This window comes from Eublepharis macularius, chromosome 10 (genome assembly GCF_028583425.1).
Source record: "Eublepharis macularius isolate TG4126 chromosome 10, MPM_Emac_v1.0, whole genome shotgun sequence".
Classification (NCBI taxonomy): domain Eukaryota; kingdom Metazoa; phylum Chordata; class Lepidosauria; order Squamata; family Eublepharidae; genus Eublepharis; species Eublepharis macularius.
In genome coordinates, this window is record NC_072799.1 from 90,843,500 (window position 1) to 90,987,678 (window position 144,179).

A 144,179-nucleotide genomic window follows, 5' to 3' on the forward strand; every position below is an offset into this window, starting at 1 on the left:
TGGGTGCGCGGCCGGCCGCGCGGAGGATGTAGCGCCGCGCCGGGGAGGCTTTGGCGGAGGGGCTCGGGGCTCGGGGCCCGGCGCGGAGGCCCGCCCCTGCCTCGCCTCCTCCTCCTCCTCCTCCTCGCCGCCGCTCCCCCGCTCGGCGTGCGCCCGGCTCCCTGGGCGGCTTCGCAGGCGGGCGCGGCAGCGGGACGGAGCGCGTGTGCGGCGGCGGCGGAGGGCTCGGCGCCCCACTCGCCCTGCTTCCTCCGCGGGCGAGGCGTTCAGCGCCGGGGGACGGAGCGCGGCGCCAGGCTTGAAGTATGGCCAGCAAAGATGGTCTCTGCCAAGGAGCCAGCGAGCGCGATGGCCGCGGGGCTGCCCGCCACCCTCCTGCACTGCCTGTGCCTGGCGACCTGGTGAGTGGACGGCCGAGCCCCGACGGGGCGCCCCGCGCTGGGTGGCTGGGCGCGGGCGCCGCTGGGGCGAGACCGAAGCCGGCCGCTCTCTGCCCGCCCAGCGGCGCCGGTCTCGCCCCGGCCCTCCCCTGCCCTGCCCTCCCCTCCTCTAACGCTGCTTTTCTTGGCCGCGCGCGCCCCGCCTTGCAGCCTCGCGGTGCTCCCGGGACAGCTCAAAAAGGAGGAGAAATTGTGGCCGGAGAATTTCACGCGCATCTTGGACAGTCTGCTGGACGGCTATGACAACCGGCTGCGCCCGGGATTCGGGGGTAGGGACCCTGTGCGCGCGCCCCGCCGCCGCCGCTGCCGCTGCCTGTCGTCGCTCTGCCTGTGTGTCTTGTCTGTGGGCGAAACGCGCGCCTTCGCTGTGCTTTTGTGCCTTCGGAAAGAAACCCACCGACCAAAATCCCCAGCCCCAGTCAGGAGGGTTTCTTGTTGACAAATTGCAGCCTTGTTCTTTTCCTCCCCCTCTCCAAAATCTGATCACTTTGAGGGGGAGGAAGGGAGGGACTCAAGAGGAGACACACTTGGATCCTGCTGCCCCCCCCCCCGCCCCCAGTCCAAATTGTGGCCCCCAAATCTGCCCCTTCTGGGCCTGGAAATAGCCGGGGTCGTCCATTGGCTGGAGCTCACGTGCTGAGGCCCCTTTCCCTTGGCCCTTGCCCGCTTTTCAGCAGCTATCCGTCAAAATTCCACTGCATGTAACAATGAGTAGGAAGGAAGTTTTGTCACCTCCTCCTAGTCAAACTTACACAATCCTTGATGATCCCGACGGTAGTGAGAAGACAGCAGCTGCTGGACAGATTCTGTGCCAGTTATTTGGACCCTGCTGAGATTTGAGCACCTTAATGGAGAAAACAAAGAAATGTCCACCCCCCTTCCCACAACGTCCCCCATACCTCCAATCCGTGGATCATGTGCATCATGATAAGGGGGAACTTGGGAGTCGGTTGCCTGGATCCTGCCACGTTGGGGGCAGCAACCGCTTGGCATGCTGTCAAAGAAGAACAAGGGCAGCTGCTGCTTCTCTGTGGAAAACACACCCGCACACTTCAGCGCTCCAGTAGTGACAAGGGGGAGGGAGGGAGGGAGGGATGAATTCAGCCTCAGTTCTTGCACCTGCACCTGGCTTGATCTTGGCAACGCTGCTCAGTTTCCAAAGCTCGTCTTTTACAGATGATAGCAGCAGAAAGTCCAACTGCTCCTTCTTTCGTAACAGCGCTCATCCCACCAGCCCCAGCCAATTCGATCTGGAATATCTGTCCGTCTCTCTTGCTCCTCCTGATCGCCTAACATCAGTTCCCCCCCAGCCTCGAGATCAGCTGCCCTTGTTCATTCCTTAGATTTAGAAGGGGGCTGAAATTTGGGGGCTGGCGCCAAGTGTGTGAAACCAAGGCCAGGATCAGTGAAAAAAGATACGGGTAGGAGAGCTGTGATCCTGCCCTTTCAGGAGAGAGCTTAACATCTGTGATGATGCAACAGAGTTAATAAATCTCCCTCTCCCTCCCCTACTTCCGTAATAAAGTTTTCAGATTGGGTTTCAGCTCTTCCTTGTTGCTTTAGATGGACAGGCCCGTGTCAAAGTGCAGGATGAAGCAAGGGAGATGTTTCTGGGGCTACTATGCAACCAGGAGTGAGTGAAGACTCTAGGCTTGTTCTGTGAAAACATTGTGCTCCTTAAGTGCTTTCTCTAGACATGTGATACACCCACGCTGGCTTCTGTGCTGGTAATTTCCATGTATACTGGTACCCAGAACAGGTACAAACCTCCTGGAAAGCAGCTTGTCTTAGTTAGACCTCTTTTCAGTGGAATGGGGCTTTCTCTTAAGTCTATTAAAGAGCATGAAGTGTGGATGAAGCTACCTTTACCCAAGTTTCATAGAGGATCACTACCACTTTTTATTTTGCTGCTCACCTTTCCCAAACCTTTCCAAAAGTTTTTCTCCAAGGTATATAGAATCATAGAATCATAGAGTTGGAAGGGGCCATACAGACCATCTAGTCCAACCCCCTGCCCAGTGCATGTATTTCACACGTATTTGTGAAGACGTTGTTTTGTGACCAGAAACATGTTAGCTGGTCATAGGTGTTTGAGGATGCGTAACAAGATTCTGTTCATACAGGGGCATGAAAGCTTTTGCGTTTAACAGAGCTCTTGGCCGGGAAGAACAGAAAATAAGCTGATTTTCTGGGTCAGGATCTCCAGACTTTTGCCAATAGTTCCAAACATTCAAGGAATCTTTCGGCTTGTGGTTCTCAAAGTACAGTTCTCCTTATCCAGTAGCAAGCTATCATTGGAAATGAGGGATGTTTCTAAAGCAGTTTGTGACATGTTTTGTGGGGAAAAGTCAAAAATTCAACTGGGTATACTCAATTGCTTCAGCAGCTGTTTTGGGCTCTGTCCTATGACCTGGATAGCCTAGGTGAGCCTGATCTCGTCAGATCTCAGAAGCTAAGCAGGGTTGGCCTTGGTTAGTAATTGGACGGGAGACCTCCCAACAAAGACAGGCAGTGGCAAACTACCTCTGTTAGTCTCTTGCCAGGAAAACCCCTCCAGGGGTTGCCATAAGTCAGCTATGACTTGAGGGTACTCCCTGCCACCATGTGTAGGACAAAACTGATTTACCTCACAAAGTATTTTCATCACTTCAAACATGGAGTGGGGACATGGCTCAGTGGTAGAAGTTCCCAAGTTCAATCCCTGGCATATCCAGTTAAAAAGAATCTGGCAGTAACTGATGTGAAATTCCTCTACATGAGAATTTCTGCCAGTTAGAGCAGACAATACTACTCTTGATGGAATATGGGTTTGGCTCAGTTTGAGACTACTTCAGGTGTTCAACATGTACTTGCTCACTGACTAATAGGCGTTACAAATAGATTGTGGACCACAAGAACTTGACATCTTTCAGTAATAGACTAGTCAACTGACCTCATAACATGTCGTTTCTTGCTAATCTCTCCCCCCCCCCCACACACATATCTTCAACATAGAAAAGAGCGAGAGTCCAGTAGCACCTATAAGACTAACAAAAATTGTGGTAGGTTATGAGCTTTCATGAGTCTCAGCTCACATTTTCACATACCTGAAGAGTAGCTGAAGAAGTGAGCTGCGACTCACGAAAGCTCCTTCCCTACCACAATTTTTGTTGGTCTTATAGATGCTACTGGACTCTTGCTCTTTTCTACCGCTACTGCCAGACTAATATGGCTACCCATCTTGATTTTGATCTAATTCCATAGAAATGAAATGAGGGATGCAGAATGGGTACCAGCTTTAAATATAAATACGATGTTATTTATTTTAACAGGCTAGAAAATATTGATGTTCTTTAGCTTCATTAGCTACGTAACTGTGGTCTCCTAACAAGTAAGAATACGCTCTCCAGTGGATGAGTCTGAGGGCGCTTCTAAGTTTTGCCACTCCTCCATCGATGGGTGTGGTCCGGCTGATGGAAGTTGGCCTCTAAACGAGAGGAGCATAGCCATTTTTCAGCTTCCAGATTCCTCAGTCAAATGAAAACGAGACTTTAGAGTATGCAGAATGAATGACTTCGAATCCCTCACAGGATCTGTTATTTTTTGTTGTTGTTGTTCAGCGTTAGCCTTCTGGTTAAAAAAATTAAAACATATTTCTTAAACCCCCTGTTATCCAGATGTAAGCTTCCTTTCACAGGCATGCCCTGCAGTGTGAGAGCTAATGGCAGTTGTGCGATCCTGAGGGTACCACATGCTGGTCCAAATAGAAGGAGATGTTCACTGAATATTTCAGATTCTACTTGGTCCAACACTGGGTGTTGATTTGTTTATTTTGATATGACTTCAAGAATGGCCAGGATCAGGGCTTTTTTTCAGCTGGAACGCGGTGGAACGGAGTTCCGGAACCTCTTGAAAATGGTCACATGGCCGGTGGCCCCGCCCCCTGATCTCCAGACAGAGGGGAGTTTAGATTGCCCTCCGCACTGCTGAGTGGCGCGGAGGGCAATCTAAACTCCCCTCTGTCTGGAGATCAGGGGGCGGGGCCACCAGCCATGTGACCATTTTCTCCGAGGGCAACCCACTGAGTTCCACCACCTCTTTCCCCAGAAAAAAAGCCCTGGCCAGGATACATAAGATCGCAATGCGGAAAGATTTCTGCAGGGATCACCTGCTGGTTAGAGGCCTAGAGGAATATTATTGCACTGTAAATATTTGGGCATAAGTCTTGATGGAGCAGACAGGGAATTTGAGTTTGGACGTATTCACCAGTACCCTCACCAGGGTTAACTGCAGCTCCCCTTAGAGTGCTGAAACTGCTCCGCACATGTGGATCATCTTCTGAGACCTTCGTTTTGGCCCCCACCACTAAAAGAACAGTGGGTGGTGACACATGATAGGGCCTTCTCAGAGGTGGCACCAAGACTTAGAATGCCCTTTCAAGGGAGGTTTGCATGACTCTCCCCCCCCCCCACTGTTTTGGAGGCAGGTTAAGATCATCTTGTTTGGGAAAGCTTTGGAGCTTGTTTAAAAGCGTGCAGAATATGACATTGATCTATTGTGGCCTACCACAATTCTGTGAGATCAATTTTGCAACTTGCAATTTGGGAAGCTAATTTTATTGCATGTTTTATCCACTTGTATGGATCCTTAAGGAATAGATCAGTTGAAAGCTGGGTTATAAATGTTTTAATATAATGGCTAATGCAGGGTAGCTGTTGGGTAATGCCTGGTTGTTTCCTGTTGAGTATAGACTTAGCAGCAAACTTGGGTTTACTGCCACGTACTGTGTGAAGTGACCTCTACTAGGGCTGCTTTCACACGCACTGAATAATGTACTTTCAATCCACTTTAAATGTACTTTGTTCTACGCAGCTGGATTTTACTTTGTGAAATGAGAGAATCCCCTTGCAAATGGTGGCTACAGAACATTGAAAGTGGATTGAAAGTGCGTTATTCAGCGTGTGCGAAAGCAGACATAAATCAGGTGGCTTAGGAAATAGTGCATAAAATGGGATTTAATTTACTTTTCATGTGTGGAAGTAAAGAAAAGTTTAAAGAGAAAGCACAGGAAACAAAGCCTTTTTATGCAAATTGGATGTTAATGTATTTATAATCTTAACTTTTGAAAAGAAAGTTGCCCAGGATGGTTTCCAGTAAAACATAAGGTTGGATCTATGATCAGTTTTCCTTAGTGGAGAAGAGGGGGTTCCACCACTTTCACCCTCTCTTGTGGACTCCCAATTCACCCCCCCCACTGTTCTTGAGGGGCTGCAGGAGCAGTATTTCAGGAACCATAGAGCCAAGCTACAAGTGACGAATGACACTTGCCTGGCAAGTGAACACACTCACGTGTATTCCTCCCTGTTCACTTGCCATTCACTTGCTCTCCACTTGATCAAGGGGAGAGCAAGTGAACAGGGAGGAATACATGGGAGTCTGTTCACTTGCCAGGCAAGTGTAATTCATCACTTGTAGCTTGGCTCTCAGAGGGCTCATTGAGCTTTCTGGGATGGGGGAGGGGGCACGCAGGGAAGTTCTACTCTAATGACTGAAGTGCTTTCTTTCCATCAGTGAGAACTGAATTTTGGCTTCAACCCACTGAATGCAATAAACCCAGTAAAAATAATAAAAAAGCAATATGAAGAAAAGCAGAACATAGCAGATAAAACAAAAAAGTCACTGAGAAATTAAAGCGTATAAAAGCATAAATCATATAAAAGCAACCCATATAAAATGGCAGACAAACATGAAAACTGTGGTAAACCAGAGTTAAAATAAATTTAAAAGCCCAGATCAAAAAAATCAAAATTATCATCCACCCTGGACTATTTTCTTTTTGTTTCTTCCTGTAGCTCAAACTGAAAAGTGATTTGTTTTCAAGATTTAAAGCTTTTAAGAGAGAGATTTGAGTAATACATGCTGATTTTTGGAGACAGTAACTCGCTCTGTGCTGTCTTTTGTAGCAAAGATAGTTTTTCAGCTGAACTGGAAAAAATGCTTTTTACCGTATAATTGCACTGTCATGGATGGAAGTTTCTTTGACATACCTCTGAGTAATAGCACTTGATTAATCATTAAAATATTTACTATCCAGATCAAGTATTTTTTTCCTTCTAGCTTTGGGCTTGCTTGCTAATAAATATTTACGGTAAAAGTGAGTCACTTTTTAAGAAAGTGGGTCATTCACCGGCAGATACATAGTAAACAAGTGTCAGAAAGAGTGGTCAGATTCACCAAAAGAAGAAAAGTTATCATTACGGTTGTACTGCATGTTGACAAGCAAGAGAATATTTAATGTGGGAGCTGATGATTCACCACCTACAGTGAAACTTGCTCCAGAAAAGTTCTATACAAATTCCTAGATAAAGGCTGGTCTGATGTCTCTGGCTTTGGAGCAGTAACCTGTATCCTGTACAGATCTTGTTAAACGTGGAACTTGTTTTCCTATCGCCGTTTCCTTGACAATCACAGCTTTTATTTTAAAATAATTCATTTCTAAAATATACAAGTCCCGCATTCCACGCACACAGGGCTGTCAATTTTTTTTAAAAAATAGCAGTGCAGTAAATATAGAAATAAAAAGCAATATCATAAAGGAAGAATTAAAATGAGCATTGTATTCTTAAAAGCAGTAGAGCCCCAGAAGTTTCTTACTAATCCTTTAAAACACAACATTGAAATGCTCAAACAAACTTCCCTGGGCACAGTTCCAGAGGCAGAACGTCACAGTGGCTTTGTATTTTACAACCTCTGGCCAGGGTTTTTTTGCTACTGGAATGCTCCAGAACAGCATTCTGGCACCTCTTGTGTGTGGTTGCCCCGCCCCCTCATCTCCAGACAGAGATCGGTTCCCATGGAGCAAATGGCTTAAGGTAAGCCTGCTCCTGAAAGGGGGGGGGGAGCACACGTGGCGGGAGGATGGGGGAACGGCCTGAAATGCGCTGCTGCTGAGTGAGGGAGCACTCCCCTGCGTGGCAGTAGCCCGATCCAGGCCGAATTGGGACTGATCCTAGCCATTTTGGGTCTGTTTTGGCCCACTTTGGGCCTGAAGGCCACCATTGAGCCTGAAATGGCCAGGATCAGGCCTCTGTTGGGTGGTGGAGTGATCTCCTGTGTAGCAGCAGGCTGTTCTGGGCCGATTTGGGCCTAATCCTGGCCATTTTGACCCAATTTGGGCCCTAAATGGCCAGGATCGGGCCCGAAATGGCCAGGATTGGGCTGCTGCTGGGTGTAGGAGTGCTCTCCTGTGCAGAAGCAGCTCGTTCTAGGCTGATTTGGGCCCTATCCTGGCCGTTATGGGCCCGTTTGGGCCCAATTTTGGCCCTAAATGGCCAGGATTGGGCCCAAAACAGCTACGATCCAGCTGCTGCCAGGCTGGGCAGTGCTTTCTCTCTTGCAGCAGCCTGTTCCCAGCCAATTCGGGTCCGATCCTGGCTGTTTCAGGCCCATTTCAGCCCAATTTGGGCCCTAAACAGCCAGGATCAGGCCCAAAATGGCCAGGACCGGCTGCTCCCAGGCGGGGGAGTGCTCTCCTGTGTGGCAGCAGCCCGTTCCAGGCCGATTCAGGCCTGATCCTGGCCATTTCAGGCCCATTTTGCCCCAATTTGGGCCCTAAACAGCCAGGATTGGACCCAAAATGGCCAGGATCGGGCTGCTGCCAGGCGGGGGAGTGCTCTCCTGTGTGGCAGCAGCCCGTTCTGGGCTAATTCAGGCATGATCCAGGCCGAATTCAGCCTGATGTGGGCCAAATTGGGCCCCCCGTAGAGCACGGGAGCACTCCTGGGGCAGCCACGGCCTGCATGATGACATCACTTCCCGGAAGTGATGTCATCATACAGTCCTGGGAACATCCACACGCTGCGCGCATGTGCATGCAGTAACAGGTGCACCACCTCCTTCCAGGAGTTGCCCGGTGTGAGAGTTCCCCCCCTTTCCCCAGAAAAAAAACCCTGCTTCTGCCCAAACTTCTGATGATGTTTGAACGCACAAGCAGTGTGCCTACCTGCTGATCTTAAAATGCTTTAAGGGGAAACACTTAAGAGAAGAAGAGGAGCCCATGTACACGTTCCTTCTTAGATCTAATAATTCATAATAATACTTAACACAATAATATTCCATTATAATACCTAGCACAATAATACTCCAGAATAACAATACTAAGCATTTGTATCATGCTTTTAAGGGTTCAGAGAGCTTCACATACGTGATCTTGTTGTGATAGGGATGCCAACTCTGTCCTTGTAAATTCCTGGAGATTGAGGAGTAGCCTGAGGAGGGCAGAATTTAGGGGGAGGAGCCTGCCCTATAAAGCAGCCATTTCCTCCAGGGGAACTGATTTTTAGAATTGTGGAAGAACTCCATGCCCCAACAGGAGGATGGCAACCTTATGTTTGTCAGACTATGGCATTCCAGTTGGCTAGAGTCTGCCTTCCTCCCTTCTGCAAGAAGACAAGGTCTTTTGATTTCAAAAGGTTTTATTAGAAAGACGGCATTTAGGCCCCGGTGTCCACATTCCAGGACCAAGCAGATCCTGGCTGAGCAAAGCTTTGTTAGGAATGAGTTACAAAACAAAAGTTGCTACACTTCAAAGCCTCAGATCCCAGCCTCCCCCCAGAGTTTTCATAGCAGGCAGCTTCTCTGTGGGAACGCTGGTTCATCAAGGTCGACTCAGAAGAAAACAGATAAGACGCAGCATCCTCTCCCATGGAAATGTACTTGCAGGGGCCTAGAAGGGAGAGAGACTAAACAACTACAGAAATTAATATGGCGTTACACAGGCTACATTTCCCCAGCATGACAGATCCTGACAATGTTATGAACCCCACCACTATACTGCGTGCTTTATATTATTGCCAGTTTACGGGCGGTGTGTGTGCACATTGAGGGAGAGCAACTTAGAGTCTCTCTACACAAGACATCTTACATGGGGATGCTGAAGCGACTTACTTTCTGTGCGTTCTTATATCCAAGTCTCCCTAGCAGTGCACGTGCATCCACAATGGGAGAACGAGCACAAGATCTTTCATTTGATCCTACTCATAGAAGTTGTCTTGTGTAGAGAGACTCCGAGTTAAGATGGGTTTGTGGCAGATGCAAGATTTGCACGGGAGACTGCCAGAGTCATAGCTCAGCCTCTTTGCCACTTCTTTGCATCACCCTTCAGGTTTCTAGGTTTAAATGATAGCGTCTCAGTGGGGCTTTAATTGTGAGAAACTTTCCCTACTTTCTGTAGCTCTCTGAGCCACGGAGCTCTCAGTCCGAAAATTGTTTCTCGTAACTAGGACCTGCTAATTCTTACCCAGCACAGTCCAGCCAATCTTAAACCTGGTAACATTCTGTTGATTTCAGTGGGAGAGAATTAAGTGTGTACTTATATTTTCTTTTGAAACCAGCGGGACCTAAATCCTTGTCTTGGGAGATGGTAAACGTAAGGTAGGTAAAGGTGCAAGCACCGAGTCATTACTGACCCATGGGGGGACATCGCATCACAACGTTTTCTTGGCAGACTTTTTGTTATGGGGTGGTTTGCCATTGCCTTCCCCAGTCATCTACACTTTACCCCCAGGAAACTGGGTATTCATTTTACCGACCTCGGAAGGATGGAAGGCTGAGTCAACCTTGAGCTGGCTACCTGAACCCGTCTTCCGCCAGGATCGAACTCAGGTCCTGAGCAGAGCTTGGGCTGCAGTACTGCAGCTTACTGCGCCATGGGGCTCTTTGTCTTGGTAGATTGTGCCCTCTTCAAATGATGGATCCAATTAGCTTGGTTTATTACCACAGATAATTATGCAACCCTTTGCTTTCTGGCTTAAGATCATTTGGTTTTGAGAAACAATCATGGATATGAAGAATCTAAGCAAACTTGTAAATTCCTGCTGAAATTTTCATGCAATGCAATTTTTCCTTGACGATAATTAGCAATGAAGTTTTCCTGGAAAGGAAAAGCAGAAAATACTGTTGGCTTTCTGATGCTTTCCTAAAGATGAGCTCCATCCAGATACAAAGAAAGTGAATTCTCTTTGGCTTTAGTAGATCAGACATACTATAGAACCGAACTCTTTAAGCTTAGCTTTGATCAGCATTCTTCTTGATACTTAAAGTATCAAGTCTGGACAGCGAATGGGGCGTGTCATGAGTTGGCTGGCGTGTGCTATTTCGGAATAGAAATCACAGACCGGGATATGATGGAAGCAAGGAAGTGCTGCGGTAAATCCTAGAACTTTTATTTTATTGGTAGAGACAAATGCAGTCAATTTAGATAAGAAACCAAATGATGACAGTAATTCTATTTGCTCTATCCTGACCTTACATTTATAGCAGTTTGTGGACCCTCGGCCTTAAAATTAAACAGGCTGAGGATCAGTATCCATATACTCATGACTGGATTGGAATCTCTGCCTTTACCACAGATTGAGCTATTGTTGAAAACACGTCTGCCACGGGGAAATCCTCTCTGTTTATAAAAGGCTGTGTAATGATTTCAAGAAATGGGTGCCTGTGTCTTTAGATGTTTGGTGAGATCAGTGAAGAGTGGGGGTGAGAGAGAGAGAGATGAGTGAGTGATATGGTTGGTGGATGACAGAGAGTGGGCGGAGTGAAGGCAGTTTTCAGTTATTGAGGGAGAGAAAAAGGTTCAGTCAGGGCCAGAGAGGCCAGCTGTGTGCAGCCTGAGAGTGTTCATGTATTTGTGAGGGAAAGGCAACCTGAGTGGAAGCCTGAAATGAGTGTGTCTGTGAGACTATATATTCACTCTCTTTGAAGCAGGCAAACTGTGTGCGCGCCTGAGAGAGAAAGAATTGAGAGTGAAAAGAAAACAGGCTAGCTGTGTGCTGTCTGAGGAGTTCTCTGTGAGGGAAATAGAGAGCCTAGAGAAAGAGGCTAACTGTGTGTGAAGCCTTACAAGAGATCTGTGTGAATGAGTTTGGATGAAGCAGCTAGAAGAACTAAGAACGACTTTTATGTAACCAATACGCTTCTTAAAAAAATAAACTTTTGTTTTGTTTTGTTATATCCCAGAGTAGCAGTCATTGTTATCTCCCATTCCTATCCTCAGGGCCACATAGAACCACGAAGGAGCCTGACGCATAAACACGTTACCAAAGGGAAAACTTAAATAAAATATATTGGAATTTAATATTCCCGGTGGCAGCTAACCACCCAGAGGGTGTGAAGGGAAAGATTAAAGCCAAATCCACCCTAAAGAAAGTGAAGATCATAACAGGCTGCTTTTGAAGGTGGGATTTGGTCTTGAGCTTGGAAGTTGTAGGTTAGTGTGTCATCTGCAGATTTGGCTCGGCCAATAGAGAAAGTTTAACCTGACCCTTCCTGATTACTTTGGTTATTTACTGAAGGCAAGTCGGTCAGTAAAGGATTAACCACTGTCCTATATCTGGACATAAATGTTCCTTAAGACCACCAAGTGATTGGGCACATATTCTTCTGGCAGGAAGGGTATTTCCCATTGGACAGACAGACAGACAGTGGTCCCAGGCCGTCATTGCTCCCTGGAATGCAGTTTATGAGTCAGATTTATTATGAGTCAAGTTTAAGCATGACTGGTTTTGTAATTTTTCACCAACTACATCTGCAAAAGACAAAAAATTCTAAGGGGAAAAGATTACAGATTAAATAAATGTATCCCCCCCCCCTTGAGGCATCTTAAAATCTTCCTCTGAGGAAGTGGTAAATGCTCAGCATTTGATATTAGAGTTTGTCATCTGATATCCATTTGATATCTGATATTTGACAGTATTTGCGGTTTAGAAACCAGTGGTATTTGATATTTAAATTTTAATAATTGATAGCCTTATTTTATAATCTCAAACGTTTTGCATTCAGTATGCATCATATTATATATTATTTTAGTTGGCAATTATTCAATAACTTGTGTTGCTTGATACGAGTTTGTTGGCTACATGGGTGTTAATCTTTAAACTCTACATGGATTTGATGTAATATAAAGATTACCACTAATCCTTTGCAATATATAGAACAAACTTGCTTTTAGTAGTGCTTGACTGTAATTCTCCACCAAAAATCATAAATCTCATTTTTGCTTTAAGTGAACTATGAACCTTATGGTTCTTGGAATACAATTATTTTTATTTTATTTGACTCTGTTTTATGAAGTATGTTTGTAAGGGAAAAGATCACACTGAAAAAGGAAAGAAAACAAAAATACTGCTGTTACTGCCCTTGGCTTTCATCTGCCTCACATATATAATACAACAGGAAAAAATGCAGTGTGTTTGATTGACGCAGTAGAAAAGGAGTCCCTGACCTTTTTGAGCCTGTAGTTGTATCCTCTATTGTATAGGATCTTTGGGGCTAATTTAGGAAGGAAACTTTCATACAATTTTAAGTTAAGAAAAAAAATTTCCCCAAAAAACCTTTTAAAAATTAGAACAATACAACCTTACAGAAACTTTCAGCCAACAATATCTTTGAAAACCAGTCAAGGTAAACAGTTCAACTTGTCCCATCCCACCAAGCGATAGAGTCCTTTGCCTCAATCCTTCCAATTTGAAGCAAATGGAACCCAGGCTTCTTCTTAGGAAATTACTGCTGCGCAAGAACAATACAGTCCCGGTAATAACACCAACCAAACACAATACACATACACAACTTCTAGTCATATTGTTCACATACAACATTTCTGATTACCTTATTCATGGTGATAAGAGCACATTAATTATTATCAAGCTCCCCAGCAATCAGCTTCTTCCTCAGCTTCCTGGCTCTAGCTACTGACTATGCCCAACTGGGCTAATCCAGTTAGTTTATAGGGGTTACATAGGCACCTCTGGAATTCTGACAGGGTGATGGGTGCCTCCACAAAATGGCAGCTGTAGCTTACCTGCGGTCATGCAGTGCCGAACCTTGAGCGGTGGTGGCCTCTACTGGCCAAGCAACGTTTTTAAAAATCTGCACAGCCAATCAAATCTCCAGTAGCCAACCAGGAGCCCTGCTGGGAGAAAGTCCCACCCCACTAAAAACAGCAAGTGCCAGGAAAAGTGCCATCAGGCACCATGGCACACATGAGTACTACATTGGGGACCCATGCTGTAAAATGATGTACAGAATGAATTCATTAACAATAACAACAACAGCTGCACTTTTATACCACTCTTCTAGACAGATGAGTGCCCCATCCAGAGTGATGAACAAGTTAGTGTTATTATTATCCCCTCAATACAGCTGGGGAGCTGGGGCTGAGAGGAGGGGCTCACCGAAGGCCACCTACTGAGCTCATGGCTGTAGTGGGACTCGAACCAGTAGAGTGCTGATTCGCAGCCAAATCACTTAACCACTATGCAACAGCAGCTCTCTCATTAGTAGTCAAATGTGTAAAAGAAAGTCAGATCCTTATCAATTACAATATGTGAACATATGAAACTGACTGTACCAAGCCAGACCTTTGATCAATCTATCCCACTAATCAGCACTCTAGTTGTCTCTCTCCTAAGTCTCAGGCAGAAGGTCTTTCCCATCCCTGCCATGTCAGGTCCTTTAGTTGCAGAGTTGAACCAGGGTCCTTATAAATACAATGCATGTTCTCTCCTACTGTACTAATTACCACCTCTGCAATTACAAAGTCAAGGCTGAAATAAGTTGAAGGTGCAGATTTCACTCCCAAAATTAAAAGGAGCCGTCTGCTGAAAATAATACTAATACAGTCAAGGGAGATTTGTGATTGTGGATTGCCCTCCCCCGAATACAAGGAGCTTGTTCATAAATGCCCACATATTCAGCCTTGTGTTTGATCTCACACCTGATTATGTTGTATTTCTCATCTGCAGCTGCTAATTTTAGGCAGGCCATCTCCCCCATTTCCAACTAAATCGTTTCTGCAAAGTCTAATTAGAATATCAAATCATTACAAGAATCATGGAAGCCTTAACTTCATATTCTAGGTCTGCTCCACATCTCGAAAGCAACATGTCATTACTTTTATAGTCCTTAGTCCTGCATCTTACCCCCACCTCTATTGAAGTCAAGTGGGGATGCTTCTCTTGGAGAGTTATTTAGCCACGTCTGTTTACTCATCACAGAACTTCTGTTGAGCAGAGCGGTATCTGGGGTTTCCAGGTGCCTGCGGCTGGTGGGCAAACTCCTAGGCTGTGGCTGATGTTGTTCTTCAAAAAGAACTCTTGAATACAAAGGCATCTTAAGTGATGGTGCTGGATCTGAGAAGGGGCTGAGTGACAGTAACACCTTTAACAGCGTTCTCACTTTATAAGGACAATGTTATTATTTTGGGCCAAGTATGCAGGCATCCGTGCCCCCGTGGGTCCGCCACAGCTAGCGAAGGCCCAGATCTGCATTTTTAAAGCAGATTTGAGTCAGTCAACAACACGAGATGATACAGAGAAAAAAAAGAACAAAATATAATATAAAACAGTTGAGTGATATCAACAGTTATTTCTGAGACTTCTCCTGGCACAGCTTTATAGCAAGTTGTAAAAATTTTGCTACCTTCTCAGTTATATCAGAGGAGAAATCATTTAAAAGACAGTAAACCTTGTGGGAATCAGAAAAACCCATCATATTAGCCAGGGCTTTTTTCTGGGAAAAGTGGTGGTGGAACTCAGTGGGTTGCCCTCGGAGAAAATGGTCACATGGCTGGTGGCCCCGCCCCCTGATCTCCAGGCAGAGGGGAGTTGAGATTGCCGCGTGGAGGGCAATCTCAACTCCCCTCTGCCTGGAGATCAGGGGGCGGGGCCACCAGCCATGTGACCATTTTCAAGAGGTTCCGGAACTCCGTTCCCCCGCGTTCCCCCTGAAAAAACGCCCTGCTTTATTGCTCCTGGCCTAGCAGAGTGGATGCTGGTAGCCCCCTTCTCCCCGTCTAGGTTTTCCCCCTCCCCTGCCGTTACGCTTACTTGGGAGGGAGTTTTGTCAGCAGCAATAGCTTGGCCTAAGGACTTCAGGCAGCAGGGGCCATTTTGTGGGAGGGCTTGGTAGTTTATTCAGTTGGGTGCAGCCATTTTGAGAGTGGCACCCAGTGGCCTGCTTAGCCTCCTGGCAGTGGTGGCCATGTTGTGAAGGCATCTGCAATATGCAGAGCTCTGGGAGGTGGCCATTTTGAGTGTGGCATTTGTGTGGCCTGATTTATCTCCTGCTTACTGGCAGTAGCAGCCATTTTAATGAGGCTTTTGTAGCTTATCCTGTGTTAGGGTGGCCGTTTTGAGTGTGGCATTTGTGTGGTCTGATTTAACTCCTGCTTACTGGCAGTAGCAGCCATTTTAATGAGGCTTTTGTAGCTTATCCTGTGCTAGGGTGGCCATTTTGAGAGTGGCACCCAGCAGTCTGCTTAACTTCCTGGCAATGGCAGCCATGTTGTGAAGGCTTCTGTAATATGCACAGCACCAGGGGTGGCCATTTTGAGTGTGGGCTTTATGTGGCCTGATTTGCCTCCTGCTTACTGGCATAGTGGCCATGTTATGGGCTTTTTACATCTTATCCTGTGCTAGGAGTGACCATTTTGAGTGTGTCTCATGGTGGCCTGCTTAGCCTCTTTGCACTGGTGGCCATTTTAAGAGGCCTTTGCAGCCTAGGCAGTGTTTGGGCTGCCATTTTGGGGGTGCTGTGTTCCTTTTGGGCTTTGAAGCTCTAAAAACAGTTATTTTACATTACATTATTGTACATTTCCATCATGCCACCCAAAAAGAGTAGTAGCCCTGCTAAGGGCAAGCAGCCAGAAAATAGGCCTCCTGCAAAGCGGCCCTGCAGACTCTTCCTTTGAGGATGATGAAGTGGCCAAGGGGAGGAGGAAAATACTGCTATCAGTGTCTCTCAGTCAGGAGGACTGGAGCAGGGTTAGGCCCAGCCCCTGCAGGCCTCCAGTCTATCTAGGCCTCGCTCACTGTTTACACTTTATTTGGAGAGAGTACTTACAACAGCAGTAGCAGCAGTGAAGGCCTGGCTGAAGCTCGGGTGGGGGGGCTTGCAGTCATCTGAAGGGTGGCTTGCTGCACACATTATTTCTACTGGATTAGCAAGGATGTACGGTCCCAGGGTGGTGGCTGGTTAATCCTCCCCCCCCTCCTTTTCCTTGCTCAATTTGTAGCCTCTGTGGGCCTAGAGAGCTGTTTTTTAGTTTTTGTCGCTCAGGCTACCTAATGACATGCTGTGTTATTGCATCTGCTGAAATTGGCAAAGCTGTCACACAGGGCACCAAAGTCTAAGATGTGATCTGCTCTTTCTACCAGATTAGCACAATTGATGGCTGGTAGTGGATCTGGCCTCGGCTGCTGTAATCCAGTTATGTTGAGGTGATAGTGGCACCTGATTGACAAGGTAGGTAAGTCCACTGGCCTCTAGTGCCTCGCTGTCGGGGCTCCAAGGGAGGTCAGGCAACAGTCTCTCGACTCCCATGTTTAGGCTCTTGGGTTGTATCGTTTAGGGTCTTGCCTTTGGGTTTCGCAGTTTGGCCACTGGGTTGTTACTTGACGTAGTCCTAAAGGGAGCAGCATGTTGGGGGTTAACTTTCCTCTTCAGAGAGTGGAGGAGTAGGATGAGGTGGACCTGAGGAGGGAGACAAGTAAATGAAACTTAAGAAGGTTTACTGCGCCAGGGCCAGTTGGCTGCTGGCCAGCCTTTACAGGAGCTCCAGCAGCTGGCGGGGCACCGAGCCATGTCTCCAAGGTGTTGGCACCTAGAAGAGGAGTTTCCTTGTAGTTTCTGCTGCTTTGGGGTCCAGTGGTTTCTGGGTTTAGTTCAGGGGCACTGGTGGGCTGAGCAGTGGAGTTTCCTTGGGGTTTCCACTGCCTTGGGGCCCAGTGGCTTCTGGGTTTAGTGCATGGGTAGTGGTGGGCTGAGCAGTGGCCCATTGACCAGTCTGCACTGGCTTGGGATCTCTGATTGAAATAAACACTCAGCCAGGGCAACCCCTTCTAAGTCCATTTAATTCAGTGGGCATAGACGAGTGTAGCTCTGTTAGGATCGCTCAGTTAGCCACAGCCCTCCTCCTTCACTGAGGGGATAATAATACTGGGCTAGGCTTTCAGAGTTGTTGTAAAGATCATTGAGATTGTGTATGAAGCACTTTCAGCAGTTGAAATAGGATATGTAAGCAATAATTATTTGACTTATGACTGTTATTAAATGTGGGTAAATGTTCAGTGGCTGTTATTTGTAAGATGTTTGCATACGCTGCAGGATAATTGCAGGTGTTAGGTTATAAAAACTACAGGTATAATCTCTTTCCTGTACCCTTTATTTCTTTGGATGGCAAGATATTATAAAAGGTAACGTATGGCTTATTTAATTTACATTAATAAGTTCTGTCAGTTTAGATTTGTAGCTACTCTATCCTCATACATCTATAGTCCTGATGTCGTGTCTGAGCCCCATCCATGACAATTTTGATTCTGTTGTGCTGAACAAAATGTATCCTGCTGTAACTCAATATCACTTTGCCAGTGTCATAACTATTTCTCATGCTTTCATAGGTGTTTATCTGTTGGACTGTAACAGCTTCCAGTGTTTATGACCTTGTGCTCATTCCCAGATGGTGCTATGTCTTGCTTCCTAGTAACTCAACTTGATATCACAAATATAACAAATATGCGGAATGTTCTCACACCAGGAGAGCGCCAAAGCCTTGTTTATGGTTGGGAGGGGGGGGAAAGGAGTAAACCCAAATGTTAAAAGAGAAGTTTCTCTCTCATGATGTCACTCCTATCAACTTCTACTTTTGCTGCTTAGATGTCTACCGTGCTTCTAAGTAGTTCTATGGACCTATATATGGAAAAAGGTCTGATTTCTGAATAAAAGCCATTTGACCAAGAACCTGTGTCTTGCTGCAGTGATCCAGGGATCTGTCTGCTGTATCCTGTCATCCATAGCCTGACACTTGACAAGAAGTTTGCTTTTTCTTTAGTGAGATTTGCAAGCTTAAGTGTTACTCAGGTGCTTGTCTTAAAACTTTTACATACCATTTTAGTTGTAACTAGCGTAATACAGCAGCATAGTTTAACTACCACATTGATCACTGGAGTTCTTTTAGTTTATGGACAACACGGTAAGAGGGATTGCAATGATGCTTATGTCTATATGCACAGAGAGACCTATAATTTCTAATTCCAGTGAGAAGCCATGATCGTTTGTTTTAGGAAAGACCGCAACAAAAAAGTCTTACGGCTCTTTAATAGCTAACAGAATTATTGTAGCACAAGCCTTCAGGAACTACAGCCTATGAAGTGAGCTTTCACTCATTTCCAACTGAAAGATTTGATAATTGCCTTATTAAAAACTGCCTTAATACTTACAGGCAGGGCTTTTTTTCTGGGAAAAGGGGTGGTGGAACTCAGTGGGTTGCCCTTAGAGAAAATGGTCACATGGTTGGTGGCCCCGCCCCCTGATCTCCAGACAGAGGGGAGTTGAGATTGCCCGTGATCGAAACTCCCCTCTGCCTGGAGATCCGGGGGCGGGGCCACCAACCATGTGACCATTTTCAAGAGGTTCCGGAACTCCGTTCCCCCGCGTTCCCGCTGAAAAAAAGCCCTGCTTACAGGTGAATTTGTGTTCTTAGCAACTAGGCTATATTTGCCAGCCAGTACAATCTGATGGCTGTGGGGCTGAAAAGAAGACAGGAAAGATATAAGGATTCAAACTCCTCTGAGCCAGCAGTCCCTATGTAGGCTTCGTGACGGCCGAATTTAAACCTGATTATTGTGAGGCAAAAGAAATTGCTTGTGCGACTTTGTATGTGCTTAGAGTCTCCTTTAAACTAGGCTGCAAAGAACTGCAAGTGTTTAGTTTCCCTGCCAAGGCAGCCATCCGCCTTGTCTGAGGATCTTTGGCTTGCTACTTTGTTAGGGTTGCAATGCATTTCCCACAAGGCAAATTAAACAGGTAGATTAAAGGAGAAGGGCCGCACCAGTGTCACATCAGGCCTCAGTCAATGGAGAACATGTCACAGTTGCTATGGAGACAAGTTCAAGAACGATCCTTTGCCTGGCTCTGTTTTACCACCCTGCCCTGGCACTGAGATGGGGCGGGGAGAATCTAGATAAGTCAGCCTGGTCGCTTTGAAAATTCGCTTTTACTGTTTTGAGCAGAAGGAAGCCCTGTGCCACGAATTTGGTAGTGGTAGAGAGAGGGAAGGGTCGGAGCAAGGCTTATGGAGGAAGGCCTGCACCATGCCAGCATCGTGAGGGCAAAGCATCGCTTTCCGTAATGGCTCATAATGAAGTGCTGCTGATGCGTAGACGTCAGGCCCTGGGGTCCCCCTGAAGGTCAACATTTTTGCTGCAGGTTAAGGATAGGGTTTGTTTGAACTTAACAGCCGTCTGCCCGGGCCTGTGGTTCGGGAGAACTTTGTTTCAAGCTGGGCCAAAAGGGGAGTTCTGGGTAAGAGCATTTATTATGATCGTCCAAGAGCACAACTCTCCATGAAACAGACTTTAGGGACAATAACAGGTGTCCCAGAGCCTTTTCAAGATGAGGAGGTTCAAGATGTGCTGGAGGCTGTGCAGGAGGCCGCTTGAAAACCTTTGTTAAAGTTGGTTTCCTTGAACAAGTATCTTACAGATATATGGTGGCCAGGCAACTTCCCATCCTTGATCTTTACCGCTCCCCCGCCCCCCCCCCCCCGCCATCACTGCTCAATGGGGCAGCAGAGGGAGGAGGAATGGGGGCATGGGAAATGGCATCCCACAAGAGCGTGATGTCACTTCCGACTGCATAACTGGACGTGACACCACTATGTAACAGGAAGCTCTAGGAGTCAGCTGAAACTCAGTTGCACAGTTGGAAGCGATGTTGTGGCATTGTCGGGTATGTCTCCGCCAGACTATACAGACACGTGGCGGGGGTGTCATGAATGTGTTAAAAACACTCTACTAAGAAGTTGATTCCAAGCAGGTCTATTCAGAATCCTACTTGAATCTGTTCATTGGGGCTTATTCCCAGGAAAGTGTTTGTAGGATTCCAGTGTAAATCCCGCCCCCCCACCCCCCCTCCACAACTGAAGTTTGGAGATTCTCCTCAGGTTGGCCTTTTTTGTTTATGCTGCTCTGTATGAAGCAGTGTATAAGGATGGCAATACAGCAATTGGTGAATTGTAGTCTAGCATGTTTAAAGTAAGGTTATCTAATTTATTAAGCACGGAAAAAATGTAATTTTTAAAATTCCAGGTTCTTGCTATGTTTTGGTAGTACTCAGTCAGAATGTGAAAACTGGGAACCTGTTCATTCTGACTGAATAACTGAGCAAAATACATCTTGCATGTTTTCCACTGCAAAGACACTTTCTTAAAAATGTAGTGTCAAGAAAGGGGCCTAAAATATCTAAAAAGAGGCAGAAGTTTCAAATGTAAGAAAGGTTTTGTTAACTAGACCAAGAATATGCTGACTTTCCAATACACATAAGCTGAAAATAGCCCTTAACATTGCCAAGCTAGAAGAGTTTGGGAGTGAAGCAAAACTGTATCCCATGGTAGCCAAGACCATGAGCTGTGAGCCGGAAAGTCTCTGATTCATATTGCAGCGCGCTCATAAACTCAACCAATGGCCCTCAGGACAAACTGTTATAGGAAGAATTTAAAGAACTTACAGTAAGTTTGGGAGAGGCAGTTTTGATTGGTGGGGTTGGGGTGGTGCAGGAATGGTTTCTCCTTTCAGTTTGTTCATCCCCTCCTCCCCAAGATCCCCTCTGTCTGGAGACCGGCCATGTGACCACCGGCCATGTGACCATTTTTGCCGAGGGCAATTTAAACTTTAAAAAACTCCCCCCTTGTTCCAGCTGACCCGAAGTGACATCATTGTCCAGTCCTGAGTCGCACCATTGAGTTCCACCACCTCTTTTCCCAGAAAAAAAGCCCTGGATGTAAGAATCTGAACCCAGAACTTTGGAGGATTGTTCTAAGGATAAAATTGGAGAACCAAGTGTGCAACTTTGAATGCACTGAGCAGCAGAAGATCAGAAGCTATTGCTGCTACTCCCCTCCCCAAGGCGAAGCTGCCTTTGTGGCCAGAAGAACTGTACTTTCTTCCTCCCCCATTATTTGATGGCCAACCAGCATCTTTATCTGTAGTCGGTGCATTTCCTTTTGCAGTTGGTCCAGAAAGGTTGTCTGCCCTTGATACAGCAGGTAGATAATAATGCTGACTAACTCACAGGGGTGTTGTATGGGTTGATGTACAATATGGGTGAAGTTATTTGAACACTCAAGCGCTCTTGAAATGTAAATGATTTGATTCATAGTAGATCCAACCGGATCCTCTAAACGGAACGCTCTCCTTGCCTCATTTTCCTGGAACACCCACTTAGTGCTCCTTTTCTGTGTTACGTCTGCGGATCTTGCAGTCTGTCAAATAATGGTGCAGGGTCTGTTTCTGAGATCACTTTTGTGGGTAACTTTGTGTTCTTTTAGCACCAGTAAACAAAGATTTTATTGTAAGCCTGGATTTCAGTGTATCAGGAAACCAGTGAGAAAAAAAACCCCAGGAACTGATAAGATTTTTTGTGGTTCTAGGGATCAGCAAGCATATCCATGTAATGACCAATTGTAATTAAAATCATACGGATCGTTATAGTTTTACCCTTTTAAAAAGAAAAAAAAATGTGAGCAGGCTTGGATGAGCCCTGAAGGGAGGGGCATCATTCTTCAAGGATGTCACCCAGTCCTCTTCAGCTGGCAAAACTAAATGACTCGGTGGACTGCAGATGGGATAGGGAACTACTTACCTGCATGTTGTCTTTCTTGATTCCATTCCCAGGTTAAGCGGTGACTGAAGTTACTACCATCTGTTACTACCAGCTTAGTGATCTTGGTAAAATTAGATGGCATTTTTAGCACTGTCCCCAACAGACAGGTGTTCTGATCACGAAATTGGCCCCCGTGATCAACCTTGTTGGCTTCCTTAGTTGATAGCCGAGTAGGAACGAAGCAACTTACTTCATTGTTTCTGGAAATGACCCATTTGGATCAGGAATAAAGAAAATGTCAATGATGTGGTATTTTATATATTTGCTAGAACATTGGATTTGAAATGTTTTGCAAAGGATTCTCTTTGTGCTATGATTTTGTGTGCCCCTGTAACAACAATAATATTGCTAAATAATTATTTCAAAAGAAATGTGCATTGTGTCATTCAAGAAACGGGCCCATTCCATTACCAGAATGTTTACATGTAAGCTTCCCCACTGCTGCAAATAGCAGCTCCATTGAGCAGCTTCAGATTGGGAAAATGACATGGGCAGAGAAAGCATGTGGCATTCCCAGTCTGAACTGGGCCTTGTGCATGCTCGGGAATCAAGTTACATCCAGGAATTCCCAGCATGGACCTAGGGGCAGTCCCAGTCCCATTGTGTATTAGGCCTTTCGTTACTACACTGCACTACCTTTGCTCTGTACTGTGTCTTAGTTAACAGGTAGACACCTTTGGCTTACTGAAGTACAAGGGCAAAAGCAGGTTAGGGCAGTCAAGGTATTAACGAGTACCTTGAATAGTCCGAGAATGTGGTAGGGACTGGAACTAGGGAAGCCAAAGAAGAGTTGGAGTAATACGGATTTGCAGAGAGTCTGGCCTTCAGTCCCAGGCTAGATACATGACCTGCAAGAGACCTGTGCAGCTGCCTTCTGGCTAATCCATCTGTGGTGGTACCAAAGACTGTCTCTGACTGATGCAACACTGGTTGATAACTGGATTTTGCATGGGGATGTGTTTTGTTCTTTGAAATGTTTTCCCTTGCAGCTTGTGATTCATACTTGATTCTGCCCTCTGCAGTGTGTAATACTCCCCTACTATTTAGCTAACATTAAAAACGTTCATCATTGAATCCATAAATAGATCCTAGAGAACCAAATGCAAACAGAATTTGAGAAGGTCCACTGAAGAGGCGTTGTTAACTTAATCAAACCCAAGGTTAACTGTCTGCTGTACAAGGATCACTTAATATTGGTATGTTCAGCTGTAGCTGGGCTCTTCATGAAAAAAACAAGAGACCTTGTAATCAGTTTCCCACATTAAACACATGATTGTGTCACTTATCCTGGGTATATTATGATAGGAATGAAAGTAAATTGGGGGGAATTATATTGTAGGACCTGACTGGGTATATCATGCTTCTTCCTGAACAAGCAAACTGACAGCTGGAGCAATATGAACACTTTCTCCGAAATGCTGTTATAACGTGCCACCTGCTCACTCCCCCACTGTGAGGTGGATTTTCCCTCCAAAACCGATGAGGCTGTTTGTTGGGGCTGGGTATAACTTAGAATTCCTTTTGTCTCATTCTTAAAAAGGTATATATATCTGGCTTATATCTCAGCCCAAAATTAAGTAGGGGAAAAGCAGAAGCCCATGTCTCCTTTAAAATGAAATGGAACTAGAGGCTAAGTAAAGGTAAAAAAAAATAACAGCAGGTTTATTCAACCGGCAGGATCGGTATGTAAGTAGTCAGAGAAAGGAAAACGGAGGTAAATGTAGATTGCAGAACAGAATACTTCACGAACATTAGGCACAATAATCTTTTTAAAGCTTAATCCCAGTAGTTACAGATCTTAGAAGTGAGAGGTTGGTCGTTTCAGATTTAAGTTACTAAGAGCCAAAACAGATGTGATGCCTGACGTGGAGAATGTGCGTTGTTTTCCTGCAAGGTTCCATGGGAAGTGTAGTGAGAAAAAACCTCTGCCAGGGAAAAGAGGGAGAGAATCCCTCTTCTCCCTGGCAGAGGTTCTTTCTCTAGGCGTCTTGTCTAGTCCACTCGGCTCCCTCTTGCTGCTGCCAGCGCGCTGTCCTTGCCTCCCTAAAAGCACTCTGCAGCCAGAGGAAGCCGAGCACGCTTGCGGCCTCTGAGAGGTTCAAGGAGTTGATCGCTCCCTCTGACTGCCACTGGTGCAAGTAGCTCCCTCTCATCGCTGCCAGCATGCTCAACTCCCTCTGGCTGCAGAGTGCTTTTAGGGGAGCGAGGGGAGCTGGCAGCAGTAAGAGGAAGCTGAGTGGATTAGACGAGACGCCTAGAAAAAGAACCTCTGCTAGGGAGAAGAGAGATTATCTCCCTCTTCTCCCTGGCAGAGGTTCTTTCTCACTACACTTCTTGTGGAACCTTGCAGGAAACTGATGCATGCTCTCCACATGTCAGGCGTCTCATCTGTTTTGGCTCTTAGACAAGGTTACTTCATAAATTTCACTTCACAGCTTAAGGGTTCTGACTCCCACACATTGATCTTTTCTTTTTACTCCACACCCAGGGTACTCGACAGAGCCAAAAAACCCCTTTCCAGACACTGGGCAGGTATTATTCTTCTCCTGAAGACATAACTCTGATCATTTGGCTGAAGGGGAGCCTCCTTTTACTACCCACTTCCTTGCCAACCACACACTCCCAGGACTAGCTTGTCTGAGTAATATTAGTGCTGGCTTTCTTACTTTGGTTCATCAACTTAAAGCTTTTCATCAAGCTTAAGCTGTCCCAGTTAGGGCAAACTTTTCCTTCCTTTTCCTCACACAGAGGAATCTCAGTCTGGCCCTTCCTGGTCAGATTCCAAGCTTAGACTCCCTGTCAACTCCAATTCGTTACCTTCTCGCTGGTCAATCGCAGAGAGGGGGCAGCGTCGTGCCAATCATCTTCCCTTCAGGCAGTTGTTTTAACCCTCTCCCTGCCTCTCCCTCTGGAAGCAGCTTTTGGTAATCCTAGCATTTAAAGCCCATTCCATCACAGCTGTCAAGCAGACCTTTTCGTTCCTAGCAATGTTTTCACTACTCACATTTGCAGACCACAGAGAAGGTTAGTCAGATTCAGGTCCAGTAATGCCTTAAAGACCAACAAGATTTCCAGGATATGAGCTTTCGAGACTCAAGCTCCCTTCGTTGGATAGGAAGAGAAGGTTGACTTCCCTAACAGTAGGTTGTTGCTTAGCTGATACGTCTCCTTGGACAGACACTTAACAGTGCTGTCCTAAGCAGAGATGCCCCCTTCTAATCCCACTGACTTCTGTGAGGAAGACGTACCTAAATCTGTTTAGGATAGCTCTGCGGCTGTGGCAGTGACAGGACCATGTGAGGGGTGAGGCAGGACTTCTGCTAGCAAAGTCTTTCTACAGCAATACTGCAAAGAGGTGTTGGGGGGATGTTTGGTGCAATCCCAGGACAATTTTCTTAACATTTTAAAAAAATGTTGGGGTAGTAATTTTTGCATGTAATTTTTTTTGGTAAGTGTTCTTGGATGCCAATATTGGTAGAAAGGGACAGGTAACAAATATATATAATACAATACATGTACAAATAAATAAATATTATGGACTTTTCCTTCTGCTGAATATTTAATATATATGTATATGTGTTGTGAATGGCAATTATTCTTTTACTAGCAGCAGAGCCCATTGTGTGGAAAAATACAATGGGTTCTAGAAAACTGATTTGGCAGGCCCCTGCTACAGGGCTTTAGGAGGGCCATGCCGCCTCTTGACCCCTGCAGGAACGTGGGAGGACTGTGCCACTGCACCGGGCCTCCCTGCCACCTCTGCACCCTCTCAGAGGCCTGGTGCAGGAGGCAGGGAGGCCCAGCACAACAAGGAGGCCCTTCCAAGGCCCTGTAGTAGTTGTGCTACCATGCCAGGCCTTCCCATCGCCGTGGCGGCCTCCTTGGGGCTTCCAGAGAGCTGTGCTAAGCCTTTGCACCACTGCAGCGGCCTCCAAGGCAAGCCATGTTGCCAATGACTCACTTTTTCTCTCCACGGAGGTAGTGGTGTAGCGTGGACCAGTGTTGCCTGGTGCAGGAGGTACTTTTCCTCCCCCTCTATGTGCACATGCAAAGCGTGCACGTGCTCCGGCCCTGCACAATGACGTCACTTCTGGGAAGTGATGTCATCGCACAGGGGTGCCCCCCTCACTGGGAGCGCTCCCCTGGTTTGGGACACCGTTCCTTACCACTTTGCCACAGCTGCATGAGCAGCTGCAGCAAAGAGGTAAGGGGTGAGTGGGGAAGCGGGGAGGCGGGCCACCTCCCCGCTTGCCTCCCCACCTGCCGCACCACTGGGGAGCCCAGTAGCACTGGTGAAGAGGCAGAGAGGCGAGCGGGGAGGCAGCCCGCCTCCCTGCTCGCCTCCCTGCGTGCCTCTCTGTCACCTGCCGTGCTGCCGGGGCATCTGGCAGCGCCAGCAAAGGGGCAGGAAGGTGGCTCGCCTCCCCGTTCACCTCTCCACCTGCCGTGCTGCCAGAGCACCTGGCTCGCTGTGTGTTGAGGCGGGCAGCAGTGCCGGCAAAGGTGCTGGGAGGCGGGCCGCATCCTGCGCCAGAGCACCCAGCTCTCTGGGCACTGAGGCAGGCAGCAGCAGCGAAGGGGCGCTCCCAGGGGGGCCGTGGACGAGGCACCCCCTCAAAATTTTGCACCCGGGACAGCCGTCCCCTCTGACTCCTACACGCTATTCCTCTGCGCAGAGGGGCCTGTGAGTGCACCTGCACGGCGATAAAAAGTGAGTCATCTCCAGTATGGCTTGCCTTTTATACAGTAGGATTATTAAAGTAGTGCCGACATTGTACAGGAAGTTTTACAAAGCAACATAAACAAATAGTAACTATCAATAGTGTGGGAGACATAAAAAAGGAAGGTGAAAAAAGGGAGGAAGGGGTTATTGTGCTTTGTGAGCATTTGTAATAATTTTATTTCCATTTTTACCTGACTTCTGGAAGAAAGGTGAGATATAAGCCAAAATAAACAAATACCACTCTAACTATATGCCAGACGCTTCTGCTCAGTTTGCTCCATTGGAGGGAGGGCACAGATACAGGGACCCATTAATTTGCAGCACTTTCAGCATATAAACCGTGGATACTGCACAAAGTATAGGAAACAGACAAGAGGAACTTGAAGTCTTAATACAGGAAGGGAACTATAACCTAATAGGCATTACTTGGTGGGATGAGAGACACAATTGGAATATTAGGACTGAGGGGTACAAGTTGTTTAAAAGAAATAGTCCAATAAGGAGGGGGGGAGGAGTAGCATTATATGTGAAGGATGTATACAGTTGTGAAGAAATACCTGAATCTCAGCACGGAAGGTCAGTTGATGGCCTCTGGGAAAAATAAAAGGAGAAAGAAATAATAGGGATATTATGGTGGGGGTCTGCTATAGATCACCAAGCCAGGCCGAGGACTCGGATGATACATTCCTAGACCAGATGACAAAATTTTCCAAGAGATGGGTCATGGGAGATTTCAATTACCCTGATAATCTGTTGGAAGTCAAACTCTGCCAAAACTATAAGGTCTCATAAATTCCTGACTTGTCATGCTGACAACATCTTCCAGAAGGTGGAGAAGAAAACAAGGGGTAAATTAAGCAATTTGCTAGTTCTAGGAAACTTCCCTGCCCCAAGAACCTTACAGTCTAAAACTTGATAGTAGGGTCTCTCTCTCTTTCAGGGTCTCTCTCACGCACGCACGCACACAAACACACACACACACACATTGTTTTTGAACAAACTTTCAAGTTTATTTGGATAACTTACTTAACACCTCCCTCAGCCTGTTCATTCTCTCCCTCTTCTCTGGCCCAACTGAGGACAAAAGTGGCCATTATCGTCGCCTCATTCTTGGTTCCTCCCAGGAACTACGACATAAAGGAGGAGAGGTTCCCCTTTGACCACTGGAACGGTTGTACTGGGGATCTTGTGGGGTAGAATTCTGGAGTAAGGAAAATAGTAAAGATTCCAGTAGCACCTTTAAGACTAACGGAATGTATTGTAGCATAAGCTTTCGAGAACTATGATGTAAACTAATACTATATTTGGCAGTTACAGTGCAAAGAGATGTATTCATCAAAGTAATGATTTTTTCCTAATCTATATTGTTTATTTTCTATCAAGTACTGTTCAATAAATAACGTTGCTTATACTGCTACTTTTTATTTTAAGGAAAGGTCATTTTAAATTTCACGGCCATTGGCTTTTATGTATAAACTTGGCTGGGGGGTGGGTGGGTTTGCCTTACATTCAGGGATATCTTTCTTTCAAGTAAATATCATACTTATTTATTTAGAAAATATATATGCCACCTCTCCCGAGACAAGCTTGAAGTAGCTTACCATTAAAACAATAAAACTTATTTCAATGATGATGTGATCTGAATATGTTTGCAGATTTTTGGTTTTAGTGCTATAAAGTGATAGTGATTACTGCATTCATTTTCTTCCCAACTGATCTTTTGTCATCGTTTACATACCAGAGTAGGATAATTTTACAGGCTTTTTATTCTTGAGTTCAGTCAGCAGCTTGAAACCTGTGTACCAAGCTGATGAGACATGGCAATTCTCTTTGTCTGGTCATTGCTTATTGCTTTCTTTCTCCATGTTTGTGCATACAACAACGTTATGCACAGGGCAAAAAAATAAAAGAGCTTTGCTTTTGTAATGGAATCGTAAGAATGTTGTCATAGTGTCTAATAGGTTGCAAAAGCTGTTTAAGAAGAGCCTAATAAACTTAACAACCTGAAAGTTTGAAGTTTAAGGAAAGCAGGATGCATTGTCTTCATGTAGATGTTGATAGGAAATGTGATATTGGTGAGCAGCACAACAATTCATTGTGGTACAATATGCTTCTCCCATAAGAAGTTGCCTGGTCCTCTGGTCTCTATGTAGGCATGCTTAGGGGCGGGGGGTCTGCAACAGTGCAGAACATCACCGAACATCTGCTAGAGTATACAGAGGGCATGTTTTTGCTGATATCTTTTCCAGGGGTCCTGGAAAATGCTCAGAGATGCTCACTCTTTCTGTTGTCCTGCCAGATTAAGAGTTGTATCAGTCAAGTATTTGGATAAGAACAAATATAAAGGATTGGATCCCTCCAGCTTTTTAATTCAATCTCACCCAGTTCCTCTTATTACATCCCCCATCTAAGGCTGCCAAGCCTGGTCATCTTGGCAGGAGAAAATTGTGGCCAAACCCAGAAGTCATGTCACTTTCTGATGACACTCTAGGAGTTTCCAAAATCTCTCTATAAAGACAGTAAATATTTGAGGGGATTCCTAGACAGTCATCTGTCACTTCCAGATTCAGATGCAGTTCCCTCCCCTTTCTCCACCTACAACAATTAACATTGATGGACAAGTGAGTGAATTAATGATCAAACACCTGCTGGGGGGCAGACAGATGGCAACTCTACCACCATCCTACGTAGGGTTGCCAGTTCCTGGCTGGGAAATTCCTGGACGTTTGGGGGTGGAGCTTGGGGAAGGTGGGGTTTTGGGAAAGGAGGGACATCAGCAGGGTATAATGCTATGGCGTCCACCCTCCAAAGCAGCCATTTTCTCCAGGGGAACTGATCTCTGTCACCTGGAGGTCAGTCGTAATTCCAGGAGATCTCCAGCTATCACCTGGAGGTTGGCAGTGCTAATCCTACATGATTTTTAATCATGATTTCTTCCAAATAGAAAACTTAGCATGGAGAGAGGTTCTAAACACACTTTCTCCCACACTCCATCACCTCCGATTTGAAGTCAATCCAATGATGATGGCTGGAAGGATCAAGCCTCTCCTCTCAGTTCCCTAAGATCTTCATGTGCATGTTTTTTCTTACCAGTATCAATGAGAGATAAATGATGCATTACAAAACTGGATGCAAATTATACCGATGTAGCTTAAGCAGAGAGAATGGTGTGAAAACCAACATTCTGCATGAATTTTTAAGTGCAGCGGGCTTAATGTGTTGCTTGTGTGTTTTCCTCCCATGAGTCCAATGAATCTTCAAAGTGACATTTGTGTAAGTGTGGCACTATTTCTCAGTGCATCTCCCCCTTCTATTTAATCCAATTTCCCTTGCTCAATAGGTTCTGTTACTGAAGTCAAAACAGATATCTATGTTACCAGTTTTGGACCTGTTTCTGATGTAGAGATGGTATGTATTTTTGAAGTCTTTTATTTTTGTGGGTTTGAGAGGAGCTGAAAATGAACTCCAGTAAAGAGGCATGCCTGATTCAGATGTCTTTGTGCCCTGCTGTCAATCATGCAAACTAGGGAAGATTAGCAGCAGCTTAATTTCCAGGCTATTTTTAGATGCAGCAGCCCTGGATTCTGGCCCTCCGTGCATGCTGGATTTAGACCAATGTCACATGCTTGCTTGCAGCAGATCAACACCTGCTTTGAAAGTTTATACTACCCAATACGGAATCATCCCTAAGACAAAAGTCAAAAAATGGTGAGCCTAGATGCCGTGGAGACTTGGGTACCTGACCTCCGTTGACTCTTCTTTGTCCTAAATAAATTCTGCATGAAAAAGTTGGATTACGCCAATTAAGCACCCAGGCTTGATTTCCGTAATTTCACATAGTTTGTTCTGCTTCTGTTAGCCATGGAAAGAGGGACAAGAAGCTATGCAGGGCATGTAACAAGGTTATTTATTTATTTGTCTGAGGGGAGTTCGGCTATTACTTCAAGTGATTAACTTGCCAAGGTAGCATTCATGGGCTCATCTTGAAGTGAAGTCCTATTAAACTCAGTGGGGCTTAGTTCTAAGTAAACTTTCTGAGGACACCCACTCACCAAATTTTAAGATATTATGAGCTAATTTTAGTCGAAGGAACAGTTCCAAGTCCCCATTCTTTTGCATGTGTAGCTCCTGTCTCTGTTGATGTTTATTAGGCTCCATGTGCACCTTGGATTATTTCACATGAAGGTCCATGTGAGGGTAGATATCTCCAGGGCTTTTTTTCAGCAGGAACGTGGTGGAACGGAGTTCCGGAACCTCTTGAAAATGGTCACATGGCTGGTGGCCCCGCCCCCTGATCTCCAGACAGAGGGGAGTTGAGATTGCGGCGCGGAGGGCAGTCTCAACTCCCCTCTGTCTGGAGATCAGGGGGCGGGGCCACCAGCCATGTGACCATTTTCTCTGAGGGCAACCCACTGAGTTCCACCACCTCTTTTCCCAGAAAAAAAAGCCCTGGATATCTCTATTTGCCAGTCCTGTGAATTCATCCACTTAAAGGCCACTAGGAAGTCACTGATACAGCTCCTCTGTATTTGGTGGCTGAAACAGAGGCTTTGGGGAATACTCACTGTGCCCTCTTTGGGTCATCCCATCCATGTTTTATTAGCTGAATGTAGACAATAATTCATTGTTTTTTGCCTTGATACAAGTAGTTATATGTTCCTAGCACATATTTGAGTCTGACCATCTGTTAAAAAATACCATGGATGTAAAAATAATTAATGTATGTTAGTGAATTAATCATTTTGTTTGCAATTCTTTGCCAGAGTACAAGTTTAATTGTGTGCTTCTTGCAATTCTGTTAGATGACAGTAATTATTTTTGATTGATTTAATATGTATAGCAATTTATTTATATGACTAATGTGGAAAATTAAAGTATTAAGGAGTACATAGTTCAGTTTAATTGATCAAAATGTGTTTAGGGAGTTTACAGTTACCGGTGACTAGTCTGCACATGACGGACTTCCATAGAAAGGCTGTGCATATAAAACTACATTTGTGTTGCCTCCAAATTACTGTAGGAGTACACAATGGATGTTTTCTTCCGCCAAACATGGGTGGACAAAAGATTAAGATACGATGGTCCAATTGAAATCCTAAGACTTAACAACCTGATGGTCACCAAAGTGTGGACTCCAGACACTTTCTTCCGGAACGGGAAAAAATCTGTCTCACATAATATGACGGCTCCAAATAAACTTTTTAGAATTATGAGAAACGGCACTATCCTGTATACAATGAGGTATTTGATGTGTCTGTTTGTATTTCTGTACTTACAAAATGGTGGACCCAACGTTTACTGCTGAGACAAAACACCAAAGATGAAATTCCATTTGTTTCCATGTAGGCTTACCATAAGTGCTGAGTGTCCCATGAGGCTGGTGGATTTCCCGATGGATGGCCATGCCTGTCCTCTGAAATTTGGGAGTTGTAAGTCACTGTTACAAAATTTCACACACTGTGATAGGGTTTCCAGCTTATATTTTAAGAGTGTGTATAAACAACAGGTCCGAGTATAGCTAGAGACATGTTTTTGTAATGTTAGAAAGCTTAGATCAATTGAAACGAGTAGGAGTTTTCCCACTGACTATAACTAGCGTTAGATCAGTCACCTAAGCATCACCCAGACAAACTTCCTATTCATGCATTTAACTATATGTTGTTCAGATGCGTATCCAAAGAGCGAAATGATTTACACATGGACAAAAGGACCTAAGAATTCAGTGGAAGTCCCTGAAGAGTCTTCCAGTTTAGTTCAGTATGACCTGCTCGGGCATACGGTATCCAATGAAACTGTTAAATCCATTACAGGTAAGAATCTTGTCCGTATGAATCAACTTGAGGTCTGGAATTAGTATTGTGATTCTGTTTTTAGCCAAAGCTGTTCTTGGAGGTCTTGGTGCAGCCCAGGTAGCATAAGCAGATGATAAAATTTTAAGTCAGATTTTATTCTTTTTCTCTTCAGGCTTATATTAAATCAGATACTGATTGATGCTGTTTTTAAATTCTCCATTAATAATAATCTTACTTTCATGTTGCCTAATTCCTGCAAGGGTCTGGGGCAGGTTTCCTAACCTTTGTTCAGTACATAGCTGTTCTACCACCGAAAGATGGCTAAAGGTATTTAGCAGGCTTTGTTCATGAAGATCTAATTTTTCTACACCCTTCTCTCTCTCTTTCATTTTCATTGTCTCTCAAAAGAGTTGTTTTTTTCATATGCTGCAGGAGGGAGGGGTTTAGATGATGAGTATAATGTTTCTTCTGAACTAAAAGAGTTTCTAAACCAATTAATAGGGGCTCTACCATCTTTTCTGCCCTCTTCTGTAAGTGTGGTCCATCTAGTTTTGATTTAATCTGGGGCTTTCTTATTAAATTCTTACAGGCTTGTCAGGTGAATTCCAGATTTTCTAAGATGCCCTTAGAAACATCATAAAGGGGATTTCAGGCAAAAAATGGGTCAAAATGTATCATTCTCCATTGATAGCACCCGGAATTCTTTCTACATAAATCCGTACTTTGCTGTTTACGAATGCTGTTGATCCTCTTTGTGAAGCCTAGTGAAGATTGTTGAAAATGCAATCTGTAAAAATGAAAGGATAACCTATATCTGTTGATATATGTTCATATCTGCACTATTATGAATTTTGGTGTCTTCGTAAAAATTGTCATGTCATGAAAGACATGGTTGTTGTGGGTTTTCCGGGCTGTATTGCCGTGGTCTTGGACCACGGCAATACAGCCCGGAAAACCCACAACAACCATCGTTCTCTGGCCGTGAAAGCCTTCGACAATACATGAAAGAAATCATGAACAAAAAACAACAAATGACAAAAGTATAACATTAAAAACAAATAAAAGTACATTAAAACATGTTAGCACCTTTGTTATGTACAGGTGAAGGAGTACTCTCAACCAGGGCTTTTTTTCTGGGAAAAGAGGTGGTGGAACTCAGGACTGCACAATGATGTCACTTTGGGTCAGCTGGAACAAAGGGGGAGTTTTTTAACGTTTAAATTGCCTTTGGCAAAAATGATCACATGGCCGGTGGCCCCGCCCCCTGATCTCCAGACAGAGGGGAGTTTAGATTGCCCTCCACGCCGCATGGCACGGAGGGCAATCTAAACTCTCCTCTGTCTGGAGATCAGGAGGCCGGGCCACTGGCCATGTGACCATTTTCAAGAGGTGCTAGAACTCCGTTCCACCGTGTTCCTGCTGAAAAAAAGCCCTGCTTTCAACCATTAAGCTAAGCTCAAGCCCAAATTTTCTTAGCTGCTAGAGTGAACCGTGTTATTCTACAGCAATTACAGCAGATGCAATTGTCAGTTGTATCTCTCAGTTCTATCCTGAAGAGTCTACAAAATGCAGACTTTTTTGAGGGAAGACACTTGACGTGGGTCAGGGGAGTTGTCGACTGCATTCTCAGCTAGAGTCCCTGTTCTCCCCAACTCAGAGTCTTCAAGGAAATGGTTAACTGGCATTTCTTTATTCTTACTCTGTCGGGGGTATGGGTATAGATGCATTCTTTGGGCAGGGGAAACACGCGGTCTGCAAGGGGTACCTCTGTTGGATAAATCTGAGAAAGGTTGGGTTAGAGCTGGCTTTACCAGAACCATCTCAGCATCTACCAGTCTGAGGAAGGAGGTCTGAGGCAGTAATAATGGGCATCCCTCCTTGATTTCCAGAAGTCTAGACCTCGGTTGTTCCAATATATTGGGAGATTGTTGTCTGCTCTGAAACTGAGAGAGCAATAAAAGGAATTATTAAATCCTCCTCCAGGGTATCATTAAGAGGAGAGCTCTCTGTGTTAGTTTCTGTGTTGGTCGCTGGGCAAGTAGGAGGGTGGTCCAAACTGATTAAGTCATGGTCTGAAATGCTGACTTGTCCTCCCTTCAGGTTCTTGTATTCGGCTGCAGAGCTAAAGAGAAATGGAATATTCCATCCTGGAGATAGTATTGTGTTCAGGAAAGTCCATGTTGGGAAAATCCCTTTTGATTTTAGGAAGTCTGTCCGTCAGATTAGTAGAGAGGGGACAGCTGGGAGATTGCATGCCAGCAATACTGTTCAAGCCTGATGAGAGAGATCAAGGAGCTCAACGGATTTCAATGTAGAAAACCTTATACTGTCGCCGAACAAAGTTCTCAGGTGCTGCTGGGCGTGGGATTTAGTATTCCAAAGAGAGATGTAGACATTGAATTGTCATGCCATAAATAACACACAGATTGTCCCAATAAATCCATATAAGAAATGTTGCTGGAGAGGACCCTTAAAGCTTAATAAATATTACTGCTGACTTTGTGTACTGTTGGGAAATAACAACAGGTAGGAACAGCAAGAGAAGCAGCAGGGTTTAAAGATCTGTGAGAATCTGCTGCTGTTCCTTTAAACGGATGGCTTTCTTACGTGAATACGCTGCTAAAAATTCTATTCGTGGTACAGTTAAAAAGCTGTAGCAGAGATCATGACAGAATTAGGCGACAGAGGGAGCAGATGTAGCAAACAGATTTCTGAGTGACATTATTGATAGCAAGACGAAGCAATATTTTCGTAACGTATTGGATATTATCAGAAAGTGGGATAGCATCGATCCATCATGGAACAACTAGCCAAGATTCTCGTTCTATCCTCCAGGAAACTGCCTCCCTTAACTTGGTCACATCTCAGCATGTGCTTATAATCTGTTTGGCATACTAGTTCATGGGAGGCAATGAAAAGAATATTCTTCTCAACCAGATGGCTTTATATTTTCTTCTTCTGCATTCAAATCCCTGGTTTAAAATTAAGTTTGAATAGCAGCCAAAATTTTGGAGTGATTATTTCATACTAGAATTTCCAGCAGAAGGATCAAGTTGTTTATAGCCTCCCTTTGTGTAGGTGGGTGGGTGGAGGAAGATGGGTGGGAGAGTGGCAATTAACTGAGCAGTTCTATCCTGCTTTGGCTTTCAGAGGCAAATTTGCACTGTATGGAATAAAGACCAATGGGAAGAGAGATGTTCCCTCCTGCATTGCTGCCCCCTAGAGCAGGTTCACTCAACTTGCTTCCCATCAGCATGAACCGCTGAAGTTGGCCCACCATGGGTTCAATAAACATCCAGTCTTTATTGCCTGCCAAGAACAGGGGTAGCAGGCCAACAGGATTGGAGTCCAGGGGCACCTTAGAGACCAGTAAGATTTTCAGAGTGTGAGCTTTCAAGAGTCATGGTGCCCTTCTTCAGTCACTTTTTTATAGCATATCTTTCGGCATGGGTGAGGTTGTTTCGTGGGAGATGGTGTTTCTTGATCAGGTTAGTTTGGGCTGAGTGGCAAAAACATTCTATGGAGAGATCTAATGTGGTATTGCGACTGGTGTGTGTGTGTGTGGGGGGGGGGAATCTAAGTAGAGTCTTTTTTCCTGTAGTGTGAGGTGGGTGGCAATTGGTGGTTGTCCATTGGAAGGTTGGAGAGATGACGGTGTAGGGAGAGGAGGAGATTTTTAAGCATCCAGTAGTCTGCCAACACATACCTTGTGACATTGATTTGACAGTTCAAATGTTCACATAGGCAATATCATTTAAGAAGGAATTGGTGCTTGATTTATGCTGCATAAAAGCCACACTCAAATCAGAAGAGGCATCTTTTTAATGCTTAATTACAGCCATGCAGGACAGTTCAGATCAATTAAAAAAAAACACCCCTCCCCATTCATGGATATGAGACAAGGGAAAGACAGATGCCCTCTTTTTTCCATGAAAAATCTTAATATTTATATTGATTGTATGAAATGTGTTCCACAGGCTGCAACTGCAGGCGTTCTTATCATTCATACATACAAGTGATCCTTCTTTGCATGCTAAGAACTGCCATATATTTTTTTCCTCCACTGATTTTGTGGAGCAAATCCCATTTCTTAATTTTTTGTCATTTATTTTTGGTCTTAATTGCTTTTCGTTATTGTACTTCTCCACCATGTTGGTTTTGATCAAGGACTTCTCTAAATCGTCCTACTCATTTCAATCTTTCCTGACACATCTTGACATGTTTGGTGTTACTGCAGCTTCTGTTTAAAGCCTGGAAGCCTCTAGGAGTGGGATACAAATTGGAAATTAAAGAGATCCAGTTTGGTGCAGTGGTTAAGAGCGGCAGGACTCTAATCTGGAGAGCCAGGTTTGATTCCCCACTCCTCTGCTTGAAGCCAGCTGGGTGACCTTGGGTCAGTCACAGCTCTCTCAGAGCTCTCTCAGCCCCACCCACCTCACAGGGTGATTATTGTGAGGATAATAATAACACACTTCGTAAACTGCTCTGAGTGTGGCATGAAGTTGTCCTGAAGGGCGGTATATAAATCAAATGTTATTATTACTAATGTTATATAACTCAAGGCGAACATTATTTATGAATGATGTAGTGTGACTTAAATGACAGGGTGATTATAAAGATAAATGAAAAAATATTACTTGATTTTTTAAAAATGTCTATTTAATATGCCTGCTGTTAGACTACATGAAACCATTCTTTCATTAAGAGTTTTAAAGGTAAATGCTCAGGATCACACACCGTTTTCTCATATATGATTTATTCAGTGTTCAGCTACAGTAGCACCTTTAAGACTAACCAACTTTATTGTAGCATAAGCTTTTAAGAGCCACAGCTATTTTCGTCAGATGCAACCTTATTGTAGTATAAGCTTTCAAGAACCACAGCTCTCTTCGTCAGATGCATCTGATGATGCATCTGATGAAGAAAGCTGTGACTCTCGAAAGCTTATGCTACAATAAAGTTGGTCAGTCTTAAAGGTGCTACTGGACTCTTTACTATTTTGCTACTGCAGACTAACACTGCTAACTCCTCTGGATCTATGTTCAGCTACAGCTACTGTATTTGGGACCTCAAACAATTTGTGTCAGTGTGATGGCATGTCTTTTATAGGCTATTGTATTGGGGCCTTCTGCTATGAGTGTTTATTGCAGCAGAGTTGAGGAAAGTCTTGGGAACATCTACTGCAAGCTGAGAAAGATCTATGCTGAGCTTCTGTGTTTTCCTCTGTTAGCAGGTATTTGAGAGGGCTAAAGGCAAGAGCCTTTCAGTATGAGCCAAAGGGCAAGAGCCAAAGCACTGGTCCAGGACTAGCCCAGGATATTGGAGTTATAAAATTAAATATAATTAAATATATGCACAGCTAGCACATGAGTGTCATGCCAAGCAGAGGAGCCTTGTGGGCGGAAGTTTCTTTCTTTCTTTCTTTCTTTCTTTCTTTCTTTCTTTCTTTCTTTCTTTCTTTCTTTCTTTCTTTCTTTCTTTCTTTCTTTCTTTCTTTCTTCCTTCCTTCCTTCCTTCCTTCCTTCCTTCCTTCCTTCCTTCCTTCCTTCCTACCTACTTACCTACCTACCTACCTACCTACCTACCTACCTACCTACCTACCTACCTACCTACCTACCTACCTACCTAATCCAATGGAGCAGCAGATAAGGTAGGTGGAAGTCCAGCTTATAGGAGAGAACCAATGGGGGCAATGCTAATCAAAGATTCTTATCAGAAACTATGCTATAGCAAGTCATATCACTGGTCTGTCTAATGTAGTATTGTCAGCTTTGATTGGTACTAGATCACCAGGGTCTTGGACAGAAAAAGATCTTTCCAAGCAGATTCTACAGGAGGTCTTTTCAGTGGAGATACCAGGGGTTGGGACCTGTTTTATGCCAAACATATGCTTTTCCGCTAAGCCACAGCCCCTCCCCATAGGATATATTTCATTTCATTTCATTAGATTTATATCACGCCCTCCCCACGTATGGGCTCAGGGCAGCTAACATCAATAAACATCAATAAATACAGTCTTAAAAACACACAAAACTATAAAAGTTATCACCAATCACAGTAATTCAATTCCAGGTGTCGTTAAAATACATAGGCCACTGTAAAAGGTATACGCTCAGATTCCACAGGATCTGCTGTGGAATGGCACCCAGAGCAAGATGGAAAACAGGGCATGGCGGTCAGAAAAAAAGAGGGAAGAGGGAATGGACGCTGGTCCTCAACCAAAGGCCCGGTGGAACATCACCATCTTACAGGCTCTGCGGAACTGCAACAGATCCCGCAGGGCCTGAATTTCCAACTGGAGTGCATTCCAGCAGACCGGAGCCAGAGCTGAAAAGGCCCTGACCCTGGTTAAGGATAGGCGAACAAAGCATAAGGAATGATTGAACAGTGCCTAATCATTCACATTGACATTCTTCCTCCTGGATAGCATTTATAGATGTATTGACTCAATGTGGCTTTCATTTATCATTATATATTTTATATTATATATCCTGATGTACGTTCACAAAACCCTGAAGGGCTTAAAATAGTCTCTCAGATGAGGCACTGACTGAGCTGCAACTGATAGAGCTTTAACAACATAAGAGCATCGTGTGGTTTCAGGCCAAGTGAATACAACGTGATAGTCAAAAAGAGTAAGAGTCCAGTAACACCTATAAGATTAACAAAATTTGCGACGGTATGAGTTTTCAAAGTGTAGTAGGGTATGAGCTTTGGAGTGATCTGTGACTCGTGAAAGCTTATACCCTACCACAAATGTTGTTCGTCTTACAGGTGCTACTGGACTCTTGCTCTTTTCTGCTGCTACAGGCAGGCAAACACAGCTACCCATCTTGATCTGTCCCCATAAATACCATGTGGATTGTGAGTTTTTGCCCCTTATATTTAATACTGGGTGTTTTGAAATAGACAAAATATTGCTTATAGAGCACAAAACATTGTTTTCATTTTTTTTGTAGGAGAATATATTGTTATGACAGTATACTTCCATCTCCGACGGAAAATGGGTTATTTCATGATACAGACGTATATCCCGTGCATCATGACTGTGATCCTTTCCCAGGTTTCATTTTGGATCAATAAGGAGTCTGTTCCTGCCAGAACTGTTTTTGGTAAGTGCAGAAAATACCTTCTGTGTCTTTCATCTTCTCTGTAATTAGTGTATCACCTGCTACTGTGACAGGCAGGGATGGCAGAAGAAGGATGGAGAGAGGATCCCTATGTAGCATGGAAGCCCAGGGTGACATTTTGTATTTCCTGTGACACTCCATAATTGTTAAGCTAGGGGCCATGTTGGGGGGTACATTTTGCTTTCAGTGCAGTAGCACGCCCAAATGCAATACAAAACCGAATGGCAGCTATTCAGGTATGTGGGGGTGGAGAGTCATCGCTGATTTATGGCGACCCCTGGTGGGGTTTTCATGGCAAGAGGTGGTTTGTGATTGCCTGCCTCTACAACCCTGGTCTTCGTTGGAGGTCTCCCACCCAATTACTAACCAAGATCTAATGAGATCAGACTCACCTGAGCTATCCAGGTCAGGGCCGTTCAGGTATAACATAATCAAAAATTAAAGGATACTAAAGGGAGCCACTGCTGTTCTTTGTAATCGCATGGCAGGGGTAGAGGGAACAGGTTTTTCTTAGGACTAATTTTTCTCACTGCTTCACATTCAGTTCAGCTTTCTGTGCTTGGACTGGGATTCAGCTGTCTCTCTTTGCAGTTCATGCAATAGCTATCCTGGGAAATCTTTTTGCATAAATCTGAGCAAGTTTGGCAGTGAGTAGGTAATCCATTGTTACATTTTAATGTCTTTCTTGTATATAGTAATTCACCAAATCAATTTTGTACCTTTCCATCAGATACATGCAATGCACATTTATGTCTTTGCTGCTTTCTCATCATTGCAGCCCATTTATTTTGGTCCATTAAGGTTAATGAAATCCACTGAGAACAGAATCCACTGTGTCTGGAAAACTCTGCTCTGAGTCCTGCTACTTGGTTGTGGTAGAATGTAACATTAAATTGTCATAGGGAGACAGATCTCAAGAGCTGGCCGTTGTGTCTGTGGTAGTCAACACTAGGCAGAACCAAACTGGGTTTCTGTCTTCAGTATGCTTCCCCAGGGTTTGGTACCTGCTTTCTTAGGAGCCGAGACCTCTCTGTTCTTGTTACTGGATTTGCACAGCAGCACACTTCTTGTTTCTAGAACCTGCCAGCGCTGCAGCCTTTGCATATGTAGTCTTGTACTAGCCCAGCTAACAAGCTAACTAGATGCAGATGAGGCACTTCATGCTTTATACTTCCTAGGGAGCTGCAGAACACGCCCAGAAACTCATTGTTCCTGCTGCCTGTACTGCAGAGGCGGTGGTGATTGTGGCTGAGGTGGTCCTTGAAACAGAAGGACGAGAAGGACCATTTATTTGAGCGGAAGGTTGGGATGAGTGGAATGTGCAGTGATTTAAGCAGTTGAAAGATTCTGGCTTAGAAGCTTGGGTGTCCTCATATTCTGTTTCCAGAGTCAGCTCAGATCTCTCTGGAAAGCAGGATTTGAGTCCAGTGGCACCTTAGAGACCAACAAGATTTCCAGGGTGTAAGCTTTTGAGTGTCAGAGCTCCCTTCTTCAGACAATCTCTATGGCACCACTGGACTCCAGTCCTGCTGTTCTACTACAGACCAACACAGCAACCCATCTAACCCTTTCCTCTGGAAAGTAGCAAGCGTAAAGTCTCCCAACTAGTAATAGGAAGTGGCTGTAGCGTAGCTAAGGGGCTTCTCCTGGCTTTGTGAACCTTGGAGCTAAGATGGTAATGACTAGTTTTGCTTCTAAATAAATACTAGTACCACTTGGTAATTCCCTGAGTTTCACTTCAGTGTGCCTCAAGGCCTCAGGAGTGGTGGGGCCCCTAATGCACTCGAGGCCTTGGGGCTTTGCTGGAAAGTGTCATTGCATAATTGGGACAGATCCACAAAGGCAGATGAGTAATTTGTATAGGATCTTCTGAATTGCTGTTTCAAATGTAAATTCTTTGAGTTGGATGCTAACATTTATTTAGTGTTGATTGCCATTTAAACACAATTGGGTTAAAGGCATTCAAGATTCTCTGTAAAAATGTGTTCAGAGGCGGCGGCTGCTGCTTATTCAGTTTTGACTTGCTGCACCTGCACTCCAGCTTCTCTGTGGTGGTGGGTGAGGATGATAAAACAGCCCTGGGCAAGCTGAGTCGAGCGGCTCCCATCATACAGAGGACCCTTGGCTTGGAACCTGGATACGATGGTGTGAATGGGGACAATTGAGTGCAGGCTGCAGCCATTGTGACCGGACCGCTCTGAGCTGAATGGTTCCTGCAGCGCTACGAGTGCCCCGTGGACTCAGCTCTGTTCGGTCCTAACCACCAGCAGGCCTTCAGGGCATCGTCTAGGGTTGCTAACTCTGGCTTGGGAAATTCTTGGTGATTTGGGGGCAGAGACCAGGGAGGGTAGAATTTGGGTAGGGGGAGGGACCTCAGCAGGATATAATGCCATAGAATTCACCTTCCAGAGTTGCCATTTTCTCCAGGGAAAGTAATCTCTATAGCCAGAAGATCTACAGGTCTCACCTGGAGGTTGGCAACTATAGCAATGTCCCACTGGGACCATTCAGGGTAAATGAAAGGGCCACTCCATCCCAGTCCAGTATCTCGCTATACTGCCTTCCTGTCATTTCTTCTTCCTGTGAATACTATAATTGAACCTAGTCTGGTCTGTCTTCTACCAATGAGGCAATTGGTCTTTTGTCTGGTAGGAGGAAGCAGAGAGGAAGAGAAGTAGAACTGGAATTGGAGCTTAGACGCTCCGCTGCAAGTGGGCAGACACTGAAGACACATCTTGTTCCTTTGAAATGAATGCAATATCATTTCAGATCTTGGGTAAGATGCTGGGTATGACATATGGTTGCCAGGCTGAGCCCAGTGCCGATATCACTATGTCACTTCCAGGTACAACCCGGAAGTGGCAATGGGTAGCTCTAGGAATTGCCAGAAACTCTGTGGTGAATTCTATGGATTTATCATTGAATCCTGTCAATTTCTAGAGCTACCCATTGCCACTTCCGGGTTGTACCTGGAGTGAGGTGCCTGCATGGGAAGACACTGGCAATCTTTTTTTCCTCCCACTGCACTCAGAGCTATGTTGGACAACAGAAGTAATCAGCAGGAGGGATCCCTCCACTGAGACCCTACATGAAGGAAGAGCCAGTATGGCTCAGTGTAGTGGTTCAAGGGCTAGATTAGAATTTGAGAGGTCTGTGTTCAAGTCCATACTCTACCATGGAAGCTTGATAGGTGATATGTGACCAGCCACTCACTCTCTCAGCTTAGCTGACCTCTCAGGGTTGTTGGAAAGATGGAGAATGGAGAACCACAAATGTTTTCTGGAGTCTTTGGGACAGAAGACTCAGTTGACAAATGTATGTATATATAATGCCTTTTCAGAATTTCTTTCTCTGAAGCCCTGTTTGCCTCATTATGAATTCACCTTTTGTTGCCTGTCTCAAGAGGAGGCCTATTGAGATGAATGGAAGATTTGCCTATGTAAGGAGGGTGCCCTCAGGCCTGAATTTATAATGTCAGGCTTACTGATACTCTCTCCATTCTTCTCCTGCCTTGATGAGAGTGAATTGAAAAAGCAATTAGGAACATCGATTACTGGATATTAGAATGAAACACATTAAAATGCAATTTGGAAGAGGACACCGAAAGCAAAGCAGATAAAACACGCAGAGGCAGCACATGGGGCGCTAGGTGTGCGCGTGCTGGCTTCCTGGTGCAGGAGTGGAGAATGCAAGGGTGGAGAAAGCAGGCTTCTGAAGAAGATATCTCCCGAGACCTCACTTTATCATGCATCGGAGAAGGATTAATCAAGTGGAGGCCACTGAGCTGAAAGACCTATTACATTTTTACTGTACATTTTGGAGGAAAAAATGTAACAGGTTAAGATGAAAACTGGTGAGGGTCTAAAGGGGACGCCTTTCTATTAGAATGAGAAGTCTAAATATGTACGTGTCACATATCCCCCCTCCCCATCATATTTCTTTTCTTTAAAATGTGGTGTCATTGTTTGCGCTGTATCCAAAAACTAAAAGCCACCTTTTATTAGGAGCAACCAAAACAACACAAAACTGTGCAAGCTTTTGAGGTCTCCAGAACTCTTCATCATGATTAAAACCACCATATATCATCATGGATGATTAAAAACAAGGGAGGAATGGCGAAAGAAAAGAACAATCTTAAGGCCTTGCCTCCCAAGCATCCTCTGTAAAACGCTGCGCAGGTACAGTGCTAGTGTCAGGTTATACCCTTGGACTTCTGGGAGGAGGCAAAAAGAAAAAAAAGGATGCCGTTGCTAGGTTCGGTGCAAACCCTCGTTCCCCCTTCCCTTCACCACTTCTGGTCAAACAGGTTTTGCAGGTTTCTATAGTGCTTCAGAACAGTGAACAGAAATGTATGTCATTTCACTTAAGAATGCCTACGTTTCTTTTTCATATCAAAACACCCCCATAGTGGGGTACAGTAATATCAAGCAAAAATTTAAAAACACAAGAAATTAAACAAGTGAAGCAGGTGAAAATAAAATAAAATCTAATCAAAGACAGTCGAATCCTCTCAACAAGCAGAAACCGCAACCCATTGTGAAGGCCCTGAAGAATAAAAAGGAATAAAACGGTGAGGTCAAGTCTCATATGTTTTTTAGTTGTCCATTTTATAGGGAGATTCGTCTCAGATTTATTACCCCGTTACTCGATATGATCCCCAGTCATATAACCACTAATAATGCAAGGCTCCACTGGTTTTTAACTGATAAAAATTTTAGGATTACACCTTGCTAAATTTTGTGCATCTCTTTCTAAACTACAGGAATTGCATTTTAAAAGTCAGTTTTTTTCCCTTTATTGTATCCTTGCTTCATTAATTTGTATGCTTGTCTTAAGACCATAAAAATGAAACTTGAACTTGAACCCTGAGCAGGATAGCCCAGGCTGTTTAGATGTCTGAAGCTAAGCAGAGTCAGCCTTTCTTAGTACTTCAGTGGGAGACCCCCAAGGAAGACCAGGGTTGCTATGCACATAGCAATGCAGTGGCGCAAACCAACTCTAAACATGTCTTGCCTTGAAAACCCCTGCAGGGGTCACTATAAGTTGGCTGCAGCTTGACGGCACTCACCAGTACCACCTCAACCTGCCATCAAAATAAAAATACTGTTAGCATCCCCCCTGAAGAAATGATATTAGCCCTGTTTACAAGTTACATTGAACACATGTACAATCTGTGTACAGGTTACACTTGATTCTTTTTTATTCATGTGATGAGTATTTCTCCTGTTTTGTTCAACTAGCAACAAAGCCCATTGTGGGGAAAAATACAACGGGCTCTAGAAAGGGGAGGGTGGCCAGGTGGGCATTCCCTCCTCCTCCTCCATCACTGATCCCCGCCGGATGAAGACAGGGGGCAGGCATGGCCACCTTCTCTGCACCTGATCCTGGCCGGGTGAATGGGGGGCGGACATTGCCTCCTGTTCCACACCTGATCCTGGCTGGGTGAAGGGGAAGCAGGCATTGCCACCTGCTCTGTGCCTGACTTCGGCAGATGGGCATTGCCACCTGCTCCACTCCTGATCCTGGCCGACTGAAGGAGCGGGCCTTGCTGCCTGTTTCATGCCTGATTCCAGTGGAGTAAAGAAGGGACGAGCATTGCCTCCTACTCTGTGCCTGATTCCGGCTGGGTGAAGTGGGGGGGCATTGCCTCCTCCTCCACATCTGATCCAGGCTGGGTGAAGGGGGGCAGGCATTGCTTCATGCTCCGCTCCTGATCCCAGCTGGGTGAAGTCTGGGGGTGGGCATTGCCACCTGCTGCACTCCTGATCCTTGCCAGTTATAGTTGGGGGAGGGCATTGCCTCCTGCCCTGTGCCTGATCCAGGCTGGGTGGGGGATGGGAATTGTCCCCTGCTCCTTTCCTGATCCCAGCTGGATGAAGAGGGACAGGCATTGCCACCTGCTCTGCTTCTGATCCTGGCTGGGTGAAGGGGGGGTGGGCATTTCCTTCTGCTCTGCAGCTGATCCCAGCCAGGTGAAGGGGGGCGGTCATTGCCATCTGCTCCGCTCCTGATCCCACCTGCGTGACGGTGGGGAGCGGCATTGCCACCAGCTCAGTTTCTGATCTCAGTCGGGTGAAGGGGGGAGCGGGCTTTGCCACTTGCTTTGGTCCTGATCCAAGCCGGTTAAAGAGGGAATGGGCATTTCCACCTGCTCCGCTCCTGATCCAAGCTGGGTGATGGCAGAGGGCGGATATTGCCCCCTGTTCCACGCCTAATCTCAGCTGCGTAAAGGGTGGGCGGGCATTGCCACCTGCTCTGCACCTGATCCCAGCTGGGTGAGGGCGGTAGGCAGGCATTGCCATCTGCTCCATTCCTGATCTCGGCCTGGGCTTCCCTTCACAGCAGCGCCCTCTAGTGGTGCACCAGGGTAGGAAGTGAGTTGTCTTGAATACACTTAGCCTTTTATATAGTAGGATATGGGTATAGGTTAACATGTAACTGAACCCTCCCCCCCATTTATCAAGGTATTGGTCCCTGGTTTCATTTGTAAAGTGAATGCCTATTGATTGTTCCTTACAAACAGATGTACATTGTACATGTACAGTACATTCACTGTAACGTGAACAGGGCTAGTAATGTAGCGTTTAGGCAATCACTGTTCTCAGCATAACCTACCTCACACGGTTATTGTTGTGAAGTTAAAATGGAGGACGGGAGAATGGAATGCTCCCCTGAGCTGCTTGGAGATAGGGTGGGATAAAAACACACTAGATAAACAAATTTTGATAAATGGGTCCTTCACATGAAACTTACCTTTACTCCTATGATACGATGGATGGGAAATGCAAAGGGGGTGGGATCCTCGATGTGATATGACAGCTAGGAGTGTGCACTGAGAAAATTTCCATTTCCGTTTCAGTTCCAGGGCATTCTGGAATAATTTCATTCCATTACGGTTTGTTCTGGCTGGGGCAGCGCCAGCTCGAATCTGGGCCGATTCCAGATGACTAACCTTAAGGCGCTTCATGCCGTCCTCTTCCGGATCGCGACGGGGAAAATGCGAAAAATTGTGTTTCCTCGTGCGAGTTTTGCGCGTCGTCGTGCAAAACTCGCGCGAGGAAACGTGATTTTTCGCATTTTCCCCGTCGCGATCCGGAAGAGGACGGCATGAAGCGCCTTAAGGTTAGTCATCTGGAATCGGCCCTGATCTGGTTTTTCTTTTGTTTGTTTGTTTTCATGAGTTTCAGCTTGTTGCTTGTGTGCAAGCAGGCATTGACCACGCATGCGCAGATGTACTCTATTCTTTTCAGGGGTGGGTAGGAAAATTATGCTCTGGGGCAGGTGTTTTTGCATGCAACAGAACCCAAATTCCACGGAACCTCCCTGTAAGCCATTGATTCATCAAGTCTGAGAGCACACAACGATGGGGATCCATATTTATGGACACCAAGGAATGCTTGGGGGAAGCATGCATCAAGGGGAGTGTTGGGCAGCTGTGCATGTGTGCACACACTGCTCTTTTCAAGGGGGGAGGGTGTTGAGGAAATGAAGCTCTATAACAAATACTTGTTTTAGTGCCAAAGCCAGTAAATTATTACCATTGAGTTGTGCTGTTATGCCACGTTTATCTGTGCCTTGTAGATTTGTTTCCATGATGAGGGGTGGATCCTCTTCACCCCAATCTGTTTTGCAGCAGCCTGGGGCTCCCTCTTTGAACCCACCACCCTGTGTTTGTATTGTGTGTCCAAGCACAGAGAAAGGAAGAGCTAGATGTTGCTTTTTCCTTCGTGGGAAGGAAAGTAGAGGAGGATGGCCCTCTTTTTAGCCTATTTTTTACTAGCAAAAATGGACAGGTTGCTGGCTGCCAGTCTCCCTTTCCGACCAAAAACCTGTTAACTCAGAGTTGAATGCAAAGGAAAAAGGGGAAATCACAGGAGGACAAGCAGTGAGTGAGAGGGTGCTGTTGCTGTGCCAGAAAATAAAAAGTACGACCAGATCGGTCCTTCCGCGTGGAATGCTGATCTGGAAAGACTTGGGTGTGCAAGTGTGCAGTGTATATGCCTGCTGCCTCCCCGTCATTTAACACTGGGTTAACAGTTTTAATCAGAAAAGGCCAAAGAGCCAGAAGGCTTTCTGGGCCAGATGAAACTCCTCCTGATGTTCCTCGACCCGCTGCCTTTGGAGGACTTGTTTAGTCACAGTGGTGGCACCGTGTCACCTAAGTGAAGGGCGGCAGCGGCAGCAGCAGGAGGTCACAGAATGGGCACGAACGAGTTCCACATACTTGGGATCTCCTCAGTGCAGCTCTTCTTCAAGGATGACTTTTTCTTTCAAATTTTCACCCTCGTCTGTGTAACACTGTTGTTGTTGTTGTTTCAGCTCGATTTTTCCATTATGCACACCCCTAAATGACATCTTGGTGAGGCAATAACGCCTAGTTATAGTGGGAGTAGTTTCAGGTAGGGGTGTGCATAAAAAAGGTATAATTCAGATCTACATACCCGGAATACCATAAATATTGACTATTCCTGATATCCGGGTCAGATTGCATACTCCGATTCAGGTTTCTTTTAGAGAATCCTGTATATATTCAGCCGTTCCCTATGAGGGAAACTACCCCGGGGGCTGGGGGGAGGCATTTTTCAAACCAGCTCCACCAAACCTTCAGGTACCCAAGTCCTTCCTGTCCACCACAGGCTCTCCCAAGTTTCTGGAAGACTGGACCCCGGGTTCCAATTCTGTGGACCCCAGAACAAGCTGCCCCCAGCGACTCTCCTTTGTTTCTTATGTGGGTAAACATCCCAAGGCTTCCCAGGGCAAAGAAACCTTAAGCAAAGGGGCAGCCCATGGCCAAAAGCCCATCCCAGTGCACATCCCATTCCCAACACACACTGAACCCACAGAGTCAAGTAGAACCAAACTAAAGCAAGGGAACCAACATCAAACCAGAGAATCCCTCCAGAACCAAACCGAAGCAAGGGAACCAACATCAAACCAGAGAATCCCTCCAGAACCAAACCGAAGCAAGGGAACCAACATCAAACCAGAGAATCCCTCCAGAACCAAACCGAAGCAAGGGAACCAACATCAAACCAGAGAATCCCTCCAGAACCAAACCGAAGCAAGGGAACCAACATGAAACCAGAGAATCCCTCCAGAACCAAACCGAAGCAAGGAACACTGAAACAAGTAAATAAACAGCACGCAAGGATTGCTTAAGCAACTCTGCACCACAAGAAGCAACAAGTAAATAAACAGCACGCCACTGCTTAAGCGACTCCTCCTCCAAGAAGCAACAAGTAAACAGCAAGCCACTGCTCAAGCAACTTCCCCTGCCCAAAGAACAAATCTTAATAATATATGAACACTACTAACAAGCAGCAAAGCAGGCAGCTCTTGTCTTTAAATGAACACAACCAGGAAAAGTTCTCTCTCCAACGCACATCCATTGGCTACTCCCCCCCCCCCCCCGAAACAAAATAACAAAAACAGCTCCGATAAGCAGCCGGCCAGCTTTTTAAACTGGCCTAAACTGAGTTTGACAGATGAAATTGAATATATTCAATCTTTTCCAGCATTAATATTTTTCATAACCCAATTTTATTAGGGATTCTCTAATATGATTCACTATATTCAGATTTCTGCTCCTACACCCTGTTGTATCTGTTTTCTCTGAATGTCCTGTTGTTCATTATTGTACTTGCTGAGTTAATGTCCTACTTGCTGGTCATATTGCATTTCACTTGCACTGCGTGATCCACCTTGGATCTCAGAGAGAAAGGCAGAGTATAAACAAACAACGCTGAATTCGCCATTATCCGAGTTTATATTTGGTATATTAATCCCAAATCACACACCTCTGGTTGCAGAGTTGTGAGGGAGGGGGAGTCCTGTTAAAAGTCCTTCTGCCTTTTGTTGTCTCCTCTGAGAAGGCTGTTGATGACCGCATTGCAATGCATTTTCTGTACTGTAGCATTTACAGTAATAAGGAGTAATTTGCTTGTCAGCGTTGCATTCCAAAGTCTAAATGTTACTAAAATACTCTAGTTTCTATGGAAATTTTCTCACTAGCAGCCTTTAGCTAAGTTTGGAAAATTCCATCATGCTCAGAAAGGCAATTCAGAGCTCATCCCTCATGCCCATTCTTGTGAAAGGAGCTTCGGGTCGCTCAGGTCTGTGTTTATCTTGCCCGATTTGATTTGGGCCAAGCAGACAGACATCGAGAGATCTTTCTACTTGCGTTTCTCTCTCTTGAGGCAGGCAGGAAGATGCTGCAAACCCAGGATTTTTTGTATGACTGAAAACATTTGTATAAAAAGCTCCGATACTGCTGATACTAGGGTTACCAACCTTAGGCCTGGAGTTCTCTTGGAATTACAACTGATTTCCACACTATTGGAATTACAACTGATTTCCAGGGATCTGTTCCTCTGGAGAAAATGGCATCTTTGAGGGGCAGATTTTGTGGTATGCCATAGAGTCTAGGGGAAACAGAAATCCTAGCATGCAATCACATCCCTGCTGAGTGTCCCCCAAACACTGCCTTTCTTAGGCGGAACCTCCAACTCACCTGCCATTTCCCTTGCCAAGTTGGCAGTCCTATTTGATGCACAAACCCCTGCCCCAGAGGACTTACCTGGGCCAATTTCAATTAACAGAGATATACTTGGGCCCCTTTCGCACCTACAGTTTAAAGCGCCATTTCTGAGCAGTCGGGGCGATTGCAGTGGCTTCGGCTTGGCACCGCTCCTTTCACACTGTTCCCAGCAGTTTCGATTTGGCCTCTTGTGATTTCTTTCAAACCTGCTTCGAAGCCTCTGTTCAGGTTCGGGCTTTCGGGGCATTGCAGTGCACGTCACTTTTAAAAAAAACTTTGAATGTGCATGATAATGTTTCTACATTACTACATCTTCTGACCAACAAGGCACCCCATGCTCCCCCTTCAACCACCCACCTCCACCTCACTCTTCCCGGGGGTAAGGCAGGAGTTCCCTCCCCAAGGGTAAGGCATGGTGGGGGGGGGAGCAGACTCCCCCTCACCATGGAGAGTGGGTGCCCCCCCCACCAGGAGAGTGGGCACCTCAGCCAAGCTGTGGCTTGGCATGTCACATCTGAGCCAGGAGTGGGTATGAATCTGCTCCCCCCCCCCCCCCACCGTGCCTTACCCCTGGGGAGGGAAATCCTGCCTTACCCTTGGGAAGAGTGGGGTGGGGTTGGGTGGTTAACAGGAGGGCTGCAGAGGAGAGCAGCTGCCCCAGCTGAGCTGCTGTGAGCCCATTCTGCTTGCATGGGAGGGCTGCAGAGTGGCCAAAAAATGGTGGAAAAGGAGTTCAGAGAGCTGACTTTTAATTCCACACAAACCAATCAGCTCCCAGGGAAAAGGAGGCGGGGGAACCGCTGCAAAATGTTCACACTGGCATTAATCGGGTCAGCCCCGACTGGGCAGCTGATTAAAACCTAACATTGCAGTATGTCCGCAGGGAGAAAAAATGGGGTGATGGGGGTGGGGAGTGGCACGATGTCCCATGACTAGCTTGCAAGTGTGAAACCCCTGCAAACATGGGGCGCGGAACAAGTACGGACATGCTTTAAGATCCGAGTGCGAAAAGTTCCTTGGTCAGGGTGGTCATTTTTATTTCCTGTGCAAAATTGGAACCAGCCAGGTTTTTGAGGAACCTGATTGGAGGAACAGAGGGATGGGGCTCTGAGCATGCAAATAGGAAACAGGAAATGCAGTCGCTTGGTGCGTTTGCGTCATCTTCTCCCCCCGCCCCACCTTTTTTAGCTCTTAATGGAGAGTTGTCAGGGTCAGAACTACATGGAAATGATCTGACTTAAGAACCTTAAAAAGACTGGAGAGGCTGCTGGTTGTGATGAGAAAAAATACTCGTCCGAGGACCAAGCTAGAAGTGACGAATTACACTTGAATGGCAAGTGAACAGACTCACGTGTATTCCTCCCTGTTCACTTGCGCTCCGCTTGCGCTACCGAGTGGAGTGCAAGTGGAGCGCAAGTGAACAGGGAGGAATACACGTGAGTCTGTTCACTTGCCATTCAAGCGTAATTCGTCACTTCTAGCTTGGCCCTGCGGGAGCGAATTAAGCCAGGGCAAAGGAGTAAGGAAAGGTGGTGGGCAGTTCAGGCAGCCGTACCCAAGGGAGAAACCTGCTTTCTCTCCCCCAGCACTCCACAGGTCAGTTGTCAGCCCCAGCCAGCTTGTTGCAGCCCTGCTGAAGGTACAGTCCAGTGCACAGAGACTCATGGAAATTAATTTATGCACTGGATCTCATCTCACCTACCATTTAAAAAAAATTATCCTATGTGATGGCATTTTTTAAAATAAAAAAAAATCTCGTCAACTGGCAGCAAAAGACTTCTGACCATCAACGAAGAGACATCCTTTCTTCAGGGGGGGTGCTAACAGTGTTTTAGGGGCCTCTCCTGCAGCTGTGTTCCTGCAGTCCATTTGAGGGACTCGCGTTTTTGAGGGCTCCCTACCTGGAGGCAAGTTCAGGTGCTAACTGACTGTGGTGGAAGGTGAGCAGAGCATCATCCGGAAGGGCCAACTGGGAGGTGGATCTGGCGTAGAGGGGCAATCCCCTGGAAAGTTCTCCTGCCCTGAGTCTTGTTGAAGTGAAAGGGAGCTGAGCCAAAGGGACTTTTGGGTGGATTGTGCTGGGCCAGGGAGAGAGGGGACTTCCCTGTGGTGGCTCCCCACTTCTGGAATTCCCTCTACCCACATAATGTTCTGATTTTCAGACTGCAGGCTGAATCTTTTTTATCAGCCTAAGCCTTTGATTGAGTCTGTTGATTTGTTCTGCTTGAATCCAGCTTTCTCACCTTCTCTCCTCCACTTGGTCAATGGGGTTGTAACTTTGCTTTTACTGGCTGTAGTGTTGGATTTTAGGCTTTTAAATATTTTTTTTCTGTTGGGTTTTATGTTATTGGATCATATCATTAGGTGTTGTCCTTCCCTTCTCCCAGGAATATGCCATGTATATTCCTTGAATAAATACTTTAGTACAGAGGTAGAAGATTTGGTTTTGCCATTTATCTGTTTCACGTCCAGCATTTGCACTGGTGTAACTAGTATCCTTAGATATCATGCCTTGGGTAGGACAGGATTTGGTTTTCTTACTTGCCCATCACACTCCTTTTCATGCCTCTCTCTGCCCACCTTTGACTTGTGGAAAGTTTTATAGGGCACAGTTGCACTGATGTAACGCCCTGGGTTTCTGAAACAACTTGGTTCCCTCCCCCCCCCCCTGCACTGGCACACCATATGTTATCTCCTTCCTACCCTCTCACTGTCCCAAACTGGTTCCTGGCATTATGTTTATGTGTTACCCTCAACTATCAACACTCAGGCTGCATCTGAGATCAGGTGTAACAAAATGAGGTGATAAAGTCCTGAAATGTTAGATTTTATTGTTTCAGTAGACTGTTACTTCAGATTTCCCGTGGGGGCTATGATTCTAAAATACTGACCCACACAGAACGATCTACCTGCCTGAAGAAGACTAGCTCTGGACACTGCCTACTATGCGATCTTTCTGTTTGCTGCATAATTTTCCAAAGGACAGTATTCAAAAATAGGGTCTGTTGTATTGCCGTATTCTCACTACATTCAACTGCACGTGCAGCTTGCTGACAACTGATTGTTAAAGGCTATTGTTGTTTTGCCTGAAAACTTCCTGAACATACTTTGGCATTGAACTTATTTTGTTTCCATCACATCCTTTACCTCTTCCTACATAAGAAAGCAATAGTTTAGTTAAGAATTGTTTAGCTAAAGACGGCTCACACATTCGAAGCTGCCATACAAGCAGCCAGACCGCTGGGCCACCAAGATCTGGATTCTCTGCTCCGACTGGCAGCAGGTACCCGGGATATTGCACGTTGCCTTCTACTTGATCTTTTCAGCTGGAGAGGCTAAAGACTGAACCGGGGATCTTTTGGGCGCAAGGCAGATGCTGCACCATTGAACCACAATCCCGTCCCAGTGACAATCATGCCGTTTTCACAAAGCACCAGTCAGTTGTGTCCTTTAAACCAGGCATCACTAGTTCACTTTGTGAGTAACGGGAACATTCGCAAGGTTTAGCACTCACGTGCCCATTGAGCCATCTGATTTTCTCTTTTTTAAAAGGCCTGCTTTTATAATAGCATACATTAGAGGTTAATATGTACAATAAGGTATCTGAGTGAGTACTTCTCGGCTGCGCATCCGTGAGCACGCTCATCGAGAGTCTGTTAAGAATTATCCATTGAGCATTGTCAAGAATTCAGAATTACTACACTAATCTGCAAGGTCCCTTTAAAATAAAATGTGTACATTTCCAAATTAAGCAATTGTCTTACAGTAGGATATAACCTTTTACGTAATTGCCATATATTGACATAATCTGCTTAATGTGCTGATAAGAAACCGTTCACTTGGAAATACACGGGGTTTTCATTCCTCCATTCAAATGGGGTCTAAATGACCGCAGTGAAACTCTCAAAGAAAATGGGGAGGGATAGTATCGGAACCATTTAAAGCAATTGATCTCTTGCTATAGGAAAATACATAGAGTATAAACTGACATACATTTTACATTGTTCCTTTCTTTTGTACCCTTTTAGGATCTGTGACCCCAAATGCTTAGGAGGATTTAAAAATAAGACTTTATTCTGAATTGCATGAATACAGCAACCAGTTTTGCTTTGTTTCCTTTCTTTTAAAGGAATAACAACAGTTTTGACCATGACAACGCTCAGCATCAGCGCGAGGCATTCCTTACCCAAAGTTTCCTACGCCACCGCCATGGACTGGTTCATCGCGGTGTGTTTCGCCTTTGTGTTTTCTGCCCTGATTGAATTTGCAGCAGTCAACTATTTCACTAACATCCAAACGGAAAAAGCCAAAAGGAAGGCTCTGAAACCCATCCCTGAATTTCCAGCAACTCTCATTCAGAGGGAAAACGGTGCAGAAGAGGCACGCACGGTATTTAGTTCATTTCGCATGCATTACATCTTACTAGTTTAATGGTCGCCAAATGTGTGTGGAAGGATAGTGTTAGACATTGGCTGTAGTGGAAGGGCCGGCTGTGCCTGCCACTGTTTCCTTTCAAAGAGAGGAGGAGTAAAGAGCAGGGGCAAGGCCATGGCATACTTTCAGTGACTGGAGGGGATGGCAGGAGAGCGCAGTCAGGAGGAGCTTACGGAGGGATGTCGCAATGTGAGCATGAGAGACCAATGCAATGGTTAATAGAGGGGAGGGAGTTGAGGGGCATCCATGATGGGACAGAGGGGAGGAGGTTACAGTGAGAGATGCCCACAGCATGAACCAGCGCTTTTACTGAGTCAGTGGAAAGGAAGGGCAATATGACCTAGCGGCTGACTGAGCCCGCAAAAGCAAGAGAAAAGTCAAAGATAAATCCATGGTGGATGGTGACATTGTCAATGGACGTAGAGAGGAATGCATGGGAGGAAGATCAGAATTTCAGCCTTGACCATTCTGAGACTGAGCCAGCAAGGAGACATCCAAATGCAAGCATAACAGGTGATTAGAAATGTGGAACTGGATGTAGAAAGGCAATTCAGGGAAGAGGTAGAACTCCATATTATTGGCGCGTAGGTGGTACTTAAAGCCATGAGTATGGGGTGATGTCATGCAGACATAGTGTGGAGAGAGGAGATAGAAGAGGGCCAAGGACAGACTTCTGGGGGAACCCTCAACAGAGAAAGGAAAAGCTTGGAAACAATGAATGAGAAATGTCAGGTAGGAAGCAAATCTTCTGAGGACAGAGTAATGAAAACCCAAGATGTGAAAGGATTCAAGCAGGAATGAATTGTATCGAAGGCAGCAGAAAATGAGGACAGTATAGAGACTTTGGATTTGGCAGGGTGTTGGTGCTGGCAGTTTTCGGTGGAAGGCAGAACCTACATTGTAGAAGGTCAAGAGAGAAAGTTAACAGTGGGAGTAAGCATTTGCAGCCAAAGATGGAAGGGAACTCAGGTGGGACCTGAAGAGGGAGGTGGGTCCAATGGATGGCTGCTGGGGCATGTGAGATGCAGGGGCATGTTTGAATATCATGGAGAAGGCATCTAAAGAAAAGGACTTGGGAGCTGAAGTAATGAAGAGGAGGAAATAATTGTGGGGGAGATGTTGGCATGTGAAGGGGTTAGGCAAGGTCAATAGGGCACTCCGCTTGGCAAATGAAACAAGAGAAAGAAGAAAGGATTAATTCAGCATAACTGTGAGGAGAGCTGAAACATGAGGTGGAGGAAGAGAGTTCAGAGTAGATCATTTTAATTTTGTTATCAGTTCAGCTATTGAGACTGTTTATTCACAAAATTCTCACGAATGGAAACAGTCCGGGTTAATTGGAAGTTCAAAAATTCCCTTTTAATTTAATGTAGCTTGATTTGCCTAAAGGAAATTGCCTTCCTTTAAACTGTGATTGGAAGCAGATCTCCAGATGAGAAACCTTCCTGTAAGGTGGCACCTCAGACCATTGAGACTGACCCAGAAATAAAACTACGTCATCCAAGCAGAATCGCTCTGCCAAAATTTGCCATTAGCTCTGGCATATTTTGCTGCTGGGGAAGTATTGTTAAATAACCAGTGTATCTTATTTACATTGTTTTGCGGTTTTAGAAGTACTCAGTACCATGTTTACTCAAATGGAAGATGGCCCAGAATGTAAGACAACCCCCCCCCCCCCCGGCAACAAAGAATGCTATACATAAAAGGTTTTTATTACAGTAAATAAGAAACGATTTTTTTTCTTGATGGCAGACGTGGGAGAAAATCCCTAGTCTTTCTTTTGAGTAAATACAGCCTAAAGGGAGCTGCTCTAAAGCTCAGAAATGGGAATTAATTAGGTTTTAGGCATATTTATTAGCACCTGAATAATGCAGCCCACTAGCCCAGGTTGCAGTCCGAGGCAGGGGCAAACTTTAGGATTTGGGTGGAATACCATCTGGCAAGCGCAATGTGTGAACAAGCTGTGATTAAACTCTATTATGTTCAAGTAGAATTCAGGCAGCTGTGTGTCATTTCCTGAAATCAGAATCTAATCCGAGTTAGAAACAGGATGGCATGTGCTTTTATCGGTCGAGGGATCTGAAAAAGCCAGATCTGTTCCTGTGTTTCTATCAGCTTCTGGATATGCAGAAATCAGCAAGGAAAGCTTTTCAGAGAATAGAGAAAGGGATTATCACCGCCAGCAAATCTCTGTACAGGAAACAGTGGCTAAGGCCATCCATTGAAAATCTGGCAACTGTATGCCTACCAAAATAAGATAGTTGAATTGCATGATGCAATTCAGTCTTTGGCTGATGTGAAGAGAGTTAGATCCAACCAGATTTTCTGTTTGTGAAAATAGGTGGAGGGGTCTCCTTTGACCACCAAAAAAGGCTATGCTGGGAATCAAGGAACCTGCATGGATAAGTGCCATGAGGGATGGGGGCTGTAGTAAGGGAGAGAATTCAGTGAGCAATAAAACTGGTTGGATCCAACCTAGATTTTTTATTATGTTCAGTGATCAGGTCAGCATCTGAAATGTACTGGATGGTGTCAGTCAGTATATTGTGGACTGTTGTGTCTTAAGACTGCAGTGGAAAGCCAAAAAAATTTCATACTGTTGGCACTGTGGTATTTTCTTTTGATTTGAGCAAAGGGGAGGTCTTAAGATGATGTTTCTCTGAAGTTCTACTGAAGTTCCCAAATGGTTTGGGAAAAGTGAGAATAATTCTTAGGCTTCTGCCTCAGTCTACATGCAATGTATTCCTCTACTCAACAAACAGGCTAGAAAATTAGGGGCATTTTGTCCTTGTGAGTCAACTAAGCATGTGGCTTGGTGAACCGTCTCTCTGCTGGATTTTGCACAGCTCTTTTGCTGGAAAGGGCAAGCTGTGGTGACCTTCTTGTCTAGGCTAGAAGAAGAGGAATCTGTTGATTTTAGTAGAGTTCTGCATACACTGACCTCTCTGTTCCAGTTTGATCTTGACAGTTACTTGTCAGTGTGAGAGAGCATACAAATTAATTAACAAAAACCAGCCCCTTTATTAAAAGGAATCTCCACATTTGGGAATATGGACCACACACAATTATAAAAAGGGGTCTTGTGGTACTTTCCCGGTTACAACAACTCTGGGGAAAAAAGAGTCTCCCAAGAGTAAACAAGATCAAACCCAATAAAATTTGGATGACATGGGTTTACAGGTGAGTGAGATCTAAACATACTCGTGATGAAGAGCATGATGAGACCTGGGAATTATTTTTTTAAAAAATTCTAGTTGCTTCTGAGATAACTTTTAAGTCTGTAAATACTGCCCGCCCCCATTTTCAGCACACATCTATACATTTCCCATAAAGCATCAACAATTTAAACTTTTAAAAATATTCAGCCAGTGTAATAACTTTTGCTAAACAGGCTCCCAAAACTGTAGTGTTCATACTTGCTTTGTAAGCCAATTTAAACTTTGTAACTTTATTGCATTAAATATATAGAATTTCTCCTAAGTTGCCTTCATGAGCTCTTTCCTTATGGTCATCACAAAACCAATCAGCTTTTCTTGCATTTTTCTGGGTTTCCTTTTAAAAAAAAATTGTCTCCCGGTGCCCATACTAAAGCATCCAAACAACAGGTAACTGAATTGCTTTCTCTGAATTGTTAATTTTTTAAAAAAACTAATCATTTGGCAGCAGCGAGCAAGTAATTGGTTCCTAGAAGCTATAGAATATCATGCAAAATTCATAGGCCCGATTCTTCTATTCAGTCACATGTGATTCACTCCCTGAAAGCAAAACAGATTATGTAGACTTGTAAAAGGGTTCATTTTGCCTGCGGGCACTGTGGGGCTCAAAACTGTATTCTTTTCTGGGGTGAATTCATAAAACTGGCCTACAGTAGTTAATGTTTATTGCCTTTTGAGGGTAATATTTTAAAAAACTAGCTTGGGAGAAAATCAGAGGATCAGTCGTCACACGTGGTAGAGTTGAAGGCCTTTTTACCTATGATGATGTTTCTAGTAAGGCCTGTTAACATTGCCTTCCAACACTCAATTTCTAAATAAATTTTTAAAAAACCTTATTTGCTGTTTGCTGCCTGAATATCTTTGTGTGGTTTGCTCAATCTCTGCTTGTAACACTGCAGCCTAGATTTGTATGAGTTGATCTGTAGGAAATCGGTAGATTGGCTAACAGTCCTGGAGATAAATTTCCTGCCCATATAATGGAGGTCTGATATGTGGAAATGGGCAGCTGAAGTTTTTCATGGCGTGGCGGTAAATACCTTTTACCTGGTAAATAACATCCAGTTAAGCCCTATTAACGGGACAGGAGGTTGACCTAGAAGGAGATTGATTTTGGCCCTTTTGACTCTTGAGTCTCCCCCCCCCCCATCTTTTGTCCCTCCTATCTGTGTTAAAACTGCTCATAATAGTAACAACATTCGATTTAGACACCTCCCTTCAGGACAACTTAACGCCCACTCAGAGCGGTTTACAAAGTGTATTATTATCCCCATAACAACAATCATCCTATGAGGTGAGTGGGGCTGAGAGAGCTCTGAGAGAGCTGTGGCTGCCCCAAGGTCACCCAGCTGGCTTCAAGTAGAGGAGTGGGGAAATCAAACCTGGTTCTTCAGATTAGAGTCCTGCTGGTCTTAACCACTATGTCAAGCTGGCTCTCTTCATATAGAAGAGTATTAAATTGGTGGGATTTCAAACTTTGTTTTGAGATCTCCAAGCAGCACCCAACCATAGGTGAGAGCAGGGCTTTTTTTCTGGGAAAAGAGGTGGTAGAACTCTCTATTATACAATGTGTGCACATGCGCTCCCGGAAATGAGTGATGACGTCACTCCCAGAAGTGACACCGCTTCCTGGAAGTGATGTCTCTTCCCGGAAGTGATGCTACTTCCTGGAACCCAGCACAATGCATTATGATGAGATAAATGTTAGTAAGCTTGGAAAATTACACTATTATGAGAAAGGGTCCCCCCCCCTTTCTGTATCCTCTACAAAAAGTGAAATCTTCCATTCCCTTTCCCAAACATTTCATTTCTTTGGAATCATATTTTAAAATCTGCAAGAAGGAGGGGGCCTCTAAAAATCCAAAACCCATCTCACAAATCTAAATTCTAACAGATTCCCTCTGCCAGTGTAGAAAAAAAAATCCAAAATTCTTTCTCAAAATTCCACAGAGTCTGAAATTCCTAATCTAATGAATATTGAATTTTCAAATTTTCAGGGAGGGTTTTGCTTTACTGGAGCAAATCAAAATTAGATACTCAACTTTAGCCGCATTAGATCTATACTTTGTTTAAAGTGGCTTTTTTTTGTTGCCTGCCAACTCTACCTTACCAATGGCTAAGCCGTTGTGACATTGTGAAATGCTCATAAATATTCCAATGTCCCAGACAAACAATATTCATAAAAGCTTCCTTAACACCCATACGTCCACTGCGATTTCATGGATGTTAATCCGCTGAGGGTGGGGAGAACCATTTGAATTACAGCTATTAAGACATAAGAACACCTATATACTGATGAATATATTGATGAAAGCCTTCTGTGACTTGGACACAGCTATCCATTCCTAGCATAAAACTGGAATAGCCATAACTGATATTTTAACTAATACAAATAACCATAACTGATATATTTAACTAACACAGAACCAGTCTGCATTCAAAAGCTGTGGGAATCATATTTATTTATTTATTTATTTATTTATTCGATTTATGTTCCGCCCTCCCCACACCAGCAGGCTCACGGCGGATTATATCCACGTACAATTAAAACACATTAAATAATTAATACCAGTTAAAACCATAAACATTCCAAATTACACAATTAAAAATACAGATATATATACATATTTGTAGCGACACAGCAACCGACCGACCGACCGACCTTCACCCATCTCCAGAGCATCTTAGTGGGGACTGTGTGTGCTCAATGGAGGTAGTTGCTAGTAGGGAGGGCATATTCTGTGATCTACCGGTCAAGGGGCTCCGCCTAGCACCGCTCATACACCTGGTGGAACAGCTCTGTCTTGCAGGCTCAGCAGAGGGATAACAAATCCTGCCGGGTCCTGGTCTCGTTAGAGCGTTCCAACAGGCTGGGGCCAGGACCAAAAAGGCCCTGGCCGATGCCAGGCGGGCCTCCCTGGGGCCAGGGACCCTTAGCAGATGTTTATCACTAGTGTCATGGGCTGGGCCCGCCCAAGCTGATAGTCCAAGCACTAATACGAAGCTAAAGGAGTGTTCAAGATTCAGAAGCCAGGTCCAGTCCGTAGTCAGAGCACAAGGTAAATGCCAGGGATGTGTCCAGAATCCAAAAGTCAAGGCCAGGCCAGTCCATAGGTCAGAGCTCGAGAGTATCAAGTCAAGATGCAGGCAAAAACAAGATGTAAAGTTGCAGGTAATCAACACGTTGCTTCCACACCTGGCAGTTTCTCCAGACCGGCTTTTAAAGCCAGGCGTGGTTTTCAGCCAGCTGTTGGGGCTCCATCCTGACGCTACTCACCATCGCTGTCCAGCAGCTGGCGTTGGCTCAGGAGACGAGCACTGCACTGTCTTTCCTGCAGTTCCAATCTCTGGCATTGTCTGCAGCCTTCTTTGGGCATGGGTGAACCTGGGCGGGGGGTGGGGGGGTGGAGGCCCTTGGCTGCGCTGCCCTGTAGCCTGGGATGTCCCTGGCTGAGCTTCCCCTGTGGTATTGGGGCCAGAGGGTGCTGGTGCCTCAGCTGCTGGCTGTAAGCTCTGATCAGCCAGCAGCTGTTGCTCCTGATGGCCGGCTTCTGCTGAGTCAGGCCTAGGGCTGGCTACACAGAACTCCTCTTCTCCTGAGGAGACCTGGCTGGCTACATGAGGCTCTTCTCCTCCAGAGAAGACTTTACCCTCACTGAGTCCAGACTGGGCCATGACAACTAGAATGGAGAATCCTCTGGGGTTCATATGGGGAGAGGCAGTCCCGCAGATACGCTGGTCCCAGTCCGCATAGGGCTTTATAAGTTAAGACCAAAATTTTGAACCTGACTTGGTACTCCACTGGTAACCCATGCAGCTGACACAATACCAGCATTATATGCTCACACATCGGTATTCCTGTGATGACCCGCTCCGCCGCATTCTGCACCAGCTGTAACCGCCAGATCAGGTTCAAGGGAAACCCTGCATAGAGTGTGTTACAGTAGTCTAACCTAGAGGTGACCATTGCCTGAACCACTGTAGTCAAGTAACAGGACAAAAGATAAGGGGCAAGTTGCTTGGTCTGTTGGAGGTGGAAAAAAGAGGACCTAGCAACCGCAGAGATCTGGGCCTCTATTGTCAAGGAGGAATCCAAGATCACCTCCAGACTCTTAACTCTCGGAGCCAGTGTGAGCACCGCCTCATCGAGTGCAGGGAGCCGGGGTCCCAGATCCACGTTTCCGCGACTCAAGTTCAGGATCTCTATCTTTGTTTTTTTTTTTTAATAAATTTTTTTATTTTTCATAACTACAAAACACTACACAAGACTATCACAAGGAAAGGGGAGAGGGAAGGGACAAAGGGGGGTGGAAAAAGAAAAGGGGGGGAATGAACTACAAACACTAAACACTACACTTCAATGTTTCCCTTCATACTGTCATAATACAGAAATAGCTCCATAGGATAATGATGGAGTGGTTAATCATACAGAGAATAAACATTTCAAATTCTGATTAAACTTTCCTCCCCCTTCTAGGTCCCGGACGCAGTTCTCTCTGTGCAACTGCTGTTGCGATGCTCTCCTCCCCCCCCCCGGCTCCTCCTTTTCTTCGTTCTTGGTGCAGCAGAGTTCTGGGTTTTTATTCTCAAAATCCTTTAGTTGATCTTCTGATAATATCTTATAGGCCTGATCTTTATATCTGAACCATATTCCTTCCGGGAATAACCATTTGTACTTTATTCCATGGTCCCTCAGAAGAGCTGCAAACTTTTTATATTTAAAACGCCGTTTCCGGACTAGAAATGGAACGTCCTTCAAAATCTTGACTTTCAAACCCATAAAGTCCAAATCCGCATTGTATGAGTTATATAGGATGGTGTCCCGAATCTTTTTAGATGAAAAGTCAATAATGATCTCACGAGGCAACTGTCGCTTTGTTGCATATTTTGAAGAAGCCCGACGGACCTCCAAAATGGCGCTTTTAACCTCTTCTTTAGTCGTCCTCGCGGGTATCGCCAATAGTTCCGAGACCAGATCCCACAGATCCTCATTTTCCTCCTCTTTCACGTTTTGGAGACGCAAAGTTGTCTGCGTTCGTTCCACCTGTAGCCTGATCAGCTGGTTCTCCACCAACTTCAGCTCCTTTTTTGTAGCCTTCACAAGTGACGCACTTTCCAGAGCAGACTTCTCTGCCCCCCCCCGCTGCTTGCTTAATGGTTTTCACTTCGCTTTCAATTAAGCCCACCCTTTGATCAGTTTCGTTCAGCTTGTCAACAAAGGGTTTTATGGCTTCCACCACCGCCCTGCGCACCAACTCTTCGAGCGACTCCCCCTTCTGCAAGGTAGCCGAGATTGACTTACCGAGAGCGGGACTTTGCTTCTTTGCTGCCATTTGGGGGGGGGGGGCGCCAACAAAATTCTGGAACTCAACGAAGGGGAAGAGCGAGTCTTCTTCAGATCAACCTCTCCTTCACAGACGCTTGTAGAACAGAAGGGATTCGCTTGTTTACGGGCTTCCGCCTGTTTCTTTTACTTGCCGTTTCTCGTTGCCCGGCAGCACTCGAGGCGCCGCGCACGTCTGCCGGCCTCCATAGGGACAAACGGGCAATTCCCCCCCCCCCGCATTGATTTCGGGGAGTTCTTCCCGCCGCGTCCCGGACCCTGGCTCCCTCCCTGGGAGTCCTGGGGGCTAATCCTTGCGGATCAGCCGCCCGGTCAGGGTGCCCGGTCGTTTCCTCCCGGACCAGCCGAGAGGAGCGTCCGGCATGGCTGAGAAAACGAAAACGAATCCAGGATCTCTATCTTTGCAGGGATTAACTTCAGTCAACTTTGCCTCAACTATCCAATCATTGCTTCAAAAGCACGCTCCAGGACATCCGGAGCCGATCCAGGCTGGCTGTCCATCAACAGATATAGCTGGGTGTCATCCACATATTGGTGACACCCAAGCCCAAAACCTCACAGCAACTGGGTGAGGGGGAGCATATAGATGTTAAATAATAATGGGGAGAGTATCGCCCCCTGCGGCACACCACATTTTAGCAGCCAGCGGGACGGTACTTTCTCTCCCAGTGCCACCCTCTGTCCCCGACTGTGAAGAAGAGAGACTAGCCACTGTAGTGCCATCCCTTGAATCCCCACATTGGCGAGGTGGTGGGTCAAAAGATTGTAATCGACCGTATCAAACGCTGCTGACAGATCTAATAAAATCAGCAGTGCCAATCCACCTCAATCCAGATGTCTGTGAAGATCGTCCATGAGGGTGACCAGCAATGTCTTGGATGAAAGCTGAAGTGGAAGGGATCTAGGGCTGAATTCTCCTTCAGGAAATTCTGCAATTGTTTTTCCGCTGCCCGCTCAATCACCTTTCCCAGAAATGGGAGGTTCGAGACTGGGCAGTAACTGAGCGGGTCAGCGGGATCTAACGATGGTTTCTTTAAAAGGGGCCTCACCACTGCCTCCTTTAGTGCTCTTTAATGCCATTTGATCAGCACTTCCAATCTTCCCCTGCAGTATTCACAGTAAGCCATTTGGGTTGCCACTGGGGAGAAATGTGGAGTAGAAATGGAATGAATGAATGGCTTCACCATTGACCAAGAACACCTCAGTTTTGTCTAAACTGAGCTTCAGTTTATTGGCCATTGTTCATCCCATTATCTTCTCCAGGCATCTCTTCAGGACTTCCACAGAAGTGAAATTCCTGGACCCCAAATAACTCTTTGTGGAAGTATCCAGCCAGGAAAAAGTAGAACCTCCTCAGCATGACGACCTCGATCCCCACCCCGCCTCCTACTCCACAAAGGTGCCATGGTTGATAGTAGTGAATACCACCTTGAAGCTTACGAGAGCAAGCAGGGATGCACTGCCTCTGTCACTCTCCCATCAACGATAGTCCATCAAGGTGACCAAGACTATTTCCGTCCCCAATGCAGGCCTGAATCTGGACTGAAATGGGTCTAAATAATCCATTTCCTCCAAGACTAGTTGGTAATGTGACCTCTATGCATTCAAGCACCTTATCGAGGACTAGAATATTGGCCACCAAGCGGGAGTTGTTAAGGCCACCTAGAACCAAGGAAGCCTTCTTTAGAAGGGGATTTGTGACCAACTCATTCAAGGCTGTCAGCACCACCCTCACTCTCAAGGAGGCATTTTTCGTCTCCTAGAACTACTGCCCAACTCAGCTTGCACCCAAGAGGGGCAAGAGTTGAGGCTAGACATTTATTCATTTGATTATTAAATGTATTTATTTAGTTATTTACTTCCTTATTAACCCACTCTTCCCCCAACAGGGACTCAGAATGGTTTACAACATTCTCCTCTCTTCCATTGTATCCCCACAACAACCTTGTGAGGTAAGATGGACTGAGTGTGTGTGCCTGACCCAAGGTCACCCAGCGAATTTCCATGGTAGGGTGGGGGTTGGAACCCGGCTCTCTCAGATCCTAGTCCAACACCCACTCCACTCCACTGGCTCTCATTGAGAGCCTGCACTCTTTAAGCAGCTTGGCCACTTCATCAGGCCTCCCCAAAAGATAATCATCCATGCAACTGTGACCAGTCTGTGCCATGATATTTATTAATGTTATTTAGTTACTGATTGATTTTACTTGCAGTTCAAGGCAGCCTACAACAGGAGATTAAAAACATTTTAAGGCCAAAATATCCTGCCAATTCTTCCTTCTCTCCCCACCTTAAAAGCTGCCTGCCCTTCAAATCCTTTCAAAAGCCCTGGCAAGCAGACAGGCCCAAGGTGGGGGCTCCATTCACCTCTTCAGGGAGCCCGTTGCACAGAACAGTGGCCGCAGTGGAAGAGACCTGATCTCTGTCAGGATCTAATCTGTTGTAGGGTTCCTTGGCCAGAGTTACGCCATGTTTAATCTGTAGTTGCTAGCTTTTTCTCCCTCCAGGTCCAGGTGTTATTTTGACCGCGCTTTCCATGGGAGAGAATACTCTTATCTATTTCTACAGCCAGAGACCTTGACGGGCCGAGCCTTCCCACAGCCAAGTTCCCATCGTCCTGAAAGATGGGGGCGGGGGGGAGGATGGGAGTGAAGAGTTTGATGTACCACCAGTTTCGTTTTTTTCTCTCATTCTCAACAATGTACGTGTTCAGCAAAGATCCTTTCTAGGCCTTGGAATATGGATACTTGTGTCAGAGCCTAGTCTTTCAATAAACCTTTTGAAACCAAGAAACTGTGCTTCTTTCAGAAGGGGTAGACAAACTCTAGATAACAGGGATTCCATAGTCTGACAATCTCTTGTCAATGCCAGCTGGGCCACCCTAAGAGGCAGGAACACCAGCTGATGGTTACCTGAAGACCATGCTTTTAACATAACAACAACATTCTATTTACATCCCGCCCTTCAGGACAACGTAACACCAACTCAGAGCGGTTTACAAAGTGTGTTATTACTGTCCTCACAACAATCACCCTGTGAAGTGGGTGGGGCTGAGAGAGCTCTGAGAGAGCTGGGACTGCCCCAAGGTCACCCAGCTGGCTTCAAGCGGAGGAGTGGGGATTCAAACCCAGCTCTCTAGATTAGAGTCCTGCCGCTCTTAACCACTACACCAAAGTGGCTCTCTTCATACAGAAGAGTATTAAATCAGTGGGATTTCAAACTTTGTTCTGGGGTCTCCAAGCAGTGCTGAACCATAGGTGAGAGGATTGGATACATTTCCTTGGAGTGAGACTGAGGTTTTCTGGGGTCCAGTCTAGCTATATCATTTCAGAAATAAAATAGAAAATGTTATTCATGTGACTATATATAAGGGATGGGATGTGACAGGATGTGTGTCTGTGTTGGAGTGGGGAGGTCTGTGTTAAAGATTTTTATGGGGCCCAGAGATATTGTGCATGGGGCCTAACTGTGGGTTTTTCAGTAATTGCTCAGAGTGAAGTTCAGCAGTGGCCGACAAGGTTCTCTGAAAGGTGCTCAGCTTTGCCAATCTTCCCCTGCAGTGTTCACGGTGTTGATGAAGATGAAGAATAATGAATCAAAAGACCCACAACAGTAAGGACTAGCAACTTAACATAAAGTCTGTAAAGTACAGCACATGCTTATGGTGTAAGTTACTAACCACTTTTATGAACAATATTAATCACAAAGGCCGCTAGCCTGTTCCTTTTCAATATAAAATGAACACAAGGATTGCACAAACAGAAAGTCCACACTCCCCTATGGGGAAGACGTCCCAAAATTGTCTCTTAATGAAATGAGTCACTCCTTTTAACTTAATCACTGTGGTCAAATGATGAACACATTCCAATGACCAACCCCCAGTCGGGAGATTCCACAAGGAGGACGCCAACCCTGCAGGGAGGACGGAAAGCCACCGTGCGCTCAACAGGGCGCAAGCTGAACTCCTGTTTCGTATCTTCTTTATCAAGAGCGCTATATACTGGTGGTTGTGCGGTTCCACAAAGCTGCACTCTCTCCTCTAGCTCCGAAATGGATATCAATCAACCAGTATATAGCGTTCTTGATAAAGAAGATACAAAACAGGAGTTGCTAGTCCTTACTGTTGTGGGTCTTTTGATTCATTATCTCTGTTACCACACAGTGTTCCCCTCTGTATGTGTTCACAGTGTTGGGCTGTTCTGCTCTCAATATAGAACCGCAGTTTAAGTGTTTTAGAAAACAAGACTGGGAAAGAAAATGCCTCTGCCTGAGATGTTGTAGGATTGCTTCCCTTCACAGTCAGTCAGATCATGTAATCGCCGGACTCAGTAAAAGATAGCTTCTTATGCTCACTTGAAATTTACTGGTGGTGATTCTTAAGTTTTTTTCACAGTGCAGTTTTATACAGAGATAAACCTTTCTAAGTCCATTGACTTCAATGGTGTAGCTCTGGTAAGGATAGTTTTGGGTGGGTGGATGTGTTGGTCTGCAGTAGAACGGCAGGATTTGAGTCCAGTGGCACCTCCGAGACCAAAGAGATTTTCAGCGTTTAAGCTTTCAAAAGCCAGAGATGCCTTGTGTCTGAAGAAGGGGGCTCTAATTCTTGAAAGCTTAGACTCTGAAAATCTTGCTTGTCTCTTAAGATTCCACGGGACTCTGCTTAGGATGGCATTATTATAATTGTTCAATGGGAAATGTGAGGAGTATGTGCTTTCTTTAGACATTGGCTTTGGTAAATAATAAAAATAAGGCACTAACTAAAGGTGCTTAATTAGCTGTCAATTTCACTAGTAAATATAAGAATTTTGTCAGATCCGCACCCGGGCATAGCTGCACCTGTTGGCCTGCCACCTGCTGAGTGCCCTTGGGCGTTGTCTCCACCTAGCCCTGCCTGGGCCATTGTTGTGCTGGATGCCCTAGCACTGCACATGGGCTGCCTGTAAGTGGCCTTGCCCTGCCCCAGTTGTGACGCAGCTGCTTGGGCTGCCTTAGCGCCTGTCAAGGGCTTCTGTGAGGCCTCCTGTAGGCTTAGCGCAGACTTCTGGACAACAGCTGGAGGGGGGGGGTATAACTCACCCTCTCGTCAACTCCTCTGCCTTGCCTGCCTACTGCCTCCTCTCCAACTCCCTTCCACACTGAATATCCACTTTCACTCTCACGCTTATACACTCCCACCCCCTTCTCCCCTCCCCCCCTCTCATTGCTCCTAACTGTGCACCCTCCCCATGGGTGGACTTCCCTTATATCCCTTCAACCATTCCCGGCTCCACCTGCCAGCCATGCCCCCAGCCCTCTAACCATGGCCCTGGCTGTCCTAGGCAGCCCCACCTGTGGTTGCTTTGCTCCCAGCCTCACCTGGTCCTTGCTAATCCCTTCTAGCCTGCCTGCAGGTTAGGGCATGGCCCTGTTCTGCCTTTGCTGCCTTTTCTGCACTGCCGGTAAGGTTGCTGGCTGGCTTGCTGCTGGCTGTCCCTGCTTCCTGTGCCTTCTCCCTCTGGTCTGGTCCCCTCCTGCCTGTCTTCACTCTCCCTGCCTGGGCTCCCAGTCTCCCACCAGAGGGTGAGGCTAGCTGGCTTCCACCTGCCCCATCTGACCCTCTGAAGCTTGGGTGCTTCTTTCTCCACCTCTGTTGCTGGTACATTCTGGACCTGGGTGCCCATCGGGGCGGCTGGGTAGCTATCTCCCAGCTGCCTCCTGTCCCCTCCTCCCAGTAAGTCTGGGGGCTGAGCCTCAGACCCCAGACAAATTTCCTGATATTTCTCTCTTAAAATCTAAAGAACTACTGGTAAATGTGAACACCTAGTAAATGTTTGCAGCATGAATATATAAAACAAGAGGGGACCCAACACAAGAGAGCTAGATTTGTGTAGTGGTTAAGAGCAACAGGAGAGCCCGGTTTGATTTCCCACTCCTCTGCTTGAAGCCAGCTGGGTGACCTTGGGTCAGTCACAGCTTCTAGGAGCTCTCTCACCCCACCCACCTCACAGGGTGATTCTCATGAGGACAATAATAACATATTTTGTAAACTGCTCTGAGTGGGTGTTAAGTTGTCCTGAAGGGTGGTATATAAATCAAATGTTATTATTAATATTATTATAATTCAAAGGGGTGGTGTTTTTCTCTACATACTATTACATATCTATCGCCTCTTTTTCACAGTCTCAGTCTTCCCCTCCCTCCGCCCCTTCACTCACACACAAACCATTCCACTCTGAGCGTCTCATCTTCCCAGCAACAGAGAGAAGCATTTGGAAGCTCCAGCCTGCGGAGGGTAGCCAATCTTTCTAGCTCTTAAGAAACATCTTCACAGTTTGTGGCCCATCAAACTGAATGCCTTTGAATGCTCTAGGCATGCCTAGTAGCTCTCCAAGGGCTCAACAAGCCTTCTAGTTATTTTCTAGCTGTGAGGAACTGCAAAAAGTCAAGCACCACACAAGCCATAATATGTGATGGGTTAACAAATTGCACAGGCCGGCTGTCGCAGAAGAAATGGTTTAAGCTCTACTTCCTGTCACAATCCAGAGAGGCTTATAAAGTACACAGTGACCTAGTAATGCATTGCTAAGGCAGGAGAGAAGAGAATATTGGAGCACTGTTATGGCAGAAACAGAATCAGACCTAACAGAACAGGGAATTTGGGGCGCGGGTAAACCATGTGCATTCTTCCCAGGTTTTTGAAGAGATTTCACAACCTACCCTCTTGCTGCTTAGAGATGCTCCCCTAGATAATCAGGGAAGAAAATGAGCTAGTCTGAATTCATGTATTGGAAGATGTTTAATTTGAGGTACAGGCTGACTCGCAGAAGGTTTGTTTGAAGCTGACCTAGTTTCTAAACTGTGTTCACCAGAGGTCCACGACAAGAGTTAAAGAAGTCGCTAATAAAGATTAGGAGAGGACCTGAAAAGGAAAGAGTTTACGGTGCCCCCAATTCACAACGAAACTTCCATTATTTAAAAAAAGCTGTACATTTTTTTAAAAATAGAATTTATTAGTATGTGGAGAACAGAATCACGATTGTCATTAAAATCCCTCTAATGACTTAACCAGAAGTTACAAGAGATAGGTAGCAACCATCAGCCTTGCATCTTTCACACCTGTTTCCCTACTAACATCTAGTAAAAGAACCATGCGTTGTGAGGTCATCACATTCACCATTTCCTTGTCTCTGTGCCAATTTATTGTCAGTCTCCTATACTGTAGGCAGTACAGAAACATGATGGTGTCACGTTACATTTTCTAGACAAAATGAGAGAAACTGGGTGGGTGGGGGGAGTGTGGATCATTGATCATCCCATCCTCCATGATGTTTTGATAGGCCTTACAGTCTCTGAGCCTTGGGCAATTTTATCCACTTGTTTCGTATGTATGTCAAGCAGCTATATTACATTGGGTGCAGTCTAGTCACAATGAACCCATTCAATGCAATAGAGAAGAGAATTTAGTATGTGTTTTACGCTTAAGTTTCTTAAATAAGACCTAGAATAAAAGAGAGGCCCCGCTGGACCAAACCAGTGGGTCTGTGTAGTCCTGCGTCCTGTTTCACATAGTGGCCAGGGTCATGAAGATCTTTATAGGTGATAGTCGATATCTTGAATTGAGCTTGGTAACGGATAGGTAGCCAATGGAGTGACTGTAGAATGGGAGTAATATTCATGGTCCTCTAAGCTCCCGATAATAGCTGAGCTGCAGTGTTTTTCTCCAATTGGAGTCTCCTGATTAACTTAAAGAGGAGACCTATGTACAGTGCATTACAGTAGTCAACTCTTGATGTTACTATATCATGGAACCGGGTGGTCAGATCAGCTGTGTTGAGGTAGGGGGACATCTTCCAGGCTAGACTGAATTCATGGGGAAATTTTTTTTGCAATGGCCTTAACTTGCTTTTCTAGCTGGATCCAGTATAGCCCCTAAACTCTTAACTGAGTGCACTCTTATCGCACGTGGAGAGTAGAATGTTCTTCAAGATCCCTTGCCTTCCCAATGACCACAATTTCAGCCTTGTCTGGATTCAGTTTCAATTTGTTTGCTTTGGGCCATTTGACTACAGTTGTTGGGCAGCAACCCAAGATCTATACTGCATCCTGTAGTAATTTGGATAGTGAGATATTTATTTATTTATTTGTGTTATTTATAGTATGTCTTTCTCACTGAGACTCAAGGCAGATTACACAGTGTGAGATTAGTATATCCAGTATCAAGAACATTTCCATAAACAATGCTATAGGGTAAATAGATACAAGTTTACATAGATGCAGCATTAGCAGGAATCCAATAAAACATAGTGGTAAAGTCTATGGTCCCTAACTCATTAGCGAAGCATCTGAGACTCCTTCCCTACAATAGAGCCCTCCTACCTGAGTAAAAAGCCTTTGTGAATAATTCAGTTTGGCATCATTTGCAGGAAGCCAGGAGAGTGGGGGCTCTCCTGGCCTCCTCAGGCAGGCTGTTTCACAGGGTGGGGGCCACCACAGAGAAAGCCCGTGCTGTTGATTTTGCATATGTGCAGGGTGAAATCTGCAGAGACCCTGTTCAGATGTGCGAAGCTGCCGCAGGATGTCATCCAGTTCCATAGCTACGAATGAGTTCTCCTGAAGGCTTTACGTAGAGGTCGAATAACATGGGGGATAAGATTGCTCCCTGGGGAAACCCCACAAGATAGTTCCCACTCTGCAGACAGCTGAGACACCTTCCCCCGACCACTCAAACACCCACTACTTAAAAAACCATCCCTAGACAAAAATGATGTGGCCAATTATCTTCCAGTCTCTTCTGGGCAAAGAGATTAAGAGAGCAGTAGCTGGCCAACTCCAGATTTTCTTGGATGACTTCGGTTCTTTGGACCCATTTCAGTTGGGATTCAGGCCAGGCTATGGGACGGAGACTGCTCTGGGGTTGTTAATTGATGATCTCCACCTGAATGTAGAATGTTCCTCCTCCTGGATCTAGCTGCAGCCTTCGATACAGTAGGCCATGCCACCTTGATGCGCCTATAGGCAGAAGAGGGTATCAAGGGATGTCCCTTAGATGGGTTTAAATCATTTCTCATGGAATGGATTCAAAGGGTATTTATGAAAGACCTCAAGGATTCATTTATATGGTCTTTACATGATTTTAAGAGCCAAGATGACCAAGGATCCAGTGCACAGGTAGTGGCCTTCACAGGTGCCAGAATCCGGTCGATTTCCATTGTTTTAACTGGTTCAATGTGGTCCATACATGAACCAGATGGTGTATTAAGCATTTCTTCCACTCTACCTGTATTACAGCTGGTATCCTAATTAGAGTGTATCCATGCTATTTTTTTCAGCGAAAAACTTTACAAAGGCATCACAGCTAATTGTCTGTTCTTGAGACTGCAATGGCTCAAATTTAGGAGTTAGAAGAGGAGTTACAAGATACCTTGAATAACTGGGATGGTCCTAAACTAGCAGATGCGATGCTTGCAGAGAAATAATGTTTCTTTGCTGCTCTCATTGCTGCTTCATAGGCCTTCAAGTGGGCTCTGTAGCATGACTTTTCCACCGGTGCCTTTCTAGACATCTCCCAGGCTTTAGGTCACCAGCTTCATGGCTTCTGTGTCAAGAGAGGAAGAGGTCGGTGAGCGACAAAGTTGTCAATAGCTTCGAGGAGCTTCACATTTGATGCTTCTACAGCACCTTCAATACAGCATGCATTTAGGGTCCTAAGTTCCCCCAGGACATTTTAAAATCTAGAAGGATCCACGAGCCTTTGTGGGCCAACCATTTGGTGTGTGTGTGTGTGTTGAGGTCATATTCACTGTTCCCTTCAGACCATGGTTCAAGCCATATCTCCAGTTCTGATACAGGATCAGTGCAAAATATTAAGTCCAAGGTGTGGCCTCTTTCATGTATAGGGCCTGTCACTATTTGAGAGAAGCCCAGGGCTTCCAGGGAAGCTATACATTCCAATTCAGCAGCTTCCCCTTGGATTTTGTTTTTGAGAGGTTTCTGTTGAACTACGGTGACCTTTAAGTCCTTGATGGAATGTCCTGGTAGATTGAAGTGTTCTCCCACTGGTTTCTGGATGTTGCCATTTTTAAAGTCAAGCTGGGATTGAATGTAATACATAAATAATACCTGGACCTTTCTTTTCCTGTCCAAAAAATGTGGCCTGTTGCACCCTAGCTCATAATGGTCTGGCTCTGAGACTAGCTTTCTCCATGATATTCTGGCTTTCCATATGCAAGGAAGGTGTTTTATTTTTTAACACATGGGCATTTTCAGATATGCATGTTGGAACTGACTGAGCCACATACAATTTATTCTGCACATCTGAGCTGCATATAAAACTTCCTAATAATGGTTGGTATGTCTAATCTCTATCGGTATATAAATAAAACATGCTGTATGTCTTTTGCTAGTTTCCTTTGTTGCATAATTACATGACTCACGTTTGTCATTTCAGTGATGCTGATTAATATGCCAGCAAACCAGTTGCTGAAAATCTCAGCTTTTTGCTAGTGTGCACAGATCCAGCTCATGCTAAATTTGCAGTCCAGCTTCACTGAAGTGCAAAATTGGCTTGCTTGTCATAAACTGGTAAAACATGCAAAACAGTCTAATACTTCCTTTTCTAGCTCAAGTGCAGGATTATGGAAGCTCAAAGGACCCCCCCTCCCCCAATTTGCACTGCAGATGAACAGCTGTTTCTATCAGGCAAACCTTGTTAAAAATTGAATAGCTGGGATTGACTCACACTGTAGCAGCACTTTTGTGTGATGGCAAACAATAGCACCAGAAAATGTAGTTGGGGATAGGGTGGAAACAGTCTATGAGCCGTTTTTTGTGACAGTAGCGCCTCCCCCTACCCCCCCCCCCCAGTCTCATCAAGATGAATTTTGTACCATATGATAAGTCACATAATCTTACTAAATAGAACTGCTGTAACATTTAACAATAGATTAGACAGATTTACAACAAATTATGCCCACGGCAGACTCTGTTGCATTGCACGCAGTCGATTTCATGTGCTTCCAGTTAGAAAGAGATGGCCGTGGCATTAATTACAAAATTTATACATGCCTGCGAGGATGATCGCCTGATTTATCCCACCTCTGTGTTCCCCAAAGACGTTTCGTTTCTACAACTGAGCTTATGAAAAGAGTGACAAATTGAGAAGTAAAAGCCGTGTCACTTCTGGGTGTCAAAAACCATCTCTTTCAATGATGCCATAGCAATATTGAGAACATTGCAACTGTCATTTGGAACATGGGAGGACTAAATGCTTTTTTGGGGAAAGGATTTCAGAAGTCAGCTGTGTTTCACAATACAATTTGCTGCCTACTTGAAATACAGGGCAGATGGGTAAAGCGTCAGTGGACTGCCATAGCAGAGAACGTCTCTGAGAAAAATTAGGCTGTCTTTGATGGACTAGAATGTTTGAGATTTCATTTCAATTAGAGCATGTTTTCACTTCTACAGATTTCATCTCAGTTTTAGTGGGGGTGGGATATTAAAATACATTCAGTGAATCAAAAAAAGGCCAGGAGTACCACACCAGTAAACGCCAATACAGTAAATAAATAAAACTAATCTTTTAGGCAAACGTACTACAGCCCGTGGCGCAGTACTGCAGCCCAAGCTCTGCTCAGGACCTGAGTTCGATCCTGGCGGAAGCAGAGTTCAGGTAGTCGGCTCAAGGTTGACTCAGCCTTCCATCCTTCCGAGGTTGGTAAAATGAGTACCCGGTTTCCTGGGGGTAAAGTGTAGATGACTGGGGAAGGCAATGGCAAACCACCTCATAACAAAAAGTCTACCAAGAAAACGTCGTGATGCAATGTCCCCCCCGTGGGTCAGTAATGACTCGGTGCTTGCACAGGGGACTACTTTTACCTTCACCTACTAGAAAAGAAGCCTCTTCTCCCCCGTTATTCTCTTCCACTGGTATCGTGTTCCATTCACACCGTGCATCCTGAATGGATGTAGAGATAACTTCGGCCATCAAAGGACCATGAGCAGCAGTTATTCCTGTGCACAGATTGGTATGATATGTTTATGGTAAACTGCTATTATTCTAGCTTTTTGATGTCTCTTCAGATGTAGCCAATTATTTTCAGAAACCACTAGCTGTATTTTATTCCCCAAATTTTTAAATTATTTTTCACATTAAGAATTACCAGTGGCACAATATTTGTGTCCAGTAGCACCTTAAAGACCAACTCGATTTCCAGGGTATGAGCTTTCATGAGTCAGAGCTTCTCACATCAGATACAAGGAGGGGCATAATAGATTTGCTACCATTTTTTCTTTCTGTGTTTTTGAAGTATTTGATGCTAGAAGTCCCAATGACTTTCTCTGTGCATTTGAAGAGTTGGATCACTTTACACTTAAGGAATCCTATGTGTGTTATGTGCTGTCAAATCGCCTCTGACCTATGAATGAAAAGACCTCCACAATGTCCTATCATTAACAGACTTGCTCAGAGCCTGCAAACTGGAGGACGTGGCTTCTTTTATTGAGTCAAGCCATCCCATTTTAGGTCGTCCTCTCTTCCTACTGCTTTCCACTTTTCCTAGCATTATTAACTTTTCCAGAGAATCTTGTCTTTTCATGATCTGGCAAAGTATGATAGCCTCAGTTTAGACATTTTAACTTCTAGGGAGAATTCAGGCTTGATTTAGTCTAGTACCCACTTATTTGTCTTTTTGGCCTTCCATGGTATCCACAAAACTCTCCTCCAGCAAATGAATCAAATGAATCATTTTTCTTCCTGTCAGCTTTCTTCACTGTCCATCTTTCACATCCATACATAGTAATGGGGAATACCATAGTTTGGATTATCTTGATCTTGGTTCCCAGAGAGACATCTTTATCTTTAAGGATCTTGTCTAGCTCCCTCACAGCTGCTCTTCCAAGGGGATTCCTAGTTATTAATTATTATTCTAACAGCCTTTGTCAGAAACCAACAGTAGTATGTACATGCTATAAAGACGTGTGTCTTTTCGGTCTTTGTGCATGTTACACTGGATCCTTGCCTTGCTCCTTCAGGTTAAAGAAGATCACATGTATAACCTCTGTCACACTGTTAAGTGATTCTGCACACGTTGGATAATGCACTTCCAATCCTCTTTATACATCATTTGGAACATTTTTTTGTGTGGGGAACAAAAAATCCACCTCAAACGATTGATAAAGTGCATTGAACGTGCATCATCCAACGTGTGCAGAATCAGCCTTTATGTTGTACATACATTAGAGGATCCCATTATTCAGCACTATCAAACTAAAATTCTGGTAAGAACAAATACAATGGGATAGTTCAAATGTCAAACAAAGACTGGGAGACTCGGATTCAGATTCCAAATCAGCCATGAAATCCTATGCAATTCTATGCAAACTTCCTCCAGTTTAAGCCTGTTGAAATTACCTTTAAATATCAATTATCTTATTAATTGTTTTAGAGACTCCTGGAACCATGAGATGATGTCACTTCTGGGAAGCGATGTCACTTCTAGGAAGCAACGTCACTTCCCGAAAGTCACATCATCGCATGGTCCCGGAAGTGCGCATGTGCTTTGCGCGTGCACATCTGGTACCAGTGAGTTCCACCACCTCTTTTCCCAGAAAAAAAGCCCTGATTAGTATATGTTTGACGAAACAGAGGACAAACAGGCATATATCAGTTAGAAAAGACAATTAAAGACAATTAGCCCATTGAGTGCCATCTGACCTGGGGGTCCTGTTTTCAGCACTATATCTTCTTTCATTTTGGGTTGTCTCATCATAGGGTTTTCAAGGAAAGAGATAAGCAGAAGTGGTTTACCATTGCCTTCTTCTGCGTGGTACTAACCAGAGTTAGCTGAAGTGTCACCGAGGTTATCTGTGAACGATCCTCCTCCAGTGTCACCTTCCACTATTGCTGCGGCCCAGTAGCTAGCCTTCAGGCATTCCTTTGCTCTCATCACCATTGGATTGGTCAATTCTCTTCTGCTGATGTGGCTCTTGATTCCTGAAGGGGTCGATGCATCTTAGTCTGGTGTCTCAGCTTTTTTCAGGGTGGCCCCTGCCATACTTTGGGGGGTTCATTGTTGGGCTGCAGGCCTGATCTCCTGTGCCCTGTTTTAGGAGTGATATTGAAGGCCTATGTATTAAACCTGCCCGGGAAAGTTATGTTTTAGAGAAGCTGTGAGAAGGAATGTTATCAGCAAGAAGGTTATCAGTGTTACCAGGGAGACGTGGCCAGTTGGCTGAAGAAGATCAGGAGGCCTAGTCAAAACAACAACTTTGTTTACTTTCACTTTACCTTCTTTTGCTAATTAGATGGGAAATTAGAACTTAGCTTAGAGCATAACTAAGGAGGGGAGGAGAATGGGTTGGGCTTGAAGAGTTTAATGCTTAGCAGGGGGAGGGGACAGTTATTCGTGTCAATGAAATGTCTTTTGTACTGTACTCTTAGATTACCATTAAATCTTTAACTCATGGATCCTTGGATTCGTGCAGTGAAGTTACTTGAGATCTAAGTTGGCAGTCTCTGACAGCTTTGACCATTCCACCATTCCTTTCCTTTCAAGCTCCTTTGATCCACTGATCTTGAGCAGTGGATATGGAGTTTTCATTTCTTTAATAAAAATGTGGAGGAGAGATACTTGGCCAAAGCCAGCGTGATCCTTGGGTCTGTATCCACTAGCAAACAAGGGACTATATTGTCTTTTGATACAATAGGGGGTAGTTTATTTAAGATAGGAGTAATCTACAGTTCACAATAAGAATTATAATGAAGGCATTCCAGTATTATATGGGGCAAAAAAATCAACCTTTTCCATGTCACATTTGCAAAGTCTATCTGCATAGGGTATATTACGGTATCTCCCATGTAAAACTTCTGAGGGAACAGCATTCAGATGTGCGAGCATAAATTCTCTACAATAGCGAGGAACTGTTAAGATTTTAATGTAGACTGGGATTGTTGGAGATGGAAAAATACCCAAAGAACTGGGTTGAGCATACTCTCTGAGCTAGAGTAATCTAGATCTTTTATTTGTTTATTGATGGTTGATAATGATTCACTCTTCCCAGGTCTCAGTATATCATCTTTTACTAACCCGAGGCTGAATAGTTTCTTATCGATTTATTGGATCAAGCGGGAGTAGTATTGGTCTTGATTTAGCTCCACCTTGAGTGACTCTTCCAGTAGACTCTTGACCAAACCTGGGCCATTTCCACACGACTCACCTTGAATTGGAATGCCGCGGAACGTTGCGAAAAAAACGCAGAAGATAGCGTTTTCTCATGCAAGTTTTGTGCAACATCGCGCAAAACTCGTGTGAGAAAACGCTATCTTCCAGGTTTTGTTCGCAACATTCTGCAGCGTTCCGATTGAAGGTGAGTAGTGTGGAAACGGCCCTGCACTCCTGACAATGTTGTGTGCAGCTTCACTGACACGCAGTACCCCTCACCACCTTAAGGTGTGTATCCAAGAGGGGGGTTTGTGGGGTGCCATCAGATTGATATCTTTCTTGACAAGGGTAAAAGATCATTTTCTTGGGTCACGATTCATTGTGCCAGGCAAAATAAATGCTCAGATGAGTTATTCATTGGTGTTCATTCGGTGGCTGATCAGTGACATTCACATTTGAGCTGTGCTAGTTGGGAGTATTAAGGTCACTTACTCTGTATTATTTCACACTGGGATCAGCATTCCTCAGTGCCAGAGTGAGGATCTGCATAAACGGGGTTTTTATGACCAAGCTTTAAATCCAGTTTTGAAATTCTGTTCATATATTTTACACTGGACACATGCTGGAAACATTTTCTGTGCAGACCTTATATAAGTTGACTGAGGTTGCCATCCAAAGGACACCATCTTGGGAGTAAGGCCCAGTGAACAACATGGGATTTAAATCTGAGTAGACCTGCTTAGGATCACTTCAGAGTCATACTAGAACACTGTTGGACATCTGGGCTATTTCCACTCATTTCAGCATGGCTTTTGCTTCTGAGATTTCCAGTGGATATTCTCCCTGTTATTAGAGTCATGCTGCACGTTATGTAGAATGAGCCCTGGTTCACATATGCGGGAGAATGAGGTAGCAGATAGAACAGATGGTAGAAAGGACTGTACCGCTTAAGACTTTAGCCAGAGAATCACTGAAGATTACATTTTGGAATGGTCCACTAGGTGCAACTGAAGAATCAGCACAGCAAACAAAGCAGAAGGGACGTGGGTTAGGGGTAGATTGTTTGCTTGGCATGCAGAAGGTCCCAGGTTCAATCCCCGGAATCTCCCACTAAAAGGATCAGATAGTGAAAAACCTCTGGCTGAGGCCCTGTGAAGTCACTACCAGTCTGAATAGACAATACTGACTTTGATGGATCATGGGCAGCTTCATGGGACAGGGGTAGACTGTTTCCTCTGCTGTGCTAGTTTTTTATTTGGATCATAGATCCTGAGGAGTTAGCCGTGTTTGTCTGTAGTAGCAAAATCGAAAAGAGTCCAGTAGCACCTTTAAGACTAACCAACTTTATTGTAGCATAAGCTTTCGAGTACCACAGCTCTCTTCATCAGATGCAACCATCAGGTTGCATCTGATGAAGTGAGCTGTGGTTCTTGAAAGCTTATTCTACAATAAAGTTGCATCTAACGAAGAGAGCTGTGGTTCTCGAAAGCTTATTCTACAATAAAGTTGCATCTGATGAAGAGAGCTGTGGTTCTCGAAAGCTTATTCTACAATAAAGTTGCATCTGATGAAGAGAGCTGTGGTTCTCGAAAGCTTATGCTGCAGTAAAGTCGGTTAGTCTTAAAGGTGCTACTGGACTCTTTCCGATTTTATTTGGATGGATGTGTTTATTTATTTATTTGATTTATATACCACTTCTCTTCAATAAAGAGCTCGAAGCATTTCACAACTATTTCCTCAGTTAAAAGCAATAAAAACATGACATATACAATAAAATCACAGTCAAACAGCAGCATAATATAAATACTTAAAACTGCTCTAGCCCCAACCCCAGCCTATAAAACCCTGCAGATAACATTAAATTGCAGGTAGATACAATATACAACCATCAGCTCTGCCTCCCATTAAAACATTAAATACCCAAAGCATGCCAGAATAGTTCTGCCTTGCAGGGTTTCCAAAACATCACCACGAGTGCCTTCTGACAGGGAGGGTGCCACAGTCATAAAGGCCCTGTTCCACCCCAAGGCCAAGAACCACCAACAAGCCCTGCAAAGATGAACAAAGCGGGCAGAGGTGGGCCTGAAAATATGAGGATCCTAGACCATGAGGGGCTTTAAAAGTAAAAGCCAACACTGGAATTGGATTTGGAGACTAATTGGTAGCAGGGCTGGATCTACAGTTGCCCAGGGCAACCAAAGACCGGCTCCCAGCACTGAGTGATGATGTCACTTCTGTGACATCATCACACAGGGCGGTGCATGCCGCCCTGCAGCAAGCCGGCTGTCCTGGTGTGCCACTGAGCTGGTAGCAGCAGCGTGAGTGGCTGGGAGGCCACCTGCGCCATTCGTCTGCCCCACAGGACAGGGCATGCGGCAAGCCGGCCACCCCCTGTCCTGCGGGGCAGGCGAATGGCGCGGGCGGCCTCCCAGCCACTTGCGCTGACTTTCGCCTGCCCTGCAGGACAGGGGGCCTGCAGCAAGTGCCCCCTGTCCTGCTGCCCGTGTGCTCCCGGGGCTGGCAGCTGCTTCAAAATTAGTGTCCTATGAGCTGACCACGATGACTTGGTCAGCAACCGAGCAGCCACATTCTGCACCACCTGAAGTCTCTGGAGTGTCTTCAAGGGTAGTCCTGCATAGAGCGAGTTGCAGTAATTGCCTTGTTTAGACAAGAGGGACCATTGCATGGATCAATGTGGCAAGATTGGACTAATGTAAATATGGGGAAAGTTGTTGGGCCTGGTGAAGATGGAAAATGCTATTCTAGCCACCATGGACACCTGTTGGTCCATGGAAAGCTTAGAGTCAAGCCAAAGCTCCAAGATGGGCTGTATCGAGTAATAGCAGTGACAAATTCCTCACAACTGAAGACCTTCCCAGCCACAGGACCTCAGTTTTCAAAGGATTTAACTTCAGCCAGCTACCCCTCAGGCCTTCTATCCCAGCATCCAGACACTGGGCCAGGGAAGAGATACCTGCTTCTTATCAGGGAGAAGGAAGAGTTGGATGTCATCCAACTCCAAAACTCCTAACAACATCCACTACAGAGCGCATCAGGGACAGGCTCGATCTCTGTGGGACCCCACAGCGTAGCTCCCATAGGGATGAACCTTCATCCCCAAGGACCGCCCTCATCCAGTGTCCTTGGAGGAAGGAGGCAAACTATTTTAAAGTTTTAGCTCTTACCCCCAGTGAGGCTAGGTCAACCACCAAATGGACAACTGTGTCAAATGCTGCTGACAGATCTAATAAAACCAGCAGTGCACAACCACCCTTACCTAGTTTAGTGAGATGGAACATTCAGAGTTGGAACCCATCGCCTGCAGTTTGATATGGTGACACCCATTTTACTCCCTCAATATTTCACCACCTAATTTCAGTCTGTTTCTTTTGTATTTGAGAACCCCGCATAAGATGCCGCACTGAGGGACAAACCAGGGAAGGTTCTGGGAGTTCCGTGTATGAGTTCCCAAGCATTTCCCCCCTTTTAAAATAACCGGTGCTCAGCCCTTGAATTCAGACTGGGTCAGTGGCATGAGGTGATGGTAGTTAAGTCAACGTGAAATGGTCCTGCAGAGCGAATGTTTGCCCAAATAGGACAGACAGCAGCACTGTATCAGGTCAAGCAGATGTTGGCGGGGGCGGGGGGAGAGCACTTCACACACTTTCCCCTCTGCCACCGTCCCAAAGCCATGCTGCAGGGGTGTTCAGGAGATCCCCCAACTCTTAACAGCAGCTTTTATGTGGGTGGGGAGGAAAACGCTGTGGAAAGTCCGGAAGATTAACTTCTAGTAATGCTTCCTTTCACATCAATTTGGATACAACCCACTGTCATTTACTTAACTACTCCAATTCTCTCTTAAAGTGGCAGAAAAGAGCAAGAGTCCAGTAGCACCTAAAAGACTAACAAAATTTGTGGTAGGGTATGAGCTTCTTCAGATCTGAAGAAGTGAGCTGTGACCCACGAAAGCTCATACCCTTCCATAAATGTTGTTAGTCTTGTAGGTGCTACTGGACTCTTGCTCTTTTCCACTGCGTATTCAAATATAAGATATCCCTTCTCGTTCTGCAGTCTGAATTTAGCCCAGAGCCAACTCTACTACTTACCAAGCCAAGACATTTCACTAGTTAGATAATCACACAACAACTAAAATGTTGGGAAAGTAGGTGTATTGGTGAACCTAGCCTTAGAAAAAGAACTGTGATTTTCTGACTTACTACATATTTTTTCTCATTCTGGGCTATTTGCACAAACATCTCCTTTGCTGGTGAAAAGTGACCTTTCTCTAGAGTTCCCATAACCCAGGTTCCCACTTGTGTGTTGTAAGTATATACTGAGTCACTGCCTGGCAGCTGCTGTCAACTGGCTGAAATCAAACAAATTAAAATTGAACCCAGACAAGACAGAAGTGATGGTAGTTGGAAAAACAGAGATCTTGAAGGACATTGTGCTTCTGACCTTTGATGGGGTTCAGTTGACCCTGGCTGACTCAGTTAAGAGCCTAGGGGTTATACTAAACCCAACATTGCTGCTAGAGAAATAAATAAATGCAGCTACAAAGAAGTCCTTCTCACAACTCAGACCAGCCTGGAAAATGGCTCTTGACACGGCTGATCTGGCCACCTGGATTCATGGCACAGTAACATTGAGACTAGACTACTGTAATGCACTCCACATAGGTCTCCCCTCAAAGTTGACTTGGAGACTCCAGCTGGTGCAGAATGCTGCAGCCCATTTACTAACAGGAACTAAACAGAGCGTGCCTATCACTCCTATTCTGCGACCACTCCATTGGCTTCCTATCAGTTACAGCTGGTATCATATTCAACTCCCTTCATGGCCTTGGCTCCTCATATCTGTGCGACTGTCTCATATGTTCTGCCATAGCAGCTTTGTTTATCTGGACAGAGCCTTCTGCAGATACCACATTACAGGTGGGCAAAATCAACAGCTGCTCACACACCTGCTTTTGCAGTGGTAGCTCCCACCTGATGGAATGGCCTTCCTGAGGAGGTCAGAAGCCCCTACTCTCCTGGCCTTCTATAAACTATGCAAGACTGAATGAGTCAGGAGGGCTTTCTACCCAGATTATAGGGTAGCTCAGAAAGATCCATTGGCAGGGACAGGGACTATACACTACTCTTCTGGGTACTGTCTGCCGATGTAGACATGTGCCTACTAGGGTACTTCCCATTCCTAAATATGACATATAAATTAGTTATGATTGGTTTAGAAAAAGTTCTTCTCTGTGCTTTGGCTTTATACTTGTTTCCGAATTTCTTGCTCCCACACCCTATTGTATCTGTTTCCCTGAAAGTCCTAATTGTTGTTCATTATTGTACTTTGCTCAATGAATGTCTTAACTGTTGATTATATTGTATTTTCACTAGTACTGTGTAATCCATCTTGGATCTCAGCAAGAAAGGTGGACAATAAATAAATAATCACGTGAGGGCAGAAAGATGTGTCCTATCAGAGATCTACGTGTTGTGGCTGGTGTTTCAATTCTACTTAGGAGCCCTGTGACTGGCCTCAGATTTAGTTGGTATCCCGAGTTGTACCATTGCTGTATAGGTGTGTCATCACCCATTCCTGGTTTTCTGTGTGCTGGTTTTCTGAGGGCCAAGCTACAAGTGACGAATGACACTTGAACGGCAAGTGGATTGAGTGGAGGGCAAATGAACAGGGAGAAATACACTTGCCGTTCAAGTGTCATTCGTCACTTGTAGCTTGGTCCTGAGTTAGGCCAGAGTTGGGGCTTAGGAGTCTAAGCAGTTCCAGAAAGGCTTTAGGCTTGCACTGTGAGTGTTCATTAATATATTTGCATCCAGTTCCTTAACCATATTTCTAAGGGCAGGACTGTGTTGATGTTTCACACTAAATAACCTTCTGTGTTTACATTTTGCTGAAGCTGACTTAGCCAGAATGTTTCTTTTCAAAAACCACTGACATTGCCCTTCTTACCCCTCCAGAGTACAGATTCAAATTCAAATGTGAGGAAAAGAACTAGTACCGTAGGACAGCCAGAAGCTGAGAACTTGAGGCGAATTGACACAGGAAACAGTTCAGCGCCACTTCCGACAGGAACTCAGGGGCCTTTGGACGTTACGCCCCGATCTCCATCTGCATCGAGTCCAAACCCGTTCAGTCGCATTAGCCTATCGGAAACTTTGGCTTCTGCAAGAGCAACACCTTCTGCCCCGCCTTCAACCCCAGTTCTAACGGGATACGTCCCCCAGCAAACCACAGCAGGATCTCCAGCGATCCATCATTTACTTGGCTCTAGACTGGAGCAGATTCAGACAACAGCAAATACTTGGGGAGCCTCTGCAAAGCCGCCGGCTGTCAACCCTCCTCCGGTTCCTCCACCCTCAAGTTCTGGTACCAGTAAGATAGACAAATACGCGCGCATTTTGTTTCCCGTCACTTTTGGAGCTTTCAACATGGTCTACTGGGTGGTGTATCTATCCAAGGACACCATGGAAAAATCAGAAAGTCTAATGTAGTCTTGCTGCTATGTAGTAGGGTTTTTTCTGAAATTTATTCTGAACACCTTTGAAAGCAGAGTTTCTTCTTTTAAAACTATTTTTTAAAAAAGAAACCTTTAATGCTTATTTTTTAAAAAAACAAAAAAGCTCTGTGCTCATTTTTGCATGGTAAAGGGCAGCAGATATTATTAGGTAAATTAACTTGGTGAAAAGGGGGGGAAGGGTATGAACACTGTCTTCCAGGCTTTCCCCAAATGGCATCCCCTTTGAACAAGATCCGGGGGCCATTCGGAGAACAAAGATGAAGTGCAGACCAGTTGCAGTGTATACCGTGTCTGCGGGTTTGGAAGAAATCTGTATTTTCATGATCTGCCTAGCTACAGCACAGTATGTTCCGGTCAGAGTCACGGCGGCTGTTACTTGGATATTATTTTGCCGGTAAATTCATTCCATTATAAAATGCACAATGACTGGTAATGGGCAGGAAATGTCAGTTTTTCACTGAGCAGTTTCATATGTCAAATGGATTATTATGGATCTGTTACGGTTATTATGGATGTGAACTAAGGCTGGTGGCTATTAAGGAGACTTAGGAAAGTTCTTTTTGTCTAGCAAATACGGGATATGATCCAGGCAAATTTAAGCATTTTCAGTGGAATTCAAAAATGCTTGACTTGAGCTGGAACATCTATCCTTGTCTATTAAAACTGGCTCTCCTCTTCTTGAAATCAATTTGGTAGTAACATTACACTGCATTTGGTGTATGCACTACATAAAGAATTAATTTTTGTATTTATACCCTGTTGGATCCAAGATCACTTCTTATTACTTTTGAACTATTGTCTAGAAGAGTTCCCAAAGGAAGGGATTTTTCCCTTCACTGTTTCCATGCATGTTTTTATGTGAAGTAACTATTTTAAATTTTGAATCCATTTTACCCGTTTATGTGAATACTGAACCAGAGCTCGGTCATGGTTCCGGATTAAGGAGGAGGAGGAGGGTTCTATCTCAGTGATTTAGGGGCAATTCATAGGTCACCACAGAAATGTTAGAGCTACTTTCCATGGTTTGTACTGCAGAACTCTGGTCCCATTGACCATGGAATTATACCAGGGGTCCCCAATCTTTTTGACTCAGTGCGCATGATTGGAATCCTGACATGGGGTGCTGGGCGCAACCACAAAAGGGCCACAGCAGGATGCAGAGCCAAATACAGAAAGGCTGCCATGGGAGGTAGAGCTCCTCCCCAGCACACAGTGGAAGCCCAAGTGCACGAGACATGAGGAGTTATTTTTTTAAAAATACCCAGTAAAACAATGTGAGAAAAGATAAAACCAACCCTGTGGTGGCAGGTGCCACCAAAACAATGTTATTTCAAACTGCACAGAGCATCAGATTTCCAGTGGCCAATAAGAAGACCCAATAGGTAGGAGCCCCACCTGGTCCTACCCACTTTCTAAAAACACTTAGTGGATGGCAGGAAATATGTTGTGGGGCCCATGGGCACCACATTGGGGACTCCTGAATTAGACCATAAAGATGTGGTTGCTGCCCCACTATGAAAAGATATGGCATGGATGTTTTGTTGGAGTTCCACTGTTATAAGTGGTTAAAGTGGTACAGCCAAATTAAAAAAATTACAGCCCCTACGTTTTTAGAATGGGTCTTACTGTCAGCTATGCCTGAGCAAGTCTAGACATGTGTAATTATTGTGACGTCGCAACAACATCGTGTTAAGGTTATACTGGAACAAATATTCAGGATATTTAGCAGATAATCCTTGACAGATTTATTTGGAAGAGTCTTACAGGACTGCTCAAGATATTGTTTGCTCAAGATATTATTGCTGCCTCGGGTTTCCAACTTCCAGCTGGGGCCTGGAGATCCCCAGAAATTAAAACTGATCTCCAGCTGACAGAGATCATGTCCCCTGGAGAAAATGCCTGCTTTGGGGGTGGACTGTATGGCATTGTACCCCACTGAGGCCCCTCTGCTCCCCAACCCCCACCCTCCCTAGGCTCTCTGGGAATTTCCCATCCTGGAGTTGGTAACATTAGTGCAGTTTGTGTTACTCTTAATTTACAGCTCTGTAAAGGAAAGGAAAATCAGTTGCACCAAGGCTTTTTTGAGAGAAAAAACGATTGTCTTCTCTTGTTACTGCTTCTCATTTTGATCTGTCTTTGATTATTCTGACTTTCTGAACTTAATTTTTTCACCAGTCGTTTGTCATCAAGTATCCAATTCTCTCTGCTAAACTGTATGTAACCTAATGAATCTCAGTAAAACTTTGATTTGGGAGATGGTTTGATAACATTGTTGACCCCTAAACAAACATACACTTTTCTTTGGGCAAGCACTGGGAAAAATATTACAAACCAATTTTTTAGATCTGTTATATGTTTCTGCTTGAACAGGGAAACAGCTAGCTGCAGTAGGTTGCTATTGGCTAGTATCTGTAAAATTACCAACCGTGGCCGTGCAAAACAGCACACTTAAGTGCCTGAGAGGTGGGGCTGGTGTATGGGCTAACAAATATTGGAAGGGAAGCAACTCACCAATCTAGTATTCTGCCTGCTGCTCTGCAATGCAAGTTGGAAAACTGGGCTCGAGCCATAGATGAAGAATCTGCTGCAACCAACCTCCCCCCACCAGCAAAACTGTTTAAAAAAGCTTTTCCCCTGTCAGGCTGAGGAACAATAGCAAATACCACCTCAGAGTTTTAGAAGCAGCCCTTATTTTTGGGCTCCTCAGGACTTTCAGTTCTCAAAAGGAATGAAGTTTTTTTTATTTAGCAAATGAAGTGGCATCTTACTCATTTTTTTTCTGCACAGAATGGTGTCAAGAGGTTTTGAGGCTAACCAACATCCCTCCATGTCTGTAAGACTAACAAAATTTGTGGTAAGGTGAGAAGTATCTGAAGAAGTGAGCTGTGGCTCACAAAAGCTCAGACCCCACCACAAATTTTGTTAGTCTTACAGGTGCTACTGGACTCGTGCTCTTTTCTACTGGTACAGACAAACTAACTCTGCTACCCATCTTGAGCTATCTTCATGGAAGTGCAGTCCTAGGTAGCATTCCAAGTACAACTATGCTTGGGATTCCACCATGAAACAATACAGAGTTTGGGAAATTCATTTTGAGGTCTAAGTGCTGTTCTGATCGACTTTTAAAATGATATTAAATACAAATATAGCAAATCCTCTCCTGAAAGTATGGGTTTGAAGCTGTTAAAAGTTGTTCACAGTCGTTCACATTTGTGCGAACAATTTATCCAAATTAAAGATTTCAGTTTCCTCACTAATAAGATTAGACAACAATTCTAAACGCCTCTTCTCAAAAGTAAGTCTCAGTTTATTCGATGAAGCTTTCTCCCTTCCTTCCTACTGGGCGGCCATCTGAAGTGCTCTTCAGATGGCCGCCCAGTAGTCTTCATTATGACTTACAAAATCAAAATCTCTGTTTGGGGAGATACATGTAATTTTTAGGATGAAATCAATTGCTGAAGGTAATTGACCCTATTAATAGATGGGATACCTTGTATAAGCACTGAAAAAATCAACCAGTTCCATGAAGCGTCTAGGAAAATCTTTAAAAAATATTTTCATAACAACAATTTCTGGGTAATTACTGTCTACCATTTTTAATATCACTTTAATATTGCAGTGCAAATGGTCACAAACCTTGCTAGAGTACTGGAAAAAGGCTTTCCTGTGGGTATCAGCCACCGGTGAAACCATAGTTCCCAGAGGTGCATGGGGGCGGATATCCATGCCCATTGCAGTTGAGTCCCAACTTGCAGATACACCCTCTAAGCTCATTGACTTTAATGGATTTAGAAGGGTGTAACTTTGCATTTGATTGCATTGTTAAGCCAGTTAATGACTTGGATCCTGGCCTAAATTTCCATGGGTGTCAAAAAGGGGGGCCATTTTTGTCAACTCCTCCGTTTCGTTTCAGCCCAAAGGGTACACTGAAATTCTGCTCCTGGGTGTAGGGAGTACACCCAGCACCAAGGAGTAGGGAAGAATCAAAGGTTTCCCATGGAAGGGAAGGATTAGAGATTCCCCTCCTCCTCACATCTGAAGAAATCTAGGTGAGATCCAAGGCAAGTTTACTCTTCTTTAGTGTTGGTCTTTGGGTGGTCTAACATCTGTGGTTGTAGGTAAGTGAGAACCCCTGCAGATGATCCAAGTATCCTAAAGGCTCTCACTGGGAACAGCAAGATTCAAGTTCAGCAGCACCTTAAAGACAAACAAGATTTCCAGGGGATGAGCTTTTGCGGGACAGATACCTTGGTAGCCTGTATCATTCTGTCACTTGATAAGGAGGACTTTGCCACACATGGTGTAGAAGGCATGTGTTAAAATTTAGAATATGTTTAGAATATGGGATTGTCTGCATCCGTTCCTGCGGTCTTGTGGCTGGAAGATTTTGTATGCATTTTAAGTTACATTTATGAAGCTATTAAGAACAATGTTTGTCTAGCTTTATAAAAATCACGAACGGGATTCACATAAAGAAGTAACTCAGGAAAAACACGTAGCCTGCCTGAGACAGCAGCAGTTCAGAATCCAGGTATCCATGTTTGAATACTCTCCTCTGAGAGTACAGCAGGCACTCTTTAGGTGAACTTCTGTGGCTGTTTTCCAGTATATTCTTGTTTTATTTTTTTAATTACCATCTTAGAATAAATATATTTTTATTTGTCAAAGTTTTGCATAAACTCCAGTGCTTGCATCCAACACTTGTGTATTTCTAGCCAAAAATACTGAAGAAGTAATGGTATTTCAGGTCAAGAAGTAATAATACTATTTGCCACTTATATAATGCTTTTAAAATAGTTCAATAGTTAAAGCTTAACATCTCAGAGAAGTAGGATTGCCAGGTCTCCAGGGCTCACAAGCGGGGGCAGAGGTGTCGTTACTCACCTTCCCGCCTTCCTTCCAGAAGTGATGTCATCTTGGTGGCCACAAGAATGCTCCTGCGTATTGCATTGGGGGGGGGGGCAAAATCAGCCCCAAGTGAAGGACGGGTGCACTCCTGTGGCTGGCCTGATGATGTCACTTCTGGAAGTGATATCACGATGCCTGCCAGGAGTTTGCGTGCTGCGCTTGTGCTCAGGATGGTGGGCGATCACTGGGCGGCTTTCAGTCTCCCACTGGTCGCCAGCAGGCAAGCAGGCAAACTGCTAAGAGGATGTCCACCAGTGGCAAACATCTGGGACCCCTACATAGAAAAGAAATGCAATATTTGTATATGCGATGACAGCTGTTTGGTTTCTGTTACTGAATCCACAACCAATTCCGTGATTAAGGTTGTTTTTTTAAAAAAAATATTTTCTGTTATGTTGCTTTGTAAAATGTAATTTGATTTTCCTTTTTGGATCTTATCTTTTTATGTTCTTCCATTGCAGAGTTTTCAACGCAAGCCCCTGAAGTTCATTAGGACTTGTTCTGTTTTTGAAGTCAAACTGTGTTCTCATTTCATTTGAAGTAGGTAATGAGAGAACCAGATCGCTTCTTTTTATTTTCATTTGTGAATTAGCAAATACTTCAGGACCTCAGGAACAGCATTAGAAATCACTCAGTTAAGCCAAGAATTTGTTTAAAAGGCAAGCAAACAAACTAATTATACAGCATAAGGCTTCTGGTTCTTCAACATATGGGAAGCACAAGTAAACACTATTCAAGAACAGATACACTTTGTGTACCTATGGCCACTGTGGTTTGTGTAACTGCATTTCACTGATTTTTATAAATGTCATGTTTATATCATCACATCTCAGCCATATCATGACATGTTTATATCATCACATCTCAGCCATATCATGACATGTTTATATCATCACATCTCAGCCATATCATGATATGGCTGAGATGTGAGACCAGAAAGTGCTCCCACGTGCTCCTAAGGTATACGTGTGGGGCTACTGCACCATTACTTCCAGATCAGAACCCATCAATGCATCTCCATAGTTAAGATTATGTTTTGCATTACATGCACATCTCTTTATACTTAATGTAACAACATTTTCCATATTATTGCACATTCCTCCAGTTTGGAAAGATTCTTTTGGAGTTCTTCATAATCTGCTTTTATTCTCACCAAACCTGGCTTGTTTAACTCAATCTGAAATTTTGAGCTGCTTCACTAGTCATCTCCAATTCTAGATCAATTATGAACTACTTAAATAGTACTGAACTGAAAATTTATCCCTGTAGATCCTCAATGCTTATTTATCTTCATTGGGAGAACTGTCTATTTACCCCTTCGATCTGCTCCTGTCATTTAACTGATCTGAAGATCTGTCCTCTTTATCCCATGACTGCTGTTTACTCGGGAACTTTTGGTGAGGGACTTGTGTTGAAATTTTTGGGGAAGGCCAAGTACATAATGTCCATTAGATTCCCTGTGCCCATGTGTGTTCTCAAAAAAGTTCTTCCTTTACCCATAAAGTTCTCAAAGAACTCCAAAAGGTTGGTGAAATAGGACAAAAATGCCTACTCTCCACAGTAGGGTTTTTTCTCTGTGCTTAATAATGCTTTCCATCAGGTTACTTGGGACAGGCTTTGGGCTAGCTGGCCTGTAACTTCCTAGATCTCCTCTTAATTTCTTTTTTAAAAACAAACCTGATCGGGTTTTTTGCTGCTTCTAATTCATTTGGGCAAGATTTCCATTTTTAAAGGAAGCCTCCTTGCCTTTTGTGGCTTCTTTGACTTTGCTTGCTAACCATGCTCTTAGATTTGATGGTACCTTTCCTAATAAACAGTATACATTCTCTGAGCTTCTGTTGTTGTAGATTTCGGTCATTTCCAAGAATCCTGAATGGATCAGATCATTTTATCCACCTTTTCATCTTTTTATTGAATAATCCCTCATTGGTAGAACTTTATGACAAACATCCTATTTCAATCAATGGACTGATGGAAGTGCAACTAATTATATCTAGATAATTACATATATGTAAAGGTACAGTCTATATTGCCAAATGAAGCTTATTTGGTATGAATTCCTTTTATCATGATACTTCCATTATAGGTCATAGGTGGACCAAAAGACAGGAGAAAATGAGACAATTTAATTTAATTTAATTTAATTATATTCCGCCCTCCCCGCTTTCACAGGCTCAGAAACAAGAGAATGAATGTGTTATGTACTACTACAATTAACTTTTGTGTTCATTGTTGATTGTGTCTGGATTTTTTAAATAAAAATTGTTGCTAATGATAACGGTTTCAGCATGCCTGCTGTACATTTTAACACAATTCAGTATTTCTGTTGTCTTCTGGAGTGAACATCACAAGCCATGTGTTATTCTCAGAGAAACAAGATATAACTATGGTTGTCAGAAAGCACAAAAAGTGTTTCTTTTTAAGTCACTGTTTTTTATAAGCATGTTTACACATTAAAAATTGAGGTGGCATGGGGATTGATGGAAGAGGCAGAAATCTGCATGAATTGTACAACTGGGCTTTGGAGTTCAATCGCTGCACCTGTTAAAATACTGTAACTTGGCTTGTCTTGTCTCTAATGATGACAGCTTGTTGTCCTACTGAGTAAGAACAGAAGAAAATGGAGAGCTTAGAAGTCAAATATTTTGCTTTTAGCCACACTTCAGCTGAAAGGCTTATGAACTTCATTACTGTATCAGTTTATGTCAGAATCTGTTTCCCTGGCAGCTGTGAGCTGATTCATTTTCATTACAGAGACTTTGTCACTGGAGCCATGAATAATGGATATTTGGAAGAAAAAATGTTATATGTATGTGTTTCATTCATTTCTTAGACAGAATTGGAAGAGAGCCATTCTTATATTCTGGATTTTTTAAAAAAATCTGGGGCTGGAGAGAGACAATAGGGTTGAAGAACTGATTGTAGCATAACCGAAGCATAGTCCATTCATGTTGTACACATTCATTTTAGGTGTTTTCTGCATGCACACTTACGCTGGGTTTTCTGGATATTCGATCCATGAGGATAATGGATCTGCTTTCGGCATCTGTAAATCTGCATTTGAGGAAGTTGAACCTAAGTGGTGTCTGTTGATTTTTTTTATGCACTACAAAAATGCCCTGTTTCTGCTGCAGGCTTTCTTGGAAAGAGAACATACCAATTTCTTCAGCTGATCACTGAGGACACATCACTTTCCTCAGTTTATTGGCTGAGGAAACTTGCAAGGGTTCTTTTTTTTAAGGCACCAAGGTTGCGAGATTGTTGCTTTTTTAAAAGATGAAAAAATGGACTAAAAAGTACAAGAAGCACAGAACGAAACTTTTAAATATCAAATGGGATTCAGGGGGGTCTGTAGAGTTTTTATGTTAACCATACTGCAGTATCCCCCCTGCCACCATCAATTGCAAGGTTTTTATTTTTAAAGCACCAACATTGTAATGTTGCTGCTTTTTCAAAAATTAAACATTCAGGAAGAAAACTGGATTGGTTGCTTTTCAATCAATCAGGGTGCAAGAGGATAAAGAGGGAGGCAAACGGCAGGGCCAGGGCCAGGCCTCACAGCGAAGGAAGCATTCTGTGCTTCAAAAAAGCTATGGCTTGACTTCTCTGGGAAAAAAAAATGGGGGTATGTGCACAAGGAGAAAAGCTGCAGAAAAGTCGGGGAAAGATTGATTCTGGGGCAGATGCAGCTTTTCTCCATGTAGAATGCAAAAAAATCTGGGAAGCAGTTTGGAGACTAAATTAAGGTATTTTGATCATGCATGCAGAACTGTGGAGATAAATTGATGCCGTATGGGACCAGAACTGATTAGAAAGCCCTGTGCAGAAAAGACCTATATAAATGTATGTTGCTTCTCATCAAACAGGTTTTCCTTGTTTTTGAACTAATCCCCATCCCTGAAACCCTGTTTTCTAGTGACATTGATATGTTTATATACCTTAGGTGATGAAGCTTGACTCAGAACCCATTTAGCAGCCACAGGGAGCAATCCTTTGCAGGTTTACTCATGTTATGTAATAGGATTGCAACCAGAGTCTCTGTAAAACCTCTGTTCAGGTCACCAGAGCTATTGTGGAATGCCACAGAAAGCACTTCTGTTACATGAGCTTTCCCTTAATAAACTGATGGTTGATATCCAAAATACCGATTGCATTTGAAAATGTGATTGCCTGTTACCTACTGGGCCATGGGAATCAAACTGAAACTTGGAGAATTCATATTCTGATGCAAACAATACTCCCCTTTAAAAGGAAAGACCCTAAGCGCCTTGGAAGAAGAGTGGGATAAAATGTGACAGAATAAACATAAATACTTGGTAATTTTCAGGATTTGTCATCCACAGTATATGTTTGAAGTTTCCAGTTTTAACTTTTGGTGGGTTACACAGGGTTCAGTAGCAAATGTAAGGAGTTGACCAAAATGAAATGTCATTGATAAATTTGGCATGAAATTATATATGAACATGAAGTATGTCCTCTCACTTCTTGAAAATTAAAGTGTTCCCTATTTAAAATTTTGAAATGAAATGTCATCAGTTTTGTGTGTTTTGTGTCGTCAAGTCGCCTCCGACCTATGGCAATCCTATGAATGAGCGACCTTCAAAATGTCCTATAATTAAACTCATCAGTTTTAGGTAAACTTAATTTTCATGAAAACCTGTATCGTTTGTGGAAGGATATTATTTTATTCATGAAATATCAGAACATTTCGGATTGTTAATTGTTATAACCTTAGATATTGAAAGAACTTTATTAGCATAAGCTGCTATACAAGATCTCGTCAAATGACTGGATGACAAATGATAGGGGTGAGTAATGTAGCGGTTTTGCTTTGGGCCCCCAAGATCATACCCATTGTCAGAAGAAGAACCAAACGCTCATGGATTCGTAGCACGAAAACAACTCTTGGTTATTCCACTTTTTAATTTGTCTCCCTTTATTTTTTAAATAATATTTGTATCCCACCTTTCTCCACAAATGGGTTCACAATAGCAAGAACAATATAAATCAACCAACAAAACAAAACTCAGATGCTGCTAAGTTGCTGCCAACAAAATCATATTTTCCCCACCCCTGCCAAAAATACCTCTGGCCACAAAATTCCTAGGCCTGCAAGGAGGGGAAAGCAAACTTAGTTCAGATGGAACCCACCAGGTGCTGGCAGGCTGCCAGCAAAGTCTTCCTCATTCCCCTCCTCCCCAGGTAAAGCAGCTCTGTGAAACACACACGCACCAGTCTGACCAGTAGGTCTGTGTAATCTGGTGCTGTTGACGTTGACGGATGATACTTCTCGGAGGTCTCGTGTGTCAAAGTAGATTCTTAAAACCAATTTGTACAAACACTCAGTTTATTAAAACATGCATGCTGAGAATGATCACCTCAGGCTAATATTGCCAAGGAGAACCTTGAAGCAAGCATATAAAGAAACATGCTTTTCAACTATTGGCTAACACAGCACTTGGAAGCTTTTGATGGTTCAAAAGAGAAAAACTCTTGTGGACTATCAAACGTAACCGACTGCAAAGTCCCATGACCTTGCTTCAGGTAAGTATCTGATGATAGGGATATGCACAGGAAATTTTTTTTGGTAAATTTGGGTTCAGTAATAGGTCCAGCTGTGAATCAGCACTCTACAGGTTTGAATCTCACTACTGCCATGAGCCATGAGTTCAGTAGGTAGCCTTGGGTAAGCCTCTCCTCTCAGTCCCAGCTCCCCAGCTGTACTGTGGGGATAATAATAAAACTAACTTGTTGACTGCTCTGGGTGGGGCACTAGTCTGTCTAGAAGAATGGTATATAAGCATAGTTGTTGTTATTGTGGTTCTTGTTGTTATTCCCTGAATACCAAATTCATTCTGTGGCTTGGTAATACAGAGCAAATTCAGAAAAATTTGGCTGTTGTTTCCTATAGAAAACTCAATTTGGGATATCCAGTGGCCTGAGGGGAGGGATGCATTTTTGATCATGCCAAATTTTCAGGATTCTTACAGGGCTTTGTTTCTGGGGGAAGAGGTGGGGGAAATCTCACAAGGGGCAACTCCTGGGAAGAGGTGCTGTGCGATGACATCACTTCTGGGAAATGATGTCATCACGTGGGCTGTTACTGCCCAGGGAGTACTCCTGTGCTCCACAGGGGGCCTGATTCAGCCCGGATCAGGCCAAATTTGGCCCAGATTGGGCCTGAATCAGCCCTGAACGGGCTGCTGTGATTCAGGGGTGCACTCCCCTGCCTGGCACTGGCCAGATCCAGGCCATATTGGACCAAAACGGGCCCGAAATGGCCAAGATTGGGCCCGAGTCGGCCTGGAATGTGCTGCTGCTGCATGGGAGAGCACTCCCCAGCCCAGCAGCAGCCCGATCCTGGCTGTTTTAGGCCCAATCCTTGCCATTCAGCGCCCAAATTGGGCCGAAATGGGTCCAATACAGCCCAGAATGGGCTGCTGCCGCATGGGAGAGCACTCCCCAGATGGGCAGCAGCCCAATCCTGGTTTTGTCGAAATTCGGGCTGAAATGGGTCCAATACAGCCCAGAATGGGCTGCTGCCACACGGGAGAGCACTCCCCTGATGGGCAGCAGCCCGATCCTGGTTTTGTTGAAATTTGATCTGTCCAAATAATGAGCCCAAAACAGCTGGAGCATTTTAAAAATACCCACGTGATGTGCCCCCAGCCACCTCGAATCCCCATTATTACCTATATGGAAAACTATCTGGAAGTTAGGGGGGAGGGCATTTTGCAAGCAAAATCCACAACATTTTTAAGGGACCTACTGAAAGTACACTCAAAGACCACTAGGTTATTTAAGCTAACACCAAACCAAACTTAGGGCAACAGAAAATGCCAAGCAAAAAACAGTGAACACTATAAAGAAACAGTACTCCAAGCATCAACAACAGGGGAAAACAACCCTCCATAAAGAACAACCAGCAAAAAAACAGGTGAATTTATTAAAATTAACTTCAACTGTAAAACATCCACCACAGGATTACCCTCAAGAAGATAAGATTAAAGACGCTCCCCCCCCAAGAAGAACAAACATCAAAATGAACAGTAAATATAACCAAATTCAAAAGCCAGAAATCAAAGCTCCCTCTACTGAAAAGTGCAACCAAAGCCCCCATCAGCAAAAAAAGTTTTTAAAATTCAAACTAAAGAAGTCTTTTCCCTTCTGCCCCAACCCTATCCCTCCCAGACACCAGGCCAACACCCTTCCCCCAAAGAGAGAAAAAGCTCAGTGAGTCTACCACTCTCACACCAGGCAGCAGCAGAAGTCCTCCAGGTGCAGTAAGTCTCAGCACAGGCAGCAGCAGCCAGGAATTCACTCACTGGGCAGTAGGATCCAGTCACAGTCCAAAGCCTCCAGACCACAGAGAGAGAATCAACAGCAAGCAGAAAGCCAAGCAGTGTGTCTCAGTTCCAGGTCAGAGCAAAATGGAGGCAAGCCTACCTAACCTAACTCTTTGCAGGGCTATTTAAAAAAGGCACTCTCCTTCTAGAGAATCCCAGTGTCCAGAGAAGGACAGCTCCTGCAAGGATTGGCATTTACTCCCCCTTCCTTTCTTCTCCCTCCAATCTTGTTAAAAAGGCAAAGAAGGAGGGCGTGGTGTTGGAGCTGAAGAAGATGGATGCTAACTAAGAGAGCACCCTCTACCCGACCCCAAATACCTTACTGAAGCAAAAAAAACCCAAACCAAGACTAGCTTAGTATGGGAAAGTCAGATCTAGATATTTTTTAAAAGCTCAAATAAAACAGCAAAAAGCCTGCAAGAATATTTTTTGCCACAAAATAACATCAGGCAGCAGGAAACCCCCGACCAGATGCCCACACTGAAACGGCACAGCATTTCTCTGCAGATCAGCTGGCCTTAAAACTCTCAAATCTTGAACAAAATATTCTCAGCCAAATCACTGCAATAATGAAGCCTATGGCAGACCAGCTGTTGGAAATCTGCTCTGATCTTCAGAAGGTGAGCCTAAAAACAGATGCAGCGACCAAAAAAATAATGCAATCCAAGCCAAAATGCAAGAACTGCAATCTACTCAAGAAAAGATCCAAAGCAGATTATTAAGGCTGAAACTTAACTCATGTCAATGAAATATCAAAATCAGCGGTATAGATGAATTACCCAAAATGTAGATCTTACAAGCTTCATGGCTGGCAAACCAACTGAAATTGGAAGAAGGCATTATGCCCGCAATCTCCAAAGCATACCGCATAGGTGCAAAAAAACCAAGAACAAAAGACTTCCCGAGGGACATCATAGCTGAATTCCTAGATCAACGCACAAGAAAGAAAATATTGGATGATGCTAGAAAAAGAGGAGCAATACCCTATGGAGGGAAATCCATCTCAATATTCACAAACCTTCCTAGCGAAATATTGGAGAAAAGGAAATCTCTCAAAGCTACAACAGAGACTCTGAGACAAAATAACATCCAATACAAGTGAATTAGCCTCACTAAACTTTCTGTCCATTTTCAAGGGAAACAACTCATAGCAACAGATGAAAACTCAGGTCTTCAACTACTACAGTCACTAGTCACCTATGGACATTGAAAGAACATCTCAAAAAAGAAAATTACCACAGTCACCACTCCCATCACCAGTAAAAGGAAGTAAAATTCCTGTAAGAAACTCTTAAGGAATGCCTCAAACTCAATTTTGTATTTAGTTAGGTTTGATGTAACAGTCACAATAAGATTAACATCGTTTAGTGGTTAGGGAGGAGGGTGGATGTGATCCTCTTAGGGTTGGTCACTAGTTATTTTATTTACAGCCACAAGATATTGGCTAGGGCCAATAACCATTGAGTGTTTAGTAAGTAAGTAAGTAAGTAAGTAAGTAAGTAAGTAAGTAAGTAAGTAAGTAAGTAAGTAAGTAAGTAAGTAAGTAAGTAAAGGTTTATTGTATTTAGCCATAGGCTATTACAAATCACAAATAGCGAAGAGTAAAAAACAGAAACATATAATTAAGTAAAATTGATGTAACATAGTCAGAACAATAAAATTTAAAGCTAAATGAAACCGATAAACCATTTTCAGTTGACAAATTCAGATAGGACAATGAAAGAGTACATAATTGATAAAAACAGTAAAAATCCTGAAAATTCAGTATTAATTGGATCCCTTAAGAATCGCATTAGCCTGTATTTTTTTGGCAGCCATTTTGGCAGTATAAAGCCATTTAATAAGATATATTGCCATCAGAATCGGCTAGTAAAGCTTGGGAAATTTAAAAAAATAGATACCACAGAGCAAGTCTAAGATATTGTGTTCAGTTTACTTTATCACACATACTAAAAATGTTCCAGAACATTAATGAGTTTTTAAAAAGATTAATTGGGCTTAGTATTGAAGCTGAACGGAAACATTCAATGCTAGTCACCTGAATAGAACCACAGAAGTAGAGTGATACGAAATAAACTGTAAACTTGTTTTTGGTATTGTGCCTCTTGTTACCTTACCTGTAATATGAACATCTGTGTCTTTTTAAGAAAATGAAATACATCTCCAAAGGGAAAGGTTGTGCAAAACTATCTTACTGTATTGCAATGTATGCCGCTGATGTCAATAAAATACTGTATTGTGAGAGTTCTTAACGGCTTGTCATGTAACGGTTCACTTCTGCCAAAAAGAATGTGGACGTTTCTCTATGGAGCAAATCAGTTAGTTGGCCTTTGTGACGGTCCCCGTTTTCTAGTTCTGCCAGCTGGCCCTCGGCCGCCTTGCAGGGTTCTGTGGGCAGCTTTCCTCAGGCCTCAGAATCGGAAGTGAAAGGAGTTGCAATACCTTGTTCCTTCACTTTCCTGGGGCATCAACTCCTCTAGACAGGGAGTCATGACCACCCGAATCCTCCTCTGCCTTCCCAGGATCCCATTTTAAAGAGGAAGGTAGTCCCACCCCCTTCTGCTGCCCACCAACCTCCTATCTCTCTTCCTCTAGCTGCCCCTCCCATTGGGCAAGCCAGGAGGCCAATGGAAGTAGACCACCTATGATCGGGTGCCATCTCTGTCCCACACGGGCTCACCCCCTGGAGGCCTCCCCACTTGGGTGGATGTCAGGGAGGCCACAGAAAGTCCAGAAGTGGTGGATCAGGAGATGGTTGTGAGTCCAGTGGCAACCCACAGGGGGCTGTGGCGAGTCTGGTGGTGGCAGCAGGAGATACTGCAGCAAGACTGGTGGTGGACATGCCAGGTCCCATGCCATCTCCAGATAGCCATAGTATTGAGAGAGGCAAAACCTGGTCATTCCACAACAATACTTGAGCCTCTTAGGAGCTTATTTTACTGATGAAGCGGGGGGGGGGGGGGAGCACACCAAGGTAAAACAAAGAAAAAACAATTGGTGCAAGGAGAAGAATCTTTAATAACAGTGTAACCCCTATGTGTTTCACATACCGCTTTGTCAGGGGGATCTCTAATTGAAAACAGAATATAAATTGATAATTAGTACATCATCTTAAAAACTAAAGCATAACCTAAACCCACAGACTTTTTGTTTTGGGTCATTGTTTTGGTTCATTGGGGGGGGGGGGGGCAGAATGAATTTTAAAGCTGAAAACTGCACATATGGGAAAGATACTAATAGGAATTTGAAAGGTCAGTAGAGTTTTATCATCTTTATTCAGAAACCATTTAAATAAAACATTTTTGTGACTGAAATATGTAGAACTATGGAATCATAGATTTATAGGGTTGGAAGGGACCTCCAGGTCATCTAGTCCAACCCCCTGCACAATGCATGTAGTATACTACGATGCATGTAGTGTATGTCAATGTAGGTTTAGATATTCAGATACGAAATATGCATTATGAATTGGACTTGGTACATGCTCTGTGTAATTGTCCTGTGTTTTAATATGTTTTATTAATTTTAAGAGGATGTACAGAATATAAATTTATATTCTGTTTTAATTGATAGATCCTGCTGACAAAGCTGTATGCAAAACAAGTAGGGATTATACTATTATTAAACAGTCTTCCCTCTGCACCAATTGCTGTTTTTTCTTCGGCTTATTTTGCTTCCAAATCAACAGTATCTCTAAATTAGGCTTATACAGTCTGTGGCCAACCAGGCCAAATGCAGCCCTGCATCCAGCCAGCTTTTTCATTCAATTTCACTTAATTCCTTTCCTTACTATGGTCCCCATTGCATGTGACTTTTTTCCATACAAGTGCCATGATCCAAAGAGTTGGTTTTTGGGGTGGTCAAAAGGGACCTGCTCCTTTATTTTTTTTCTCTGCCAGTGGAAAAGCTGGTTGGATGCAGCCCATGTATTGTATATGGCCAGGAGCTTAACATGTTCTTGAGTTTGTAGTCCTAACAACACCAATAACAAATCTTTCCCCAGCAACACAACAATAAAACAGTGCATTACACTCAGGGCTTTTTTTCTGGGAAAAGAGGTGATGGAGCTCAGTGGGTTGCCTTTGGCGAAAATGGTCACATGGCTGGTGGCCCTGCCCCCGATCTCCAGACAGAGGGGAGTTTAGAGCTCAACTCCCCTCTGTCTGGAGATCGGGGTGGGTGGGGCCACCAGCCATGTGACCATTTTCAAGAGGTTCCGGAACTCCATTCCACTGCATTCCAGCTGAAAAAAAGCCCTGATTACACTTATCTTAGATTTCTATGGGTGATCGGTATGTGAATGCTTGGTGAGATGCATGTTGCAGGAGGTCTGTGTGGAATACACCTGTTTACTGTTTCCCATATAAGTGAAAGGGTGCCATTCCCTTCTATAGAAGGATCAATAAAATGTTAACCTCTGAGAGCATCAGCTTGGTGGAGGCATGCCCTGGAAACCACCACCCCTGATAGATTCATTTGAAAGTGGGGGAGACATCATTTGCTCCTGCTGATTGTGTCCTTGCTTAGTACCAGCTTTCTTCTACCCATTAGATTGGTGGGCATTTTTCTTTTGGTTTGGTAACCGTGTGGTCTGCTGGGGACAGCAAGATGGCTCCCTGCGAAGGCTCCCTTTGCAGTCTGGCTGATTTCTGCCCCCAACAGAATCATTTCTTGCTCTTGCATTGTGCATAAACAGAAACGAGGATGGGTTTTGTCAGTAGGATGATGAATAGTTAAGCTGCTGCAGAATTTATGGAAGTGGCACGTGAGCCCACAGGCACTCTCGTATTCTTGTCAAGATGCAGCTCGGTACATTAATCAGCTAAAAGCTAAACAAATTAGGCTAATTCTTTGCCTGCAAATGAAACAAGTAAATGGGCATTTCCAATATTGTTCTGAGAAATGCTTTTCCTGTTCATTTTTTTTGAGGTTTTCGACTTTATCTTCTTTCATAACTAAATAAGAAATGTGAAAACAATGCTTCATACTATTAGGTTGCAGTCCTCTGCATACATGGGGCTCTTGCTACACATGGTAGTAGCCCCATATTGAGTTCCCCTCCCTCCTTCGGAGTATGTAGTGCAACTTACCTGATATTTGGATGTTTCCATCTCCACACACACACACGCGCCGCCTCTAGAGGCAAACTGTTATTAGGCCAAATTCAAGAAAATCTAGGGGTGGTCAAAAGGCAGACATTAAAATGTACTTTATTTATACTCAGGTGTGATTTTTTTTTTTAAAAAAAATCTCCTTTCTTGTGCTCTCAAGCATGCAAATAGGAGAAACATGCAGCTGTTTGGAAATGCTATTGAACTCCTGTCTCTTCTGTGTCAGGAGGATCAATATGTTCTCTCTCATCCTCGTGCCTATTAGTGTTCTATATGGACCCCCCCCCCCCCCCGACCCGGTCCACTTGACAGATTTGTGACTACCCAAGCAGTTTCCCTTTAGAACATCTCAGCCCTCTTGAGCAACAGTTTAGTCCAGCTGCATTGGTGGGCGAGTGAGATACTGCATTCTGCATTGTACTGCCTGCACAACTTGTAAGCAAGTAGCAAGGATAGCCCCTACTCGTGGGCTAGATCTAGCTGGAAACTTTTGCTGCTGAAGGTGGGAGCTGAAAATTTTCACCGATTCCCTATCCAACTGCAAACGTACAACTCCCTCCTGCCAACTCCTGACCCCATAAACAGCTTTTCGGGGAACATCTGAGGTTGCAATGGTGGATGATTCATAGATCATAGAGTTGGAAGAGGCCTTACAGACCATCTAGTCCAACCCCCTGCCTACAGCTTGAAGAATGCCAATGAAGGGGAACCTGCTACATCCCTAGGCAGCCAATTCCACTGTTGAATTACTCTTAATGGGAAAAAAGTTTTCCCTAACGTCCAGCTGGTACCATCCCTCCTGTAGTTTAAACCCATTATTGCAAGTCCTGTCCTCTGTTGCCAATTCAATATGAATATGCATACATGTCTATTCTTTTCAGGAACTAGATTTTCTTTTTCTTTTTTAAAAAACATTAATTTTTCAAATAAAAAAACCTAGGAAGTAAAACAAACCACTGTTCAAATTACAAACATAGAAAACAAGATTACAAAAAAATAACAAATACAAAAATACACAGTGTTGTTGAATCAAATTATTGACAGAGGGCTTAATAGTCAACATTTTCAAATTACTTTTTTGAAATATAACTAAGAGAGGAAATCGTTAATGGCATGGGGGATTTTTTAAAAGTATTTCTTTGTACATTTTATATCTAATTCTTTTTCCATAAACTGAAGAATGGCCTAGATAGATGTTGATGTTGAATACCTTTCTGATTCGTATAAAATCATGCCACATTCCATAGAAATCTAACATTTTAGCTTTACTGTGGCGGTATGGTTGAGACAGAAATGCCTGGAATTGAATCCTCTGAGGACGGAGGTCCTGTATCTGGGTCGTGGAATGCCAGGTTTGGGAATCCGGCTCCCAATCTTCGATGGAGTACAACTCTGGCCTTTGCTGATGGTGAAGAGCCTGGGCATATACCTGAATGCCACACTTCCAATGGAGGCCCAGGTTGTGGCTGTTGCTCGATCCTCTTCCACCTTCAGCAGGTCAGGAAACTGATGCCCTACCTCTTGTCCCAGGATCTGGCTTCAGTGATCCATGCAACAGTCACCTCCAGGCTAGACTACTGCAACTCACTCTGCACAGGGCTGCCCCTGGGCTTGACCCAGAAGTTACAGCTGGTCCAGAATGTGGTGGCATGGGTCCTTAAATATTCACCCAGTGCTGGGCCAGCTGCACTGGCTCCTGGTTGAGTTCTGGATCCAGTTTAAGGTGTTGGCTCTGGTATTCAAAGACCTTAATGGACTGGGGCCAGCATACCTACAGGATAACTATCCCATTATGTCCCCGCTGGGCCATGCAGTCTGCAGACAAGTAGCTACTGGGGTCCCTGATCCATGGGATGTTCGCCTAGCTTCAACCTGGGACAGGGCCTTTTTGGCTCTGGCCCCAGTCTGGTGGCACACCCATTGGAGCTCTGGGCTCAGCAGGATTTGTTGCAGTTCCACAGGGCCTGCAAGACAGTGATGTTCTTCTAGGCCTTTGGTTTACAGCCAGCGTCCTGTCACTCCTCTGGGGCAGGGGGGCTTCTCACTGTCTCCCAGCCCTTTGGATCCACCACTCAAACCGAACAGGCTTGACCCTTCACCAGCTGTTTGGGAAACTGGCAAATTTCTGTGCCTGAGAAGAGTTCTAGCACATGGCTGAGCAGAAGGCTCATAGGAGAAGCTTGAACACAGCTTAACTTAACCAAAGAAAGATATTTATTGTTCTACAGTAGTCTATAAAATATATAGAGCACAAGAATATATATAGAAAGAGCAGTGCGCAAGGCTACAGCTAATAAGAGGGGGGAAAGAAAACCCAGAGTCTAATAACTAAGGGCATTTCCACACACGTTGAATAATGCACTTTCAATACCCTTTAGCAATCCTTTGGAAGTGGATTTTTGTTTCACATATGAAAACCCACTTCTAAATGATCACTAAAGAGCATTGAAAGCACATTATCCAACATGTGTAGAAGCAGCCTAGCTGTCTTTTTACAGTTCTCAAATAGCACCTAAGGCATCCCCTGCTGGGATGGGTGACCAGCCTTTGGGAAGGTGAGGGCAAGTCTGGCCTTAAGACCCTCTGTTCTGTCTCCCACTGAACCACACGCACAACAGGCTGCAGAGCCTTTTTGTACTTCTTTTCCAAAGGGGGTGGGGGTGGGGGTGGGGAGTGCCCTGCATTAAAAATAGCCGCTCCCGGACTCCATGACTAGCTGGCCCCTTGCCATGTCGGCCTCATCTCTCATGATGGTACCCAAAGGCTAGAACCACATCCTTTGATCTTTCCCATGATGCCTGTGATGACTTTATGCCCCTTGCTGGGCCTAAACTCTTTGGGTGTGTGTGTGTGTTGTTTTGGTTCCTATGCCTGGAACCCCGAGGAGCATTTCCCTAAACCTCGCAAAAGTGCTAAAAAACCTTTCCTGAGTTCCAAGGTGGTCTCACTCACAAATAAACACTACTGTATAAAAATAGGGAAATCATTATTAGTTAACAAATAAAGTTGTTTAAAAGCCAGTTTGGTCTCTGCAGATCATATAGCATTAAAAGTATAAAGCTAGCTGACTAGTTAATACCTGGAGCTTAGTTGGTACTTCACTTGTGAACATACAGCAAATACTTGAGTAGTGGCATAGGCACACAGGCCATTGAAACGTCACGACTGGAAAGCTTAGCGATGCAGGTGGTACCCCACAGGTAGAAAGTAAGTGGAAGAAAAAACAGACTAACCCATGCTTAATTACAGGTTTTTAGCTTGCTCTACCAGATGGCCCATGTTGACCAACAGAATTCTCTGCTTCTGGGAACTTTCCAAAAGTCTCATGTCATTACTCCTCTTCCTCCCTGGTTTCCAAGTCTCAAATCAATTAGGGATATTCTCCAAGATGTGTGACCTTGGGGAGATAACAAAGGAACAACAGTGCCTCAGACCAGGTGCATTTCATCAAGGGAGCTGAGCAAGTAATGTCCACGCTAACCCTTAACCCTTTGGTAGACTAACAGTGCAATCCTAAACAGAGTTACTCCAGTCTAAGCCCATTGAAATCAAGGGACCTATTGCATCACAACATCAGTTACAGCAAATGGTGTTTATTGCCCTGTCCCTCCTACTTTCCCAGGGCTGGATTTGAAAAGGTGAATCACAAACCAGTTTCATATAAAAGGCCTGCTGATATATGCCCTTATCAGGATTAAGACAATGTGGTGAGAAAAGTTGGTAGTATAACCAAGGACGGAAGACAGGGGCACCAATTCCAGTTACAACCCAAACAGATTATGTATATTGAGTGTATTGTCGAAGGCTTTCACGGCCGGAGAACGATGGTTGTTGGGGGTTTTCCGGGCTGTATTGCCGTGGTCTTGGCATTGTAGTTCCTGACTGCTGGCGAAACGTCAGGAACTACAATGCCAGGACCACGGCAATACAGCCCGGAAAACCCCCAACAACCATATATTGAGTGTGTTTATTAAAATAATATTACTTGTTTTTCCATTTGGAATAGACCTTTTCTAGGTTGTAGAGAGAAGCCAAATCTTCTCCTGCGTGGAGGCTTAATGAGGGCAGAAGGCCAGACAAACACCTTTGATCATCCACATAATTCTATTAATGAGGACAAAACTGGAAACGTGTCTTTCCACAGATAGTCTGTGTCATTAGAGAGTTAACTCTTCTATGAGAAGGCAAAGGAATCTTCTCTGGACGCAGAAATGACAAATTATGTATGAAACGGCAGGGCCAGTTACAATTATTGTTTGCTGAAGCAGGCATTGATCTGGAGGGAGGTGTAGTGAATGGTTTGTCAAGAACACATGGCTGTTCCAAATCCATTTGTGAAAATGTATTATTGATATACCTTCTTTGATGTATACTGAAGTAAGCAATGATGTATACAGCTTCGATAATTTTGCCTTCATTTGTAATATCCTTTGGCTCTCAAATGCTATGTGATTTAAGAGACACAGATGTAAAATCTGATACGATATGAATTCTGGCAGGATAACAATTACTGGGCAGTTCCAGAATGTGGAATGTGGCTGAATTGTCACCGTGTGTCATCTATATAGGAGTCAGTTTCAAAAGGAGGGAGAAAAAGTGCATCACGAAGAGCAAGCCAGTACTTCTGGCAATGTTACCACCAGATTATCTCTCGCAAGTCTAAACCTAATTCACTCTGGGCGTCCCTAAGGTTGAAAAGGGAAGGCATTTCCCAACATTGCTGAAAATGTCTGTGGAGACCAAGTCCTATGAGGAAAGGTTGAAGGAGCTTGGAATGTTTAGCCTGGGGAGGAGAAGACTGAGAGGTGATGTGATAACCATCTTCAAGTACTTGAAGGGCTGTCATACAGAGGATGGCTCAGGGTTGTTTCCTGCTGCCCCAGAAGGTCGGACCAGAACCAACAGCTTGAAATTAAATCAAAAGAGCTTTTGGCTAAACATTAGGAAGAACTTCCTGACAGTTAGAGAGGTCCCTCAGTGGAACAGGTTTCTTCGGGAGGTGGTGGGCTCTCCTTCTTTGGAGGTTTTTAAGCAGAAGCTATATGGCCACCTGACAGCAATGCCGATTCTGTGAACCTGGGCAGATCACAAGAGGGAGGGCAGGAAGGGTTACATCAGTGCTTAGTTCTCGTGGCCCTTATTACATGCCCAGGGTAATGCTGATCGCCACCTTGGAGTCAGGTGGCAATTTTCCACCGATAAGTTTGGCTAGGGATCCTGGAGGTGTTTTGCCATCTTCTGGGCATGGAGCAGGGGTCACTGAGGCAGCCGGGGGGGGGGTAGTTGTGAATTTCCTGCGTTGTGCAGGGGGGTTGGACTTGATGTCCCTAGAGGTCCCTTCCATCCCTACGATTCTATGTTTCTAATTGGAATTCTCTTAATTCCTCTTTCTGAATTTCTCCCTGAAATTCAGCAATCCAGTTGTATTTCTCTTCTTAGGAATTTGAGTCAATTTCTTGGACTTCAGAAAAAAAGAGAGACTTTATTTTTAACATAGAATAAGTGAAAATTTGAAAATGATACTTATATTTGTCATGAAGTATATTGGGAAACCTTCTTGTAGTTTATTTAGTTTTTCTTTTCTTTCTAGGTTTTTTCTTTTTTTGTTGTTCTGTCCATATGTTTTGTTATTTTTGTTTGTCTGCTAATTTTTTGTTGGATTAGTTTTTGTGTAACTGTATCATAATGTTTTGTCTTTTTTACTAAATAAAACTCTATAAAAAGAATTTGAGTCTGTTTCAAATCAATTTCTCTTTCATGAAGAGGAGGATTTGATTTACATCTCTAAGATGTGATGTATTTATTTATATACTATGAACATAGCAGAAAAATTAAGAAAATTGAAGAAACAATTAAACACAAGCCAGGACTTGCCTGAACATACCCTTGCTGCATCAGACTGCTTTTTGCCCTTTGTATCATATTACAGCGGCACAACAATAAGCATAAATCCACAGGTGAGGAAATCGACACCACCACCACGCGGAGCTGCTGTAGCACAGGAGTGCTGTGGCACTGGGTAGAGAGGCTTGCTTGCTTATGAGGAGACGTTGCTGAAGGGACAGATGGATGCTTGCTCATGAGGAGACCTTTTTGATGGATGCCTGCAGGACACTCCTTTGAACTGCAGCTATAGGCCATTTGGCTACAGGCCCTAGCTGAGCCTTGCTCTGCCCATGCCTTGCCGTGTGACCGCTGGGCCACGTCTTGACCCTGCTTCTGGATAGCCCTTGCTCTGACTGGTAACTGACGTATGGATCCCTTGACTTGGCTTCTGGATTCTGGACTTTGGACTTGAAACTCTCACCTGGCTTTGAACTCGTGCACTGACCTTGGACTGGACTCAGACTATCCTACCTGTGCTGACCTGGTCCATGACACTACTGGAAGTAACATCATTTTGCCAGTCTAGACTTCTGAGCATCCGGGTTGGCTGGCCACTCCTGGGAAGTACCGCACAGCTGCAGGCCACTCCACACTACCTAGGAGGCCAGTTGGGCGCCCAGACTGAGCTGGGTGACAGAGCTGCCACGGGAGGGAGGGGTCAGGTGTCCAGTTTTGGGGAGATATTTCCCCCAGACAGTCCCCTAAAATACCAGACTTTCCAGGTGAAAACTGGACACCTGCAACCTTAGCACCAACACATGAATCTGCCATACCCTGAATCAAACCATGGGTCTATCAAGGTCAGCATTGTCTGTTCTGATTAGCAGCAATTCTGCAGAGTTTCAGAGAGAGGTCTTTCTCATCACATCTTACCTGAGCCTTTAAGCTAGAGATGACGAGGAGCATCAAGATATGGTTACCATTACTGGCTTCCAAATTGACACGGAGAACAGTTTTAGACAGAATGGCACGATCCATGGACCGCTTCCTCATCTTCAAATTCTCATGGAAAAGGTTGCATGTTTCTGGCAATATGTCATGTGCCCACACGTGACATGATACAGTACGGCTTGATAAATGTTTGGTATGCACTTCAGCTGCACACTGACTGGAAACTAAGACACTGCAAGAAGTGACAGGTAACACCATATCTGTGGTTTAGAACTTTGGTAAATTAGACCGAACGTTCTCTTTTCTGTTTTTTCCCCCCTTTTAAAACCAGTTCTAGCCATTTTGTATGTAACTATGAGGTCAGATACTTTATCATCTATCTCATTTCTTGGATCAATTTGTAAGCAAGGTCAGTAGGTTCCCAATGGTTTCAGTGCGGAGAGGAATAAAGAAGATGAACATTTTGAGCTTATTGTCATGTAACCGTATTTATATTCCTGGGCCTATAACCTCCTTTGTGGCTAATTCTTAGAAAGTGAGGAGAGTCACCAGTGCTACAGAATACCATCCATACTGAAGTTTTTGACTTTGAACACCACATTTTGGGTCTCTCTGATGGCCGGGTTTCCCCCTCCAGGGCCTGTTCCCCGGGCCTCCCCCCCCTGCTGGCCAGGTGAGTGGCAGCAGGGGGCAGAGGCTAGGAATGAGGGGTTTCCTGCCCCCACCGGGGAACCAGACAACCCTACTGAAAGTTCAGGGCACATAATTTGGTTTTAAAAAGGAGATAGAACGATTCTTAACTAAAAGCTGTTTCTTATCCACTAGGCCCAGGATTGTCCCAGCCTGATCCTGAATAGTTTGTGTAGGCTTAGAGCTCCTGAAAGATCGTAGCAGGAAAATGAAGGCGATCCTTTCTTATTCTTCTGCTTGCACTGAGGCCTTTTGGGTTAGCCTCTTAAAGAGACGGTACACATTAAGAGCTGTCCCCTGAGGCAAGAGAGGCTCCTTCTAACAGAGGAAAGCACCTTCATTTGTAGAGCAGATCTTCAAGATCCAACCCATTTTCTATATTTCTGCTACTTAGCAATTATATTGCTTTCTTATTCACTGAGCCAGAAAGTTTAAATAGGCCCAGGGCTTTTTTTCTGGGAAAAGAGGTGGTGGAACTCAGTGGGTTGCCCTCGGAGAAAATGGTCACATGGCTGGTGGCCCCGCCCCCGATCTCCAGACAGAGGGGAGTTGAGATTGCCCTCCGTGCCGCTTCAGCAGCGCGGAGGGCAATCTAAACTCCCCTCTGCCTGGAGATCAGGGGGCGGGGCCACCAGCCATGTGACCATTTTCAAGAGGTTCCGGAACTCTGTTCCCCTGCGTTCCCCCTGAAAAAAAGCCCTGAATAGGCCAATTCCTATACTAGTGGTTTGGTATTATTTTTCACTAACTCACTGATATCCATTTCTTTCCAGAGGGTGTCTTCTATTTCTTCCTTCTACTATCAATAAAAAACACGCACATCTTATTTTAGTTCCAACTTGGGGCAGAATATTTATGGATTCGTCTCTCAGATGCAAGCTGTCTTCCAGATACATACCCACTGCCAAAAAAAGACCCATTTATTAAATTTTGCTTGAAACTTTGCTTCTCTGCTAAAACATTCTGCCTTCAGTATCAGAAACTTCAGCTGGCGGAGAATGTAGCCATGATTTTTGGTGATGAGAGTGAGCAATTTGATGTCACACCAGGAAGTTTGTTTCCAGGTTCAATTCAAGGTGCTGTTCATTTCCGTCCACAACCTGGGCCCACGTACCTGAGGGAATAGGGTTGCCAGGTGTCTGTTTTCTCCCTGGACAGTCCAATTTTTATCTTACTGTCCAGGGGAAATAAACGGGAAGAGGTTGGCCAGGGTGCCTGGCCACTGGCTCCAGGGATGATGAAGCTCATGGAAGTGATGTCATCATGCTTGGGTTCAGAGCATGCTTGCAAAGCTGGAAAGTAGGGTAAGTGCTGGGGCCCCTGTCCTTGGTGGGGGGAGGCCACCTGACAACCCGAAGAGGGAATGCTTGTCCAGTCCTGGCCCACAGGCATACTAAGATCGGCCCAAGTTCTTGTGTCATCATGAGTGGTTGATTGAGCTTTGACCAAAAACAGAGAGTTTTCCACCCCATACATTGAAACAGCCTCCCTGAGATTATATGCCAGATCTACATCCTTTTAGCTTGGATCTGACCAGCGGAAGACTTCAGTGGAACTTCATGTAAGCCACTTGACATCCATGGAAGCAAGCCAAAAATCAACATTCCCTTTGAATCCCTCAACATTCTGCAGAGACTTCATCCCAATGTGGAGTGCTGAATATGCCCCATAATGTCACAGGCACATTTCATGTAGAAAGCTGGCCAGCTATGTTTGGACGCATTGTCACTCCATGTAAGTGCTTCTATCTTGTGTATGAACTTTTCAGGAAGAAAAGTACCCCTGAGAAGCTTTCAAGGGACTCCAACTGTGCCCATGAAACAAAGTTGAGAGAAGAGGGACTTCACCAAACATCTTCCATTTCCATTTTTCACCTTCCAGGTTCCATTTGCTTTTATTGCTCTGCAGATCCGCATTATCCTAACAAATGCCTCTAATTTTAGATTGCCTTGAAAGCAGACAATTCATGATATAAATAGCACTTTGTATAATTTAAATAGCAGCTTTCTCACTGGCTGAAGATAGAGATGTAGTATACCAGGAAACTTGTATGAAAGGAAAAGAGAAGATCCAGAGGAGTTAGCCGTGTTAGTCTGTAGTTGCAAAATAGTAAAAAGTCCAGTAGCACCTTTAAGACTAACCAACTTTATTGTAGCATAAACTTTCAAGAACCACAGCTCTCTTTGTCAGATGCATTGTCAGAAGATGCATCTGACAAAGAGAGCTGTGGTTCTCAAAAACTTACGCTACAATAAAGTTGGTTAGTCTTAAAGGTGCTACTGGACTCTTTACTATTTAGGAAAAGAGAAGCAATGCTTTCTGGAGGAAAAGCCTGGAGAATGCATGAAAGGACGAATTAGCACTGCAGGCCATTGGGTCATCATCCATGCTCCTCCCACCATCAGGTCTGAAGGGGCTTGGGACCATCTTCTGAGCAGCATGCTATTGGCCTGCCTGCTTGCCTCAACACTTGCAGAGACATGGGCCACAATGCATTGTGCAGTCAACTGGAGAGGAACATGGAACCCACCCAACAGAAGAAATGTTATGACTCTTACCAAAGTTCTTTCAGTTTTCCTGGAGTTCCTTAGATATTTCATGCAAGTATGATGCTCCAAGTTTCCCCTGACATTTCTCTTTTGGCTAAAACCCTATGACCCGATATACTTATCTGAGACTGTTATTTTGAGGTATATACATTTATTCACTGTATTTTTAAGTCTCATCTTTCCTTCAAGGAGCTCAAGGTGGCCGTCCTCTACCCTTTTTTAACCACACAGCCCTGTGAATTAGGTTATGCTGAGAGATAGTGACTGACCCAAGGTTTCACCCAATGCCGCCGCCCCCCCCCCCCCGTCCATATTCTGTATTCTGACTAGAGAGCTGCCTCCCCTCAGGTCCCATTCAGCAACACAAGAGGTCTGTGTTTGGCCGTCAGAGCTGACTATCAGGGATTGCAGGGATGAGATTGGAGTGCCCATGGCTACAGAACACCCCCTTCCCCCTCCCTCCCCTGGGTGTCTTCTCCCAACTTGTGACTGCTTTGCTGCTCCATGGTTGGAAGGAAGCCCTGCTGATCAAGGAAAGCTGGGCTTCCATTTGGGTTTCCAGGGTGACAGAAGGAGGGCAGACAGAGCTCAGGCCTTCCCCTGGCTCCATTGCCAGGGGAATAGATTGCTGGCGCCTGAGTGTCTGGATTCCCGAACTGAGCCTGGACGCCATGATCCAGGCCTCTCCCGACCGCTGGATCGTTGGCCGTGAACGATCACGATCCGCCGGGTCACGATCGCGCAATCGCCATTATCATGGGGTTTTTTCCGATCGTAATGTGGATTGTGCCCATCTCTAATTCTGACTGCTATACCACATTGGCTGTTCCTAGGGGCATGTTGATTTTTTTGTTTTGGGCCAGCAGCATGAGTCAATGATGAAATGGGGTTTGAAAACACACCCGTGCAAACCCCACACAAAGTATTCATGAAGTCTTGATTTGCCATGCAAACTGTTTGCCACCAGATGAAATAGAGAAGTCACAATATTCCTGGGTAGAGAGGGTCTTTTGCCATATGCAAACATTGCTGCTAAGATCTCCATTTTCTTGTTGTCAGTGATGGTTGGGAAAGAGGCGGGCCAGGATGGAAAATGCAGATGTTAATAGTGCACCAACACAGTCATTCTCAGAGTCCAGCACAAGGGTGCATGGATAACACAATCTGTCTGCTGTGACCTCTGCATACCGCGTGACAAAAGGCCATCATCACCACGCGGCATCTGTATTCCTGATCCAGCCCAGTCCTTCTTTACCCCTGCCTCTTAGAAACAATTCCTGGTGCACTGATGCACATTGGCGATGGCTAAGAGCAGCAGGCTACTCTTCATTTATTATTATTATTATTATTACTACTACTACTACTACTACTACTACTACTACTACTACTACTACTACTACTTATATCCCACCCTCCCTGCAAGCAGGCTCAGGATGGGTCACAATAGAAGATAAAACATACAAGATAAAATCACAACCAATTAACACAGCTTTCTAATAAAACACCTGCCATCCAGGCCAGTTGTTCACTGTTTAATCTCTGCCAGAATAAGGAGCAAAGATTCAAAAGAATGACCTGAGAAGACGAGGAAATGGCAGATGGAACTCCGTTTGATAAATCAATGTACAATAGGTACTACAGTGGGGAAAAATAGGCTCCATACATCTAGCAGAAATACTACTTAAGCTGGGAGTTGACGCTCTTCTAAAACCTGGTTCACGTACTTACGTATATGCATTTGATCTCTCAACAGTGAACTGTTTGCACTGCAAGTATTATGTCTGCAAGTACCTGTGGTCTCTGATCTTCGGTTTGTACATGCAAGTCATCAAATGATGAATGAGTGTGTGTGTCTGTGACAAGCCACATTTTCATCCATTACAATGAGATTTGGCCAGAGAGCATACACGGGCTCTCCTTTTTTGGAGGTTTTTAAGCAAAGGCTAGATGGGCATCTGACAGCAATGCTGATTCTGTGAATCTAGGCAGATCATGAGAGGGAGGGCAGGAAGGGCTACATCCATGCTTAGTTCTCATGGCCCCTTCTTACATGCCCAGGGTAAGGCCGATCACCACCTTGGGGTCAGGTAACAATTCCCCCCTGGCCAGTTGCTAGGGTTCCTGGTGTTTTGCCATCTTCTGGGCATGGAGCAGGGGTCTCAGGGTGTGTGTAGTGGGGAGGTATTTGTAGATTTCCTGCAGTGTGCAGAGGGTTGAACTAGATAACTCTGGAGGTCCTTTCCAACCCTATGACTCTATGATTCTATGGGATTCCATGTTTGAAGTGCTCAGGTGTTTTAATTAATTTGTAAAAAGCAGCTTCGAAGGGGCTTGATTCAGACTGGGAGTGTAAAGGGAAGAGTGTGTCCAAGTAAATAGCTTGAAGATTTGGCAGGAGGGAGGAAATAAGTAAGGATAGTTTAATTTGTTCATTTCTAGATATGCCCAATAGATAAAAAGTAATTTTTTTTTGCCTCTGAGTCAGGTTCTGGCAGTTAGATCCCCATAGCATTCCACTGCACATACTCCAAGGTATGAGTTAAAGTTACTTTATTAGCGATCCATCAGTATCAGCAAACACAGACAAGGTAATTGGCAGAAGTGACGTGTATAAGGTCGGAGGGGTTAGTTATAGGGAAGGTTCCCGCCTTTAAGAAAGGGACGGTTATGTTTCTGGTGCAAAGGAGCCAGAGGAGTGGGGGAAGGGGTTTTTAAGACAGGAGGCGAGAAGAACTGTAGGAGAGACGAAGTTATTGTCGGTTCCCAGGAGGAGCCAGTGCTCAAGGACACATTCTCGAGCGGCTGTGAAAACGAAAGTAGACATCGCAGCAGGCACCTGTGAGATAAGCAACTCCCAGCTAAACAGGCCCCCAATATGCCACTTCCCATACTCTCAGAGGATCAGCACATAATACAGAGGACAGAGAATACTCATGGCAGATATGTAGACAGACATATATGACACTCTGCTTGCCTTAATATATTTTCATGCTGTAGTTTTCCTCCAGATTTAAAGTGAGCAGGTACATCTTCTTCTGCCTGATTTTTGACATCAAAATTGGCAAATCCTGCCTCACAGTTAAGATGAAACAGTGGTTAGGAATAGTTATTTTCCGTTGGAGAAGATACTTTATCCAGTGTCCTTTCTTTTACAAAGCTCATTATGTCCTCTAGTGGCTGGAGAAGCATAAAACTGTTAATGCAAATGATTTAAAATTGTGTTGGAACAAAGGTTCATTTTAAGTTTGCCACTAAAATTTTAAAAATTAGGAGCTTTCATTACCAAACCATTTCCCAAATTACACGAATTATGAAATCTGACCTGCTTTTGAGGAGTCTCTGGACATGTATATTCTCACAGGGACCTCCCACAAGGGTTATCTGCCTCAAATCTAGTGCTTTGGGGGAGCATTTTTCCTGCTTCTTCAGAGCATCATGGTGCATTTGTGCACCTCCAGTGGTTTCTCTAGGGTTGCTAGGTCCCCTTTCCCTCCTGGTGGGAGGTGGGGAGATCCAGAGCTTTTCATCAGTCCTGATCCTAGTTGGGTGAAGTCAGAGGGTGGGCATTGCCACCTGTGTAGAGAAAAATGCTTAATGTATTGTCGAAGGCTTTCACGGCCGGAGAACGATGGTTGTTGTGGATTTTCCGGGCTGTATGGCCGTGGTCTTGGCATTGTAGTTCCTGACGTTTCGCCAGCAGCTGTGGCTGGCATCTTCAGAGGTGTAGCACCAAAAGACAGAGATCTCTCAGTGTCACAGTGTGGAAAAGAAGTTGGCAGGTAATTTATATCTACTCAGGAATGTAGGGTTGGGCTGAGTCATCCTGTAAAAGCTTCCCAGGGTGTGGAATGCTAATGGAGGGAGGCAGTGAAGCCTGTCTTTTGGTGCTACACCTCTCAAGATGCCAGCCACAGCTGCTGGCGAAACGTCAGGAACTACAATGTCAAGACCACAGCAATACAGCCCGGAAAATCCACAACAACCAAAAATGCTTAACTTTTTTACCATGTTTGTAGAAGTAGAATGGTTTCATAAAACTTTGGTCAAGAGGCCCTGTTATCCTGCACTGTTTTCTTAAGACATTCTTTCAGCTCAAACTCCCCCTTTTTTTTTGCTTCTAGCCGCTTCTCTCGAGAACGGAGCTGTCTTCTGTTTCGCAGACACTCTGACCTTGGTGATGAGATAAGATGCTGAGAGCAGAGAGCCTCCATGGCCGGACAGTATGCCAATTAACATTCTTGCCTGACGAAACTAATTGCACCTGCAAGATAGGACTTGGGTGCCAAGGACTGCAGCCTCTGCACCCAACCCCTTTTTGCACATAGTCACCTTTGACTATGATATCACTTTCTCGCTAGCTAATCGGAGAATGGGCCTTCCCCGCTCAGGTGGCGAAAATGGCATAAAAACCCATTATCCATAATGGAGACTTCAGACCTGTGTGTGTTATAGTAACTACTATTGTAACTTGCTCAGTATCTCAAAATCTGGCTCTGTTTGAGGATGGGCGTTCCTGAATCCATCCATTTTGCTGCGCTATGAAGCCTGACGGATTTGCCTCTGTGACCGGAGATTTTGCCTTTAGCCTTTTGCCAACTTTGTGATTCAACTTCTGCTTTGATATTGGTATGTATTAGTTAGAGCTAATAAGCTATAGGTTTCATTGTTTTAATCCTCACATTCTGTCTCGTGCATTTTGATGTGACCTTCCACCTTAATAAATAATTATATTATACTTTGTGTGTGTGTGACTTTGGGGTCTCAAAACTCAAGGTACTTTGCCGAACCCATTTTTGCAAGTTCTCGTGAATCACCTAACTTATAGTTACTTTTGCTGTGAACTCTGCCTGCAACAATATTCTTGCAAGGTAGACTACATTTAGCTCCCATATAGGCTTGGAGTGGTGTCCCTCCCCTTCAGTTTGATAATTTTGTTTAGCCCAGCTGGGTGAAGGCAGGGTGTGTGCATTGCCACCTGCTCCACTCCTGTTCCCAGTTGGGTGAAGGTGGGCAGTGGGCATTAACACTTGCTCCACTCCTGATCCCAGCTGGGTAAAGGCGGGCAGTAAGCATTGCTGCCTACTCTGCACCTGTTCCCGGCCTGGGCTTCCTGCTGTGACAAGCTCTTTGAGGGACGGGCTGCCTCTTCTGGGCTTCCCTCCATGGCAGCGCCCTCTGGAGGTGCACCAGGGTAGGACGTGAGTTGTCTGGAACACGGTTAGCCTTTCATATAGTAGGATAAGCTTTCGAGAGGCATCTGATGAAGAGAGCTATGGTTCTCAAAATCTTATGCTACAATAAATTTGGTTAGTCTTAAAGGTGCTACTGGACTCTTTACTACTTTACAAGAAAACATGGAGCTGCATTATCCTGGCTCAGGCCAATCATCTTCCGTTGAGGTCAGCACTGTCTACACAAGTGGCAGTGGCTCTCCAGGGTCCCAGACGGAAGTATTCCACATCACCTACTATCTGACAAATTTATCAGGAGTTGCTGGGTTTAAACTTGGGGTTTTCATTGTGCAAAGCACTTCCACTGCACTGTGGCCCCTGCAAGGATTCACAGGGCTGAAGATTTATTACTCTTCCTTTCGCAGGAGGGCAAACAACTTATTTCCTGGAGGGCACTTTTCATCCTTAGCGGAGACAATGTCATATGTACGAAGTAAAGAACAATGGCAGAAAACAGGCTATACAAACCGGGGATCAGTTTACAGTAAATAGACTTGAGTTATGATAATAGTTCCATCAGGTTTTTATTGCTCTAGCCGAATGGGTAAATTTTCTCTAAAACTGTTTTAGCAGGCAAGCAGCCATCTCATTTCTCTTAATTCCTTTGTTTTTGTCAGCCCATTTCTGCACTAGATATTTGTTTTCTGCAACAGTGATGATAAAATACAGCAGTCATTTTTCCTCATAAGCCAGCCCCTGCTTATTCCTGCTGCTCTCTGAAGTCCTTCGAGTAATGAGCTATACATCATTGGATGCTTATGAATTATTATTCAGGCTACCATCCGAAGTAGAGTTGCCCAGAAGCAAATCCATTGAGATGCATGGACTTCAGAAAAAATGTCAGGCTAGGATCAGACTGTAAAATTATAGACGTTCAACTTACAGAAAGCCATGTGGCACAAGGGCTCTAATACAAAGAAGAACAGGGTGAGATTGAGCGAGCAATCTGGCTGGATCCAACCTAGTATCTGTATTGGTGAGGACACAACAGTCCAGAAGTGTGCTTGACAGCCGCTCTTGATCTTCCTAGTAAACAACACAGTGGATAGGCAAATAAATAAATGCATAAATAAAGCTTTAGATTTAAATAATTGGTTAGGGCAGAACAAAGAAGTCATTTCATTTTTTTCCTTCTGTGTAGCATGGCTCATTATTTTATCCACCTATTTTAATTTTCAGTGGCTTATGCTAGTATTGCACAACTGCACTGATGTTCTACCTATCATGAAGATGTTAAAGGTATCTAACATTCCTCACAAAGCTTATTGCAAGATGCTTATGATGAGTAAATGCATCTCTAAGTGCAGAGGTCTCTGGATGTTTTCAGCAGAGTGCTTCCCAGATGCCTACAGTACAATCCTAAACAGAGTTATATTGAAGTCAATTGTTTTTGTGATGGTGTGAGCTTGCAAGCCCTGTTCCATTGGGTCCCAGGAGCTCAGAAAAAATGCATGGCTGGCTCAGATTCCCACCTGGTGACACTACACCAGCCTCTTATTCCTAGGGGGATGCTAACCTGTCTCACTGGGTAGTAAACACAGCCACCAACAAATGTGAAAGAGTATCATGAGCAAGACAGATTTGTACCTCTTGCACTATTTATCTGTTTTACCATTTACAAGCGTCATCTAGTTGCTGTGTCTCCTACTTTGCTCTACCAGCTAGCATGGGGACAATCAATGGCACCTTTGTAATTTTGAACGATGTTATTTCCCATTACTATGTATAGATGTGAAAGTTGGACAGTGAAGAAAGCTGCCAGGAAGAAAATTGATTCATTTGAAATGTGGTGTTGAAAGAGGATTTTGCGATTCCATGGGCAACCAAGAAGACCAATAAGTGGGTCCTCCAAACAGGGAGGATGATTAAGAAAGAAAGTGTTTGAACAACTAATCTGTGGAGAGCCAAGACACCTGTTAGGAAAAGTATATAAAATCTTATTGCAATATAAACGGAATTGGAACAGGTCAAAAATTATATGATTAAATGGATGTAAAACTTCGGTGACTCAATGAGTCAATAGGAAAATGTATGGACTAAAGCAATTAAATTTACAGACTGTCAAACATTAAAAGAAAATTAATATAAAATGTTTTTAGATGGTATATTACTCCTAAGGATATTGCAAAAACTAGTGAGGATTATAGTGGAAAGTGTTGGAAATGCCAATGTATGCATGGAAATTTCAATCATATATGGTGGACGTGTAAGATGGCAAGATGATACTGCATAAAAATACATGAGGAGATGCAAAAGATATTGAAGATTCGCTTTGTGCTGGATCCTAAAACTATGTTTATATAATATAATATAATAAAAAAAAGCGCATAGCGAACTTCTTAAATATATGGTAATAGCGACAATAGTAGTATATGCAATAAAATGGAAGGCAGAATCTTGTCCAGACATGACTGATAGGATGAATAAATTGTATGAATATGTGCCAATAGCAAAATTAACATTTTATATGCATAATAGACCAAACCAAGAATTTCAGGAAAAATTGAAAGGTTTTTTTGAATATGTAGCTGTAAACTAAGGAGAATTAAACATGAGTAATATTAAAATAGATCTCAGTTGTTAAGCTACACATTTAAGTTAGCATGCTAACATGCTAAACATAATAAGATTGAATATAAAATGTAAAATATAAAAGGCTGTATGTAAAGTATCTTAAGTATGTATGGGGACAGAGAGGGAAAATATCATTTACTTTTGATATTCTTTTTAAAAAATTATTTATCTCATATAAACAGTTGTACAATCTAGAAGAAACCATAAAACCATGAAATACAGATAGGAAAAAATCATAAAATTAAAAAGTAAAAAGAAGTAATCGAAACCACACACAGCAATCTATTACAAACCAAAGAATCACAATAAACAATCATCTAAACTTTATTGCATTGAGGGGATTACGTCTTTAACATATACAAAATCCAGAACTGGTTTCCATATTTTATCATACTCAAATAAAGGATCTACCATATGTAAGTCTCCCCAAAATGGATTATGTATAATCCTACCCATCAAATATTGCTCCCAAATTTTTGGTACCATTTTTTTTAGCAATGATCTCATGAGGGATTTTCAGTTCCTAGCAATGACCAAGTGAGCAGAGGCAACCAACAGCAAAACAAGATAATATTTCTATCCAGCAAAGAATCGGCCCTAAAATCTAATGAAATACCCACCATGTTGGATATCTCTTTATGAACCGCCCTCCAAAATTTCTGAATAAGGGCATTCCCACCACATATGTACGGTGGTGCCTTTCTGCTTACAAGATCTCCAATATAGTGGGCTCAAAGATCTGTTCATCCAATTCAATTTATATGGCGTTAAATACCAGTTGGACAACAACTTGTAAAATTGTTACAAACAAAAAACAAAACTAGATTTGTTGGAGGGGGAGTTCCATATCTGTTTCCAATCAGATTCCGAGAAGACCAGTTTTAAAGAGTCAGATCATTTTTTTTATATGGTAAAGGGTCTTTATGTGTTACCATTAGTATTAATTTGTAAAGGGTGGAAATCATGCCCTGTTTACCATTGTTCCTGTTCCACATTATTTCTTCAAAAGGAGTTAGTGGCCAAAGCAAATCCTCGGACCTGATCAGATTAGTGATCAGATGCTTCAGCTGAAGATGTCTAAACCAAGATATCCTAATTCCAAATCCTTCTTCCACTATGGATTTATCCAAGATTACTTCATTTTAAGTCCAATTAATAATCGTCGACAACCAGGAGTTCCTCCATTCCCTAAATTTACTTAAATCCTTTACTGCGGGAAACTAGTCTTGATTAATGAAGGACATTAGAGGGGAGAAATACCCAGAGCTAAGATTTTCCTATATTTGTCCCAGGTTTTAAGCATATTGTCTAATAGGGAGTTGGAGGAAATCATAACCAGCCTGTTTTCAGCAGAGGACCAGATGGTAACTGGTAAGGAAAATGGTGAAGAAACTTCCTACAGAGATCCAGGCTTCCATTGGGTTCAGTTTTAAAGTCTGAATCAACGGAGCCAAAGAAGAGGCAGCATAATATCAGTTCAGTTAGCCTTTGTTGGCATCAGTTGGCACGGTATTCACAATACAAGAAACATAGAAAAACAACCAGTCCTGACAGAATTTTATAGAGAAACATTGCTACATTTTCGGTGGTTTTAGGCAAGAAGGTGAAAGACCTTTAAGGAATCTGGGAAGCCCCTCATATTTACCAATTCTATGTTTAAATATTTGAGACGCAGGTCTGCATATAGTTGGCAATAAAGCAGGACGTGCAAAACTGTCTCAATACTACCGTGATTGCAGTGACAAACTCTGTGTATGGGTATCTTATTATATCTGCCAAATAAGATTGAAGATGGCATCACATTGAATCTTGCAAGGAGGAAGGCCCTGTGAAGATGTGGTGCCTGTAGGGAAGATAAAAAAGAAGCCATGCCACCAGTCTTAAGGGGGATCTCAAAGCTTAGAGGGGAACAGGTTCTATCGGCTTGGCTAGATAACTCCTGATATTTGATATCCTGTATTCTATGTTTGATTACCCTGTATGCCTCTGGAAGCAAAAGTGGGTATAATGAATCAATGGATATGCCTATGGTAGTTATTTTCTTCTCAATATAGGCTAGCCAATTAGACATGTTGGACTCTAAGAGCATTTGTTGTATAAAGCTCCCTGCCTCTGTGGTATAATGCAGGCATAGCCAGTATTTTACTGTCCACACTTGTTTCCATAAGATTTAGACCAGTTTCTAGACACAGGGCTGCATAAGATGTACAGCACAGCATGCCCATAATTTTCCGCAAGAAGCTAGCCTGCACTCATTCTGTAGCACCATCAAATGCACTTATCCATGCTGGGATGTCATATAATAGTTGGGGAGCCACTTTGACCTTAAAGACTTCCAGTGCGGCTGGTACAAATTGATTTCCTCAATTGTAAAAAAAAAAGGGATATAGCAGAGGGGCTGATGTTGGCCATATGTATTGCTGACTTGCGATGGTTAAACCATGATGCATTATATTGGAAATGCAGCCCCAAATACTGGAAGTGGTACTGGAAGTCCATGATAAAATTAAAATCTCCCGCGATGATAATTTCACCAGCTGCAAAAAATTGTAATTTAGTTAATACAGTTTCTAAAAAGGAAAGTTGGTTTTGATTTGGTGCATAAATATTTTCTAGCATGATTTGTTCCTGATCTAGCTGACCTTTTACAAATAGGTATCTTCCAAGGGGATCGCTGAGGAAATCAGACACAACAAAATGTACATTTTTCCAAGCAAAATTGCTACTCCTCTAGATTTAGAAGACCCAAAAGATTGGAATTGCTGGTTAAACCAGTTCGAACGCAAAGCTGGTAGGGCTGATTTTTTTAAAGTGAGTTTCTTGTAGAAACAAAAAAGAGGGTCTGAATTTGGTCAGGGTTGAGGCTACTCTCTTAGCTTTGATTTTGTTATTTAGTCCTCTGCAATTTACAGAGAGAATCTTAAAGTTCTGTTGTGCCATAATAACTACAAGCAAAGGATTGACTTACATGTATTGTTCTCATATCCGATAACCAAGCCTTTTTGACTTCACATATACTCTCCATTGTTCTAGACCTTCTGTATACAAATGCCATTCCCATAACCATACAAATATCAAAAATATCTTGCAAATTCACTGTACAAAACAGTAAGAAGTAGAAAAATTTAACTGGAGTCCAAGAATAACTTTTCCCCCTGCTTGTAGGTTTTGGGTGAAGTAGCCAAGTTCTTGGTAACCTGGTAAGTAAGAACAAAACAAAGAAACTATTTACAACCTTCCCAACCTCCCACCCCTCCCCCTCCTCCCCCTCTAATCCCAACCAAATTAAAAGAGTTGGAAATAAGCTAACGATCTCATATAGACCACAAAAGTGATAAGACATGCTCCCATCACCTCCAAACAACCCTCTCCATGATCCTTTGGTTTTAAGAAAAAAATCCTTAACAGTTTGAGAGTAGAAGAGGAGACAAGAACTAAAACAACTGACATAAAACATCAAAAAATAAATACCCCATCCTGCGTTCACCCTTACACCGAAGGCTGAAGTGGTAAGGGACATCGCCTCTACTCCTGGTGGGATATAAAACTAAATACAAAAAAATGGGGTAATTCTAGGGAACTCCTACCCCCAATCCCCCACCCCAGTCCATTTTATTAAATTAAATTAAATTAAAGGTACTGGAAGGACAAGTCCAGGACGTTCAGCACCTTGGATTCGAGGGCCGACATAATGTCTGAAACTCAACTCTCGGTTTACGACGAGACCAAATAAATTCATTGAGAGCCCTGTGCCAGAGGTGTAGAAGCCAGTTCTCTAAAGTGCTGGTACTTCAAAGCAGCAATGCAAATCACTTACAAATGTCAATGCTTCAAAACAAAAGTGCATTAGAAGTTATTTACATGTGTATAGTGAAATGCTCAAGTAATCAAACCCTTACAGTCTTCTAAATACTGGTGCTTTAAAACAAGGATTCATAGCAAATCTTCAGAAATTGTGTCATGTAAATTCCAGGGTTATCTATAAATTGTATATTCTACAAGTTCCAGGCATGACTACTAACTGTAAGACTGGTATGTTTGTCCCGTTTCCAGGCTCCTTTATCATAGCAGCCATTTTGCCATTCTGAGAATTTCTGACCAATAAAACATTCATCAGTCACTTCAAAAATGCAGTGTCTCTATCATCCTTGCTGGAAAGCTTTGGTGGATGGAAAAGTGGCAGTGTAAACAGTTATCCCAGCCTCCGCTATTTTTAATAGCTATTTAATATAGCTACCTGTGCTATAAAATCATAAGGCCCCTGGATTAAATGCAGTTTGATTTGCAAATGGGAATTCCAGATAGCAGTTGCTGAGTCCCACCCGGGAGATCCAGGCATGAATGGAATGCTGCATGTAAATGCAGAGTGACCAGAGGTGATTAGTTTACAGTCCTCTCAGCTCCGGGTGGAGCCAGAACAAGAAAGTCTTACAGTGTCTTCTCACTTAGCACATTTCTTTCCCTCCTTCCGTGATGAGATTCCCAGCCCATGATCGAGGAGAAATCAGTTAGGACTCATAAATTCTTATAATTCATTCCTAGGAAAGGTACATTCCCCAGCTAAATTCATCAACTCAGCTCCAGTGGAATCCATTAACAAACTGCCCCTTTTGTGCAGTTCCAGGAGAGACTTTGCATTTTCTTTTACACACCCCGGCAGCAAGTAATCAAGGCAATCAAACCTTTGTTATTCCCAGGAACTGACCTTTAGAGTCTTTGTTCCAATGGCTGGGAGGACTTTCCCACCTCAGGGCATGTCTTGCCCTATAAGAATAGGGATCCTTGCCCCATTCAAACTGAGCAGAATATGCTTATTGGATCCAAGCACTGTTTCCTTGGGGTGCCTTCTCTAAGTCTCTCTCTCTCCCTGGCCGAGAACGCTGGCATTTGAAGCTTTCCCTCCGTGGACTTCCCTGCTCTCTGGATAGATAATTATCGCCTTGCAAGCCCTCAAATCTATTCCAACTTCACCACTGCTTTTCCTAGGCCTCTTGTATGCTTGTATGCAATCTTGTGTGTGTGTGTGAATGAATTTTGCCCCTTGAATAAAACTACCCTTTAATTAAGAACACCGGCTTCATGTGCCTCCTTGAGAAAGGACTCTGTAAATTACTGGCGGAGATCCTGTTGTTACCCCTCTCATATAGCCGTCTTCCTTGCTGCTAATTCTCCCTACTTGTAAGAAGACCCATTCCTGGTAACAGTAGTGCCTCCCTCTTGGGAACGAGCTGATTTATGCGCACCTGCAGAGACTTATGGATCCTAATGGATTCTGGAACACTTTGTGGGATTTCTCTGGGCCTGCTAGCAGCTTGCTTGATGGGCTTACTGAGTCCTGGAATAAGAATCTTCAGTAGACCATCAACAGAGTTGCTCCCAACCCCCCCTCTTCACCCTTGGCTCTCAGTGGCTCCATGATATAATAACTTCAATCCCATCCTAATGAGGAAATGATCTGGCCATGGCACGCGTCACAGACAACCACAGTCTCCAGATCAACTCCTGCAGAAGAGATCAAATCTAGCAATACATAATATGAGATGCATTATGTTTAATCTGTTTATTACATTCTGCACACATAAGTCAGTGTACCCTAGTGGTTTCCTTACACTGCAGACTCTCTGACCAGTTTTCCTGCTTGGATAGCAGCCACAAGGCCTTGTGCTTGTCTTCCTTCCCTTTCTCTTACTGTTGCTCTGGGGGCAACAGTACTCTGGGAGCTTACTGTTTTGGGCTTTCTACCTGACCCTCATTTGTCAGCCCCCCCCCTGCATAGAAGCAATGCAACTCTCAGTCTGATGGGCCAAGATGAGCTATCAAAGGGCATCTCTTGGGCAAAAGGAGATCCTGGACTGTTATCAGGGTGGTATCTGGACCAGGATTCTAAGAGGCAGGGAGTCTGGCAACTGGCACATGTCCTGTGGGAATGGTTGAGCCGCTGGTGCATCTCTCTAGGCTTCGTCGATACACAAGGCAATCAATTCTGGTATATACTTAGCAACCTCCCTGCTATGGTCCCAGCCACAGTGTGGCATTAAGTATTTTGTAGCATTAAGTATTTTATCTAATACATAAAGATGCATAGGGCTGAGAGGCAAAGAATAATTCTATAAGAAAAGTCTTCCACAAATGCCTCTTCAACCAGCTATCTGCTGAATCCGGAGCTCAGATGTTCCCTTCACTCTCATTTCGATGCATCTCTCCATTTACATTCAGCCTTGGCATTTACAATCATTTACTACCTTCCAGTTTTGAGCACTCATCTTATTGAAAGGCGCTAATAGAAGACAAAGATGGCCTGTTGCCTCCTATTAGTAGGAAATATTATACTCCAGTGCTGGAAGCAATGCGTCTAGCTCAAAGAGCGTTTCTCTTGTTATAATGTCTTATGCTTTTTAAGGACAGTTCCCTAGGATGCTGAAAAAGGGCTAAAGAGGCTAGGAAAAAAATTAAAGGGAAATAGTCCACAAAATGAGTTTATTGGGGGCACCAGTTACATTCATTGCTTTCTTTGATTTATAGCATTAGAGAGTGGAATGCTGTTTGCAAGATATTCATTTGGAATAGGGCAACAGGAAAAGAGCAGCAGCTACAGAACTGGCTCTACCATTCAGGCAGACAAGGCAATGGTTGGGGACTGAACAATTCACAACAGCTCACAAAAACCCTTCCCTGTAAACATCTGCCGTGGAGCACAACAGGTGATCTTGGGCCAGTCATTCTCCCTTCCCTCTTGACCTCGCTCACAGGGTCATTGTGAGGCTAAGATGGAAGAAAGAAGAATGATGTCAGCCACCAGGGCTTTTTTTCTGGGAAAAGAGGAGGTGGAACTCAGTGGGTTGCCCTCGGTGAAAATGGTCACATGGCTGGTGGCCCCGCCCCCTGATCTCCAGACAGAGGGGAGTTGAGCGGCGTGGAGGGCAATCTCAACTCCCCTCTGTCTGGAGATCAGGGGGCGGGGCCACCAGCCACGTGACCATTTTCAAGAGGTGCCAGAACTCCGTTCCACCATGTTCCTGCTGAAAAAAAGCCCTGCTGTCACTCTGACTTCCTTGGAGCAAGGGCAGGCTAGTAATGTCCTTGACAGAAAATCAGGGGAAGGAGCAGCCTCGCAGAGGGAGGCGGCCCAAGTGAGCCTTCTTTCCCCGCCTCTCGATAGCAGTTTTAAATGAAAGATAAAAAACATAAAAGGAGCAGCAACACACAAAAGAGACTCCAGTCCTTCCCAAACCACCGACATGCTTGCACAGATCTCACTAGAGTTGAAGACACAGGAATGTTTCTGTGTATTCTTTGATAAAGATGTGAATTGAAATGGGACCAATAAGGATCTAGACAACCCGTCAGAACCAGAACCAAGAAGATATTCTTCATTTAGGACTTTTCACAGTCACTTGAAATTGCCTCCATTTGAGAGAGCTTTGTGGACTCTCCCACACTGTGAGGATATTGAGCGTTTTTGACCCTTGTATGTTGTGATTCTTGTATACTGTTGTATGCTTGCCTTATTGATGCTAATTGATGCACTTGCACTTTAATATGAATGTGCAATATTGAATATATTAATGTTTACAATAGCACGTTAGAAGCTGCACTTTATGTATACACTAGCAACACAGTTGTGGGAAAATATACAACAGGCTATAGAAAGGAGAGGGCAGACAGGCGGGCATTCCCTCCTCCTCTGTCACTGATCCTGGCCAGATGAATGCGGGGGGGGGGGCCATGGCCACCTTCTTTGCACCTGATCCTGGCCGAGTGAAGGGAATTGGGCATTTTCACCTGCTCCACACCTGATCCAGGCTGAGTGAAGGGGTGGGTGGGCATTGTCACCTTCTCCTCTTCTGATCCCGGCTGGGTGGAGGGGAGCAGACATTGCCACCTGCTGCTTGCCTGATCCTGGCTGGGTAAAGGGGGTGGGCAATGACACCTGGTTCACTCGTGATACCAGCTGGGTGAAGGTGGGGGTGGGCATTGCCACCAGCTCTGCTCTTGATCCCACCTGGGTGATGGTGGGGTGCGGATATTGCCACCTGCTCCCCTCCTGATCTCAGCTGGGTGAAGGGGGAACTGGACATTGCCACCTGCTCTGCTCCTGATCCCAGCTGGGCGATGGTGGGGGGAAGGCATTGTCACCTGCTCCACTCCTGATTCTTGCCACGGTACACTTTCTGGAGGTCTGGTTGCCTCATCTGGGCTTCCCTCCACAGCAGCGCCTTCTGGTGGTGCACCAGAGTAGGAAATGAGTTGTCTTGAATACACTTAGCCTTTTATATAGTAGGATATTTACAGGGTCCTTTAAATGTAGCACCTATATAAATGCTTGTTCCACCTGTGTTCTGAGAGTCATATTACTTTGTTAGCCTTTCATTGCCTATATAAAAATTATACTATTACTTATTAAATTACCACATTGCTGAGTTAAATTGTGTACAAACACGTTTATTAGTAAGTTTACATGGATCTTTTGTTTGCTTCCTTGGAATAAGGGCAGGCTAATAATGTTTTTGACAGAAAATCCTTTGACATAGAACCCTGAAGTGGTGCGTTGCATGATATACTTTTGTTTATCTTCCTGCTCTCATGTCAATCAGTTTCACTGGATGACCTTTATTGTTTGGAAGGAATGGCTTCCATTCTTTTTACTCCGTTCATGATTTTATAAACCTCTTTTATGTTGCCTCCCCTTTTGTGAGCTATCACCTTTTGTGAACTTTGGTCTTTCTGCAAAAGGAAGATGCTCCACCCCACTGAGAAGTTGGCCTCCTCTTTTCTATATCTGCCTTCCTTCCATCAAACCTCTTTGAAGTCCAGCTCTTTTCTCATCTACGGAACAGTGAAATGGCACTTGCTAAGATTTGTAGTGTTTGTTTTATGGTGGCAACATCTTGTCTAAATCTGATAGTGTCCTAAATAGATCACAGTCTGTTACTACCTTGAAGATGCATCCTCCATGGTTTAAGGTAGGTAGGCAAAGGTAGTCCCCTGTGCAAGCACTGAGTCATTTACTAACCCATGGAGGACATCACATCACAACGTTTTCTTGGCAGACTTTTTACGGGGTGGTTTGTCATTGCCTTCCCCAGTCATCTACACTTTACCTTCAGGAAACTGGGTACTCATTTTACTGACCTCGGAAGGATGGAAGGCTGAGTCAACCTTGAGCCGGCTACCTGAACCCTGAAAATGAAAAGGACAATTATGGGCAAGAGCCAAGTCAAACAGACACTCGGTGTTCCCATAATGATTACTATATACCAAATTACACTATTCAAAGTATGTACATCCAATATAATTACTACCAATCATGTAAAGTGCAAGTGCTATACAATAGGAATTTTACAAATTCAACTATGGCCGTTTTCACACTGTCTATAAATCGCCGAGACTCACTGAAGGCTGCTGGCTTCCTTGCGCGATTTTTAACATCATCCAACTACAAAATGCCGTAAATCACTGTTTGTGGCGTTTTGTAAACAGATGGTGTCAACAATCACGCTAGAAAGCCGGCAGCCTTCCATGAGTCTCCCGCGATTTATAATCAAAAAGCGTCCAGTAGCACCTTTAAGACTAACCAATTTTATTGTAGCATAAGCTTATGCTACAATAAAATTGGTTAGTCTAAAAGGTGCTACTGGACTCTTTTTGATTTTGCTACCACAGACTAACACGGCTAATTCCTCCGCGATTTATAGACAGTGTGAAAACGGCCTTTACTCATATACAATCAATGGCCGCACTATCATCAGTTCATGTAACAATAAATGCTAACAACTTTTGTACAAATTCATTGATAATAATCCATAAATATCATGATGAGTAGAAACACATTCAAGGTCTATAAACTGTCATTTAACATTTTCCATAATCATACATAAATAGAATAATACTAAAGGGTATGTGAATACTAAATTCATTTCATAACAATACAGAGGAAAGTAGAGTCAATACTCTTGCTGTGGTACTGTTCTGGAGATGTTCCAATATATATTCACCAAATCTATTTCATGCTTTGTGCAGGGCCACAGTGGGTATGGCTCGAATTGCCTTCCAATATAGCTGCCACAGGAGACCCCTGCCACCACAGATGTTGAACTGGGTGTGTCCAAAAGATCCCAAAGTTCCCGACAGGATGCTAGCTACTCTCCTGTTTCGTCATTGCTTTCTCAGGGGAAATCATTACTTTCTGCAACACAAATTACAGTCTGCTAAAATAAGACAATTCAACTGTATAGTAAGATACCCCAATAAAGATCTTGTTCTATTCACTCATTGTCTGCCAGGAACTTTCTCAGCCATGTCCTTCCTCTGGTCCAGTAGCTGGTAACAACTGACCTATGTGAATGGTTTAAAAGGGGAACAGCAGCTCCTTCCTTGTTTCTATACTTAAAGGTACAATAATGAGCAGTTTGCTTCTATAAGCACCTGTAGATTTACCTTACAAATTTCAAAGTTCCTTTCATGAAAAACATGAATAATCTATTACTGTGTTCAGTCCCTGTGCTCCAACTGCATTTAGTTCAAATGTCCAAAAGACTTTCTTCCTCAATAGTTCTTTGCTGGTGTCCTTAGACCTATCAGTCCCAATTACCTGCAGTACAGAGTTGTCCTGAAGGGCGGTATATAAATCAATATAAATAGAATGTTACTATTATTATGTTATTATTACCTAAATTCCCTTTCACTATTGTGATGATTCAAGAAATGCTGTGTCAATGGCGCTTCCAAATACTTGTTTTTAATTCTTGAAATATGTTCCTGAATGCGGACCTTCACTGTTCTGTTGATGCTGCCAATGTAAATTAAAGGGCAACTACATTCTATTATATAGATCACCCCTGCAGTGTTGCACGTGAAGAAATGATTAAGTTTAATAGTTCTTCCCATTGCTGTTACAGTAAATTCTGAACCTGTAGATGCCAAATCACAGATGTTACACCTGCCCCAACAGAAATGTCCCCTCGGGGTCTGTCTATCCTCCTCTGCTCCTCGGAATTCTGAATGTACCAGCCTATCTTTTAAATTGGCCGTGTGGTGAAACCCAATCGTGGGTACTTCTTTACATCCTGGTATAGGGCTAACCAAGTGCCAATGGGTTTTGATGATCCTACCAATATACTAGCCAAACTGGTATAGTCCAAAGCCCATCTCAATGTGTTCTCCTGGGTTCTGGTCCTATTATGGAATACATCTGATCTATTTCGTCTTTCTGCCCTCCAGACATCTCTGCTTATGATTTGTTCTGGGTATCCCCGCTGTTGAAAATCTCGGCTCTGAAGCGTCTTCTACAGCTACTTTAATAATGTTGGAAATATGTCTAGTAGGGTCTTCTCGAATAGGGAGGTAACTTTGCCTGTTGTTCAATTGACGTCTGATTTCTTGTAAATAGTCCTTCATATCTAAAATCACCACCCCATCCCCTTTGTCCGCTGGTTTAATAACAATATTATGATTGGATGCCAAATCATCAACAGGCCGCCTCTGTTGGTCAAGTTATTCCAGCCCCTCTGTCTGTTCTGTTCCAACTTTCCGATGTCCCTCAATAAAACTTGCTCAAAAGTAGAAATATTTGGGTTTATAATGTTGGGAGTAAAGGTGGATCTCCTTCCCAATAACTTAGAGTCCGATTGTTGATCTTCATTATTACCAAAAACGTCTTTAATTTCAATAGTCTTGTTAACTTGAACAAATCTACATGGGTCTTAAATGCATTATATTGAGGCATGAGCGCGAAACCTAATCCTTTATTTAAAGTCCTAGTTTCAATTTTTAGCCCTTCCTAACCAAGAAGTAGTGGAAAGCAGCATGGTATAGCCTGATCTCTTCAGATCTCAGAAACGAAGCACAGTCAATTCTTGGAGAGGAGATATCCAAGGAAGAATCTGCAGAGGATTAAAAACTCCATGGTGGGGTTGCCATAAATTAGTTGTTGTTATTGTTGTTTGTTATTGTTATTATTATATTCAATTTTTAGCCCTTCGTCCCCATGAACAGGCTCAGGGTGGGTTACATCAGACATAAATACAATTTAAAATCATAGTAAAATCATACAGTCATAACACACATAAAATTTACAGTTGCGACTTGACAGCACATACATGCATATTACCAAGAAGTATGTCTTGAACAAAGAGCAACAAAAATGAAGAGGTGAAGAAGTGGTCCAGAGGAAAAGAGGGTCAACAGTAGGGAAACAGCATAAAGGAAGAAAGAGTGAGACTGACAACTGGATGGGATTGGAAGGGAGAAAGCGAGCAGGGGAAGAGAATGGTGTTTCTTCAGCTCATACCCTCCAGCCTATGCAATGGTCCAAATGGTTGTTGGGATGCTGCATTAAATTAAATGAGGCATTTTTATTTGCAACTACCATGAATCAACTTCATGACAGCACTGATTGTCATTGCAGGAAACTGAAAATCATGTGCATATGTATTTTAAAAGGGTAATTAAAGGGGTGGTGTTCTTTCCCCATTCCACCATGCAGTTATTTTGTACTGAATTATCCCCATGCCTTAATTTTTGAGGGGGATCCTGACATGGCTGACACATGATGACAGAGTAATACACGCTGAAAATAGACCCTGCTAAATCTGTATGCAGCATTCAGGAACAAATATGAATAGTATGACTATTCTGGGAGTGCAAATATTCAGAAGCAATTACCTATTTTTTTTTTTAAAGAATGAGGAGGGAGACTCAGTGATGACAGATGTCAAGCACTGAGCACTGTGGCTTGTTTTAGTCATTGTGCTGTAGACAACATGCAGGTGAAGCATGGATGTAAAGCCTGACAAGGCATTTCTAGGCCATCCAATAAGACAGCTGAACAAACTTGGAGAGGAAATAGAGATAGATAAGAAAGTTGGAAAAGGAAGAGCAGCCCCAATTCAGCTGCAGGGAATAGGGGAGCGCACAGGGGAAAAAATGCAGTAAACTCAGTTGGTAATACAAAACTGGGGGAAAAAATTCGGCATTCCCTGAATTCAAACCGATTATCTAGTTTGGTATTACAGAGCAAATTCGGTAAAATTCGGCCATTGTTTCCTAAAGAGAGCCAGTTTGGTGTAGAGGTTAAGAGCAGGAGGACTCTAATCTGGAGAACCGGTTTGATTCCCTAATCCTCTACTTGAAGCCAGCTGGGTAACCTTGGATCAGTCACTGCTCTTCCAGAGCTGTCTCAGCCCCACCCACCTCACAGGGTGATTGTTATGGGGATAATAATAACATACTTTGTAAACTTCTCTGAGTAAGTGTTAAGTTATCCTGAAGGGTGGTATATAAATCGACTGTTGTTGTTGTTGTTGTTGTTGTTGTTATTGTTATATTAAGGAAGCACAGCTGTCCTCTAATGAGAATTAACAATAAACAGATTACCCACTTCACTTTGTTTCATGATAAAACCAGCTCTGTCTTTAAGGTAGTTCCACACTTTACACTGGATTAATATTTTCTGCAGTCTTGGTGGAAGAAAACACCATGAAGTGTGAAACAGAAATGTATGTCTGGAAACATAAAGAAGGCATGCAACAAAGCAAATAGGAATATGTTGTTTTAATTGACTAAAATTTAATTTAATACACTTATATCATCTCCACAGACTTGTTAGGGGGACCAGCAAGGGATGAGATGCTGATCTTAGCTGACTCTTGCTTAATTAAATTTGCAACTAGGCTTGGGCTGTTATGAATAGTAATACCCAGTTTGACGGATGTGGAGCTCTTATGTATCTTTCATCCAGAGGCTGTAGCCTTATATTGATTATATGTTCGTGTCATTGACTGTAATGGGGGAAATACCTGCCTTTCAAATTAGGAAACAACTTGAAAGCAAACATTTGCTGTTACAATAAACCAAAAATCTTTTTCGATCTTCAGCATGCCCTCATCTCCTTTCTATTGTCAAACAAACCAAAACTCAAGGCAATTCATTTAGTAATGAGAGGGCCATTGTCTGGCTAAATGCTTCTATAATAAAGGAACTGAAAAATGAAATTATTGCTACTTTTTGTCCTTGCTGAAAATTTTGACCTGTTGCTCTGAGAACTGTAGCCTATTTACACAGTTTTTCCTAAAATGAGAAACTAGATAGTCTGGCAGGGACTATTGTTTGTGGTCAGACTTGCCCTCACAATACTAAGAAGATGTATGAATATGGCACATCATAAGCCCCTTTCCTGGCTAGGTAGGAAATGGAAAAGTACTGGAATGGGGGCAGTGAGGGAAGACGAGCTTTCAGGCCCACACCTAGGAGATGTGCAAAACCAGAGAACAATGGAGATCTCCAGAAGTACTTGAATTAATCAATTCACACACCCTTCCAATCCTATCCTTATCCACTCTCCTATTATAGCCTAACCCATCCAGCTATTGCGGATCATCAATAATCATTTTACGCAGCAGCTGATAGGTCATGGAAGATACCTGATCAGTACAGGTAGGCAATAGTAATGCCCATTTATAAGAAATGAGCAAAAAACGACCTAGCTAGTTATCATCTTTATTAGCTTATTATTTCTTTTGGGCAAACTGCTTCTCTTTTTTTTCAAATTTTTTTATTGGATTAGATTATAATATTATTCAAAACATACATTACCTCTTTGTAGATCTTTTTCTAACCCCCTCCCTTTCCTCCCCCCTTTTTGTTGACTTCCAACAGTTTTCCAACCCTAAGTCTATCTTATTATTTAATTGCGTAATATCTCATATATCCTATTATACACACATTTAATACTCTTTTCTCTAAACTTATTTAATCTCTACTAAAAATACTCTATAATATAAATTTCCCTTTGGATGCCTCAATTAAACCACATATCCTACATAAAATAATACTGGCATAATAATATATATTAGCAATCAAGATATTAAAAGATATAACATTGTATTCATTTTACTTTCCAATCGCCTATGTTCTTTGCTTTCCACCATCATCCTAACTCTAATATTAGCTTAGACTCTAATACTCTATTACTCATCCATCTTTTACTATTTTTGTTCTAGGCTTCTTTTAAATCTATAAGGTAATTGTTATATTCAAATATCTCTTACCTACACTTTACTTAAACTATATATTGTAAATAATATCTAACTATCTTAATCTTATATATCCATAGTGAAACATCCATTATTTAGTACTCTATAGTTTTTGATTTTATCATAACTCCCTTAATAGCTTAGATTTTTATAATTAAATTCCCCCCTAGGTAAAGTCACTTCTCTCTTCTTCTGTTACATTTCAATAATTCTCGAACTGCCACAGTTCTCCTTTCACGTCCCATTTTTTTTCTAAATATTGTTTCAATTTCTCCCAGTCTGCATTATACTGTCCTGGATCAAGATCTTTTAAGTTTTCTGGTCATTTTATCCATCTCAGCCATGTACAACAATTTATACATCCAATCTTCTATAGTTGGTATTTCTTGTACTTTCCACTTCTGCGCATACAAGAGTCTCGCTGCTGTAATCATGTAAAATAACAATGTTCTATACTGTGTTGGAATACCTTCCATTCCCAAGTTCAGTAGCAACAATTCTGGGTTCTTATTTATTTGGGTTTGCAAAACCTCATTAATTACTTCAATTATATCTCCCCAGTATTGCTTCGCTACCTCACAAGTCCACCACATATGATATAGTGATCCTTCATGTTTTTTACATTTCCAGCATTTATTTGACATGTTAATATTTTCTAATGCAATTTTCTTTGGTGTCAAATACCAACGATAAATCATTTTGTAGACATTCTCTTTAATACTTGTACAAGCCGTAGTCTTCAGAGTCGTTTTCCACAAATATTCCCACACCTCCATTATTTATTAAAGTTTATAGCCCACTTCACCATCTGTACTTTTACTGTCTCATCTTCTGTAAACCATTTTAAAAGTACTTTATAAATCCTTGAGATTTCCTTTTTACCTTCTTGAAAAATTACCTCTTCTAGTTCTGAGTTCTCCGTTCTTATTCCTCCTTTCAAACAATCCGAATTGTAAAGATCTCTGATCTGTCTATATTGAAACCAACTGTAACATGAAGACAACTCCTCCTCTGTTTTAATTCTCAATTTTGAAGATTCTACTCGAGCTATCTCCTTATAGGTTAAGCATTGCTGCTCATTATCGACAGTCCTCGGATCTATTACTTCATATGGAACCACCCAAGAAGGAATTCCGTCCTGTAGGTAATTTTTATACTTCTTCCAAATTGTGAAGAGGCTTCTTCGAATATAATGATGTAGAAACATAGAGTCTGCTTTTACTTTGTCATACCACAAGTACACATGCCATCCAAATATTTTTTATCCCCCTCCAAAGCCAGCAATTTGCGATTCTTCAGTGTCATCCATTCTTTTATCCATGCCAAACATATTGCTTCGTAATATAGTCTTAGATTGGGCAGTTGCAATCCACCTCTCTCTTTAGCATCCTGTAATACTTTCATTTTCACACGAGGTTTCTTGCCTGCCCACACAAAGTCCGATATTTTCCTTTGCCATTTTTCAAATTGTTTGGAGTCTCGGATAATTGGAATTGTTTGTAGCAAGAACATCACTCTTGGCAATACATTCATTTTTACTGCTGCAATTCTTCCCAACCATGACAAATTTAACCTATTCCATTTTATCAAATCTCGCTCTATCTGTGTCCACAATTTCTCATAATTATTCTTGAATAGGTCTATATTTTTCGCAGTCAGTTCAATACCCAGATATTTTACCTTATTTGTTACTTCGCAATCCGTTATTTCCATTAGTTCTTGTTGTTTCTGTTTGGACATATTCTTACATAATATCTTTGATTTCCTCTTATTTACAAAAAATCCAACCAAGTCTCCAAATTCCTTTATTTTCTCCATCACCTTTGGCATATTCTCAATTGGATCATCCACAATTAACATTATATCATCCGCAAACGCTCTGACCTTGTAGGAAAACTCTTTTATTTTTATTCCTCGGATTGCATCGTCTTCCCGTATTTGAATCATCAATATTTCCAAAACCAAGATGAACAACAATGGTGACAAAGGGCAACCCTGTCTTGTACCTTTACTTATTGTCAGTTTTTTAGTCACCTCATCATTCACCACAATTGCTGCACTCTGGTCTCTATATATTTCTTTCACTGCTCGTATGAACTTTTCACCCATTTGCAGCTTTTCCATAGTGGCAAACATAAAGTCCCAGTTCAAGTTGTCAAATGCTTTCTCAGCGTCCACAAAGAAGAAACCAACTTCTCTATCACGACGCTTGTCATAATATTCAATAGCATTTATAACTGTCCTCAAATTGTCTTTAATTTGTCTATTTGGCAAAAATCCAGCTTGCTCCTCTGCAATAAATTCAGACATCCATCCTTTTATTCTTTCCGCCAAAATCTTCGCAAAAATTTTATAGTCATTGTTCAACAACGAAATTGGTCTGTAATTTTTAACATTGGTCAAGTCTTGTCCCTCCTTAGGAATCAATGTTATATTAGCTTCTCTCCAAGTATCGGGGACTTCCTGGTCTTGCATAACTCCATTAATCACTTCTTTCAGGAAAGGCACGAGTTCATTAGCCATTACCTTATAAAATTTAGCTGTTAGTCCATCCGGACCTGGTGCCTTTCCTAATTTTGTTAGCTGAATTGCCTCTTTTATTTCCTCTTCCGTCACTTCCCTATTCAATTTTTCTCTCCAACCTTCAGAAATTGCAGGGAGCTTCATCTTTTCCAAATAGCTCATTATAAAGTCTTTGTTCACTTCCTTTTTTTGATACAGCTTTGCATAAAATTTGAAAAATGCTCTACTAATGGCTGCTTGTTCCAAATGTGTCTTATTTTCCTCACAAATTTTATTTATGGTTCTCTTCTCTTTTCTTTTCTTTAATTGCCACGCCAAATATTTCCCAGGTTTATTTGCACCCTCAAATGACCTCTGATTCATTCTCTTGAGGTTCCATTCCAATTCTTTATTATTCATTGCCGTCAATTGTTCTTGTAGGATTTTAATATCCTGATATATCTTCTTTTTCCCTGGTCTCTTCTTAAGTTGTATCTCTTTGGCTTTTATTTTCTCCATAATCTCTAACCTCTTCTTCTCTTTTTCTTTTCTAGCTCTTGCATTTAAGTCCATTAGTATGCCTCTGGTCACTGCTTTATAAGTGTCCCATACCTTATTAGTCGAAACTTCCCTGTTCATATTATGTTGTATAAAGAATTTGGTCTCCCTTCGCAACAACTCAATGTTGTTTTCTTCTTGCAAAAGATCTTCATTTATTCTCCATCCTTTTCTTTTATTTCTTTTCCCAAATCTCCACATGATTGGGTTGTGATCTGAGCCTACCATGGGCATTATTTCCACCTCTTTAGTCCATAACGCTAAGTCTTTGGAGGCCCAGATCATGTCAATTCTTGATAAAGTAGAATGTCTTGCAGAATAAAATGTATATTGTCTAGATTTGGGATTCTGTCTCCTCCACACGTCTTCTAAAGTCTCTTGTTCCTTTATTGCAAAAAAGGATTTTGGTAGTAATCCTCTTTTCTTTTGTGCAGTTCCAGATTTCTTATCTTCCTCCAAATTAGTAACTCCATTGAAGTCTCCAGCTAAAATTATCTGGTCATAAGATAGTCCATCAAATTGTTTACTCAAGTCCTCAAAAAAATTTTCTTTTGCTCCATTAGGTGCATATATTCCAATCACCAACAGCTTTTTAAAATTCCACATAATTTCCACTGCTAAATATCTAGCTTCCGCATCACTCACTACTAATTTAGGCTGTAATTCTTCTTTTATATACAGCACCACGCCTTTTTTCTTTTTTTTTGAAGCCGCCACAAATTCACTTCCCAATTTTGCGCACTTTAAATATTTTGTATCTTGCTTTTTAATATGGGTTTCTTGCAAACACACAATGTCACATTTTTGTTTTAATAGCCAGTGGAAAATATTTTTTCTCTTGTTAGGAGAATTAAGTCCATTTACATTCCAAGATATTATTTTACACTCCATACTCATAATCTTGTTGTTGGTAAGTCCTTTACATTGTCCCTAATAAACTTTTCCATCTCCAATTCAGAGCTGATGCGCTTTTTAACTCCTCCAAATTCGAAGGACAGCCCTTCTGGTATTTCCCATCTGTATCTTATCTTCCTGTCCTTCAAGATCTGGACCAAGTCTTTATATTTTTTCCGATCCAACAGCACCGATCTGGGCAATTCTTTCATAATAATCACCGCCTTGCCGTCAACCTCCAATGGATCCTGAAATTGTTTACTCACAATCATTTCTCTTATATTTCTAGTCGTGAATTGCACAATCATATCTCTTGGTAATTTCCTCTGGGTCGCGAACCTTGAGTTTATTCTGTATACCACATCTAGGAAAGCCGCAATTTCATCTTCCTCTTTCCCCAGGTATCCAGCCAAAACTTCTATAATCTGTTCTTGGGCAGATTTTCCCTCAATTTCCGGCGAAGCACGAAATCTCAGTTGTTTCTCCATATGTTTACTTTCTGCTACAACCATTCTGCCTCTCATCTCCCTCATCTCAGTTCGTTGCGTGTCTGCTAAAGTGTCCATTGCATTTTCTACTACATTAACCCTTTGCTGTGTGGCTTGCAGTTCATTTTGTATTTTTTCCATACCTTTCGTCAGTTCCGCCAATTCCTTCTTAAGTGTCTCTTTAAACTCCTTCGCCATCACCTGTATCATATCTTTAACTTCTTTATTTCCTTCTGAAACTTTTTTATCTAGACTTTCAATTGCTGCTTGCCACTCCTTTTTCGACATCGTGGGGCTGGCTTTACCTCGCTCCCACGAGTCCACTCTTTTCCTTAACTCCGTGGCGTTTAACTTTGTGTCCTTTTACTTTTAAAAGTCTCACATTTAATTTATTTCTTAAAAAACACCTTTACACAGTCCAAAATGTCGGGTGTCTTTTCTCAATGGTTATTTCAACTCTACTTTCAATCCAAGATGGCCTACTTCCTCTTCCGCTGAAGCCACGACCTTTCCCTTCTTCAAAATGGCGTTCTTCTGCTTCCTGTCTCATAGAAAGGGACGCTTCTCTCCAGCTTCTCTATCGTTCTGACGTACTTCCTGTTCTTCTGCCCCACACAGCAGTTCTCGCGATGATGAGGCTTTCCCACAGTCCACTATCTCTTTCTTCCCGCAGGTATGTAAACAATTATCAACTTTCTCTGCTAACTTTGTTATACATAGTCCTTTTAAAAAAAATTTCTTGCCGGAGTTTCCCCTCGTTACAGTCAACCTGCGGCAGTTTTTAAAATCACTTTAATACTTTGCTTCTTAAAGTACTCAGTGCCGTTTCAAGAGATAGTAATCTTTACCTTCTTAGTCGTTTTCTTGGGTTGTAATCACTGTTTCAATATTCAATTCACTTCAAATCCCCTTGTCTCTGTATGAAGCTTGGGTATGAGGGTCTTATGCCAACCGAATTGGCTCCAAGACTGCTGCAGAGATCTTGGCAAAACCTCTCTTCGGGTGGGACCTCAAGGGACAAGAGGGAGTCCGTTGCGTAGGACCCCCCCTCACCTGAGATCAACACGCCCTCAGGTTCTTGAGCGTTCTACGCCTGTTCTCCACCTGAGAACAGTTGGCTACGGGCAAATCCTCGCCCCTCTAGCCTCCAAAACAGCAGCCTGGACAGCTCAGCTCTTAGAGCTGCGTTAGACCTTCATGGATTCCAAGCCGGAAGTCTGGGCAAACTGCTTCTCATCTACATCTCAGACTGGATGTAGGAAAGAGAGTTCTACATGCCACCATGCCCATCTTATTTGGCACAGAAATGTCCATCTTTTAAATGCAGGAAGCTTTAAGCTCCATTTACTGATTTAGAGGTAGCGTTTGATTCACTCTCCGTAACGTGATTGGGAAAAAGGCTAGAAGCTACTACACTACCTGCTAGACTATTATTTCCAATTAAGCAACTAGTTATGCCTTCCACACTGAAAGAGTGTTATAATTGCCGAGGCTGTCCTTTCAATATGGCTGTGGCTGCTACTTGAGGCATATCCCAGGGCCAAGTTCTTGCACTCCAATTCTTTAATATATTTATGACCTTACAGAGAAATTTGTTTCTACTGATCTTCATACTCCTAAACTGGCAGGTCAATCGCCTTTCTTTTAAATGCCAATAATGCTCTTTTCCTCTTGCTTTCTGTAGCTGGTGTGTACTATATCTTTAAAATATTTGCTGACTCTTGTAAGATCAAAGCCCTATATGGTAACTAACAAAACTCGAAGCTAATGATTTTTAAAATGTATATATACAATGTCACAGTCTCTTGATGCCCATCCTCTTTAATGAGTTTGCTCTTTTAATTTTCTTGGCTTATATTTCCATTAATCTCTTCTGGAATTTGCACTGCAAGGGAGCTTTGGTCAGTGTGAGAATAAATCTTGTGGCACTCTATACCCGACAATAGCCCTGCAGAGAAGATTAGCACATCAAGCCCCAATCCATATGCAAAAGAACCTCCTCAGGATACAGTGAAGCCTCCCTCCATTAGCATTCCACACCCTGGGAAACTCTTACAGGATGACTCAGCCCAACCCCAACCCTCCTGAGTAGATATAAATGACCTGCCAACATCTTTTCCACACTGTGACACTGAGAGATCTCTGTCTTTTGGTGCTACACCTCTGAAGATGCCAGCCACAGCTGCTGGCGAAACGTCAGGAACTACAATGCCAAGACCACGGCTATACAGCCCGGAAAATCCACAACAACCACCGTTCTCTGGCCGTGAAAGCCTTTGACAATAAATCTTGTGGCTACTTCCTTTGGTGGGCAGTGTATTCCTTTGGCCTTACACGTGTTTAAGACAAAAATTATGGCTCAGTTTTTATATGGACCTCCAATATAGATGTTAAACTTTTATTGAACATTTCAAAACTGCTTTTTCTGCATGGCTCCTTTTTGAGTTGTCTCGCCTAATTTGTGCTGCAATTGGAGCCAGGTATGAAGCAAATTTTAAATTTATAAGGTGAGGTTGGGTTTTGTCTTTTCTGATTCCTTCCTGACAAAGTTGAGCTGGCTTTTATCAAGGGTTGCCAGGTCCCCCAGGGTCCAGACAAGGGAACAGAGAGATGGTAGGGTGGGGGACAGCGCACTAGCTCCCACACTCCCCTGTGGCACCGGAATATGATGCCATTTTCCGGAACAATTGGAAAGTTATGGATTGAGATGGGGGGAGGTAAGTCATTAAAATTGCCCTCCAACACTTAAGTTTGGGGATGATTTTTAATTAATGACCCTCCAACATGATTCATAGCTAGAGATGGGCACGCACTGAAATACGAACCAAAATTCGTCATGAACCTGGCCGGTTCGTGGTTCGCGAACCAGCGGTTCATCAGAGCCCATTTCTGACAAACCAAGACAAACTTTAGGCTGGTTCATTTGGTTTGTTTTCAGTTCATCACTGCAGGCAGCCTGGTACCGATCAATCAGTTTCCTAGGCAACCAGAGATGAGCTTTCTGCAGTAGAGGTGTGCACCAAGCTGCTTTTCAGTTGATGGGAGGGGGATCCCCCATGAGCAGAAAAAAGCTCCTGTGTTTGAAAGGAGCAACAGTTCTCTTGCCTGCAAGAAAAGTGTTGCTGCTTTAAAATGCTGGCTGGAACTTTAAAGCGTTTCAGTATCTGTTCTGCTTCCCATGTTTGCAGAAGTTTGCTTATTCCCTGCTGGCTTTAAAAGCCAGGAAAGGGCTAGATGGTTGTTTTTCCCTTCCTCCTGCCACTTTGTTTCCAAAGGGCTGTGCAAAAACACTTCCCACTTTGTTTCCAAAGGGCTGTGCAAAACACTTGAGTTTTTTTCTCTTTGCAAAGCTTGAAACATGCCTTGGAGGGAGGGAAAAGCAGCTATTTAATCCTTTCCTAGCTTTTAAAGCCAGGAGGAAAGTGCAGTAATGTTACAATGCTGCAATACTACAATGTTACAACATTGCTACACTTTCTTACCTTTGGGGGGGAAAAGTGTGTGTGTGTGAATACCCCAAAGGAGGAAGAGAAAACCAGCCATTTAGCCCTTTCCTGGCTTTTAAAGCCAGCAGGGAATAAACAAACTTGTGCAAACATGGGAAGCAGAAGAGCGGGCAGCTTTTTTCAGCTGATGGGGATTCTCTTCCCATCAGCTGAAAAGCGGCTGGCCTTTAAAAGGGGGAAACCCAAGCTCACACCCCTATTCTGCAGACCTTCTGCTGCCCTGGAAGTGACTTTTCACGAACCACATGAACCTGTTTGGAAACTGGGGCAAGTTCATGAAAGTTCGTGGTTCATGAAACTGTACGAACCTCGAATTTGTGCCCATGTCTATAGCTTCCTTGTTGTGGTAGCAAATGACATGGTTTGCCAGCACCACAGGGGACTGCAATTACACTCAGCATGGGTGCCTCCCCCCAGGTTCCTTTCCCCTGCCAGTAGGTGAGCGGAGACAGGGGTAGGGGCTGGAGTCAGGGGATCCCCTGCCCCCAATGGGGGGATAGTATCTCTACTTTGATTTGATCTTTATACCAGTGCTTAGAGCCAGAGGATTGGTAAGAAATTTCCAGAATTGGGTGTTTAATTGACTTATCTATAGGCATTGGGATGAAATAAGGCTTCTGCCATAGTAATAAAGAGTACTAAAGAATTGGATGAGCAGCTACTTGTAGCTGATGCTACACGTTTCTGATCACCTTTGTATCTGGGCCTTTTGTCTTTGTCTCCATTTTCCTGTAACCAGCGCCTTCAAAAAGAAGTACTGCTGCTCATGATGTTTGCTGCATTCGGGGCCCAAGCCTACCAGCTGAAAGAGGTGCTGGTACTGCAGAAAGAGGGGTTCATACGGCATATTCACTCATACTTCTGGAAAAAAGCCCTGCCCATAACAAATACTTATTTTGTCTCAGCATTCTTGCTTATCGTAGGCTGTTTTTGTTAGCTTGTTTTTGTGCCGTCCCTTTTGCAGAGTACAGAGGAATTCCCTGAGGGTAGAGGTTGTATCCCTGTGGAGCTCAGGTTTCAGAATCTATTACACATTTCC

The 144,179-nt window shown here is 43.7% G+C and overlaps 1 protein-coding gene across 1 annotated transcript; it reads left to right on the forward strand.

The window, feature by feature from the left end:
- The first annotated feature begins 318 nt into the window (after positions 1-318).
- Positions 319-84,948, forward strand: GABRA4 (gamma-aminobutyric acid type A receptor subunit alpha4). Its single transcript, XM_054989867.1, has 9 exons — positions 319-401; positions 591-709; positions 30,197-30,264; positions 31,877-32,097; positions 32,203-32,285; positions 32,523-32,666; positions 39,608-39,760; positions 54,445-54,682; positions 84,393-84,948. Exons 1-9 carry the CDS (start codon positions 319-321, stop codon positions 84,946-84,948), a joined length of 1,665 nt encoding a protein of 554 aa, XP_054845842.1.
- Positions 84,949-144,179: the final 59,231 nt, after the last annotated feature.

Excerpts from the sequence above, each read along its gene's own strand:
- GABRA4 (XM_054989867.1), top strand. The coding sequence starts at position 319 with ATGGTCTCTGCCAAGGAGCCAGCGAGCGCGATGGCCGCGGGGCTGCCC. Across the intron at positions 32,098-32,202 it reads ACTATCCTGTATACAATGAG|GCTTACCATAAGTGCTGAGT; the intron begins GTATTTGATGTG and ends GTTTCCATGTAG. Across the intron at positions 54,683-84,392 it reads ACTCTCATTCAGAGGGAAAA|ATTGCCCTTCTTACCCCTCC; the intron begins CGGTGCAGAAGA and ends AAAACCACTGAC.